Source organism: Pseudophryne corroboree, chromosome 5 (genome assembly GCF_028390025.1).
Source record: "Pseudophryne corroboree isolate aPseCor3 chromosome 5, aPseCor3.hap2, whole genome shotgun sequence".
NCBI classification, from domain to species: Eukaryota; Metazoa; Chordata; class Amphibia; order Anura; family Myobatrachidae; genus Pseudophryne; species Pseudophryne corroboree.
The window spans coordinates 17,773,435-17,917,613 of NC_086448.1; the positions used below are offsets into that span (position 1 = coordinate 17,773,435).

Genomic DNA, 144,179 nt, shown 5'->3' on the forward strand with positions numbered 1-144,179 from the left:
CATACTGTCATCTATCTCCCTTATACCATCATTATTCCCTTACCCTCTCTCCCTCCATACATCCTTATAAAGCTTTTATACCATAGTCATCTATCTCCCTTATACCATCATTACCCCTTACCCTCTCTCCCTCCATACCTCCTTATAAAGCTTTTATACCATACAGTCATCTATCTCCCTTATACCATCATTACCCCTTACCCTCTCTCCCTCCATACCTCTTTATTAAGCTTTTATACCATACAGTCATCTATCTCCCTTATACCATCATTACCCCTTACCCTCTCTCCCTCCATACCTCCTTATAAAGCTTTTATACCATACAGTCATCTATCTCCCTTATACCATCATTACCCCTTACCCTCTCTCCCTCCATATAAAGCTTTTATACCATACAGTCATCTATCTCCCTTATACCATCATTACCCCCTTACCCTCTCTCTCTCTCCATACCTCCTTATAAAGCTTTTATACCATACAGTCATCTATCTCCCTTATACCATCATTACCCCTTACCCTCTCTCTCTCCATAACTCCTTATAAAGCTATTATACCATAGTCATCTATCTCCCGTATACCATCATTACCCCCTTACCCTCTCTCCCTCCATACCTCCTTATAAAGCTTTTATACCATACAGTCATCTATCTCCCTTATACCATCATTATTCCCTTACCCTCTCTCTCTCCATAACTCCTTATAAAGCTTTTATACCATACAGTCATCTATCTCCCTTATACCATCATTATTCCCTTACCCTCTCTCTCTCCATAACTCCTTATAAAGATTTTATACCATAGTCATCTATCTCCCTTATACCATCATTATTCCCTTACCCTCTCTCTCTCCATACCTCCTTATAAAGCTGTCATACAATACAGTCATCTATCTCCCTTATACCATCATTATTCCCTTACCCTCTCTCCCTCCATACATCTTTATAAAGCTTTTATATCATACAGTCATCTATCTCCCTTATACCATCATTATCCCCTTACCCTCTCTCTCTCCATACCTCCTTATAAAGCTTTTATACCATAGTCATCTATCTCCCTTATACCATCATTATTCCCTTACCCTCTCTCCCTCCATACATCCTTATAAAGCTTTTATATCATACAGTCATCTATCTCCCTTATACCATCATTATCCCCTTACCCTCTCTCCCTCCATACCTCCTTATAAAGCTTTCATACCATAGTCATCTATCTCCCTTATACCATCATTACCCCTTACCTTCTCTCCCTCCATACCTCCTTATAAAGCTTTTATACCATACAGTCATCTATCTCCCTTATACCATCATTATCCCCTTACCCTCTCCCCCTCCATACCTCCTTATAAAGCTTTCATACCATACAGTCATTTGTAGAATTTAGCAAACGTGTTTGCCCCTGACCAAGTAGCTGCTCGGCAAAGTTGTAAAGCCGAGACCCCTCGGGCAGCCGCCCAAGATGAGCCCACCTTCCTTGTGGAATGGGCATTTACAGATTTTGGCTGTGGCAGGCCTGCCACAGAATGTGCAAGCTGAATTGTACTACAAATCCAACGAGCAATAGTCTGCTTAGAAGCAGGAGCACCCAGCTTTTTGGGTGCCTACAATATAAACAGCAAGTCAGACTTTCTGACTCCAGCCGTCCTGGAATTATATATATATATATATTTTCAGGGCCCTGACAACGTCTAGCAACTTGGAGTCCTCCAAGTCCCTAGTAGCCGCAGGCACCACAATAGGTTGTTTCAGGTGAAACGCTGACACCACCTTAGGAAGAAACTGGGGACGAGTCCGCAGTTCTGCCCTGTCCGAATGGAAAATCAAATATGGGCTTTTGTAAGACAAAACCGCCAATTTTGACAATCGCCTGGCCGAGGCCAGGGCCAACAGCATGGTCACTTTCCATGTGAGATATTTCAAATCCACAGATTTGAGTGGTTCAAACCAATATGATTTGAGGAATCCCAACACTACGTTGAGATCCCACGGTGCCACTGGAGGCACACAAGGGCTGTATATGCAATACTCCCTTGACAACGTCTGGACTTCAGGAACTGAAGCCAATTCTTTCTGGAAGAAAATCTATAGGGCCGAAACTTGAACCTTAATGGACCCCAATTTGAGGCTCATAGACACTCCTGTTTGCAGGAAGTGCAGAAATCGACCTAGTTGAAATTTTTTTCGTGGGGCCCTCCTGGCCTCACCCACGCAACATATTTTTACCACATGTGGTGATAACGTTGTGCGGTCACCTCCTTCCTGGCTTTGACCAGGGTAGGTATGACCTCTTCCGGAATGCCTTTTCCCTTAGGATCCGGCGTTCAAACCGCCATGCCGTCAAACGCAGTCGCGGTAAGTCTTGGAACAGACAAGGTCCCTGCTGGAGCAGGTCCTTTCTTAAAGGCCGATGCCACGGTTCCTCTTGGAACAGACATGGTACTTGCTGAAAGCAAATCCCTTCTTAGCTCCCGAGGCCATTAGTCCTCTGTGAGCATCTCTTGAAGTTCCGGTTACCAAGTCCCTCTTGGCCAATCCGGAGCCACGAGTATAGTTCTTACTCCTCTATGTCTTATAATTCTCAATACCTTGGTTATGAGAAGCAGAGGAGGGAACACATACACCGACTGTTACACCCACGGTGTTACCAGGACGTCCACAGCTATCGCTTGAAGGTCTCGTGACCTGGCGCAATACTTGTCCCATTTTTTTGTTCGGGCGGGACGCCATCATGTCCACCTTTGGTCTTTCCCAACGGTTCACAATCATGCGGAAAACTTCCCGATGAAGTTCCCACTCTCCCGGGTGGAGGTCGTGCCTGCTGAGGAAGTCTGCTTCCCAGTCGTCCACTCCCGGAATGAACACTGCTGACAGTGCTATCACATGATTTTCCGCCTAGCGAAAAATCCTTGCAGTTTTGTCACTGCCCTCCTGCTTCTTGTGCCGCCCTTTCTGTTTACGTGGGCGACTGCCGTGATGTTATCCCACTGGATCAATACCGGCTGACCTTGAAGCAGAGGTCTTGCTAAGCTTAGAGCATTATAAATTTGTTCTTAGCTCCAGTATATTTATGTGGAGAGAATTCTCCAGACTTGATCACACTCCTTGTGTGACTGCTCCCCAGCCTCTCAGGCTGGCCTCCGTGGTCACGAGCATCCAATCCTGAATGCCGAATCTGCGGCCCTCTAGAAGATGAGCACTCTGTAATCACCACAGGAGAGACACCCTTGTCCTTGGATATAGGGTTATCCGCTGATGCATCTGAAGATGCGATCCGGACCATTTGTCCAGCAGATCCCACTGAAGAGTTCTTGCGTGAAATCTGCCGAATGGAAGCGCTTCGTAATAAGCCACCATTTTTACCAGGACTCTTGTGCAATGATGCACTGACACTTTTCCTGGTTTTAGGAGGATCCCGATTAGCTCGGATAACTCCCTGGCTTTCTCCTCTGGGAGAAACACCTTTTCCTGGACTGTGTCCAGAATCATCCCTAGGACCAGCAGACGTGTCGTCGGAACAACTGCGGTTTTGGAATATTTAGAATCCACCCGTGCTGTCGTAGAACTACTTGAGATAGTGCTACTCCGACCTCCAACTGTTCTCTGGACCTTGTTCTTATCAGGAGGTCGTCCATTTTCTTTGAAGACGAATCCTCCTTTCGGTCATTATCTTGGTAAGGACCCGGGGTGCCTTGGACAATCCAACGGCATCGTCTTGAAACTGATAGTGACAGTTCTGTACCACGAACCTGAGGTACCCTTGGTGAGAAAAGGCAAATTTTGGGACATGGAGGTAAGCATCCCTGATGTCCCGGGACACCATATAGTCCCCTTGTTCTTTGCTATCACTGCTCTGAGTGACTCCATCTGGATTTGAACCCTTGTAAGTGTTCAAATTTTTCAGATTTAGAATAGGTCTCACCTAGCCTTCAGTACCACCATATAGTGTGGAGTAATACCCCTTTCCTTGTTGTCGGAGGGGTAAATTTATTATCACCTGCTGGGAATACAGCTTGTGAATTGTTTTCAATACTGCCTCCCTGTCGGAGGGAGACATTGGTACAGCAGACTACAGGAACCTGCGAGGGGGGAAACCTCTCGACATTCCAATCTATACCCCTTGGATACTACTTGTAGGATCCAGGGGTCCTGTACGGTCCCAGCGTCATGCTGAGAACTTGGTAGAAGCGGTGGAGGGCTTCTGTTCCTGGGAATGGGCTGCCTGCTGCAGTCTTCTTCCCTTTCCTCTATCCCTGGGCAGATATGACTCTTATAGGGACGAAAGGACTGAGGCTGAAAAGACGGCGTCTTTTTCTGCAGAGATGTGACTTAGGGTAAAAAACGGTGGATTTTCCAGCAGTTGCCCTGGCCACCAGGTCCCATGGACCGACCCCAAATAACTCCTCCCCTTTATACGGCAATACATCTTTGTGCCGTTTGGAATCTGCATCACCTGACCACTGTCGTGTCCGTAAACATCTTCTTGCAGATATGGACATCGCATTTACTCTTGATGCCAGAGTGCAAATATCCCTCTGCGCATCTCGCATATATAGAAATGCATCCTTTAAATGCTCTATAGTCAATAAAATACTGTCCCTGTCAAAGGTATCAATATTTTTAGTCAGGGAATCCGACCAAGCCACCTCAGCTCTGCACATCCAGGCTGAGGCGATCGCTGGTCGCAGTATAACACCAGCATGTGTGTGTATACTTTTTAGGATATTTTTCAGCCTCCTATCAGCTGGCTCCTTAAGTACGGCCCTATCCGTAGATGGTACCGCCACTTGTTCTGATAAGCGTGTGAGCGCCTTATCCACCCTGAGGGGTGTTTCCCACCGCGCCTTAACTTCTGGCGGGAAAGGGTATACCGCCAATAATTTTCTATCGGGGGAAACCCACGCATCATCACACACTTCATTTAATTTATCTGATTCAGGAAAAACTACAGGTAGTTTTTTCACCTCACACATAATACCCTTTTTTGTGGTACTTGGAGTATCAGAAATATGTAACACCTCCTTCATTGCCCTTAACGTGTGGCCCTAAAAGAAAATACGTTTGTTTCTTCACCGTCGACACTGAAATCAGTGTCCGTGTCTGGGTCTGTGTCGACCGACTGAGGTAAATGGGCATTTTACAGGGTCAGGGGCGTTGAGATTGGGGGTCATGTGGATGTGGTAGCGCTATACGCGGATGACATGCTCCTTTTTTTGCAAGACTCTGATGACTCCCTACAAGCAGTGTTACAGGTAGTGGAAAATTTTGGTATCTTTTCCGGTCTACTAATTAACTGGGACAAATCCCACATTTTCCCCATCTCTGGCCTTCTCCCGGAAAATACACAGGGGGCGTATCCTTTGCAATGGACACTGCGGTTCAAGTATTTAGGCATCTGGATTACTCCTATGGCGCGTAGCTATGTGGCCCAAAATATTGACCCCATTCTAGCGACATTTAAAGAGAAGGCTCATAGCTGGAAAAAACTACCGTTGTCTGTCCTGGGTCGGGTTAATCTATTTAAAATGGTGATGCAGCCAAAATTCCTTTATGCTCTACACAATTCTCCGGTATACCTCCCCAAGAAGATCTTTACTGTTATAGAGGGCGTTCTGTCCTCATTTATATGGGGTGGCAGGCCAGCGAGAGTCTCTATCAGGACATTATGCAGATCTCAGATGTCCGGCGGGGCAAGTCTCCCTGATCTCAGACTATACTATGTAGCGGCTCAGCTGTCTCATCTGAGTGAATGGATCGGGGATTCTCTAGGTACTACGGTGAGGGGGTTTCTGGCTGAGCGGGCGGAGTGCTCTCCTACTTTCTCTCTTTCTCCTCTTCAGCTTCTCCTCTCTGGTCTCTCAGCGCCTGGCTTGCCTCCCCTGTTGCGTCAAGCCTTGCTCATCTGGCGCTATGCACACACTTTATATGATTGGGAGGGACATGATGCCGGTACTCCATTGTGGTTCAATAGTGCATACCCTGAGCTATATGAGATGTCGCTAGATAATATATGGATTGCTAGGGGTGTCGTGGCGCTGGGTCAGCTGTACCACGATGGAGTGCTGAAGTCATTTCAGCAACTGAAGATCGAATTTGATGTACCTAATACTGCTCTGTTCCGGTATTTTCGGCTTAGACATGCTGTACAAACTCAATTCCCTCATGGCCCACCACTGATTGTTGACTCACCTGTTAGGACGATGCTTACTTCTCTGAGTCAGAGGGGGAGGGTGTCTACCATATATGCTGCTTTAAATAATAGAGGCTACCCCGATCTATTAAATAATCTCCGTATTAAATGGGAGACTGATTTGGGGCGCTTGTCCCATGAGCAGTGGCTCCAGATTATGAGCTCCCTTAGATACACTACGCCGTGTATAAGATATAAGCAGGTTTTTTTCTATATTTTACACAGGGCCTATCGTACTCCAGTTACTATGCAGAGGGCTGGTCTTAGGGAAGATTCTAACTGCCCCAGGTGTCGGGCAGCCGATGCCGGATTTTGGCACTTACTGTGGGATTGCCCTGAGATTTCCCTTTTTTGGCGTAAAGTGTGGAGTGATGTGATCATGACAGCACCGTCCCTCCCTACATTAGATCCTGGTATATGCTTGTTTGGGTTAGATCTTGAGGAAACACACTCTGTCTTACTGTATAAATATGTCCTGTGTCTCACTACGCTGGCAAAAGTTGTTATTGCTAGGGTCTGGTTCTCGGCAGATGTGCCTAGGGTGGAGCACTGGAGGGCGTTGGTGAACGAGGTAATTCGTCATGAGAGGCATATGTATAAAATACGGGGTTCCACCTCTCGATTTACGGAGATGTGGGATCGCTGGAGTAGCACATGGCTGGGCGGGCAGGTATTGAGCACTTGAGCGACATTCGTAATAATATTGATATTCTATGTCGTGTACACATATGCGAAAAGAATTAACACGCACACCGAACTGTGATCTGAAAATACCTGTTTATTGATGGCAATTGTTATAGTTTATTTCAATGTTGTTGTTTTGTCTTGTTGTGTCAATGTGTTACAAAACTCAATAAAAAAATTACTTGATTAAAAAAAAAATGGGCATTTTACAGCCCCTGACGGTGTTTGAGACGCCTGGACAGATACTAATTTGTTCGCCGGCCCTCTCATGTCGTCAACCGGCTTGCAGCGTGTTGACATTGTCACGTAATTTCCATAAATAAGCCATCCATTCCGGTGTCGACTCCCTAGAGAGTGACATCACCATTACAGGCAATTTGCTCCGCCTCCTCACCAACATCGTCCTCATACATGTCGACACACACGTACCGACATATAGCACACACACACAGGGAATGCTCTGATAGAGGACAGGACCCCACTAGCCCCTTGGGGAGACAGAGGGAGAGTTTGCCAGCACACACCAAAGCGCTATATTTTACAGGGATAGCCTTATAATAAGTGCTCCCTTATAGCTGCTTTTATAAAATCACAATTTCGCCAAATTTTGCCCCCCCTCTCTTGATTTAACCCTGTTTCTGTAGTGCAGTGCAGGGGAGAGCCTGGGAGCCTTCCTGACCAGCGGAACTGTGTGAGGAAATGGCGCTGTGTGCTGAGGAGATAGGCCCCGCCCCCTTTTCGGCGGGCTCGTCTCCCGCTTAAAAATGGATTCTGGCAGGGGTTAAATATCTCCATATAGCCCCGGAGGCTATATGTGAGGTATTTTTTGCCAAAAAAAGGATTTTCATTGCTGCCCAGGGCGCCCCCCCCCAGCGCCCTGCACCCTCAGTGACTGCCGTGTGAAGTGTGCTGAGAGCAATGGCGCACAGCTGCAGTGCTGTGCGCTACCTTAAGAAGACTGAGGAGTCTTCTGCCGCCGATTCTGGACCTTCTTCTCTTTTCAGCATCTGCAAGGGGGCCGGCGGCGAGGCTCCGGTGACCATCCAGGCTGTACCTGTGATCGTCCCTCTGGAGCTAATGTCCAGTAGCCAAAGAAGCCAATCCATCCTGCACGCAGGTGAGTTCACTTCTTCTCCCCTAAGTCCCTCGATGCAGTGATCCTGTTGCCAGCAGGACTCACTGTAAAATAAAAAACCTAAGCTAAACTTTTCTAAGCAGCTCTTTAGGAGAGCCACCTAGATTGCACCCTTCTCGGCCGGGCACAAAAACCTAACTGAGGCTTGGAGGAGGGTCATAGGGGGAGGAGCCAGTGCACACCACCTGATCCTAAAGCTTTACTTTTTGTGCCCTGTCTCCTGCGGAGCCGCTATTCCCCATGGTCCTTTCAGGAACCCCAGCATCCACTAGGACGATAGAGAAATAATATTACAGGTGTAACCTCTGCTGCAGACACATGTAATATAATATTACAGGTGTAACCTCTGCTGCAGACACATGTAATATAATATTACAGGTGAGGACACTACACCCACAATTTGCATCAATATCAGTTCTCCTGGAAACATTTCACAGGAAAGATCTTTCTGTTTGAACATCAGTTCCTCTGTAATGTATTATTTGTGAATTGTAGAGCATACCGCGGCTGATAACTGTGGACAACAGCTTGTAAGAAGATGGATAAGGTTACATAAGTCTTGTTTCTTTGTATTGAAACTTTCTGCATACACCTTTTACCAATATGGAGATGTGTACTAATTCAGCTAGCGATTCTGCACCATATGGCATGACAAAGGTACTTTTGTTACATTAATGATGCATATAAGACACATTTGCAGCAAAGTCCATGGCGCACCAAGCGGGGCTATTTGGCACGCTTTGAGCCGTGGCGTCTGTGGGCACATCTGTATATTGGTAACGTGTTATACAGTAGGGTTAGTAGCATGTAACGTACCTTCTTGTACTGCTGGAAACTGTCTTTCTCCTGCTGAAGCCTCCTCCGTTCCGTCTCGTCTGGCTTATATTCCTCTGGCACCACATAATTAGATGGACGGTCCTCACTGCACATCTCACAGCCGGGGCGGGTGGGTTTATTGATGTAGGTGCATACAGGACACGGCCAGCCCGGCTACACAAAGCAAACAGCAAAGAGCTCAGTATGTCAGCCCAGAAACGCCGCGTCAAACACGCAGACGGACAGCGCAGTGCAGCGCGACACTCCAGTCACTGCCATGGAAGTTCCTCTACAGAAACACGGCCAACAATTAACATGAAAACAAGGGTCGTTCCTTATACTGTAGCACAACTTCAAGGTAAGTGAATTTGTTTCGCTATGCTTAATACAGTGGTTCCCAAACTTAGGGGATCATCCACACTGACATGCGGGGGGACGCCCAGCACAGGGCTAGTCCGCCCCGCATGTCAGTGCCGTCCCCCCTCCCCGCAGAAGTGCAAAGGCATCGCACAGCGGCGATGCCTTTGCACTTCAAGAGTAGCTCCCGACCAGCGCAGCTTTAGCGTGCTGGCTGGGAGCTACTCGTCGCTCCCCGGCCCACAGCGGCTGCGTGTGACGTCACGCAGCCGCTGCGGCCCACCCACCCAACGGTCCGGCCACGCCTGCGTTGGCCGGACCGCGCCCCCTAAACGGCGGCTTAATGCCGCCGTCCAGCCCCCTCCCGCCCAGCGACCACCTCTGCGGCAATCGCTAGGCAACGACGGCTGGCATGCGCCGCGCACTGCAGCGCCGGTACATGCGCAGTCCTGACCCGATCGCTGCGCTGCGAGAAACTGCAGCGAGCGATCGGATCGGAATGACCCCCTTAGTCCTCAAGGCACCATAACAGTCCAAGTTTAAGGATAGCCATGCTTTAGCACAGGTGAATGATTCAGTACCTCAGTGCGGTCACTTTACATATAAATGCATAAGGTTCTCCCCCGCAACGGGTTCGGTATGTGTGACCAGTGGACGGGATGCCGGCGGTGATAATACAGACGTCGGCATCCCGATCTTTAAATTCCCGACAGGGGCGAGGTAAGTATGCTATCCCCTCTCCCTTACCCCTCCTTTCCCGCAGCCTAACCCTAACCTCCAATTATTCTGCCATCTAAAACGTGCACGATGTGTGTGCTCTGCGGGGCTGACGCAGGGCTGAATGTGCGTCTGCTTGCAGCGTGTATGTCCCGTGTTTTCGCGCAGCACGCTCCGCAGCCGAGGACAATAACACCGGCAGCTTAACGAGTATTTCAATTAATGTCAACCCATGAATAACACCAAATGTTAACATTACAATGTGCCCATGCCCTATTTGCACGGTGCCTCGTACCTCAGTTACCAGGTCCTACTGATATGATTGGTGTTTAGTAGCTGACAGGTCTGCGCACAGACATACGTGGAACATACCTAACAATACGAGGGTTAATCACATTCCTACACACACACGCAGGCTGTACATACCTGTGCAGGGGAGGGGGGCGCCGCTGGGACCTGAGGTTTTGGGTTCATAGTTAAAAGCGGGAACTCCAGCTGTAAAATGCGGGATGCATCCACGTTCCCAGGCCGGCAATCGTATGACACTAGGAAAACAGATTAACACAAAGCGTCACTGTCACAAGACTCTCGGACGATATTAACCCCCTGAGGAAGGGGAATTCCCATCGGCCTCCTGGTTCCTTGTAATAGCGCCCTCTAGTGCTGAACTGCTGCATACAAGCCACGGGCACCGTACTTCCTATAGATCCCAAACTCTACCCCCCAGTCCCCGAAATCTGTATCATTTATAGAAAATGAAACCAGATTAATGTCACAGAAAAAGAACTTCATAATTATTAAAAAATATTGAGGTATGACACCCGCTAATCGCGACGTTGTAATGGATAATACAGACCGTTCTCTGCACGTTCTGTAGGGAATCATAGCGCAGTATATAATACTAATACAAGACTATTAAACAAGTGGACCTGTATAGTTTTTTTTTGTTCAGCATAGTTGTTATATTATAATATGTGGATCATCCTGGAACATTATATATATATATATAGTTTCTCACAATCATTAATTGATGACAACAGATATGTATTATCCCATATTTAGTGAGAATAAGCTTGGATATTTTGGGTTAATACACTTCATTGTTTGGATTCTATTTTCGGAGTATTTATGGGACATAATTGCTGTTGTTTCTTTATCTAATAAATATATGTACTGTTATTCTTCAATTTCTAGATACTATTTATGCTATACTATAATGTTTCAGAATACAACTAGTATTACTATACTCTTTGGAGATAATCCTTGTATTTGTGCCTTCTGGATAATATTAGTATGAAATCATATTAGAATGATCATTTTAACAAAACAATTCTATAAGTACCACGGTGGTCTCATTAGTTAATATTACAGGCGTAAGTCTGGCCGTCTGGTTCCAATCCTAATCAATACTGCAGTTTCCCTTAGTCAGGGTAACACCGAACAGCGTTATTTTAGTAATTGTACAGTGATGGCTCAGTTTGGGGATTTGGGTGGTCTGTGTGATATCACAATGCCGCACAATACAACACACTGAGAAGTGACAATTACCATGATTTGGGGTTGGCCGGTTGGGCAAGGTTTTGTATTTCAGGTCATCCCTGCTCAGAGCAGGGACAATGGGGGGCGGCTGGTAAATACTGTTTGTGTACTGGTCCTCCGGCGTCAGTTTGACCTGCTTTGCACCCAGCAGGTACAGGAACGCTGTGTCGCCATCCTGCCGGATTCCGTAAGAGCCAACTGTCCGGTCATTGGAGCAGAGGCACTGACCAATAATCCAGCGCTGAATACTGGGGTGAAACTGATAATCGCGGAATATCTAGAAATAGAAGAGCAGAGAACATCAGTGTGAAGCCTGGGAGTTTTACATATATTACAGGATTCACTACTTTTTTTTTTTTTTTTTAATGAGTTAAAGTAGTAAAATTCACTAGACAGCGATTCCCAACCCCCATACACAGCCAGATCTGAGACAGTGTTAGTATGTCAGCCCCGGGACAGGAACCCCTTTCTCCTCACCCGGGGGAGGAACCCTTTCCTCCACACCCGGGGCAGGAACCCCTTTTCTCCACACCCGGGGCAGGAACCCCTTTTCTCCACACCCGGGGCAGGAACCCCTTTTCTCCACACCCGGGGCAGGAACCCCTTTTCTCCACATCTGGGACAGGAACCCCTTTTCTCTACACCTGGGACAGGAACCCCTTTTCGCCACACCCGGGGCAGGAACCCCTTTTCGCCACACCCGGGGCAGGAACCCCTTTTCTCCACACCCGGGGCAGGAACCCCTTTTCTCCACACCCGGGGCAGGAACCCCTTTTCTCCACACCTGGGACAGGAACCCCTTTTCTCCACACCCGGGGCAGGAACCCCTTTTCTCCACACCCGGGGCAGGAACCCCTTTTCTCCACATCTGGGACAGGAACCCCTTTTCTCCACACCTGGGACAGGAACCCCTTTTCTCCACACCCGGGGCAGGAACCCCTTTTCTCCACACCCGGGGCAGGAACCCCTTTTCTCCACACCTGGGACAGGAACCCCTTTTCTCCACACATGGGACAGGAACCCCTTTTCTCCACACCCGGGGAAAGGAACCCCTTTTCTCCACACCCGGGGCAGGAACCCGTTTTCTCCACATCTGGGACAGGAACCCCTTTTCTCCACACCCGGGGGAAGGAACCCCTTTTCTCCACACCTGGGACAGGAACCCCTTTTCTCCACACATGGGACAGGAACCCCTTTTCTCCACACCCGGGGCAGGAAACCTTTTGCCCACAAGGCTACAGGGTTTCCTAGACAATGACTTGTATTTGCATCCTGTGATTAAATTATAGCGCACAGAGATTCAGGCACAGACCGACTTTTACGTCCTTTGACGAACTGAGAAAGAAACCTGTGTTTTCTTGTCACGGGCGTTATAGATGCGGCCTACATAGGGGAACGGGCGTTACAGATGCGGCCTACATAGGGGAACGGGCGTTACAGATGCGGCCTACATAGGGGAACGGGCGTTACAGATGCGGCCTACATAGGGGAACAGACGTTACAGATACTGCCTACATAGGGGAACAGGCGTTACAGATGCGGCCTACATAGGGGAACAGGCGTGACAGATACTGCCTACATAGGGGAACAGACGTTACAGATACTGCCTACATAGGGGAACAGACGTTACAGATACTGCCTACATAGGGGAACAGGCGTTACAGATGCGGCCTACATAGGGGAACAGACGTTACAGATACTGCCTACATAGGGGAACAGGCGTTACAGATGCGGCCTACATAGGGGAACAGGCGTTACAGATGCGGCCTACATAGGGGAACAGGCGTGACAGATACTGCCTACATAGGGGAACAGGCGTTACAGATGCGGCCTACATAGGGGAACGGGCGTTACAGATGCGGCCTACATAGGGGAACGGGCGTTACAGATGCGGCCTACATAGGGGAACAGGCGTTACAGATGCGGCCTACATAGGGGAACAGGCGTTACAGATGTGGCCTACATAGGGGAACAGGCGTGACAGATACTGCCTACATAGGGGAACAGACGTTACAGATACTGCCTACATAGGGGAACAGACGTTACAGATACTGCCTACATAGGGGAACAGACGTTACAGATACTGCCTACATAGGGGAACAGGCGTTACAGATGCGGCCTACATAGGGGAACAGACGTTACAGATACTGCCTACATAGGGGAACAGGCGTTACAGATGCGGCCTACATAGGGGAACAGACGTTACAGATACTGCCTACATAGGGGAACAGGCGTTACAGATGCGGCCTACATAGGAGAACAGGCGTTACAGATGCGGCCTACATAGGGGAACAGGCGTGACAGATACTGCCTACATAGGGGAACAGACGTTACAGATACTGCCTACATAGGGGAACAGACGTTACAGATACTGCCTACATAGGGGAACAGGCGTTACAGATGCGGCCTACATAGGGGAACAGACGTTACAGATACTGCCTACATAGGGGAACAGGCGTTACAGATGCGGCCTACATAGGGGAACAGGCGTTACAGATGCGGCCTACATAGGAGAACAGGCGTGACAGATACTGCCTACATAGGGGAACAGGCGTTACAGATGCGGCCTACATAGGGGAACAGGCGTTACAGATGCGGCCTACATAGGGGAACAGACGTTACAGATACTGCCTACATAGGGGAACAGGCGTTACAGATGCGGCCTACATAGGGGAACGGGCGTTACAGATGCGGCCTACATAGGGGAACAGGCGTGACAGATACTGCCTACATAGGGGAACAGGCGTTACAGATGCGGCCTACATAGGGGAACGGGCGTTACAGATGCGGCCTACATAGGGGAACAGGCGTTACAGATGCGGCCTACATAGGGGAACAGGCGTTACAGATGTGGCCTACATAGGGGAACAGGCGTGACAGATACTGCCTACATAGGGGAACAGACGTTACAGATGCGGCCTACATAGGGGAACGGGCGTTACAGATGCGGCCTACATAGGGGAACAGGCGTTACAGATGCGGCCTACATAGGGGAACGGGCGTTACAGATGCGGCCTACATAGGGGAACGGGCGTTACAGATGCGGCCTACATAGGGGAACAGGCGTTACAGATGCGGCCTACATAGGGGAACAGGCGTTACAGATGTGGCCTACATAGGGGAACAGGCGTTACAGATGTGGCCTACATAGGGGAACAGGCGTTACAGATGCGGCCTACATAGGGGAACAGGCGTTACAGATGCGGCCTACATAGGGGAACAGGCGTTACAGATGCGGCCTACATAGGGGAACAGGCGTTACAGATGCGGCCTACATAGGGGAACAGGCGTTACAGATGTGGCCTACATAGGGGAACAGGCGTTACAGATGTGGCCTACATAGGGGAAGACGTTACAGATACTGCCTACATAGGGGAACAGACGTTACAGATACTGCCTACATAGGGGAACAGACGTTACAGATACTGCCTACATAGGGGAACAGGCGTGACAGATACTGCCTACATAGGGGAACAGGCGTTACAGATGTGGCCTACATAGGGGAACAGGCGTGACAGATACTGCCTACATAGGGGAACAGACGTTACAGATACTGCCTACATAGGGGAACAGGCGTGACAGATACTGCCTACATAGGTGAACAGGCGTTACAGATACTGCCTACATAGGGGAACAGGCGTTACAGATGCGGCCTACATAGGGGAACAGACGTTACAGATACTGCCTACATAGGGGAACAGGCGTTACAGATGCGGCCTACATAGGGGAACAGGCGTTACAGATGCGGCCTACATAGGGGAACAGGCGTGACAGATACTGCCTACATAGGGGAACAGGCGTGACAGATACTGCCTACATAGGGGAACAGACGTTACAGATGCGGCCTACATAGGGGAACGGGCGTTACAGATGTGGCCTACATAGGGGAACAGACGTTACAGATACTGCCTACATAGGGGAACAGGCGTTACAGATGCGGCCTACATAGGGGAACAGGCGTTACAGATGCGGCCTACATAGGGGAACAGGCGTTACAGATACTGCCTACATAGGGGAACAGACGTTACAGATACTGCCTACATAGGGGAACAGGCGTTACAGATGCGGCCTACATAGGGGAACAGGCGTTACAGATGCGGCCTACATAGGGGAACAGGCGTTACAGATACTGCCTACATAGGGGAACGGGCGTTACAGATGTGGCCTACATAGGGGAACAGGCGTTACAGATGCGGCCTACATAGGGGAACAGGCGTTACAGATGTGGCCTACATAGGGGAACGGGCGTTACAGATGCGGCCTACATAGGGGAACAGGCGTTACAGATGCGGCCTACATAGGGGAACAGGCATTACAGACACTGCCTACATAGGGGAACGGGCGTTACAGATGTGGCCTACATAGGGGAACAGACGTTACAGATACTGCCTACATATGGGAACAGGCGTTACAGATACGGCCTACATAGGGGAACAGGCGTTACAGATGTGGCCTACATAGGGGAACGGGCGTTACAGATGTGGCCTACATAGGGGAACAGACGTTACAGATACTGCCTACATAGGGGAACAGACGTTACAGATACTGCCTACATAGGGGAACAGACGTTACAGATACTGCCTACATAGGTGAACAGGCATTACAGATGCGGACTACATAGGGGAACGGGCGTTACAGATGCGGCCTACATAGGGGAACAGGCGTTACAGATACTGCCTACATAGGGGAACAGACGTTACAGATGCGGCCTACATAGGTGAACAGGCATTACAGATGCGGACTACATAGGGGAACGGGCGTTACAGATGCGGCCTACATAGGGGAACAGGCGTTACAGATGCGGCCTACATAGGGGAACGGGCGTTACAGATGGTATGTAGCCAGTTATTAAATGATTACTTATTAAACAAGAGAATAGACGTGGTTGTGTATTAGGATATCACTGTAATAACATAAGCATTAACTCCCAAGCTCCGGGAGGCTTATACACATGTAAGGCCACATACAAAGGAGCCTGCCATCTACACAATAAAAATAAGAATTTACTTACCGATAATTCTATTTCTCATAGTCCGTAGTGGATGCTGGGGACTCCGAAAGGACCATGGGGGGATAGCGGCTCCGCAGGAGACTGGGCACAAAGTAAAAGCTTTAGGACTAGCTGGTGTGCACTGGCTCCTCCCCCTATGACCCTCCTCCAAGCCTCAGTTAGGATACTGTGCCCGGACGAGCGTACACAATAAGGAAGACTCATACCAGCCACACCAATCACACCATACAACTTGTGATCTGAACCCAGTTAACAGCATGATAACAGAAGGAGCCTCTGAAAAGATGGCTCACAACAACAATAACCCGATTTTTGTAACAATAACTATGTACAAGTAATGCAGACAATCCGCACTTGGGATGGGCGCCCAGCATCCACTACGGACTATGAGAAATAGAATTATCGGTAAGTAAATTCTTATTTTCTCTAACGTCCTAGTGGATGCTGGGGACTCCGAAAGGACCATGGGGATTATACCAAAGCTCCCAAACGGGCGGGAGAGTGCGGATGACTCTGCAGCACCGAATGAGAGAACTCCAGGTCCTCCTCAGCCAGGGTATCAAATTTGTAGAATTTAGCAAACGTGTTTGCCCCTGACCAAGTAGCAGCTCGGCAAAGTTGTAAAGCCGAGACCCCTCGGGCAGCCGCCCAAGATGAGCCCACTTTCCGTGTGGAATGGGCTTTTATAGATTTTGGCTGTGGCAGGCCTGCCACAGAATGTGCAAGCTGAATTGTACTACAAATCCAACGAGCAATCGTCTGCTTAGAAGCAGGAGCACCCAGCTTGTTGGGTGCATACAGGATAAACAGCGAGTCAGATTTTCTGACTCCAGCCGTCCTGGAAACATATATTTTCAGGGCCCTGACTATGTCCAGCAACTTGGAATCCTCCAAGTCCCTAGTAGCCGCAGGCACCACAATAGGTTGGTTTAAGTGAAATGCTGCAACCACCTTAGGGAGAAATTGAGGACGAGTCCTCAATTCTGCCCTGTCCGTATGAAAAATTAGGTAAGGGCTTTTATAGGATAAAGCCGCCAATTCTGATACACGCCTGGCTGAAGCCAGGGCTAACAGCATTACCACTTTCCATGTGAGATATTTCAAGTCCACAGTGGTGAGTGGTTCAAACCAATGTGATTTTAGGAATCCCAACACTACATTGAGATCCCAAGGTGCCACTGGAGGCACAAAAGGAGGCTGTATATGCAGTACTCCCTTGACAAACGTCTGAACTTCAGGAACAGAAGCTAGTTCTTTTTGGAAGAATATCGACAGGGCCGAAATTTGAACCTTAATGGACCCTAATTTGAGGCCCATAGACAGTCCTGTTTGCAGAAAATGCAGGAATCGACCCAGTTGAAATTCCTCCGTAGGGGCCTTCCTGGCCTCGCACCACGCAACATATTTACGCCAAATACGGTGATAATGTTGTACGGTTACATCCTTCCTGGCTTTGATCAGGGTAGGGATGACTTCATCCGGAATGCCTTTTTCCTTCAGGATCCGGCGTTCAACCGCCATGCCGTCAAACGCAGCCGCGGTAAGTCTTGGAACAGACATGGTCCCTGCTGGAGCAGGTCCTGTCTTAGAGGTAGAGGCCACGGGTCTTCCGTGAGCATCTCTTGAATTTCCGGGTACCAAGTCCTTCTTGGCCAATCCGGAGCCACGAGTATAGTCTTTACTCCTCTCCTTCTTATGATTCTCAGTACTTTTGGTATGAGAGGAAGAGGAGGGAACACATACACTGACCGGTACACCCACGGTGTTACCAGAGCGTCCACAGCTATTGTCTGAGGGTCCCTTGACCTGGAGCAATATCTGTCCAGTTTTTTGTTGAGGCGAGACGCCATCATGTCCACCTTTGGTTTTTCCCAACGGTTTACAATCATGTGGAAGACTTCTGGGTGAAGTCCCCACTCCCCCGGGTAAAGATCGTGTCTGCTGAGGAAGTCTGCTTCCCAGTTGTCCACTCCCGGAATGAACACTGCTGACAGTGCTATCACATGATTTTCCGCCCAGCGAAGGATCCTTGTCACTTCCGTCATTGCCCTCCTGCTTCTTGTGCCGCCCTGTCTGTTTACGTGGGCGACTGCCGTGATGTTGTCCGACTGGATCAATACTGGCTGACCCTGAAGCAGAGGCCTTGCCTGACTTAGGGCATTGTAAATGGCCCTTAGTTCCAGGATATTTATGTGAAGTGACGTTTCCATGCTTGACCACAAGCCCTGGAAATTTTTTCCCTGTGTGACTGCTCCCCAGCCTCTCAGGCTGGCATCCGTGGTCACCAGGACCCAATCCTGAATGCCGAATCTGCGGCCCTCTAGGAGATGAGCACTCTGTAACCACCACAGGAGAGACACCCTTGTCCTTGGAGACAGGGTTATCCGCTGATGCATTTGAAGATGCGATCCGGACCATTTGTCTAGCAGATCCAACTGAAAATTTCTTGCGTGGAATCTGCCGAATGGAATCGCTTCGTAAGAAGCCACCATCTTTCCCAGGACCCTTGTGCACTGATGCACTGACACCTGGCCTGGTCTTAGGAGTTTCCTGACTAGGTCGGATAACTCCCTGGCTTTCTCTTCCGGGAGAAACACCTTTTTCTGTACTGTGTCCAGAATCATCCCTAGGAACAGCAGACGTGTCGTCGGAATCAGCTGCGATTTTGGAATATTTAGAATCCATCCGTGCTGTCGTAGTACTATTTGAGATAGTGCTACTCCGACCTCTAACTGTTCTCTGGACCGTGCCCTTATCAGGAGATCGTCCAAGTAAGGGATAATTAAGACGCCTTTTCTTCGAAGAAGAATCATCATTTCGGCCATTACCTTGGTAAAGACCCGGGGTGCCGTGGACAATCCAAACGGCAGCGTCTGAAACTGATAGTGACAGTTCTGTACCACAAACCTGAGGTACCCTTGGTGAGAAGGGCAAATTGGGACATGGAGGTAAGCATCCTTGATGTCCAGAGACACCATGTAGTCCCCTTCTTCCAGGTTCGCTATCACTGCTCTGAGTGACTCCATCTTGAACTTGAACCTTTTTATGTAAGTGTTCAAGGCTTTCAGATTTAAAATGGGTCTCACCGAGCCGTCCGGCTTCGGTACCACAAACAGCGTGGAGTAATACCCCTTTCCCTGTTGTAGGAGGGGTACCTTGATTATCACTTGCTGGGAATACAGCTTGTGAATGGCTTCCAATACCGCCTCCCTGTCGGGGGTAGACGTTGGTAAAGCAGACTTCAGGAACCGGCGAGGGGGAGACGTCTCGAATTCCAATTTGTACCCCTGAGATACTACCTGCAGGATCCAGGGGTCCACTTGCGAGTGAGCCCACTGCAGGCTGAAATTCTTGAGACGGGCCCCCACCGTGCCTGAGTCCGCTTGTAAGGCCCCAGCGTCATGCTGAGGACTTGGAAGAAGCGGGGGAGGGCTTCTGGTCGTGGGAAGAAGCTGTCTGTTGCAGTCTTTTTCCCCTTCCTCTGCCCCGGGGCAGATATGAGTGGCCTTTTGCCCGCTTGCCCTTATGGGGACGAAAGGACTGGGCCCTTCCATATGCCGTTTGGAATCCGCATCCCCTGACCACTGTCGCGTCCATAATCCTCTTCTGGCAGATATGGACATCGCACTTACTCTTGATGCCAGAGTGCAAATGTCTCTCTGTGCATCTCGCATATATAGGAATGCATCCTTTAAATGCTCTATAGTCAATAATATATTGTCCCTGTCCAGGGTATCAATATTTTCAGTCAGGGAATCCGACCAAGCCACCCCAGCACTGCACATCCAGGCTGAGGCGATTGCTGGTCGCAGTATAACACCAGTATGTGTGTATATACTTTTAAGGATATTTTCCAGCCTCCTATCTGCTGGCTCCTTAAGGGCGGCCGTTTCTGGAGACGGTAACGCCACTTGTTTTGATAAGCGTGTGAGCGCCTTATCCACCCTAGGGGGTGTTTCCCAACGAGCCCTAACCTCTGGTGGGAAGGGATATAGTGCCAATAATTTTTTAGAAATTAGCAGTTTTTTGTCGGGGGTAACCCACGCTTCATCACACACTTCATTCAATTCATCTGATTCAGGAAAAACTACGGGTAGTTTTTTCACACCCCACATAATACCCCTTTTTGTGGTACTTGCAGTATCAGAGATGTGCAAAACCTCCTTCATTGCCGTGATCATGTAACGTGTGGCCCTACTGGAAAAATACGTTTGTTTCTTCACCGTCGACACTGGAGTCAGTGTCTGTGTCTGGGTCCGTGTCGACCCACTGAGGTAACGGGCGTTTAATAGCCCCTGACGGTGTTTGAGACGCCTGGACAGGCACTAACTGAGCTGCCGGCTGTCTCATGTCGTCAACAGTTTTCTGTAACGTGCCGACACTGTCACGTAATTCCTTAATTACGGCCATCCATTCAGGTGTCGACTCCCTAGGGGGTGACATCACCATTATAGGCAATTGCTCCGCCTCCACATCATTTTCCTCCTCATACATGTCGACACACACGTACCGACACCCAGCACACACACAGGGAATGCTCTGATAGAGGACAGGACCCACTTAGCCCCTTGAGGAGACAGAGGGAGAGTTTGCCAGCACACACCAGAGCGCTATATATGTATAGGGACAACCTTACAATAAGTGTCTATCCCTTATAGCTGCTTATATCTGTTATTTTGCCAAATAAGTGCCCCCCTCTCTTTTTTACCCTGTTTCTGTAGTTGCAGGATGCAGGGGAGATTCTGGGAGCCTTCCTACCAGCGGAGCTGTGTGGGAAAAATGGCGCTGTGTGCTGAGGAGATAGGCCCCGCCCCCTTCACGGCGGGCTCTTCTCCCGCTTTTTTCTGGAAAACTGGCAGGGGTTAAATACATCCATATAGCCCAGGAGCTATATGTGATGTATTTTTTGCCAAATAAGGTAAATTCATTGCTTCCCAGGGCGCCCCCCCCCAGCGTCCTGCACCCTCAGTGACCGAAGTGTGAAGTGTGCTGAGAGCAATGGCGCACAGCTGCAGTGCTGTGCGCTACCTTATGAAGACAGGAAAGTCTTCTGCCGCCGATTTATGGACCTCTTCTTGCTTCAGCATCTGTAAGGGGGCCGGCGGCGCGGCTCCGGGACCCATCCATGGCTGGGCCTGTGATCGTCCCTCTGGAGCTAATGTCCAGTAGCCTAAGAAGCCCAATCCACTCTGCACGCAGGTGAGTTCGCTTCTTCTCCCCTTAGTCCCTCGATGCAGTGAGCCTGTTGCCAGCAGGTCTCACTGAAAATAAAAATAAGAATTTACTCACCGGTAATTCTATTTCTCGTAGTCCGTAGTGGATGCTGGGAACTCCGTAAGGACCATGGGGAATAGCGGGCTCCGAAGGAGGCTGGGCACTCTAGAAAGATCTTAGACTACCTGGTGTGCACTGGCTCCTCCCACTATGACCCTCCTCCAAGCCTCAGTTAGGTACTGTGCCCGGACGAGCGTACACAATAAGGAAGGATTTTGAATCCCGGGTAAGACTCATACCAGCCACACCAATCACACCGTACAACTCGTGATATGAAACACAGTTAACAGTATGAAACAATAGAGCCTCTCAACAGATGGCTCAACAATAACCCGATTTAGTTAACCATAACTATGTACAAGTATTGCAGATAAACCGCACTTGGGATGGGCGCCCAGCATCCACTACGGACTACGAGAAATAGAATTACCGGTGAGTAAATTCTTATTTTCTCTAACGTCCTAGTGGATGCTGGGAACTCCGTAAGGACCATGGGGATTATACCAAAGCTCCCAAACGGGCGGGAGAGTGCGGATGACTCTGCAGCACTGAATGAGAGAACTCCAGGTCCTCCTCAGCCAGGGTATCAAATTTGTAGAATTTTTGCAAACGTGTTTGCCCCTGACCAAGTAGCTGCTCGGCAAAATTGTAAAGCCGAGACCTCTCGGGCAGCCGCCCAAGATGAGCCCACCTTCCTTGTGGAATGGGCATTGACAGATTTTGGCTGTGGCAGGCCTGCCACAGTATGTGCAAGCTGAATTGTACTACAAATCCAACGAGCAATAGTCTGCTTAGAAGCAGGAGCACCCAGCTTGTTAGGTGCATATAGGATAAACAGCGAGTCAGATTTTCTGACTCTAGCCGTTCTGGAAACATATATTTTCAGTGCCCTGACAACGTCTAGCAACTTGGAGTCCTCCAAGTCCCTAGTAGCCTAGGCACCACAATAGGCTGGTTCAGGTGAAACGCTGACACCACCTTTGGGAGAAACTGGGGACGAGTCCTCAATTCTGCCCTATCCATATGGAAAATCAAATAAGGGCTTTTACAAGACAAAGCCGCCAACTTTGATACTCGCCTGGCAGAAGCCAAGGCCAATAACATAACCACCTTCCACGTGAGATATTTCAGATCCACGGTTTTTAGTGGTTCAAACCAATGTGATTTTAAGAAACTCAACACCACGTTGAGATCCCAAGGTGCCACAGGAGGCACAAACGGGGGCTGACTCTGCAGCACTCCTTTTATAAATGTCTGAACTTCAGGTACTGAAGCTAGTTCTTTTTGAAAGAAAATCGACAGAGCCGAGATCTGTACCTTAATGGAACCCAATTTAAGGCCCATAGTCACTCCTGCTTGCAGGAAATGCAGAAATCGACCTAGTTGAAATTCCTCTGTTGGGGCCCTTTCGGCCTCACACCATGCAACATATTTTCGCCATATGCGGTGATAATGAGTTGCTGTAACCTCTTTCCTGGCTTTAGTAAGCGTAGGAATGACTTCCTCCGGAATGCCCTTTTCCTTCAGGATCCGGCGTTCAACCGCCATGCCGACAAACGCAGCCGCGGTAAGTCTTGGAACAGACAGGGCCCCTGCTGCCGCAGGTCCTGTCTGAGTGGCAGAGGCCATGGATCCTCTGATATAAATTCTTGAAGTTCTGGGTACCAAGCTCTTCTTGGCCATCCACGAGTATCGTTCTTACTCCTCGCCTTCTTATTATTCTCAGTACCTTTGGTATGAGAGGCAGAGGGGAGAACACATAAACCGACTGGTACACCCACGGTGTTACCAGAGCGTCCATAGCTATCGCCTGAGGGTCCCTTGACCCGGTGCAATATCTTTTATAGCTTTTTGTTGAGGCGGGACGCCATCATGTCCACCTGTGGCCTTTCCCAATGGTGTACAATCCTATTGGAAGACTTCTGGAGGAAGTCCCCATTCTCCCGGGTGGAGGTCGTGTCTGTTGAGAAGATCTGCTTCCCAGTTGTCCACTCCGGGAATGAACACTGCTGACAGTGCTAACACATGATTTTCCGCCTATCGGAGAATCCTTGTGGCTTCTGCCATCGCCATCCTGCTTCTTGTGCCGCCCTGTTGGTTTACATGGGCGACTGCCGTGATGTTGTCTGATTGGATCAGTACCGGCTGGTTTTGAAGCAGAGGCCTTGCCGGCCTCAGGGCATTGTAAATGGCCCTCAGGTCCAGAATATTTATGTGTAGGGAAATAACCTGACTTGACCAAAGTCCCTGGAAATTTCTTCCCTGTGTGACTGCCTCCCAGCCTCAAAGGCTGGAATCCATGGTCACTAGGACCTAGTCCTGTATGCCGAACCTGCGGCCCTCTTGAAGATGGGCACTCTGCAGCCACCACAGTAGAGATACCCTGGTCCTTGGAGACAGGGTTATCAGCCTATGCATCGGAAGATGCGATCCGGACCACTTGTCCAACAGGTCCCTCTGAAAAGTTCTTGTATGGAACCTGCCTAATGGGATTGCTTCGTAGGAAGCTACCATTTTTCCCAGGACTCGCGTGCAATGATGCACCGCTACCTATTTTGGCTTCAGGAGGTCTCTGACTAGAGATGACAACTCCTTGGCTTTCTCCTCCGGGAGAAACACTATTTCTGGTTTATGTCCAGAACCATCCCCAGGAACAGTAGACGTGTCATAGGAACCAGCTGTGACTTTGGACTGTTTAGAATCCAACCATGCTGTTGTAGCACTTTCCAAAATAGTGCTACCCCGACTACCAACTGCTCCTTGGACCTCGCCCTTATAACGAGATTGTCCAAGTACGGGATAATTACAACTCCCTTTTTTTGAAGGAGTATCAACATTTCGGCCATTACCTTGATAAAACACCCTCGGTGCCATGTACAGTCCAAACGGCAGTGTCTGGACTTGGTAATGGTAATCCTGTACCACAAATCTGAGGTACTCCTGGCGAGGATGGTAAATGGGGACATGCAGGTAAGCATCCTTGATGTCCCAGGATACCATGTAATCCCCCTCGTCCAGGCTTGGAATAACCGCCCTGAGCGATTCCATCTTGAACTTGAATTTTTGTGTTCAAGGATTTTAAATATAAAATGGGTCACACCGAACCATGCGGTTTCGGTACCCCAACCCGTGTGGAATAGTAACCCCGTCCTTGTTGAAGTAGGGGCACCTTGAGTATTACCTGCTGGGAATACCGCTTATTAATTGCCTCTAGCACAGCCTCCCTGCCTGAGGGAGTTGTCAGCAAGGCATATTTTAGGAAACGGCTGGGGGGAGACATCTCGAATTTCAGCTTGTACCCCTGAAATACTACTTGAAAGAAACAGGGATCCACCTGTGAGCGAGCCCACTAATTGCTGAAATTTTTGAGACGGCCCCCCACCGTACCTGGCTACACCTGTGGAGCACCCGCGTCATGGTGTGGCCTCACAGGAGGCGGGGGAAGAATCTTGATTCTGGGAACAGGCTGACTGGTGCAGCTTTTTTCCCTCTACCCTTGTCTCTGTACAGAAAGGAAGCGCCATTTGACCCGCTTGCTTTTCTGAAGCCGAAAGGACTGTACCTTTGTCTGTGAGGAAACCTGAGGTAAAATTATTTCTTCCCAGCAGTTGCTGTGGATACGAGGTCTCAGAGACCATCCCCAAATAATTCCTCACCCTTATAAGGCTCTCTATGCACTTTTTAAGTCAGCATCACCTGTCCAGTGACAGGTCTCTAATACCCTCCTGACAGAATGGACATTACATTTATTTTGGATGCCAGCCGGCAAAATATCCCTCTGTGCATCCCCCATATATAAGACGACGTCTTTAATATGTTTTTATGTTTTCCAACTAGTATCCCTGTTTGACAGGGTCACCGACCACGCTGCAGCAGCACTATCTGCAGGTCTCAGTCTAGTACCTGAGTGTGTAAATACAGACTTCAGGATAGCCTCCTGTTTTTTATCAACAGGTACCTATTAAAGTGGCCGTATCCTAAGACGGCAGTGCCACCTTTTTTGACAAACGTGTGAGCGCCTTATCCACCCTAGGGGATATCTCCCAGCGTAACTTATCCACCTGGCGGGAAAGGGTACGCCATCAGTAACTTTTTATAAATTACCAGTTTCTTAACGGGGGAACCCACGCTTTCACACACTTCATTTATTCATCTGATGGGGGAACAAAACACTGCCTGTTTTTTCTCCCCAAACCTAAAACCCATTTTTAGAGGTGCTTGGGTTAAAGTCAGAAATGTATAACACATTTTTTATTGCCGGGATCACGTCACGGATGTTCCTAGTGGATTGTGTATATGTCTCCACCTTGTCGACACTGGAGTCAGACTCCGTGTCGACATCTGTGTCTGCCATCTGAGAGAGCGGGCGTTTTTGAGCCCCTGATGGCCTTTGAGACGCCTGGGCAAGCGCGGGCTGCGAAGCCGGCTGTCCCACAGCTGCTACGTCATCCACCCTTTTATGTAAGGAGTTGACACTGTCGGTTAATACCTTTCACCTATCCATCCACTCTGGTGTCGGCCCCACAGGGGGCGACATCACATATATCGGCCTCTGTTCTGTCACCATATAAGCCTCCTCATTCAACATGTCGACACAGCCGTACCGACACACCGCAGACACACAGGGAATGCTCTAAACGAGGACAGGACCCACAAAAGCCCTTTGGGGGGACAGAGTAAGAGTATGCCAGCACACACCAGAGCGCTATATATATACAGGGACTAACTGAGTTATGTCCCTAATAGCTTTTATATAATATACTGTATACAGTGCCAATTTTAATGCCCCCCCTCTCTTTTCCCTCTTACTGTACTGTAGAATTGCAGGGAAGAGCCAGGGAGCTTCCCTCCAGCCGAGCTGTGAGGGAAAAATGGCGCCAGTGTGCTGAGGAGATAGGCTCCGCCCCTTTTTCGCGGCCTATTCTCCCGTTTTTTATGGAATTCTGGCAGGGGTATTTACCTCATATATAGCCCCTGGGGCCATATATTGAGGTATTTTAGCCAGCCAAGGTGTTTTTATTGCTGCCTCAGGGCGCCCCCCCCAGCGCCCTGCACCCTCAGTGACCGGAGTGTGAAGTGTGTGAGAGGAGCAATGGCGCACAGCTGCAGTGCTGTGCGCTACCTTGGTGAAGACAGAGTCTTCATGCCGCCGATTTTCCGGACCATCTTCTTGCTTCTGGCTCTGTAAGGGGGACGGCGGCGCGGCTCCGGGACCGAACATCAAGGCTGGGCCTGCGGTCGATCCCTCTGGAGCTAATGGTGTCCAGTAGCCTAAGAAGCCCAATCCGGCTGCAAGCAGGCGAGTTCGCTTCTTCTCCCCTTAGTCCCTCGCTGCAGTGAGCCTGTTGCCAGCAGGTCTCACTGAAAATAACAAATTCTAAGACTATAACTTTCTAAGAGCTCAGGAGAGCCCCTAGTGTGCATCCAACCTCGGCCGGGCACGAAATCTAACTGAGGCTTGGAGGAGGGTCATAGTGGGAGGAGCCAGTGCACACCAGGTAGTCTAAGATCTTTCTAGAGTGCCCAGCCTCCTTCGGAGCCCGCTATTCCCCATGGTCCTTACGGAGTTCCCAGCATCCACTAGGACGTTAGAGAAAAACCTATTTAAACTTTTACTCTAAGCAGCTCAGGAGAGCCACCTAGATTGCACCCTTCTCGTTCGGGCACAAAATCTTAACTGAGGCTTGGAGGAGGGTCATAGGGGGAGGAGCCAGTGCACACCAGCTAGTCCTAAAGCTTTTACTTTGTGCCCAGTCTCCTGCGGAGCCGCTATCCCCCCATGGTCCTTTCGGAGTCCCCAGCATCCACTAGGACGTTAGAGAAAGCCCGGTACCCACGGGAAGATGTTCCCAGAGACGCGTGCTGAGCGGTCTAGCACATCTCTCAGCACAGCGTGATGTGTGTTGACACGGGGGGCTGCTCATGTACCCAGCTGGTGAAATGAGCGATGTGCTAGATTGTGCCTGCATGCCGGCCAATCTAGCACCGACAATAGCATAGTGCGGAACCGCGCATCGCTATCGCTGGGGGGCATACACACACACGGAGACATCTAGTCAGATCTCTCCGTGTGTAACCCCATTAACTCTAAAATCTGCCACCAGCCATACAATATACAGGGAATAACGGAGTATTGGAGAAGGGTGGCAGCTGTAATGAACCACAGTGTCTTCATCTCCCCAGCACACTGCAGACACTCACCTGCTGCTTCAGCATGGCGATAGTAGTGTGAGCGTACACAGGCACCGATATATTCACAGACGCCGACGCATCTTCCACACCGACCTTCATGCTAGGGAGAGAGGAGAGAAGGAGGTACAGCTGGTTATTACACAGCCAGGCGTATACTGACAGGGTACAGGCAGCTTATTACACAGCCAGGCATACACTGATGGGGTACAGGCATCTTAATACACAGCCAGGAGTATACTGATGGGGTACAGGCAGCTTAATACACAGCCAGGAGTATACTGATGGGGTACAGGCAGGTTATTACACAGCCAGGCGTATACTGCTGGGGTACAGGCAGGTTATTACACAACCAGGCGTATGCTGATGGGGTACAGGCAGGTTATTACACAGCCAGGAGTACACTGACGGGGTACAGGCAGCATAATACACAGCCAGGAGTATACTGATGGGGTACAGGCAGGTTATTACACAGCCAGGCGTATACTGATGGGGTACAGGCAGGTTATTACCACAACCAGGCGTATACTGATGGGGTTGAGGCAGGTTATTACACAGCCAGGCGTAAACTGATGGAGTACAGGCAGGTTATTACACAACCAGGCGTATACTGATGGAGTACAGGCAGGTTATTACACAGCCAGGAGTACACTGACGGGGTACAAGCAGTTTAATACACAGCCAGGCGTATACTGATGGGGTACAGGCAGGTTATTACACAGCCAGGCGTATACTGATGGGGTACAGACAGGTTATTACACAACCAGGCGTATACTGATGGAGTACAGGCAGATTATTACACAGCCAGGAGTACACTGACTGGGTACAGGCAGTTTAATACACAGCCAGGCGTATACTGATGGGGTACAGGCAGGTTATTACACAGCCAGGCGTACACTGATGGGGTAGAGGCAGGTTATTACACAGCCAGGTGTATACTGATGGGGTAGAGGCAGGTTATTACACAGCCAGGTGTATACTGATGGGGAAGGGAAAACACGAACCAGATTTCATTCTTCGGGTAGCAGATCTGCTTTAGCTGGATCTGAACAGGAATTCTTTGTCTCGCCAACTCCACGGCGTACTGAGCAGCCATTTTCTGATCCCCACTCTCTATGGATCTGCTGAGCCGCATCACCAAATCCTCTGAAACAAAACACACAGCAATCACACAATCCTGTAACATTCCCCGGTATAACATAGCGCACTTACACTACAGCTATTCCCCTGTATAACACAGCGCACTTACACTACAGCTATTCCCCTGTATAACACAGTGCACTTACACTACAGCTATTCCCCTGTATAACACAGCGCACTTACACTACAGCTATTCCCCTGTATAACACAGCGCACTTACACTACAGCTATTCCCCTGTATAACACAGCGCACTTACACTACAGCAGGGGTGTCAAAGACAAGGCCCGCGGGCCAAATCCGGCCCGCCAGACCTCGTCTGATGGCCCGCGGTGCCGCCGCCATGAAACCCCCTTCTCCCGAGTGCCCAGCTCGGGGGGGGGGGGGGGGGGTTTCGCGGAATGACGCGATTGCGTCGTGACGTCACGGCGCAAACGCGTCATTCAACGAAACCCCGTCGGAGGAGGGAGAAGGGAGCCGCGCAGACGAGGAGGGAGAGGCGGCTGAAGAGCGGCGAGAACCGCTTCAAATGTAAGTCAGCCCCTCTCCCTTCCTCTCTTTCTCTCTCTCTCCCTCCTTCCACCACCTGCCGCAATGTGTAAAATGGGGACCTGTGCCTGCCGCTATGTGTAAAATGGGGACCTGTGCCTGCCACAATGTGTAAAATGGGGACCTGTGCCTGCCACAATGTGTAAAATGGGGACATGTACCTGCCGCTATGTGTAAAATGGGGACCTGTACCTGCCACAATGTGTAAAATGGGGACCTGTGCCTGCCACAATGTGTAAAATGGGGACCTGTACCTGCCGCTATGTGTAAAATGGGGACCTGTGCCTGCCACAATGTGTAAAATGGGGACCTGTGCCTGCCACAATGTGTAAAATGGGGACCTGTACCTGCCGCTATGTGTAAAATGGGGACCTGTGCCTGCCACAATGTGTAAAATGGGGACCTGTGCCTGCCACAATGTGTAAAATGGGGACCTGTACCTGCCGCTATGTGTAAAATGGGGACCTGTGCCTGCCCCAATGTGTAAAATGGGGACCTGTGCACTATAAAAGGGGGCACATGGCTGGGCACTATAAAAGGGGGCACATGGCTGGGCACTTTAAAAGGGGGCAGATGGCTGGGCACATATAAGGCAGGTGGAGCGGTAAATTTTGGATAGACCTACAGATACAACCGGCCCTTTGATGGGGACCAAACTGCTGATGCGGCCCCCGATGAATTTGAGTTTGACACCCCTGCACTACAGCTATTCCCCGGTATAACACAGCGCACTTACACTACAGCTATTCCCCTGTATAACACAGAGCACTTACACCATCCTATAGCTATTCCCCTGTATAACACAGTGCACTTACACCATCCTATAGCTATTCCCCTGTATAACACAATGCACTTACACTACAGCTATTCCCTGGTATAACACAGCGCACTTACACTACAGCTATTCCCCTGTATAACACAGCGCACTTACACTACAGCTATTCCCCGGTATAACACAGCGCACTTACACTACAGCTATTCCCCTGTATAACACAGTGCACTTACACCATCCTATAGCTATTCCCCTGTATAACACAATGCACTTACACTACAGCTATTCCCCTGTATAACACAGCGCACTTACACTACAGCTATTCCCCTGTATAACACAGTGCACATACACTACAGCTATTCCCCTGTATAACACAATGCACTTACACTACAGTTATTCTCCTGTATAACACAGTGCACTTACACTACAGCTATTCCCCGGTATAACACAGTGCACTTACACTACAGCTATTCCCCTGTATAACACAGCACACTTACACTACAGCTATTCCCCTGTATAACACAGCGCACTTACACTACAGCTATTCCCCTGTATAACACAGTGCACATACACTACAGCTATTCCCCTGTATAACACAATGCACTTACACTACAGCTATTCTCCTGTATAACACAGCGCACTTACACTACAGCTATTCCCCTGTATAACACAATGCACTTACACTACAGCTATTCCCCTGTATAACATAGTGCACTTACACTACAGCTATTCCCCTGTATAACACAGTGCACTTACACTACAGCTATTCTCCTATATAACACAGCGCACTTACACTACAGCTATTCCCCTGTATAACACAGCGCACTTACACTACAGCTATTCCCCTGTATAATACAGTGCACTTACACTACAGCTATTCTCCTATATAACACAGCGCACTTACACTACAGCTATTCCCCTGTATAACACAGCGCACTTACACTACAGCTATTCCCCTGTATAACACAGCGCACTTACACTACAGCTATTCCCCTGTATAACACAGCGCACTTACACTACAGCTAATCCCCTGTATAACATAGCGCACTTACACTACAGCTATTCCCCGGTATAACACAGCGCACTTACACTACAGCTATTCCCCTGTATAACACAGCACACTTACACTACAGCTATTCCCCTGTATAACAGTGCACTTACACTACAGCTATTCCCCTGTATAACATAGCGCGCATACACTACAGCTATTCCCCTGTATAACACAGCGCACTTACACTACAGCTATTCCCCTGTATAACACAGCGCACTTACACTACAGCTATACCCCTGTATAACACAGCGCACTTACACTACAGCTATTCCCCTGTATAACACAGCGCACTTACACTACAGCTATTCCCCTGTATAACATAGCGCACTTAAACCATCCTATAGCTATTCCCCGGTATAACACAGCGTACATACACTACAGCTATTCCCCTGTATAACACAATGCACTTACACTACAGCTATTCCCCTGTATAACACAGTGCACTTACACTACAGCTATTCCCCTGTATAACACAGTGCACTTACACTACAGCTATTCCCCGATATAACACAGTGCACTTACATCATCCTACAGCTATTCCCTGCATAACACAGCACACTTATACAGAGGAATAGCTTTCGGATGGTGTAACACAGCGTACTTACACCATCCTACAGCTATTCCCCGGTGTAACATAGTGCACTTACACCATGCTACAGCTATTCCCCTGTATAACACAGCGCACTTACACTACAGCTATTCCCCTGTATAACACAGCGCACTTACACTACAGCAATTCCCCTGTATAACACAGCGCACTTACACTACAGCTATTCCCCTGTATAACACAGTGCACTTACACTACAGCTATTCCAAGGTATAACACAGTGAACTTACACTACAGCTATTCCCCTGTATAACACAGTGCACTTATACCAGCATACAGCTATTCCCCTGTATAACCTATCGCACTTACACTACAGCTATTCCCCGGTATAACACAGCGCACTTACACTACAGCTATTCCCCTGTACAACACAGTGCACTTACACCATCCTATAGCTATTCCCCTGTATAACACAATGCACTTACACTACAGCTATTCCCCTGTATAACACAGTGCACTTACATTACAGCTATTCTCCTATATAACACAGCGCACTTACACTACAGCTATTCCCCTGTATAACACAGCGCACTTACACTACAGCTATTCCCCTGTATAACACAGCGCACTTACACTACAGCTATTCCCCTGTATAACACAGCGCACTTACACTACAGCTATTCCCCTGTATAACACAGCGAACTTACACTACAGCTAATCCCCTGTATAACATAGCGCACTTACACTACAGCTATTCCCCGGTATAACACAGCGCACTTACACTACAGCTATTCCCCTGTATAACACAGCACACTTACACTACAGCTATTCCCCTGTATAACAGTGCACTTACACTACAGCTATTCCCCTGTATAACACAGCGCACTTACACTACAGCTATTCCCCTGTATAACACAGCGCACTTACACTACAGCTATACCCCTGTATAACACAGCGCACTTACACTACAGCTATTCCCCTGTATAACACAGCGCACTTACACTACAGCTATTCCCCTGTATAACATAGCGCACTTACACCATCCTATAGCTATTCCCCGGTATAACACAGCGTACATACACTACAGCTATTCCCCTGTATAACACAATGCACTTATACTACAGCTATTCCCCTGTATAACACAGTGCACTTACACTACAGCTATTCCCCTGTATAACACAGTACACTTACACTACAGCTATTCCCCGGTATAACACAGTGCACTTACATCATCCTACAGCTATTCCCCTGCATAACACAGCACACTTACACAGAGGAATAGCTTTCGGATGGTGTAACACAGCGTACTTACACCATCCTACAGCTATTCCCCGGTGTAACATAGTGCACTTACACCATGCTACAGCTATTCCCCTGTATAACACAGCGCACTTACACCATGCTACAGCTATTCCCTGGTATAACACAGTGCACTTACACCATGCTACGGCTATTCCCCAGTATAATACAGTGCACTTTCACTACAGCTATTCCCCTGTATAACACAGCGCACTTACACTACAGCTATTCCCCTGTATAACACAGTGCACTTACACTACAGCTATTGCCCTGTATAACACAGCGCATTTATACTACAGCTATTCCCCTGTATAACACAGTGCACTTATACTACAGCTATTCCCCTGTATAACACAGCACACTTACACTACAGCTATTCCCCTGTATAACACAGTGCACTTACACTACAGCTATTCCCCTGTATAACACAGAGCACTTACACCATCCTATAGCTATTCCCCTGTATAACACAATGCACTTACACTACAGCTATTCCCCGGTATAACACAGTGCACTTACACTACAGCTATTCCCCTGTATAACACAGCGCACTTACACCATCCTATAGCTATTCCCCTGTATAACACAATGCACTTACACTACAGCTATTCCCCGGTATAACACAGTGCACTTACACTACAGCTATTCCCCAGTATAACACAGTGCACTTACATCATCCTACAGCTATTCCCCTGTATAACACAGCGCACTTATACAGGGGAATAGCTTTCGGATGGTGTAACACAGCGTACTTACACCATCCTACAGCTATTCCCCGGTATAACATAGTGCACTTACACCATCCTATAACTATTCCCTGGTATAACACAGTGCACTTACACCATGCTACAGCTATTCCCTAGTATAATACAGTGCACTTACACTACAGCTATTCCCCTGTATAACACAGCGCACTTACACTACAGCTATTCCCCTGTATAACACAGTGCACATACACTACAGCTATTCCCCTGTATAACACAATGCACTTACACTACAGCTATTCTCCTGTATAACACAGCGCACTTACACTACAGCAATTCCCCTGTATAACACAGCGCACTTACACTACAGCTATTCCCCTGTATAACACAATGCACTTACACTACAGCTATTCCCCTGTATAACATAGTGCACTTACACTACAGCTATTCCCCTGTATAACACAGTGCACTTACACTACAGCTATTCTCCTATATAACACAGCGCACTTACACTACAGCTATTCCCCTGTATAACACAGCGCACCTACACTACAGCTATTCCCCTGTATAACACAGTGCACTTACACTACAGCTATTCTCCTATATAACACAGCGCACTTACACTACAGCTATTCCCCTGTATAACACAGCGCACTTACACTACAGCTATTCCCCTGTATAACACAGCGCACTTACACTACAGCTATTCCCCTGTATAACACAGCGCACTTACACTACAGCTAATCCCCTGTATAACATAGCGCACTTACACTACAGCTATTCCCCGGTATAACACAGCGCACTTACACTACAGCTATTCCCCTGTATAACACAGCACACTTACACTACAGCTATTCCCCTGTATAACAGTGCACTTACACTACAGCTATTCCCCTGTATAACATAGCGCACATACACTACAGCTATTCCCCTGTATAACACAGCGCACTTACACTACAGCTATTCCCCTGTATAACACAGCGCACTTACACTACAGCTATACCCCTGTATAACACAGCGCACTTACACTACAGCTATTCCCCTGTATAACACAGCGCACTTACACTACAGCTATTCCCCTGTATAACATAGCGCACTTAAACCATCCTATAGCTATTCCCCGGTATAACACAGCGTACATACACTACAGCTATTCCCCTGTATAACACAAATGCACTTACACTACAGCTATTCCCCTGTATAACACAGTGCACTTACACTACAGCTATTCCCCTGTATAACACAGTGCACTTACACTACAGCTATTCCCCGGTATAACACAGTGCACTTACATCATCCTACAGCTATTCCCTGCATAACACAGCACACTTATACAGAGGAATAGCTTTCGGATGGTGTAACACAGCGTACTTACACCATCCTACAGCTATTCCCCGGTGTAACATAGTGCACTTACACCATGCTACAGCTATTCCCCTGTATAACACAGCGCACTTACACTACAGCTATTCCCCTGTATAATACAGTGCACTTACACTACAGCTATTCTCCTATATAACACAGCGCACTTACACTACAGCTATTCCCCTGTATAACACAGCGCACTTACACTACAGCTATTCCCCTGTATAACACAGCGCACTTACACTACAGCTATTCCCCTGTATAACACAGCGCACTTACACTACAGCTAATCCCCTGTATAACATAGCGCACTTACACTACAGCTATTCCCCGGTATAACACAGCGCACTTACACTACAGCTATTCCCCGGTATAACACAGCGCACTTACACTACAGCTATTCCCCTGTATAACACAGCACACTTACACTACAGCTATTCCCCTGTATAACAGTGCACTTACACTACAGCTATTCCCCTGTATAACATAGCGCGCATACACTACAGCTATTCCCCTGTATAACACAGCGCACTTACACTACAGCTATACCCCTGTATAACACAGCGCACTTACACTACAGCTATTCCCCTGTATAACACAGCGCACTTACACTACAGCTATTCCCCTGTATAACATAGCGCACTTAAACCATCCTATAGCTATTCCCCGGTATAACACAGCGTACATACACTACAGCTATTCCCCTGTATAACACAATGCACTTACACTACAGCTATTCCCCTGTATAACACAGTGCACTTACACTACAGCTATTCCCCTGTATAACACAGTGCACTTACACTACAGCTATTCCCCGATATAACACAGTGCACTTACATCATCCTACAGCTATTCCCTGCATAACACAGCACACTTATACAGAGGAATAGCTTTCGGATGGTGTAACACAGCGTACTTACACCATCCTACAGCTATTCCCCGGTGTAACATAGTGCACTTACACCATGCTACAGCTATTCCCCTGTATAACACAGCGCACTTACACTACAGCTATTCCCCTGTATAACACAGCGCACTTACACTACAGCAATTCCCCTGTATAACACAGCGCACTTACACTACAGCTATTCCCCTGTATAACACAGTGCACTTACACTACAGCTATTCCCAGGTATAACACAGTGAACTTACACTACAGCTATTCCCCTGTATAACACAGTGCACTTATACCAGCATACAGCTATTCCCCTGTATAACCTATCGCACTTACACTACAGCTATTCCCCGGTATAACACAGCGCACTTACACTACAGCTATTCCCCTGTACAACACAGTGCACTTACACCATCCTATAGCTATTCCCCTGTATAACACAATGCACTTACACTACAGCTATTCCCCTGTATAACACAGTGCACTTACATTACAGCTATTCTCCTATATAACACAGCGCACTTACACTACAGCTATTCCCCTGTATAACACAGCGCACTTACACTACAGCTATTCCCCTGTATAACACAGCGCACTTACACTACAGCTATTCCCCTGTATAACACAGCGCACTTACACTACAGCTATTCCCCTGTATAACACAGCGAACTTACACTACAGCTAATCCCCTGTATAACATAGCGCACTTACACTACAGCTATTCCCCGGTATAACACAGCGCACTTACACTACAGCTATTCCCCTGTATAACACAGCACACTTACACTACAGCTATTCCCCTGTATAACAGTGCACTTACACTACAGCTATTCCCCTGTATAACACAGCGCACTTACACTACAGCTATTCCCCTGTATAACACAGCGCACTTACACTACAGCTATACCCCTGTATAACACAGCGCACTTACACTACAGCTATTCCCCTGTATAACACAGCGCACTTACACTACAGCTATTCCCCTGTATAACATAGCGCACTTACACCATCCTATAGCTATTTCCCGGTATAACACAGCGTACATACACTACAGCTATTCCCCTGTATAACACAATGCACTTACACTACAGCTATTCCCCTGTATAACACAGTGCACTTACACTACAGCTATTCCCCTGTATAACACAGTACACTTACACTACAGCTATTCCCCGGTATAACACAGTGCACTTACATCATCCTACAGCTATTCCCCTGCATAACACAGCACACTTACACAGAGGAATAGCTTTCGGATGGTGTAACACAGCGTACTTACACCATCCTACAGCTATTCCCCGGTGTAACATAGTGCACTTACACCATGCTACAGCTATTCCCCTGTATAACACAGCGCACTTACACCATGCTACAGCTATTCCCTGGTATAACACAGTGCACTTACACCATGCTACGGCTATTCCCCAGTATAATACAGTGCACTTTCACTACAGCTATTCCCCTGTATAACACAGCGCACTTACACTACAGCTATTCCCCTGTATAACACAGTGCACTTACACTACAGCTATTGCCCTGTATAACACAGCGCATTTATACTACAGCTATTCCCCTGTATAACACAGTGCACTTATACTACAGCTATTCCCCTGTATAACACAGCACACTTACACTACAGCTATTCCCCTGTATAACACAGTGCACTTACACTACAGCTATTCCCCTGTATAACACAGAGCACTTACACCATCCTATAGCTATTCCCCTGTATAACACAATGCACTTACACTACAGCTATTCCCCGGTATAACACAGTGCACTTACACTACAGCTATTCCCCTGTATAACACAGCGCACTTACACCATCCTATAGCTATTCCCCTGTATAACACAATGCACTTACACTACAGCTATTCCCCGGTATAACACAGTGCACTTACACTACAGCTATTCCCCGGTATAACACAGTGCACTTATACAGGGGAATAGCTTTCGGATGGTGTAACACAGCGTACTTACACCATCCTACAGCTATTCCCCGGTATAACATAGTGCACTTACACCATCCTATAACTATTCCCTGGTATAACACAGTGCACTTACACCATGCTACAGCTATTCCCTAGTATAATACAGTGCACTTACACTACAGCTATTCCCCTGTATAACACAGCGCACTTACACTACAGCTATTCCCCTGTATAACACAGTGCACATACACTACAGCTATTCCCCTGTATAACACAATGCACTTACACTACAGCTATTCTCCTGTATAACACAGCGCACTTACACTACAGCAATTCCCCTGTATAACACAGCGCACTTACACTACAGCTATTCCCCTGTATAACACAATGCACTTACACTACAGCTATTCCCCTGTATAACATAGTGCACTTACACTACAGCTATTCCCCTGTATAACACAGTGCACTTACACTACAGCTATTCTCCTATATAACACAGCGCACTTACACTACAGCTATTCCCCTGTATAACACAGCGCACCTACACTACAGCTATTCCCCTGTATAACACAGTGCACTTACACTACAGCTATTCTCCAATATAACACAGCGCACTTACACTACAGCTATTCCCCTGTATAACACAGCGCACTTACACTACAGCTATTCCCCTGTATAACACAGCGCACTTACACTACAGCTATTCCCCTGTATAACACAGCGCACTTACACTACAGCTAATCCCCTGTATAACATAGCGCACTTACACTACAGCTATTCCCCGGTATAACACAGCGCACTTACACTACAGCTATTCCCCTGTATAACACAGCACACTTACACTACAGCTATTCCCCTGTATAACAGTGCACTTACACTACAGCTATTCCCCTGTATAACATAGCGCACATACACTACAGCTATTCCCCTGTATAACACAGCGCACTTACACTACAGCTATTCCCCTGTATAACACAGCGCACTTACACTACAGCTATACCCCTGTATAACACAGCGCATTTACACTACAGCTATTCCCCTGTATAACACAGCGCACTTACACTACAGCTATTCCCCTGTATAACACAGCGCACTTACACTACAGCAATTCCCCTGTATAACACAGCGCACTTACACTACAGCTATTCCCCTGTATAACACAGTGCACTTACACTACAGCTATTCCCAGGTATAACACAGTGAACTTACACTACAGCTATTCCCCTGTATAACACAGTGCACTTATACCAGCATACAGCTATTCCCCTGTATAACCTATCGCACTTACACTACAGCTATTCCCCGGTATAACACAGCGCACTTACACCATCCTATAGCTATTCCCCTGTATAACACAATGCACTTACACTACAGCTATTCCCCTGTATAACACAGTGCACTTACATTACAGCTATTCTCCTATATAACACAGCGCACTTACACTACAGCTATTCCCCTGTATAACACAGCGCACTTACACTACAGCTATTCCCCTGTATAACACAGCGCACTTACACTACAGCTATTCCCCTGTATAACACAGCGCACTTACACTACAGCTATTCCTCTGTATAACACAGCGAACTTACACTACAGCTAATCCCCTGTATAACATAGCGCACTTACACTACAGCTATTCCCAGGTATAACACAGCGCACTTACACTACAGCTATTCCCCTGTATAACACAGCACACTTACACTACAGCTATTCCCCTGTATAACAGTGCACTTACACTACAGCTATTCCCCTGTATAACATAGCGCACTTACACTACAGCTATTCCCCTGTATAACACAGCGCACTTACACTACAGCTATTCCCCTGTATAACACAGCGCACTTACACTACAGCTATACCCCTGTATAACACAGCGCACTTACACTACAGCTATTCCCCTGTATAACACAGCGCACTTACACTACAGCTATTCCCCTGTATAACATAGCGCACTTACACCATCCTATAGCTATTCCCCGGTATAACACAGCGTACATACACTACAGCTATTCCCCTGTATAACACAATGCACTTACACTACAGCTATTCCCCTGTATAACACAGTGCACTTACACTACAGCTATTCCCCGGTATAACACAGTGCACTTACATCATCCTACAGCTATTGCCCTGCATAACACAGCACACTTACACAGAGGAATAGCTTTCGGATGGTGTAACACAGCGTACTTACACCATCCTACAGCTATTCCCCGGTGTAACATAGTGCACTTACACCATGCTACAGCTATTCCCCTGTATAACACAGCGCACTTACACCATGCTACAGCTATTCCCTGGTATAACACAGTGCACTTACACCATGCTACGGCTATTCCCCAGTATAATACAGTGCACTTTCACTACAGCTATTCCCCTGTATAACACAGCGCACTTACACTACAGCTATTCCCCTGTACAACACAGTGCACTTACACCATCCTATAGCTATTCCCCTGTATAACACAATGCACTTACACTACAGCTATTCCCCTGTATAACACAGTGCACTTACACTACAGCTATTCCCCTGTATAACACAGCGCACTTACACTACAGCTATTCCCCTGTATAACACAGCGCACTTACACTACAGCTATTCCCCTGTATAACACAGCGAACTTACACTACAGCTAATCCCCTGTATAACATAGCGCACTTACACTACAGCTATTCCCCGGTATAACACAGCGCACTTACACTACAGCTATTCCCCTGTATAACACAGCACACTTACACTACAGCTATTCCCCTGTATAACAGTGCACTTACACTACAGCTATTCCCCTGTATAACACAGCGCACTTACACTACAGCTATTCCCCTGTATAACACAGCGCACTTACACTACAGCTATACCCCTGTATAACACAGCGCACTTACACTACAGCTATTCCCCTGTATAACACAGCGCACTTACACTACAGCTATTCCCCTGTATAACATAGCGCACTTACACCATCCTATAGCTATTCCCCGGTATAACACAGCGTACATACACTACAGCTATTCCCCTGTATAACACAATGCACTTATACTACAGCTATTCCCCTGTATAACACAGTGCACTTACACTACAGCTATTCCCCTGTATAACACAGTACACTTACACTACAGCTATTCCCCGGTATAACACAGTGCACTTACATCATCCTACAGCTATTCCCCTGCATAACACAGCACACTTACACAGAGGAATAGCTTTCGGATGGTGTAACACAGCGTACTTACACCATCCTACAGCTATTCCCCGGTGTAACATAGTGCACTTACACCATGCTACAGCTATTCCCCTGTATAACACAGCGCACTTACACCATGCTACAGCTATTCCCTGGTATAACACAGTGCACTTACACCATGCTACGGCTATTCCCCAGTATAATACAGTGCACTTTCACTACAGCTATTCCCCTGTATAACACAGCGCACTTACACTACAGCTATTCCCCTGTATAACACAGTGCACTTACACTACAGCTATTGCCCTGTATAACACAGCGCATTTATACTACAGCTATTCCCCTGTATAACACAGTGCACTTATACTACAGCTATTCCCCTGTATAACACAGCACACTTACACTACAGCTATTCCCCTGTATAACACAGTGCACTTACACTACAGCTATTCCCCTGTATAACACAGAGCACTTACACCATCCTATAGCTATTCCCCTGTATAACACAATGCACTTACACTACAGCTATTCCCCGGTATAACACAGTGCACTTACACTACAGCTATTCCCCTGTATAACACAGCGCACTTACACCATCCTATAGCTATTCCCCTGTATAACACAATGCACTTACACTACAGCTATTCCCCTGTATAACACAGTGCACTTACACTACAGCTATTCCCCGGTATAACACAGTGCACTTACATCATCCTACAGCTATTCCCCTGTATAACACAGCGCACTTATACAGGGGAATAGCTTTCGGATGGTGTAACACAGCGTACTTACACCATCCTACAGCTATTCCCCGGTATAACATAGTGCACTTACACCATCCTATAACTATTCCCTGGTATAACACAGTGCACTTACACCATGCTACAGCTATTCCCTAGTATAATACAGTGCACTTACACTACAGCTATTCCCCTGTATAACACAGCGCACTTACACTACAGCTATTCCCCTGTATAACACAGTGCACATACACTACAGCTATTCCCCTGTATAACACAATGCACTTACACTACAGCTATTCTCCTGTATAACACAGCGCACTTACACTACAGCAATTCCCCTGTATAACACAGCGCACTTACACTACAGCTATTCCCCTGTATAACACAATGCACTTACACTACAGCTATTCCCCTGTATAACATAGTGCACTTACACTACAGCTATTCCCCTGTATAACACAGTGCACTTACACTACAGCTATTCTCCTATATAACACAGCGCACTTACACTACAGCTATTCCCCTGTATAACACAGCGCACCTACACTACAGCTATTCCCCTGTATAACACAGTGCACTTACACTACAGCTATTCTCCTATATAACACAGCGCACTTACACTACAGCTATTCCCCTGTATAACACAGCGCACTTACACTACAGCTATTCCCCTGTATAACACAGCGCACTTACACTACAGCTATTCCCCTGTATAACACAGCGCACTTACACTACAGCTAATCCCCTGTATAACATAGCGCACTTACACTACAGCTATTCCCCGGTATAACACAGCGCACTTACACTACAGCTATTCCCCTGTATAACACAGCACACTTACACTACAGCTATTCCCCTGTATAACAGTGCACTTACACTACAGCTATTCCCCTGTATAACATAGCGCACATACACTACAGCTATTCCCCTGTATAACACAGCGCACTAACACTACAGCTATTCCCCTGTATAACACAGCGCACTTACACTACAGCTATACCCCTGTATAACACAGCGCACTTACACTACAGCTATTCCCCTGTATAACACAGCGCACTTACACTACAGCTATTCCCCTGTATAACATAGCGCACTTAAACCATCCTATAGCTATTCCCCGGTATAACACAGCGTACATACACTACAGCTATTCCCCTGTATAACACAAATGCACTTACACTACAGCTATTCCCCTGTATAACACAGTGCACTTACACTACAGCTATTCCCCTGTATAACACAGTGCACTTACACTACAGCTATTCCCCGGTATAACACAGTGCACTTACATCATCCTACAGCTATTCCCTGCATAACACAGCACACTTATACAGAGGAATAGCTTTCGGATGGTGTAACACAGCGTACTTACACCATCCTACAGCTATTCCCCGGTGTAACATAGTGCACTTACACCATGCTACAGCTATTCCCCTGTATAACACAGCGCACTTACACTACAGCTATTCCCCTGTATAATACAGTGCACTTACACTACAGCTATTCTCCTATATAACACAGCGCACTTACACTACAGCTATTCCCCTGTATAACACAGCGCACTTACACTACAGCTATTCCCCTGTATAACACAGCGCACTTACACTACAGCTATTCCCCTGTATAACACAGCGCACTTACACTACAGCTAATCCCCTGTATAACATAGCGCACTTACACTACAGCTATTCCCCGGTATAACACAGCGCACTTACACTACAGCTATTCCCCTGTATAACACAGCACACTTACACTACAGCTATTCCCCTGTATAACAGTGCACTTACACTACAGCTATTCCCCTGTATAACATAGCGCGCATACACTACAGCTATTCCCCTGTATAACACAGCGCACTTACACTACAGCTATTCCCCTGTATAACACAGCGCACTTACACTACAGCTATACCCCTGTATAACACAGCGCACTTACACTACAGCTATTCCCCTGTATAACACAGCGCACTTACACTACAGCTATTCCCCTGTATAACATAGCGCACTTAAACCATCCTATAGCTATTCCCCGGTATAACACAGCGTACATACACTACAGCTATTCCCCTGTATAACACAATGCACTTACACTACAGCTATTCCCCTGTATAACACAGTGCACTTACACTACAGCTATTCCCCTGTATAACACAGTGCACTTACACTACAGCTATTCCCCGATATAACACAGTGCACTTACATCATCCTACAGCTATTCCCTGCATAACACAGCACACTTATACAGAGGAATAGCTTTCGGATGGTGTAACACAGCGTACTTACACCATCCTACAGCTATTCCCCGGTGTAACATAGTGCACTTACACCATGCTACAGCTATTCCCCTGTATAACACAGCGCACTTACACTACAGCTATTCCCCTGTATAACACAGCGCACTTACACTACAGCAATTCCCCTGTATAACACAGCGCACTTACACTACAGCTATTCCCCTGTATAACACAGTGCACTTACACTACAGCTATTCCCAGGTATAACACAGTGAACTTACACTACAGCTATTCCCCTGTATAACACAGTGCACTTATACCAGCATACAGCTATTCCCCTGTATAACCTATCGCACTTACACTACAGCTATTCCCCGGTATAACACAGCGCACTTACACTACAGCTATTCCCCTGTACAACACAGTGCACTTACACCATCCTATAGCTATTCCCCTGTATAACACAATGCACTTACACTACAGCTATTCCCCTGTATAACACAGTGCACTTACATTACAGCTATTCTCCTATATAACACAGCGCACTTACACTACAGCTATTCCCCTGTATAACACAGCGCACTTACACTACAGCTATTCCCCTGTATAACACAGCGCACTTACACTACAGCTATTCCCCTGTATAACACAGCGCACTTACACTACAGCTATTCCCCTGTATAACACAGCGAACTTACACTACAGCTAATCCCCTGTATAACATAGCGCACTTACACTACAGCTATTCCCCGGTATAACACAGCGCACTTACACTACAGCTATTCCCCTGTATAACACAGCACACTTACACTACAGCTATTCCCCTGTATAACAGTGCACTTACACTACAGCTATTCCCCTGTATAACACAGCGCACTTACACTACAGCTATTCCCCTGTATAACACAGCGCACTTACACTACAGCTATACCCCTGTATAACACAGCGCACTTACACTACAGCTATTCCCCTGTATAACACAGCGCACTTACACTACAGCTATTCCCCTGTATAACATAGCGCACTTACACCATCCTATAGCTATTTCCCGGTATAACACAGCGTACATACACTACAGCTATTCCCCTGTATAACACAATGCACTTACACTACAGCTATTCCCCTGTATAACACAGTGCACTTACACTACAGCTATTCCCCTGTATAACACAGTACACTTACACTACAGCTATTCCCCGGTATAACACAGTGCACTTACATCATCCTACAGCTATTCCCCTGCATAACACAGCACACTTACACAGAGGAATAGCTTTCGGATGGTGTAACACAGCGTACTTACACCATCCTACAGCTATTCCCCGGTGTAACATAGTGCACTTACACCATGCTACAGCTATTCCCCTGTATAACACAGCGCACTTACACCATGCTACAGCTATTCCCTGGTATAACACAGTGCACTTACACCATGCTACGGCTATTCCCCAGTATAATACAGTGCACTTTCACTACAGCTATTCCCCTGTATAACACAGCGCACTTACACTACAGCTATTCCCCTGTATAACACAGTGCACTTACACTACAGCTATTGCCCTGTATAACACAGCGCATTTATACTACAGCTATTCCCCTGTATAACACAGTGCACTTATACTACAGCTATTCCCCTGTATAACACAGCACACTTACACTACAGCTATTCCCCTGTATAACACAGTGCACTTACACTACAGCTATTCCCCTGTATAACACAGAGCACTTACACCATCCTATAGCTATTCCCCTGTATAACACAATGCACTTACACTACAGCTATTCCCCGGTATAACACAGTGCACTTACACTACAGCTATTCCCCTGTATAACACAGCGCACTTACACCATCCTATAGCTATTCCCCTGTATAACACAATGCACTTACACTACAGCTATTCCCCGGTATAACACAGTGCACTTACACTACAGCTATTCCCCGGTATAACACAGTGCACTTATACAGGGGAATAGCTTTCGGATGGTGTAACACAGCGTACTTACACCATCCTACAGCTATTCCCCGGTATAACATAGTGCACTTACACCATCCTATAACTATTCCCTGGTATAACACAGTGCACTTACACCATGCTACAGCTATTCCCTAGTATAATACAGTGCACTTACACTACAGCTATTCCCCTGTATAACACAGCGCACTTACACTACAGCTATTCCCCTGTATAACACAGTGCACATACACTACAGCTATTCCCCTGTATAACACAATGCACTTACACTACAGCTATTCTCCTGTATAACACAGCGCACTTACACTACAGCAATTCCCCTGTATAACACAGCGCACTTACACTACAGCTATTCCCCTGTATAACACAATGCACTTACACTACAGCTATTCCCCTGTATAACATAGTGCACTTACACTACAGCTATTCCCCTGTATAACACAGTGCACTTACACTACAGCTATTCTCCTATATAACACAGCGCACTTACACTACAGCTATTCCCCTGTATAACACAGCGCACCTACACTACAGCTATTCCCCTGTATAACACAGTGCACTTACACTACAGCTATTCTCCAATATAACACAGCGCACTTACACTACAGCTATTCCCCTGTATAACACAGCGCACTTACACTACAGCTATTCCCCTGTATAACACAGCGCACTTACACTACAGCTATTCCCCTGTATAACACAGCGCACTTACACTACAGCTAATCCCCTGTATAACATAGCGCACTTACACTACAGCTATTCCCCGGTATAACACAGCGCACTTACACTACAGCTATTCCCCTGTATAACACAGCACACTTACACTACAGCTATTCCCCTGTATAACAGTGCACTTACACTACAGCTATTCCCCTGTATAACATAGCGCACATACACTACAGCTATTCCCCTGTATAACACAGCGCACTTACACTACAGCTATTCCCCTGTATAACACAGCGCACTTACACTACAGCTATACCCCTGTATAACACAGCGCATTTACACTACAGCTATTCCCCTGTATAACACAGCGCACTTACACTACAGCTATTCCCCTGTATAACATAGCGCACTTAAACCATCCTATAGCTATTCCCCGGTATAACACAGCGTACATACACTACAGCTATTCCCCTGTATAACACAAATGCACTTACACTACAGCTATTCCCCTGTATAACACAGTGCACTTACACTACAGCTATTCCCCTGTATAACACAGTGCACTTACACTACAGCTATTCCCCGGTATAACACAGTGCACTTACATCATCCTACAGCTATTCCCTGCATAACACAGCACACTTATACAGAGGAATAGCTTTCGGATGGTGTAACACAGCGTACTTACACCATCCTACAGCTATTCCCCGGTGTAACATAGTGCACTTACACCATGCTACAGCTATTCCCCTGTATAACACAGCGCACTTACACTACAGCTATTCCCCTGTATAACACAGCGCACTTACACTACAGCAATTCCCCTGTATAACACAGCGCACTTACACTACAGCTATTCCCCTGTATAACACAGTGCACTTACACTACAGCTATTCCCAGGTATAACACAGTGAACTTACACTACAGCTATTCCCCTGTATAACACAGTGCACTTATACCAGCATACAGCTATTCCCCTGTATAACCTATCGCACTTACACTACAGCTATTCCCCGGTATAACACAGCGCACTTACACCATCCTATAGCTATTCCCCTGTATAACACAATGCACTTACACTACAGCTATTCCCCTGTATAACACAGTGCACTTACATTACAGCTATTCTCCTATATAACACAGCGCACTTACACTACAGCTATTCCCCTGTATAACACAGCGCACTTACACTACAGCTATTCCCCTGTATAACACAGCGCACTTACACTACAGCTATTCCCCTGTATAACACAGCGCACTTACACTACAGCTATTCCTCTGTATAACACAGCGAACTTACACTACAGCTAATCCCCTGTATAACATAGCGCACTTACACTACAGCTATTCCCAGGTATAACACAGCGCACTTACACTACAGCTATTCCCCTGTATAACACAGCACACTTACACTACAGCTATTCCCCTGTATAACAGTGCACTTACACTACAGCTATTCCCCTGTATAACATAGCGCACTTACACTACAGCTATTCCCCTGTATAACACAGCGCACTTACACTACAGCTATTCCCCTGTATAACACAGCGCACTTACACTACAGCTATACCCCTGTATAACACAGCGCACTTACACTACAGCTATTCCCCTGTATAACACAGCGCACTTACACTACAGCTATTCCCCTGTATAACATAGCGCACTTACACCATCCTATAGCTATTCCCCGGTATAACACAGCGTACATACACTACAGCTATTCCCCTGTATAACACAATGCACTTACACTACAGCTATTCCCCTGTATAACACAGTGCACTTACACTACAGCTATTCCCCGGTATAACACAGTGCACTTACATCATCCTACAGCTATTCCCCTGCATAACACAGCACACTTACACAGAGGAATAGCTTTCGGATGGTGTAACACAGCGTACTTACACCATCCTACAGCTATTCCCCGGTGTAACATAGTGCACTTACACCATGCTACAGCTATTCCCCTGTATAACACAGCGCACTTACACCATGCTACAGCTATTCCCTGGTATAACACAGTGCACTTACACCATGCTACGGCTATTCCCCAGTATAATACAGTGCACTTTCACTACAGCTATTCCCCTGTATAACACAGCGCACTTACACTACAGCTATTCCCCTGTATAACACAGTGCACTTACACTACAGCTATTGCCCTGTATAACACAGCGCATTTATACTACAGCTATTCCCCTGTATAACACAGTGCACTTATACTACAGCTATTCCCCTGTATAACACAGCACACTTACACTACAGCTATTCCCCTGTATAACACAGTGCACTTACACTACAGCTATTCCCCTGTATAACACAGCGCACTTACACCATCCTATAGCTATTCCCCTGTATAACACAATGCACTTACACTACAGCTATTCCCCGGTATAACACAGTGCACTTACACTACAGCTATTCCCCTGTATAACACAGCGCACTTACACCATCCTATAGCTATTCCCCGGTATAACACAGTGCACTTACACTACAGCTATTCCCCTGTATAACACAGCGCACTTACACCATCCTATAGCTATTCCCCTGTATAACACAATGCACTTACACTACAGCTATTCCCCGGTATAACACAGTGCACTTACACTACAGCTATTCCCCGGTATAACACAGTGCACTTACATCATCCTACAGCTATTCCCCTGTATAACACAGCGCACTTATACAGGGGAATAGCTTTCGGATGGTGTAACACAGCGTACTTACACCATCCTACAGCTATTCCCCGGTATAACATAGTGCACTTACACCATCCTATAACTATTCCCCTGTATAACACAGCGCACTTACACCATGCTACAGCTATTCCCTGGTATAACACAGTGCACTTACACCATGCTACAGCTATTCCCCAGTATAATACAGTGCACATATACTACAGCTATTCCCCTGTATAATACAGCGCACTTACACTACAGCTATTCCCCTGTATAACACAGCGCACATACACTACAGCTATTCCCCTGTATAACACAGTGCACTTACACTACAGCTATTCCCCTGTATAACACAGTGCACTTACACTACAGCTATTCCCCTGTATAACACAGTGCACTTACACTACAGCTATTCCCCGGTATAACACAGTGCACTTACATCATCCTACAGCTATTCCCCTGCATAACACAGCACACTTATACAGAGGAATAGCTTTCGGATGGTGTAACACAGTGTACTTACATCATCCTACAGCTATTCCCCGGTATAACATAGTGCACTTACACCATCCTATAGCTATTCCCTGGTATAACTCAGTGCACATACACTACAGCTATTCCCCTGTATAAAACAATGCACTTACACTACAGCTATTGCCCTGTATAACACAGCGCACTTATACTACAGCTATTCCCCTGTATAACACAGTGCACTTACACTACAGCTATTTCCCTGTATAACACAGCACACTTACACTACAGCTATTCCCCTGTATAACACAGCGCACTTACACCATCCTATAGCTATTCCCCTGTATAACAAAATGCACTTACACTACAGCTATTCCCCGGTATAACAGTGCAATTACACTACAGCTATTCCCCGGTATAACACAGTGCACTTACATCATCCTACAGCTATTCCCCTGTATAACACAGCACACTTACACTACAGCTATTCCCCTGTATAACACAGCGCACTTACACCATCCTATAGCTATTCCCCTGTATAACACAATGCACTTACACTACAGCTATTCCCCGGTAAAACACAGTGCACTTACACTACAGCTATTCCCCTGTATAACACAGCGCACTTACACCATCCTATAGCTATTCCCCTGTATAACACAATGCACTTACACTACAGCTTTTCCCCAGTATAACACAGTGCACTTACACTACAGCTATTCCCCGGTATAACACAGCGTACTTACACCATCCTACAGCTATTCCCCGGTATAACATAGTGCACTTACACCATCCTATAGCTATTCCCCTGTATTACACAGCGCACTTACACCATGCTACAGCTATTCCCTGGTATAACACAGTGCACTTACACCATGCTACAGCTATTCCCTAGTATAATACAGTGCACTTACACTACAGCTATTCCCCTGTATAACACAGCGCACATACACTACAGCTATTCCCCTGTATAACACAGTGCACTTACACTACAGCTATTCCCCTGTATAACACAGCGCACTAACACCATCCTACAGCTATTCCCCTGTATAACACAGCGCACATACACTACAGCTATTCCCCGGTATAACACAGTGCACTTACACTACAGCTATTCCCCTGTATAACACAGTGCACTTACACTACAGCTATTCCCCTGTATAACACACTGCACTTACACTACAGCTATTCCCCTGTATAACACAGCGCACTTGCACCATCCTATAGCTATTCCCCGGTATAACACAATGCACTTACACTACAGCTATTCCCCGGTATAACATAGTGCACTTACACCATCCTATAGCTATTCCCCTGTATTACACAGCGCACTTACACCATGCTACAGCTATTCCCTGGTATAACACAGTGCACTTACACCATGCTACAGCTATTCCCTAGTATAATACAGTGCACTTACACTACAGCTATTCCCCTGTATAACACAGCGCACTTACACTACAGCTATTCCCAGGTATAACACAGTGAACTTACACTACAGCTATTCCCCTGTATAACACAGTGCACTTATACCAGCATACAGCTATTCCCCTGTATAACCTATCGCACTTACACTACAGCTATTCCCCGGTATAACACAGCGCACTTACACTACAGCTATTCCCCTGTACAACACAGTGCACTTACACCATCCTATAGCTATTCCCCTGTATAACACAATGCACTTACACTACAGCTATTCCCCTGTATAACACAGTGCACTTACATTACAGCTATTCTCCTATATAACACAGCGCACTTACACTACAGCTATTCCCCTGTATAACACAGCGCACTTACACTACAGCTATTCCCCTGTATAACACAGCGCACTTACACTACAGCTATTCCCCTGTATAACACAGCGCACTTACACTACAGCTATTCCCCTGTATAACACAGCGAACTTACACTACAGCTAATCCCCTGTATAACATAGCGCACTTACACTACAGCTATTCCCCGGTATAACACAGCGCACTTACACTACAGATATTCCCCTGTATAACACAGCACACTTACACTACAGCTATTCCCCTGTATAACAGTGCACTTACACTACAGCTATTCCCCTGTATAACATAGCGCACTTACACTACAGCTATTCCCCTGTATAACACAGCGCACTTACACTACAGCTATTCCCCTGTATAACACAGCGCACTTACACTACAGCTATTCCCCTGTATAACATAGCGCACTTACACCATCCTATAGCTATTCCCCGGTATAACACAGCGTACATACACTACAGCTATTCCCCTGTATAACACAATGCACTTACACTACAGCTATTCCCCTGTATAACACAGTGCACTTACACTACAGCTATTCCCCTGTATAACACAGTGCACTTACACTACAGCTATTCCCCGGTATAACACAGTGCACTTACATCATCCTACAGCTATTCCCCTGCATAACACAGCACACTTACACAGAGGAATAGCTTTCGGATGGTGTAACACAGCGTACTTACACCATCCTACAGCTATTCCCCGGTGTAACATAGTGCACTTACACCATGCTACAGCTATTCCCCTGTATAACACAGCGCACTTACACCATGCTACAGCTATTCCCTGGTATAACACAGTGCACTTACACCATGCTACGGCTATTCCCCAGTATAATACAGTGCACTTTCACTACAGCTATTCCCCTGTATAACACAGCGCACTTACACTACAGCTATTGCCCTGTATAACACAGCGCATTTATACTACAGCTATTCCCCTGTATAACACAGTGCACTTATACTACAGCTATTCCCCTGTATAACACAGCACACTTACACTACAGCTATTCCCCTGTATAACACAGTGCACTTACACTACAGCTATTCCCCTGTATAACACAGCGCACTTACACCATCCTATAGCTATTCCCCTGTATAACACAATGCACTTACACTACAGCTATTCCCCGGTATAACACAGTGCACTTACACTACAGCTATTCCCCTGTATAACACAGCGCACTTACACCATCCTATAGCTATTCCCCTGTATAACACAATGCACTTACACTACAGCTATTCCCCGGTATAACACAGTGCACTTACACTACAGCTATTCCCCGGTATAACACAGTGCACTTACATCATCCTACAGCTATTCCCCTGTATAACACAGCGCACTTATACAGGGGAATAGCTTTCGGATGGTGTAACACAGCGTACTTACACCATCCTACAGCTATTCCCCGGTATAACATAGTGCACTTACACCATCCTATAACTATTCCCTGGTATAACACAGTGCACTTACACCATGCTACAGCTATTCCCTAGTATAATACAGTGCACTTACACTACAGCTATTCCCCTGTATAACACAGCGCACTTACACTACAGCTATTCCCCTGTATAACACAGCGCACTTACACTACAGCTATTCCCCTGTATAACACAGCGCACTTACACTACAGCTATTCCCCTGTATAACACAATGCACTTACACTACAGCTATTCCCCTGTATAACATAGTGCACTTACACTACAGCTATTCCCCTGTATAACACAGTGCACTTACACTACAGCTATTCTCCTATATAACACAGCGCACTTACACTACAGCTATTCCCCTGTATAACACAGCGCACTTACACTACAGCTATTCCCCTGTATAACACAGTGCACTTACACTACAGCTATTCTCCTATATAACACAGCGCACTTACAACACAGCTATTCCCCTGTATAACACAGCGCACTTACACTACAGCTATTCCCCTGTATAACACAGCGCACTTACACTACAGCTATTCCCCTGTATAACACAGCGCACTTACACTACAGCTAATCCCCTGTATAACATAGCGCACTTACACTACAGCTATTCCCCGGTATAACACAGCGCACTTACACTACAGCTATTCCCCTGTATAACACAGCACACTTACACTACAGCTATTCCCCTGTATAACAGTGCACTTACACTACAGCTATTCCCCTGTATAACATAGCGCACATACACTACAGCTATTCCCCTGTATAACACAGCGCACTTACACTACAGCTATTCCCCTGTATAACACAGCGCACTTACACTACAGCTATACCCCTGTATAACACAGCGCACTTACACTACAGCTATTCCCCTGTATAACACAGCGCACTTACACTACAGCTATTCCCCTGTATAACATAGCGCACTTAAACCATCCTATAGCTATTCCCCGGTATAACACAGCGTACATACACTACAGCTATTCCCCTGTATAACACAATGCACTTACACTACAGCTATTCCCCTGTATAACACAGTGCACTTACACTACAGCTATTCCCCTGTATAACACAGTGCACTTACACTACAGCTATTCCCCGGTATAACACAGTGCACTTACATCATCCTACAGCTATTCCCTGCATAACACAGCACACTTATACAGAGGAATAGCTTTCGGATGGTGTAACACAGCGTACTTACACCATCCTACAGCTATTCCCCGGTGTAACATAGTGCACTTACACCATGCTACAGCTATTCCCCTGTATAACACAGCGCACTTACACTACAGCTATTCCCCTGTATAACACAGCGCACTTACACTACAGCAATTCCCCTGTATAACACAGCGCACTTACACTACAGCTATTCCCCTGTATAACACAGTGCACTTACACTACAGCTATTCCCAGGTATAACACAGTGAACTTACACTACAGCTATTCCCCTGTATAACACAGTGCACTTATACCAGCATACAGCTATTCCCCTGTATAACCTATCGCACTTACACTACAGCTATTCCCCGGTATAACACAGCGCACTTACACTACAGCTATTCCCCTGTACAACACAGTGCACTTACACCATCCTATAGCTATTCCCCTGTATAACACAATGCACTTACACTACAGCTATTCCCCGGTATAACACAGTGCACTTACACTACAGCTATTCCCCTGCATAACACAGCGCACTTATACAGGGGAATAGCTTTCGGATGGTGTAACACAGCGTACTTACACCATCCTACAGCTATTCCCCGGTATAACATAGTGCACTTACACCATCCTATAACTATTCCCTGGTATAACACAGTGCAATTACACCATGCTACAGCTATTCCCTAGTATAATACAGTGCACTTACACTACAGCTATTCCCCTGTATAACACAGCGCACTTACACTACAGCTATTCCCCTGTATAACACAGCGCACTTACACTACAGCTATTCCCCTGTATAACACAGTGCACATACACTACAGCTATTCCCCTGTATAACACAATGCACTTACACTACAGCTATTCTCCTGTATAACACAGCGCACTTACACTACAGCAATTCCCCTGTATAACACAGCGCACTTACACTACAGCTATTCCCCTGTATAACACAGCGCACTTACACTACAGCTATTCCCCTGTATAACACAGTGCACTTACACTACAGCTATTCTCCTATATAACACAGCGCACTTACACTACAGCTATTCCCCTGTATAACACAGCGCACTTACACTACAGCTATTCCCCGGTATAACACAGCGCACTTACACTACAGCTATTCCCCTGTATAACACAGCACACTTACACTACAGCTATTCCCCTGTATAACAGTGCACTTACACTACAGCTATTCCCCTGTATAACATAGCGCACATACACTACAGCTATTCCCCTGTATAACACAGCGCACTTACACTACAGCTATTCCCCTGTATAACACAGCGCACTTACACTACAGCTATACCCCTGTATAACACAGAGCACTTACACTACAGCTATTCCCCTGTATAACACACCGCACTTACACTACAGCTATTCCCCTGTATAACATAGCGCACTTAAACCATCCTATAGCTATTCCCCGGTATAACACAGCGTACATACACTACAGCTATTCCCCTGTATAACACAATGCACTTACACTACAGCTATTCCCCTGTATAACACAGTGCACTTACACTACAGCTATTCCCCTGTATAACACAGTGCACTTACACTACAGCTATTCCCCGGTATAACACAGTGCACTTACATCATCCTACAGCTATTCCCTGCATAACACAGCACACTTATACAGAGGAATAGCTTTCGGATGGTGTAACACAGCGTACTTACACCATCCTACAGCTATTCCCCGGTGTAACATAGTGCACTTACACCATGCTACAGCTATTCCCCTGTATAACACAGCGCACTTACACTACAGCTATTCCCCTGTATAACACAGCGCACTTACACTACAGCAATTCCCCTGTATAACACAGCGCACTTACACTACAGCTATTCCCCTGTATAACACAGTGCACTTACACTACAGCTATTCCCAGGTATAACACAGTGAACTTACACTACAGCTATTCCCCTGTATAACACAGTGCACTTATACCAGCATACAGCTATTCCCCTGTATAACCTATCGCACTTACACTACAGCTATTCCCCGGTATAACACAGCGCACTTACACTACAGCTATTCCCCTGTACAACACAGTGCACTTACACCATCCTATAGCTATTCCGCTGTATAACACAATGCACTTACACTACAGCTATTCCCCTGTATAACACAGTGCACTTACATTACAGCTATTCTCCTATATAACACAGCGCACTTACACTACAGCTATTCCCCTGTATAACACAGCGCACTTACACTACAGCTATTCCCCTGTATAACACAGCGCACTTACACTACAGCTATTCCCCTGTATAACACAGCGCACTTACACTACAGCTATTCCCCTGTATAACACAGCGAACTTACACTACAGCTAATCCCCTGTATAACATAGCGCACTTACACTACAGCTATTCCCCGGTATAACACAGCGCACTTACACTACAGCTATTCCCCTGTATAACACAGCACACTTACACTACAGCTATTCCCCTGTATAACAGTGCACTTACACTACAGCTATTCCCCTGTATAACATAGCGCACTTACACTACAGCTATTCCCCTGTATAACACAGCGCACTTACACTACAGCTATTCCCCTGTATAACACAGCGCACTTACACTACAGCTATACCCCTGTATAACACAGCGCACTTACACTACAGCTATTCCCCTGTATAACACAGCGCACTTACACTACAGCTATTCCCCTGTATAACATAGCGCACTTACACCATCCTATAGCTATTCCCCAGTATAACACAGCGTACATACACTACAGCTATTCCCCTGTATAACACAATGCACTTACACTACAGCTATTCCCCTGTATAACACAGTGCACTTACACTACAGCTATTCCCCTGTATAACAGTGCACTTACACTACAGCTATTCCCCGGTATAACACAGTGCACTTACATCATCCTACAGCTATTCCCCTGCATAACACAGCACACTTACACAGAGGAATAGCTTTCGGATGGTGTAACACAGCGTACTTACACCATCCTACAGCTATTCCCCGGTGTAACATAGTGCACTTACACCATGCTACAGCTATTCCCCTGTATAACACAGCGCACTTACACCATGCTACAGCTATTCCCTGGTATAACACAGTGCACTTTCACTACAGCTATTCCCCTGTATAACACAGCGCACTTACACTACAGCTATTCCCCTGTATAACACAGTGCACTTACACTACAGCTATTGCCCTGTATAACACAGCGCATTTATACTACAGCTATTCCCCTGTATAACACAGTGCACTTATACTACAGCTATTCCCCTGTATAACACAGCACACTTACACTACAGCTATTCCCCTGTATAACACAGTGCACTTACACTACAGCTATTCCCCTGTATAACACAGCGCACTTACACCATCCTATAGCTATTCCCCTGTATAACACAATGCACTTACACTACAGCTATTCCCCGGTATAACACAGTGCACTTACACTACAGCTATTCCCCTGTATAACACAGCGCACTTACACCATCCTATAGCTATTCCCCTGTATAACACAATGCACTTACACTACAGCTATTCCCCGGTATAACACAGTGCACTTACACTACAGCTATTCCCCGGTATAACACAGTGCACTTACATCATCCTACAGCTATTCCCCTGTATAACACAGCGCACTTATACAGGGGAATAGCTTTCGGATGGTGTAACACAGCGTACTTACACCATCCTACAGCTATTCCCCGGTATAACATAGTGCACTTACACCATCCTATAACTATTCCCCTGTATAACACAGCGCACTTACACCATGCTACAGCTATTCCCTGGTATAACACAGTGCACTTACACCATGCTACAGCTATTCCCCAGTATAATACAGTGCACATATACTACAGCTATTCCCCTGTATAATACAGCGCACTTACACTACAGCTATTCCCCTGTATAACACAGCGCACATACACTACAGCTATTCCCCTGTATAACACAGTGCACTTACACTACAGCTATTCCCCTGTATAACACAGTGCACTTACACTACAGCTATTCCCCTGTATAACACAGTGCACTTACACTACAGCTATTCCCCGGTATAACACAGTGCACTTACATCATCCTACAGCTATTCCCCTGCATAACACAGCACACTTATACAGAGGAATAGCTTTCGGATGGTGTAACACAGTGTACTTACACCATCCTACAGCTATTCCCCGGTATAACATAGTGCACTTACACCATCCTATAGCTATTCCCCGGTATAACTCAGTGCACATACACTACAGCTATTCCCCTGTATAAAACAATGCACTTACACTACAGCTATTGCCCTGTATAACACAGCGCACTTATACTACAGCTATTCCCCTGTATAACACAGTGCACTTACACTACAGCTATTTCCCTGTATAACACAGCACACTTACACTACAGCTATTCCCCTGTATAACACAGCGCACTTACACCATCCTATAGCTATTCCCCTGTATAACAAAATGCACTTACACTACAGCTATTCCCCGGTATAACAGTGCAATTACACTACAGCTATTCCCCGGTATAACACAGTGCACTTACATCATCCTACAGCTATTCCCCTGTATAACACAGCACACTTACACTACAGCTATTCCCCTGTATAACACAGCGCACTTACACCATCCTATAGCTATTCCCCTGTATAACACAATGCACTTACACTACAGCTATTCCCCGGTAAAACACAGTGCACTTACACTACAGCTATTCCCCTGTATAACACAGCGCACTTACACCATCCTATAGCTATTCCCCTGTATAACACAATGCACTTACACTACAGCTTTTCCCCAGTATAACACAGTGCACTTACACTACAGCTATTCCCCGGTATAACACAGCGTACTTACACCATCCTACAGCTATTCCCCGGTATAACATAGTGCACTTACACCATCCTATAGCTATTCCCCTGTATTACACAGCGCACTTACACCATGCTACAGCTATTCCCTGGTATAACACAGTGCACTTACACCATGCTACAGCTATTCCCTAGTATAATACAGTGCACTTACACTACAGCTATTCCCCTGTATAACACAGCGCACATACACTACAGCTATTCCCCTGTATAACACAGTGCACTTACACTACAGCTATTCCCCTGTATAACACAGCGCACTAACACCATCCTACAGCTATTCCCCTGTATAACACAGCGCACATACACTACAGCTATTCCCCGGTATAACACAGTGCACTTACACTACAGCTATTCCCCTGTATAACACAGTGCACTTACACTACAGCTATTCCCCTGTATAACACACTGCACTTACACTACAGCTATTCCCCTGTATAACACAGCGCACTTGCACCATCCTATAGCTATTCCCCGGTATAACACAATGCACTTACACTACAGCTATTCCCCGGTATAACATAGTGCACTTACACCATCCTATAGCTATTCCCCTGTATTACACAGCGCACTTACACCATGCTACAGCTATTCCCTGGTATAACACAGTGCACTTACACCATGCTACAGCTATTCCCTAGTATAATACAGTGCACTTACACTACAGCTATTCCCCTGTATAACACAGCGCACATACACTACAGCTATTCCCCTGTATAACACAGTGCACTTATACTACAGCTATTCCCCTGTATAACACAGCACACTTACACTACAGCTATTCCCCTGTATAACACAGCGCACTTACACCATCCTATAGCTATTCCCCTGTATAACACAATGCACTTACACTACAGCTATTCCCCGGTATAACACAGTGCACTTACACTACAGCTATTCCCCTGTACAGCGCACTTACACCATCCTATAGCTATTCCCCTGTATAACACAATGCACTTACACTACAGCTATTCCCCGGTATAACACAGTGCACTTACACTACAGCTATTCCCCGGTATAACACAGTGCACTTACATCATCCTACAGCTATTCCCCTGTATAACACAGCGCACTTATACAGGGGAATAGCTTTCGGATGGTGTAACACAGCGTACTTACACCATCCTACAGCTATTCCCCGGTATAACATAGTGCACTTACACCATCCTATAACTATTCCCCTGTATAACACAGCGCACTTACACCATGCTACAGCTATTCCCTGGTATAACACAGTGCACTTACACCATGCTACAGCTATTCCCCAGTATAATACAGTGCACATATACTACAGCTATTCCCCTGTATAATACAGCGCACTTACACTACAGCTATTCCCCTGTATAACACAGCGCACATACACTACAGCTATTCCCCTGTATAACACAGTGCACTTACACTACAGCTATTCCCCTGTATAACACAGTGCACTTACACTACAGCTATTCCCCGGTATAACACAGTGCACTTACATCATCCTACAGCTATTCCCCTGCATAACACAGCACACTTATACAGAGGAATAGCTTTCGGATGGTGTAACACAGTGTACTTACACCATCCTACAGCTATTCCCCGGTATAACATAGTGCACTTACACCATCCTATAGCTATTCCCCGGTATAACTCAGTGCACATACACTACAGCTATTCCCCTGTATAAAACAATGCACTTACACTACAGCTATTGCCCTGTATAACACAGCGCACTTATACTACAGCTATTCCCCTGTATAACACAGTGCACTTACACTACAGCTATTTCCCTGTATAACACAGCACACTTACACTACAGCTATTCCCCTGTATAACACAGCGCACTTACACCATCCTATAGCTATTCCCCTGTATAACAAAATGCACTTACACTACAGCTATTCCCCGGTATAACAGTGCAATTACACTACAGCTATTCCCCGGTATAACACAGTGCACTTACATCATCCTACAGCTATTCCCCTGTATAACACAGCACACTTACACTACAGCTATTCCCCTGTATAACACAGCGCACTTACACCATCCTATAGCTATTCCCCTGTATAACACAATGCACTTACACTACAGCTATTCCCCGGTAAAACACAGTGCACTTACACTACAGCTATTCCCCTGTATAACACAGCGCACTTACACCATCCTATAGCTATTCCCCTGTATAACACAATGCACTTACACTACAGCTTTTCCCCAGTATAACACAGTGCACTTACACTACAGCTATTCCCCGGTATAACACAGCGTACTTACACCATCCTATAGCTATTCCCCTGTATAACACAATGCACTTACACTACAGCTATTCCCCTGTATAACACAGCGCACATACACTACAGCTATTCCCCGGTATAACACAGTGCACTTACACTACAGCTGTTCCCCTGTATAACACAGTGCACTTACACTACAGCTATTCCCCTGTATAACACACTGCACTTACACTACAGCTATTCCCCTGTATAACACAGCGCACTTGCACCATCCTATAGCTATTCCCCGGTATAACACAATGCACTTACACTACAGCTATTCCCCGGTATAACATAGTGCACTTACACCATCCTATAGCTATTCCCCTGTATTACACAGCGCACTTACACCATGCTACAGCTATTCCCTGGTATAACACAGTGCACTTACACCATGCTACAGCTATTCCCTAGTATAATACAGTGCACTTACACTACAGCTATTCCCCTGTATAACACAGCGCACATACACTACAGCTATTCCCCTGTATAACACAGTGCACTTACACTACAGCTATTCCCCTGTATAACACAGCGCACTTACACTACAGTTATTCCCCTGTATAACACAGCGCACTAACACCATCCTACAGCTATTCCCCTGTATAACACAGCGCACATACACTACAGCTATTCCCCGGTATAACACAGTGCACTTACACTACAGCTATTCCCCTGTATAACACAGTGCACTTACACTACAGCTATTCCCCTGTATAACACACTGCACTTACACTACAGCTATTCCCCTGTATAACACAGCGCACTTGCACCATCCTATAGCTATTCCCCGGTATAACACAATGCACTTACACTACAGCTATTACCCGGTATAACACAGTGCACTTACACTACAGCTATTCCCCTGTATAACACAGCGCACTTACACCATCCTATAGCTATTCCCCTATATAACACAATGCACTTACACTACAGCTATTCCCCGGTATAACACAGTGCACTTACATCATCCTACAGCTATTCCCCTGTATAACACAGCACACTTACACCATCCTACAGCTATTCCCCGGTATAACATAGTGCACTTACACCATCCTATAGCTATTCCCCTGTATTACACAGCGCACTTACACCATGCTACAGCTATTCCCTGGTATAACACAGTGCACTTACACCATGCTACAGCTATTCCCTAGTATAATACAGTGCACTTACACTACAGCTATTCCCCTGTATAACACAGCGCACATACACTAAAGCTATTCCCCTGTATAACACAGTGCACTTACACTACAGCTATTCCCCTGTATAACACAGCGCACTTACACTACAGCTATTCCCCTGTATAACACAGCGCACTAACACTATCCTACAGCTATTCCCCTGTATAACACAGCGCACATACACTACAGCTATTCCCCGGCATAACACAGTGCACTTACACCATCCTACAGCTATTCGCCTGTATAACACAGCGCACATACACTACAGCTATTCCCCTGTATAACACAGTGCACTTACACCATCCTATAGCTATTCCCCTGTATAACACAGTGCACTTACACTACAGCTATTCCCCTGTATAACACAGTGCACTTACACTACAGCTATTCCCCTGTATAACACACTGCACTTACACTACAGCTATTCCCCTGTATAACACAGCACACTTGCACCATCCTATAGCTATTCCCCGGTATAACACAGCGCACTTATACCATGCTACAGCTATTCCCCTGTAGAACATAGTGCACCTACACCATGCTACAGCTATTCCCCTGTATAACACAGCGCACTTACACTACAGCTATTCCCCGGTATAACACAGTGCACTTACACTACAGCTATTCCCCGGTATAACACAGCGTACTTACACAATCCTACAGCTATTCCCCTGTATAACACAGTGCACTTACACCATGCTACAGCTATTCCCCTGTATAACACAGTGCACTTACACCATCCTACAACTATTCCCCTGTATAACACACTGCACTTACACCATCCTACAGCAATCCCCCTGTATAACACAGTGCACTTACACCATGTTACAGCTATTCCCCGGTATAACACAGTGCACTTACACCATGCTACAGCTATTCCCCGGTGTAACACAGTGCACTTACACCATCCTACAGCTATTCCCCTGTATAACACAGTGCACTTACACCATTCTACAACTATTCCCCTGTATAACACAGCGCACTTACACCATCCTACAACTATTCCCCTGTATAACACACTGCACTTACACTATCCTTCAGCTATTCCCCGGTATAACACAGTGCACTTACACTACAGCTATTCCCCTGTATAACACAGCGCACTTACACTACAGCTATTCCCCTGTATAACACAGCGCACTTACACCCTCCTATAGCTATTTCCCGGTATACCAACGCACTTACACCATCCTACAGCTATTCCCCTGTATAACACAATGCACTTACACTACAGCTATTCCCCGGTATAAAACAGTGCACTTGCATCATACTACAGCTATTCCCCTGTATAACACAGTGCACTTACACCATCCTACAGCTATTCCCCTGTATAACACAGCGCACTTACACTACAGCTATTCCCCGGTATAACACAGTGCATTACACTACAGCTATTCCCCTGTATAACACAGCGCACTTACACTACAGCTATTCCCCTGAATAACACAGTGCACTTACACAATCCTACAGCTATTCCCCTGTATAACACAGCGCACTTATACAGGGGAATAGCTGTAGGATGGTGTAAGTGTGCTGTGTTATACAGGGGAACAGCTGTAGTGTAAGTGCACTGTGTTATACAGGGGAAAAGCTGTAGCATGGTGTAAGTGTACTGCTATTTCCCTGTGCATGGTGTAAGTGCACAGGGGAATAGCTGTAGCATGGTGTAACACAGCACACTTATACCATGCTACAGCTATTCCCCGATATAACACAGTGCACGTACAATACAGCTAATCCCCAGTATAACACAGTGCACTTACACCATCCTATAGCTATTCCCCTGTATAACATAGTGCACATACACCATGCAACAGCTATTCCCTGGTATAACACAGTGCACTTACACTACAGCTATTCCCCTGTATAACACAGTGCACTTACACTACAGCTATTCCCCTGAATAACACAGTGCACTTACACTACAGCTATTCCCCTGTATAACACAGTGCACTTACACTACAGCTATTCCCCGGTATAACACAGCGCACTTACACCATCCTATAGCTATTCCCCGGTATAACACAGCGCTCTTACACCATCCTACAGCTATTCCCCTGTATAACACAATGCACTTACAACATCCTACAGCTATTCCCCTGTATAACACAGCACACTTATACAGGGGAATAGCTTTCGGATGGTGTAACACAGCGTACTTACACCATCCTACAGCTATTCCCCGGTATAACATAGTGCACTTACACCATCCTACAACTATTCCCCTGCATAACACAGCGCACTTACACCATCCTACAACTATTCCCCTGTATAACACCGTGCACTTACACCATCCTACAGCTATTCCCCTGTATAACACAGTGCACTTACACCATCCTACAACTATTTCCCTGTATAACACAGCGCACTTACACCATCCTACAACTATTCCCCTGTATAACACAGTGCACTTACACCATCCTACAGCTATTCCCCTGTATAACACAGTGCACTTACACCATGCTACAGCTATTCCCCGGTATAACACAGTGCACTTACACTACAGCTATTCCCCTGTATAACACAGTGCACTTACACTACAGCTATTTCCCTGTATAACACAGTGCTCTTACACTACAGCTATTCCCCTGTATAAGACACTGCACTTACACTACAGCTATTCCCCTGTATAACACAGCGCACTTGCACCATCCTATAGCTATTCCCCGGTATAACACAATGCACTTACACTACAGCTATTCCCCGGTATAACATAGTGCACTTACACCATCCTATAGCTATTCCCCTGTATTACACAGCGCACTTACACCATGCTACAGCTATTCCCTGGTATAACACAGTGCACTTACACCATGCTACAGCTATTCCCTAGTATAATACAGTGCACTTACACTACAGCTATTCCCCTGTATAACACAGCGCACATACACTACAGCTATTCCCCTGTATAACACAGCGCACTTACACTACAGTTATTGCCCTGTATAACACAGCGCAATAACACCATCCTACAGCTATTCCCCTGTATAACACAGCGCACATACACTACAGCTATTCCCCGGTATAACACAGTGCACTTACACTACAGCTATTCCCCTGTATAACACAGTGCACTTACACTACAGCTATTCCCCTGTATAACACACTGCACTTACACTACAGCTATTCCCCTGTATAACACAGCGCACTTGCACCATCCTATAGCTATCCCCGGTATAACACAATGCACTTACACTACAGCTATTCCCCGGTATAACACAGTGCACTTACACTACAGCTATTCCCCTGTATAACACAGCACACTTACACTACAGCTATTCCCCTGTATAACACAGCGCACTTACACCATCCTATAGCTATTCCCCTGTATAACACAATGCACTTACACTACAGCTATTCCCCGGTATAACACAGTGCACTTACACTACAGCTATTCCCCGGTATAACACAGTGCACTTACATCATCCTACAGCTATTCCCCTGTATAACACAGCACACTTACACAGGGGAATAGCTTTCGGATGGTGTAACACAGCGTACTTACACCATCCTACAGCTATTCCCCGGTATAACACAGTGCACTTACACCATCCTATAGCTATTCCCCTGTATTACACAGCGCACTTACACCATGCTACAGCTATTCCCTGGTATAACACAGTGCACTTACACTACAGCTATTCCCCTGTATAACACTGCGCACATACACTACAGCTATTCCCCTGTATAACACAGTGCACTTACACTACAGCTATTCCCCTGTATAACACAGTGCACTTACACTACAGCTATTCCCCTGTATAACACAGCGCACTTACACTACAGCTATTCCCCTGTATAACACAGCGCACTAACACCATCCTACAGCTATTCCCCTGTATAACACAGCGCAAATACACTACAGCTATTCCCCGGTATAACACAGTGCACTTACACCATCCTACAGCTATTCGCCTGTATAACACAGCGCACATACACTACAGCTATTCCCCTGTATAACACAGTGCACTTACACTACAGCTATTCCCCTGTATAACACAGTGCACTTACACTACAGCTATTCCCCTGTATAACAAAGTGCACTTACACCATCCTATAGCTATTCCCCTGTATAACACAGTGCACTTACACTACAGCTATTCCCCTGTATAACACAGTGCACTTGCACTACAGCTATTCCCCTGTATAACACACTGCACTTACACTACAGCTATTCCCCTGTATAACACAGCGCACTTGCACCATCCTATAGCTATTCCCCGGTATAACACAGCGCACTTATACCATGCTACAGCTATTCCCCTGTAGAACATAGTGCACCTACACCATGCTACAGCTATTCCCCTGTATAACACAGCGCACTTACACTACAGCTATTCCCCGGTATAACACAGCGTACTTACACAATCCTACAGCTATTCCCCTGTATAACACAGTGCACTTACACCATGCTACAGCTATTCACCTGTATAACACAGTGCACTTACACCATCCTACAACTATTCCCCTGTATAACACACTGCACTTACACCATCCTACAGCAATTCCCCTGTATAACACAGTGCACTTACACCATGTTACAGCTATTCCCCGGTATAACACAGTGCACTTACACCATGCTACAGCTATTCCCCGGTATAACACAGTGCACTTACACTATCCTTCAGCTATTCCCCGGTATAACACAGTGCACTTACACCATGCTACAGCTATTCCCCGGTATTACACAGTGCACTTACACTACAGCTATTCGCCTGTATAACACAGCGCACTTACACTACAGCTATTCCCCTGTATAACACAGCGCACTTACACTACAGCTATTCCCCTGTATAACACAGAGCACTTACACCCTCCTATAGCTATTTCCCGGTATACCAACGCACTTACACCATCCTACAGCTATTCCCCTGTATAACACAATGCACTTACACTACAGCTATTCCCCGGTATAAAACAGTGCACTTGCATCATCCTACAGCTATTCCCCTGTATAACACAGTGCACTTACACCATCCTACAGCTATTCCCCTGTATAACACAGCGCACTTACACTACAGCTATTCCCCGGTATAACACAGTGCATTACACTACAGCTATTCCCCTGTATAACACAGCGCACTTACACTACAGCTATTCCCCTGAATAACACAGTGCACTTACACTACAGCTATTGCCCTGTATAACACAGCGCACTTACACCATCCTATAGCTATTCCCCTGTATAACACAATGCACTTACACTACAGCTATTCCCCGGTATAACACAGTGCACTTACACTACAGCTATTCCCCGGTATAACACAGTGCACTTACATCATCCTACAGCTATTCCCCTGTATAACACAGCGCACTTATACAGGGGAATAGCTGTAGGATGGTGTAAGTGTGCTGTGTTATACAGGGGAACAGCTGTAGTGTAAGTGCACTGTGTTATACAGGGGAAAAGCTGTAGCATGGTGTAAGTGTACTGCTATTTCCCTGTGCATGGTGTAAGTGCACAGGGGAATAGCTGTAGCATGGTGTAACACAGCGCACTTATACCATGCTACAGCTATTCCCTGATATAACACAGTGCACTTACAATACAGCTAATCCCCAGTATAACACAGTGCACTTACACCATCCTATAGCTATTCCCCTGTATAACATAGTGCACATACACCATGCAACAGCTATTCCCTGGTATAACACAGTGCACTTACACTACAGCTATTCCCCTGTATAACACAGTGCACTTACACTACAGCTATTCCCCTGAATAACACAGTGCACTTACACTACAGCTATTCCCCTGTATAACACAGTGCACTTACACTACAGCTATTCCCCGATATAACACAGTGCACTTACAATACAGCTAATCCCCAGTATAACACAGTGCACTTACACCATCCTACAGCTATTCCCCTGTATAACATAGTGCACATACACCATGCAACAGCTATTCCTTGGTATAACACAGTGCACTTACACTACAGCTATTCCCCTGTATAACACAGTGCACTTACACTACAGCTATTCCCCTGTATAACACAGTGCCCTTACACTACAGCTATTCCCCTGTATAACACAGTGCACTTACACTACAGCTATTCCCCTGTATAACACAGCGCACTTACACTACAGCTATTCCCCTGTATAACACAGCGCACTAACACCATCCTACAGCTATTCCCCTGTATAACACAGCGCACATACACTACAGCTATTCCCCGGTATAACACAGTGCACTTACACCATCCTACAGCTATTCGCCTGTATAACACAGCGCACATACACTACAGCTATTCCCCTGTATAACACAGTGCACTTACACTACAGCTATTCCCCTGTATAACACAGTGCACTTACACTACAGCTATTCCCCTGTATAACACAGTGCACTTACACCATCCTATAGCTATTCCCCTGTATAACACAGTGCACTTACACTACAGCTATTCCCCTGTATAACACAGTGCACTTACACTACAGCTATTCCCCTGTATAACACACTGCACTTACACTACAGCTATTCCCCTGTATAACACAGCGCACTTGCACCATCCTATAGCTATTCCCCGGTATAACACAGTGCACTTATACCATGCTACAGCTATTCCCCTGTAGAACATAGTGCACCTACACCATGCTACAGCTATTCCCCGGTATAACACAGTGCACTTACACTACAGCTATTCCCTGGTATAACACAGCGTACTTACACAATCCTACAGCTATTTCCCTGTATAACACAGTGCACTTACACCATGCTACAGCTATTCCCCTGTATAACACAGCGCACTTACACTACAGCAATTCCCCTGTATAACACAGTGCACTTACACCATGTTACAGCTATTCCCCGGTATAACACAGTGCACTTACACCATGCTACAGCTATTCCCCGGTATAACACAGTGCACTTACACCATCCTACAGCTATTCCCCTGTATAACACAGTGCACTTACACCATTCTACAACTATTCCCCTGTATAACACAGCGCACTTACACCATCCTACAACTATTCCCCTGTATAACACACGGCACTTACACTATCCTTCAGCTATTCCCCGGTATAACACAGTGCACTTACACCATGCTACAGCTATTCCCCGGTATTACACAGTGCACTTACACTACAGCTATTCCCCTGTATAACACAGCGCACTTACACTACAGCTATTCCCCTGTATAACACAGAGCACTTACACCCTCCTATAGCTATTTCCCGGTATACCAACGCACTTACACCATCCTACAGCTATTCCCCTGTATAACACAATGCACTTACACTACAGCTATTCCCCGGTATAAAACAGTGCACTTGCATCATCCTACAGCTATTCCCCTGTATAACACAGTGCACTTACACCATCCTACAGCTATTCCCCTGTATAACACAGCGCACTTACACTACAGCTATTCCCCGGTATAACACAGTGCATTACACTACAGCTATTCCCCTGTATAACACAGCGCACTTACACTACAGCTATTGCCCTGTATAACACAGCGCACTTACACAATCCTACAGCTATTCCCCTGTATAACACAGCGCACTTATACAGGGGAATAGCTGTAGGATGGTGTAAGTGTGCTGTGTTATACAGGGGAACAGCTGTAGTGTAAGTGCACTGTGTTATACAGGGGAAAAGCTGTAGCATGGTGTAAGTGTACTGCTATTTCCCTGTGCATGGTGTAAGTGCACAGGGGAATAGCTGTAGCATGGTGTAACACAGCGCACTTATACCATGCTACAGCTATTCCCCGATATAACACAGTGCACTTACAATACAGCTAATCCCCAGTATAACACAGTGCACTTACACCATCCTATAGCTATTCCCCTGTATAACATAGTGCACATACACTATGCAACAGCTATTCCCTGGTATAACACAGTGCACTTACACTACAGCTATTCCCCTGAATAACACAGTGCACTTACACTACAGCTATTCCCCTGTATAACACAGTGCACTTACACTACAGCTATTCCCCGATATAACACAGTGCACTTACAATACAGCTAATCCCCAGTATAACACAGTGCACTTACACCATCCTACAGCTATTCCCCTGTATAACATAGTGCACATACACCATGCAACAGCTATTCCCTGGTATAACACAGTGCACTTACACTACAGCTATTCCCCTGTATAACACAGTGCACTTACACTACAGCTATTCCCCTGAATAACACAGTGCACTTACACTACAGCTATTTCCCTGTATAACACAGTGCACTTACACTACAGCTATTCCCCGGTATAACACAGCGCACTTACACCATCCTATAGCTATTCCCCGGTATAACACAGCGCTCTTACACCATCCTACAGCTATTCCCCTGTATAACACAATGCACTTACAACATCCTACAGCTATTCCCCTGTATAACACAGCACACTTATACAGGGGAATAGCTTTCGGATGGTGTAACACAGCGTACTTACACCATCCTACAGCTATTCCCCGGTATAACCTAGTGCACTTACACCATCCTACAACTATTCCCCTGCATAACACAGCGCACTTACACCATCCTACAACTATTCCCCTGTATAACACAGTGCACTTACACCATCCTACAGCTATTCCCCTGTATAACACAGTGCACTTACACCATCCTACAGCTATTCCCCTGTATAACACAGTGCACTTACACCATCCTACAGCTATTCCCCTGTATAACACAGTGCACTTACACCATCCTACAGCTATTCCCCTGTATAACACAGTGCACTTACACCATGCTACAGCTATTCCCCGGTATAACACAGTGCACTTACACCATGCTACAGCTATTCCCCGGTATAACACAGTGCACTTACACTACAGCTATTCCCCTGTATAACACAGTGCACTTACACTACAGCTATTTCCCTGTATAACAGTGCACTTACACTACAGCTATTCCCCTGTATAACACAGCGCACTTACAACATCCTATAGCTATTCCCCGGTATAACACAGCGCACTTACACCATCCTACAGCTATTCCCCTGTATAACACAATGCACTTACATCATCCTACAGCTATTCCCCTGTATAACACAGCGCACTTACACCATGCAACAGCTATTCTCCGGTATAACACAGTGCATTACACTACAGCTATTGCCCTGTATAACACAGCGCACTTACACTACAGCTATACCCCTGTATAACACAGCGCACTTACACCATCCTACAGCTATTCCCCTGTATAACACAGCACACTTACACTACAGCTATTCTCCGGTATAACACAGTGCACTTACGCCATCCTAAAGTTATTTCCCTGTATAACACAGTGCACTTACACCATCCTACAGCTATTCCCCTGTATAACACAGCGCACTTACACTACAGCTATTCTCCGGTATAACACAGTGCACTTACACCATCCTACAGCTATTCCCCTGTATAACACAGCGCACTTACACCATCCTACAACTATTCCCCTGTACAACACAGTGCAGTTACACCACCTTACAGCTATTCCCCTGTATAACACAGCGCACTTACACCATCCTACAGCTATTCCCCTGTATAACACAGTGCACTTACACTACATATTCCCTGGTATAACACAGTGCAATTACACTACAGCTATTCCCCGGTATAACACAGTACACTTACACCATCCTGCAGTTATTACTCGGTATAACACAGTGCACTTATACCATCCTGCAGTTATTACTCGGTATAACACAGTGAACTTACACTACAGCTATTCCCCTGTATAACACAGTGCACATATACAGGGGAATAGCTGTAGCATGGTGTAACACAGTGCACATACACCATGCTACAGCTATTCCCCGGTATAACACAGGGCACTTACACCATCCTACAGCTATTCCCCTGTATAACACAGGGCACATACACCATGCTACAGCTATTCCCCTGTATAACACAGCACACTTACACCATCCTACAGCTATTCCCCTGTATAACACAGGGCACTTACACCATCCTACAGCTATTCCCCTGTATAACACAGTGCACATACACCATGCTACAGCTATTCCCCAGTATAACACAGTGCACATACACCATGCTGCAGCTATTCCCCGGTATAACACAGTGCACTTACACCATCCTACAGCTATTCCCCTGTATAACACAGCACACTTGCACCATCCTGCAGTTATTACCCGGTATAACACAGTGAACTTACACTACAGCTATTTCCCTGTATAACACAGTGCACATACACCATGCTACAGCTATTCCCCTGTATAACACAGCGCCCTTACACTACAGCTATTCCACGGTATAACACAGTGCACTTACACCATGCTACAGCTATTCCCCGGTATAACACAGTGCACTTACACCATCCTACAGCTATTCCCCTGTATAACACAGTGCACTTACACCATTCTACAACTATTCCCCTGTATAACACAGCGCACTTACACCATCCTACAACTATTCCCCTGTATAACACACGGCACTTACACTATCCTTCAGCTATTCCCCGGTATAACACAGTGCACTTACACCATGCTACAGCTATTCCCCGGTATTACACAGTGCACTTACACTACAGCTATTCCCCTGTATAACACAGCGCACTTACACTACAGCTATTCCCCTGTATAACACAGCGCACTTACACTACAGCTATTCCCCTGTATAACACAGAGCACTTACACCCTCCTATAGCTATTTCCCGGTATACCAACGCACTTACACCATCCTACAGCTATTCCCCTGTATAACACAATGCACTTACACTACAGCTATTCCCCGGTATAAAACAGTGCACTTGCATCATCCTACAGCTATTCCCCTGTATAACACAGTGCACTTACACCATCCTACAGCTATTCCCCTGTATAACACAGCGCACTTACACTACAGCTATTCCCCGGTATAACACAGTGCATTACACTACAGCTATTCCCCTGTATAACACAGCGCACTTACACTACAGCTATTGCCCTGTATAACACAGCGCACTTACACAATCCTACAGCTATTCCCCTGTATAACACAGCGCACTTATACAGGGGAATAGCTGTAGGATGGTGTAAGTGTGCTGTGTTATACAGGGGAACAGCTGTAGTGTAAGTGCACTGTGTTATACAGGGGAAAAGCTGTAGCATGGTGTAAGTGTACTGCTATTTCCCTGTGCATGGTGTAAGTGCACAGGGGAATAGCTGTAGCATGGTGTAACACAGCGCACTTATACCATGCTACAGCTATTCCCCGATATAACACAGTGCACTTACAATACAGCTAATCCCCAGTATAACACAGTGCACTTACACCATCCTATAGCTATTCCCCTGTATAACATAGTGCACATACACCATGCAACAGCTATTCCCTGGTATAACACAGTGCACTTACACTACAGCTATTCCCCTGTATAACACAGTGCACTTACACTACAGCTATTCCCCTGTATAACACAGTGCACTTACACTACAGCTATTCCCCGATATAACACAGTGCACTTACAATACAGCTAATCCCCAGTATAACACAGTGCACTTACAATACAGCTAATCCCCAGTATAACACAGTGCACTTACACCATCCTACAGCTATTCCCCTGTATAACATAGTGCACATACACCATGCAACAGCTATTCCCTGGTATAACACAGTGCACTTACACTACAGCTATTCCCCTGTATAACACAGTGCACTTACACTACAGCTATTCCCCTGAATAACACAGTGCACTTACACTACAGCTATTTCCCTGTATAACACAGTGCACTTACACCATCCTATAGCTATTCCCCGGTATAACACAGCGCTCTTACACCATCCTACAGCTATTCCCCTGTATAACACAATGCACTTACAACATCCTACAGCTATTCCCCTGTATAACACAGCACACTTATACAGGGGAATAGCTTTCGGATGGTGTAACACAGCGTACTTACACCATCCTACAGCTATTCCCCGGTATAACATAGTGCACTTACACCATCCTACAACTATTCCCCTGCATAACACAGCGCACTTACACCATCCTACAACTATTCCCCTGTATAACACAGTGCACTTACACCATCCTACAGCTATTCCCCTGTATAACACAGTGCACTTACACCATCCTACAACTATTTCCCTGTATAACACAGCGCACTTACACCATCCTACAGCTATTCCCCTGTATAACACAGTGCACTTACACCATCCTACAGCTATTCCCCTGTATAACACAGTGCACTTACACCATGCTACAGCTATTCCCCGGTATAACACAGTGCACTTACACCATGCTACAGCTATTCCCCGGTATAACACAGTGCACTTACACTACAGCTATTCCCCTGTATAACACAGTGCACTTACACTACAGCTATTTCCCTGTATAACAGTGCACTTACACTACAGCTATTCCCCTGTATAACACAGCGCACTTACAACATCCTATAGCTATTCCCCGGTATAACACAGCGCACTTACACCATCCTACAGCTATTCCCCTGTATAACACAATGCACTTAAATCATCCTACAGCTATTCCCCTGTATAACACAGCGCACTTACACCATGCAACAGCTATTCTCCGGTATAACACAGTGCATTACACTACAGCTATTGCCCTGTATAACACAGCGCACTTACACTACAGCTATACCCCTGTATAACACAGCGCACTTACACCATCCTACAGCTATTCCCCTGTATAACACAGCACACTTACACTACAGCTATTCTCCGGTATAACACAGTGCACTTACGCCATCCTAAAGTTATTTCCCTGTATAACACAGTGCACTTACACCATCCTACAGCTATTCCCCTGTATAACACAGCGCACTTACACTACAGCTATTCTCCGGTATAACACAGTGCACTTACACCATCCTACAGCTATTCCCCTGTATAACACAGCGCACTTACACCATCCTACAGCTATTCCCCTGTATAACACAGTGCACTTACACCATCCTACAGCTATTCCCCTGTATAACACAGTGCACTTACACTACATATTCCCTGGTATAACACAGTGCAATTACACTACAGCTATTCCCCGGTATAACACAGTACACTTACACCATCCTGCAGTTATTACTCGGTATAACACAGTGAACTTACACTACAGCTATTCCCCTGTATAACACAGTGCACATATACAGGGGAATAGCTGTAGCATGGTGTAACACAGTGCACATACACCATGCTACAGCTATTCCCCGGTATAACACAGGGCACTTACACCATCCTACAGCTATTCCCCTGTATAACACAGGGCACATACACCATGCTACAGCTATTCCCCTGTATAACACAGCACACTTACACCATCCTACAGCTATTCCCCTGTATAACACAGGGCACTTACACCATCCTACAGCTATTCCCCTGTATAACACAGTGCACATACACCATGCTACAGCTATTCCCCAGTATAACACAGTGCACATACACCATGCTGCAGCTATTCCCCGGTATAACACAGTGCACTTACACCATCCTACAGCTATTCCCCTGTATAACACAGCACACTTGCACCATCCTGCAGTTATTACCCGGTATAACACAGTGAACTTACACTACAGCTATTTCCCTGTATAACACAGTGCACATACACCATGCTACAGCTATTCCCCTGTATAACACAGCGCACTTACACTACAGCTATTCCCCTGCATAACACAGCGCACTTACACCATCCTACAGCTATTCCCCGTTATAACACAGCGCCCTTACACTACAGCTATTCCACGGTATAACACAGTGCACTTACACTACAGCTATTCCCCTGTATAACACAATGCACTTACATTACAGCTATTCCCCTGTATAACACAGTGCACTTACACCATCCTACAGCTATTCCCCTGTATAACACAGCGCACTTACACCATCCTACAGCTATTCCCCTGTATAACACAGCGCACTTACACCATCCTACAGTTATTCCCCGGTATAACACAGTGCATTTACACCATCCTACAGCTATTTCCCGGTATAACACAGCGCACTTACACTACAGCTATTCCCCTGTATAACACAGTGCACTTACACTACAGCTATTCCCCTGTATAACACAGTGCACTTACACTACAGCTATTCCCCTGTATAACACAGTGCACTTACACTACAGCTATTCCCCGGTATAACACACTGCACTTACACTACAGCTATTCCCCGGTATAACACAGCGCACTTACACCATCCTATAGCTATTCCCCGGTATAACACAGCGCTCTTACACCATCCTACAGCTATTCCCCTGTATAACACAATGCACTTACACCATCCTACAGCTATTCCCCTGTATAACACAGCACACTTATACAGGGGAATAGCTTTCGGATGGTGTAACACAGCGTACTTACACCATCCTACAGCTATTCCCCGGTATAACATAGTGCACTTACACCATCCTACAGCTTTTCCCCTGTATAACACAGTGCACTTACACCATGCTACAGCTATTCCCCGGTATAACACAGTGCACTTACACTACAGCTATTCCCCTGTATAACACAGTGCACTTACACCATCCTACAGCTATTCCCTGTATAACACAGCGCACTTACACTACACCTATTCCCCTGTATAACACAGCGCACTTACACCATCCTACAGCTATTCCCCTGTATAACACAGTGCACTTGCACTACAGCTATTCCCCTGTATAACACAGCGCACTTACACCATCCTACAGCTATTCCCCTGTATAACACAGCGCACTTACACTACAGCTATTCCCCGGTATAACTCAGTGCACTTACATCATCCTACAGCTATTCCCCTGTATAACACAGCGCACTTACACCATCCTACAGCTATTCCCCTTTATAACACAGCGCACTTACACTACAGCTATTCCCCTGTATAACACAGCACACTTACACCATTCCTACAGCTATTCCCCTGTATAACACAGTGCACTTACACCACCTTACAGCTATTCCCCGGTATAGCACAGCGCACTTACACTACCTTACAGCTATTCCCCTGTATAACATAGCGCGCTTACACCATCCTACAGCTATTCCCCTGTATAACACAGTGCACTTACACCATCCCACAGCTATTCCCCTGTATAACGCAGCGCACTTACACTACAGCTATTGCCCTGTATAACACAGTGCACTTACACCATCCTACAACTATTCCCCTGTATAACACAGTGCACTTACACTACAGCCATTCCCCTGTATAACACAGTGCACTTACACTACAGCTATTCCCCTGTATAACACAGTGCACTTACACTACAGCTATTCCCTGTATAACACAGTGCACTTACACTACAGCTATTCCCCGGTATAACACACTGCACTTACACTACAGCTATTCCCTCGGTATAACACAGCGCACTTACACCATCCTATAGCTATTCCCCGGTATAACACAGCGCACTTACACCATCCTAAAGCTATTCCCCTGTATAACACAATGCACTTACACCATCCTACAGCTATTCCCCTGTATAACACAATGCACTTACACCATCCTACAGCTATTCCCCAGTATAACATAGTGCACTTACACCATCCTACAACTATTCCCCTGCATAACACAGCGCACTTACCCCATCCTACAACTATTCCCCTGTATAACACAGTGCACTTACACCATCCTACAGCTATTCCCCTGTATAACACAGTGCACTTACACCATCCTACAACTATTTCCCTGTATAACACAGCGCACTTACACCATCCTACAGCTTTTCCCCTGTATAACACAGTGCACTTACACCATGCTACAGCTATTCCCCGGTATAACACAGTGCACTTACACTACAGCTATTCCCCTGTATAACACAGTGCACTTACACTACAGCTATTCCCCGGTATAACACAGTGCACTTACACCATCCTACAACTATTTCCCTGTATAACACAGCGCACTTACACCATCCTACAGCTATTCCCCTGTATAACACAGTACACTTACACAATCCTACAGCTATTCCCCGGTATAACACAGCACACTTACACTACAGTTATACCCCTGTATAACGCAGGGCACTTACACCATCCTACAGCTATTCCCATGTATAACACAATGCACTTACACTACAACTATTCCCCTGTATAACACAGCGCACTTACACCATCCTACAGCTATTCCCCAGTATAACACAGTGCACTTACACTATAGCTATTTCCCTGTATAATACAGCGCACTTACACCATCCTACAGCTATTCCCCTGTATAACACAGTGCACTTACACCATCCTACAGCTATTCCCCTGTATAACACAGTGCACTTACACTACAGCTATTCCCCTGTATAACACAGTGCACTTACACTACAGCTATTCCCCGGAATAACACACTGCACTTACACTACAGCTATTCCCCGGTATAACACAGCGCACTTACACCACCTTACAGCTATTCCCCGGTATAGCACAGCGCACTTACACCACCTTACAGCTATTCCCCTGTATAACACAGTGCACTTACACTACAGCTATTCCCCTGTATAACACAGTGCACTTACACCATGCTACCGCTATTCCCCGGTATAACACAGCGCACTTACACCATCCTACAGCTATTCCCCTGTATAACACATTGCACTTACACTACAGCTATTCCCCGGTATAACACAGTGCACTTACATCATCCTACAGCTATTCCCCTGTATAACACAGTGCACTTACACCATCCTACAGCTATTCCCCTGTATAACACAGCGCACTTACACCATCCTACAGCTATTCCCCTGTATAACACAGCGCACTTACACCATCCTACAGCTATTCCCCTGTATAACACAGCGCACTTACACCATGCAACAGCTATTCTCCGGTATAACACAGTGCACTTACACCATGCTACAGCTATTCCCCGGTATAACACAGTGCATTACACTACAGCTACTACCCGGTATAACACAGTGCACTTACGCCATATACAGCTATTTCCCTGTATAACACAGTGCACTTACACTCCAGCTATTCCCCTGTATAACACAGCGCACTTACACCATCCTACAGCTATTCCCCTGTATAACACAGCGCACTTACACTATAGCTATTTCCCGGTATAACACAGTGCACTTACACCATCCTACAGCTATTCCCCTGTATAACACAGTGCACTTACACCATGCTACAGCTATTCCCCAGTATAACACAGTGCACTTACACTACAGCTATTCCCCGGTATAACACAGTGCACTTACGCCATCCTACAGCTATTTCCCTGTATAACACAGTGCACTTACACTGCAGCTATTCCCCTGTATAACACAGCGCACTTACACCATCCTACAACTATTCCCCTGTACAACACAGTGAACTTACACCATCCTACAACTATTCCCCTGTATAACACAGCGCACTTACACCATCCTACAGCTATTCCCCTGTATAACACAGTGCACTTACACTACAGCTATTCCCCGGTATAACAAAGTACAATTACACCATCCTGCAGTTATTACTCGGTATAACACAGTGCACTTATACCATCCTGCAGTTATTACTCGGTATAACACAGTGCACATACACCATGCTACAGCTATTCCCCTGTATAACACAGCACACTTACACCATCCTACAGCTATTCCCCTGTATAACACAGGGCACTTACACCATCCTACAGCTATTCCCCTGTATAACACAGTGCACATACACCATGCTTCAGCTATTCTCCAGTATAACACAGTGCACATACACCATGCTACAGCTATTCCCAGGTATAACAAAGTGCACTTACACCATCCTACAGCTATTCTCCAATATAACACAGTGCACTTACACTACAGCTATTCCCCGGTATAACACAGCACACTTACACCATCCTGCAGTTATTACCCGGTATAACACAGTGAACTTACACTACAGCTATTCCCCTGTATAACACAGTGCACATACACCATGCTACAGCAATTCCCCTGTATAACACAGCGCACTTACACCATCATACAGCTATTCCCCGTTATAACACAGCGCACTTACACTACAGCTATTCCCCTGTATAACACAGCGTACTTACACCATCCTACAGCTATTCCCCGTTATAACACAGCGCCCTTACACTACAGCTATTCCACGGTATAACACAGTGCACATACACTACAGCTATTCCCCTGTATAACACAGCGCACTTACACAGCGCACTTACACAGCGCACAGTATAACACAGCGCACTTACCCCATCCTACAGCTATTCCCCGTTATAAGACAGCGCCCTTACACTACAGCTATTCCCCTGTATAACACAGTGCACTTACACTACAGCTATTCCCCTGTATAACACAGTGCACTTACACCATCCTACAGCTATTCCCCTGTATAACACAGCGCACTTATACCATCCTACAGTTATTCCCCGGAATAACACAGTGCACTTACACTACAGCTATTCCCCTGTATAACACAGTGCATTTACACCATCCTATAGCTATTCCCCCATATAACACAGCGCACTTACACTACAGCTATTCCCCGGTATAACCCAGCGCACTTACACCACCTTACAGCTATACCCCTGTATAACATAGCGCACTTACACCATCCTACAGCTATTCCCCGGTATAACACAACGCACTTACACTACAGTTATTCCCCTGTAAAACACAGTACACTTACACTATAGCTATTTCCCGGTATAACACAGCGCACTTACACTACAGCTATTCCCAGGTATAACACAGCACACTTACACCATTCCTACAGCTATTCCCCTATATAACACAATGCACTTACACTACAGTTATTCCACGGTATAACACAGTGCACATACACTACAGGGGTGTGGTTCATCAAATCGACAGTGTCTAGGTCGACAATGTTTAGGTCGACCACTATAGGTCGAAAGTCACTAGGTCGACATGGATGGAAGGTCGACAGGGTTTCTAGGTCAACATGTGCTAGGTCGACAGGTCTAAAGGTCGACATGAGGATTTTTTTTTTTTTGTGGCGTTTTCTTCGTAGAGTGACCGGGATCCCAAATTAGTGCACCGCGTCCCCTCCCCTCGCTTCGCTCGCCATGCTTCGGGCATGGTGCCTTCGCTCCGCTACCGCTTCGCTCGGCACACTTTACCGTTCCAATCGTAGTCCACGTGGATCGTTAAGTATGAAAAAATTCAAAAAAGAAAAAAAAAATGTGAAAAACTCATGTCGACCTTTAGACCTGTCGACCTAGCACATGTCGACCTAGAAACCCTGTCGACCTTCCATCCATGTCAACCTAGTGACTGTCGACCTAAACATTGTCGACCTAGACACTGTCGATCTTCAGACCGGATCCCACACTATAGCTATTCCCCTGTATAACACAGTGCACTTACACTACAGCTATTCCCCTGTATAACACAGTGCACTTACACCATGCTACAGCTATTCCCCTGTATAACACAGTGCACTTACACCATGCTACAGCTATTCCCCTGTATAACACAGAGCACTTACACTACAGCTATTCCCCTGTATAACACAGTGCACTTACACTACAGCTATTCCCCTGTATAACACAGTGCACATACACTACAGCTATTCCCCTGTATAACACAGTGCACTTACACCATCCTACAGCTATTCCCCTGTATAACACAGTGCACTTACACTACAGCTATTCCCCTGTATAACACAGTGCACTTACACTATAGCTATTTCCCTGTATAACACAGCGCACTTACACCATCCTATAGCTATTCCCCTGTATAACACAGTGCACTTACACCATGCTACAAATATTCCCCGGTATAACACAGCGCACTTACACTACAGCTATTCCCCTGTATAACACAGTGCACTTACACTATAGCTATTTCCCTGTATAACACAGTGCACTTACACTATAGCTATTCCCCGGTATAACACAATGCACTTACAGTACAGCTATTCCCCGGTATAACACGGCGCACTTACACCACCTTACAGCTATTCCCCTGTATAACACAGTGCACTTACACTACAGCTATTCCCCTGTATAACACAGTGCACTTACACCATGCTACAGCTATTCCCCGGTATAACACAGCGCACTTACACCATCCTACAGCTATTCCCCTGTATAACTCAATGCACTTACACTGCAGCTATTCCCCTGTATAACACAGCGCACTTACACCATGCAACAGCTATTCCCCTGTATAACACAGCGCACTTACACCATCCTACAGCTATTCCCCTGTATAACACAGCGCACTTACACTACAGCTATTCCCCTGTATAACACAGCGCACTTACATCATCCTACAGCTATTCCCCTGTATAACACAGCGCACTTACACCATGCAACAGCTATTCTCCGGTATAACACAGTGCACTTACACCATGCTACAGCTATTCCCTGGTATAACACAGTGCATTACACTACAGCTATTGCCCTGTATAACACAGCGCATTTACACTACAGCTATACCCCTGTATAACACAGTGCACTTACACTATAGCTATTTCCCTGTATAACACAGCGCACTTACACCACCTTACAGCTATTCCCCGGTATAACACAGCACACTTACACCATCCTACAGCTATTCCCCTGTATAACACAATGCACTTACAGTACAGCTATTCCCCTGTATAACACAGCGCACTTACACCATCCTACAGCTATTCCCTTGTATAACACAGTGCACTTACACTACAGCTATTCCCCTGTATAACACAGCACACTTACACTACAGCTATTCCCCTGTATAACACAGCGCACTTACACTATAGCTATTCCTCGGTATAACACAGCGCACTTACACTACATCTATTCCCCGATATAACACAGCGCACTTACACCATCCTACAGCTATTCCCCGATATAACATAGTGCACTTACACTACAGCTATTCCCCTGTATAACACAGCGCACTTACACTATAGCTATTTCCCGGTATAACACAGCGTACTTACACCATCCTACAGCTATTCCCCTGTATAACACAGCGCACTTACAGCATCCTACAGTTATTACCCGGTATAACACAGCGCACTTACACCACAGCTATTCCTCAGTATAACACAGCGCACATACACTACAGCTATTCCCCGGTATAACACAGTGCACTTATACTACAGCTATTCCCCGGTATAACACAGTGCACTTACACTACAGCTATACCCCTGTATAACACAGTGCACTTACACTACAGCTATTCCCCAGTATAACACAGCGCACTTACACCATCCTACAGCTATTCCCCTGTATAACACAGTGCACTTACACCATCCTACAGCTATTCCACTGTATAACACAGCGCACTTACACTACAGCTATTCCCCTGTAAGTGCACTGTGTTAGACAGGGGAATAGCTGTAGGATGGTGTAAGTGCACTGTGTTATACACCATCCTACAGCTATTCCCCTGTATAACACAGTGCACTTACACTACAGCTATTCCCCTGTATAACACAGCGCACTTACACCATCCTACAGCTATTCCCCTGTATAACACAGTACACTTACAGTACAGCTATTCCCCGGTATAACACGGCACACTTACACTACAGTTATACCCCTGTATAACGCAGCGCACTTACACCATCCTACAGCTATTCCCATGTATAACACAATGCACTTACACTACAACTATTCCCCTGTATAACACAGCGCACTTACACCATCCTACAGCTATTCCCCAGTATAACACAGTGCACTTACACTATAGCTATTTCCCTGTATAATACAGCGCACTTACACCATCCTACAGCTATTCCCCTGTATAACACAGTGCACTTACACTACAGCTATTCCCCGGTATAGCACAGCGCACTTACACCACCTTACAGCTATTCCCCTGTATAACACAGTGCACTTACACCATCCTACAGCTATTCCCCTGTATAACACAGCACACTTACACTACAGCTATTCCCCGGTATAACACAGTGCACTTACACTACAGCTATTCCCCTGTATAACACAGTGTAATTACACTATAGCTATTTCCCTGTATAACACAGTGTAATTACACTATAGCTATTTCCCTGTATAACACAGCGCACTTACACCATCCTACAGCTATTCCCCTGTATAACACAGTGCACTTACACCACCTTACAGCTATTCCCCGGTATAGCACAGCGCACTGACACCACCTTACAGCTATTCCCCTGTATAACATAGCGCGCTTACACCATCCTACATCTATTCCCCGGTATAACACAGTGCACTTACACTACAGCTATTCCCCTGTATAACACAGTGCACTTACACCATCCTACAGCTATTTCCCTGTATAACACAGCGCACTTACACTACAGCTATTCCCCGGTATAATACAGTGCACTTACACCATCCTACAGCTATTCCCCGGTATAACACAGTGCACTTACACCATCCTACAGCTATTCCCCGGTATAACACAGCACACTTACACTACAGCTATTCCCCTGTATAACACAGCACACTTACGCTACAGCTATTCCCCTGTATAACACAGCACACTTACGCTACAGCTATTCCCCGGTATAACACAGTGCACTTACACCATCCTACAGCTATTCCCCGGTATAACACAGTGCACTTACACTACAGCTATTCCCCGGTATAACACAGTGCACTTACACTACAGCTATTCCCCTGTATAACACAGCACACTTACACTGCAGCTATTCCCCGGTATAACACAGAGCACTTACACCATCCTATAGCTATACCCCTGTATAACACAGTGCACTTACACCATCCTACAGCTATTCCCCTGTATAACACAGCGCACTTACACTACAGCTATTCCCCTGTAAGTGCACTGTGTTAGACAGGGGAATAGCTGTAGGATGGTGTAAGTGCACTGTGTTATACACCATCCTACAGCTATTCCCCTGTATAACACAGTGCACTTACACTACAGCTATTCCCCTGTATAACACAGCGCACTTACACCATCCTACAGCTATTCCCCGGTATAACACGGCACACTTACACTACAGTTATACCCCTGTATAACGCAGCGCACTTACACCATCCTACAGCTATTCCCATGTATAACACAATGCACTTACACTACAACTATTCCCCTGTATAACACAGCGCACTTACACCATCCTACAGCTATTCCCCAGTATAACACAGTGCACTTACACTATAGCTATTTCCCTGTATAATACAGCGCACTTACACCATCCTACAGCTATTCCCCTGTATAACACAGTGCACTTACACCATCCTTCAGCTATTCCCCTGTATAACACAGTGCACTTACACTACAGCTATTCCCCGGTATAGCACAGCGCACTTACACCACCTTACAGCTATTCCCCTGTATAACACAGTGCACTTACACCATCCTACAGCTATTCCCCGGTATAACACAGTGCACTTACACTACAGCTATTCCCCGTTATAACACAGTGCACTTACACTACAGCTATTCCCCTGTATAACACAGTGCACTTACACTATAGCTATTTCCCTGTATAACACAGCGCACTTACACCATCCTACAGCTATTCCCCTGTATAACACAGTGCACTTACACCACCTTACAGCTATTCCCCGGTATAGCACAGCGCACTGACACCACCTTACAGCTATTCCCCTGTATAACATAGCGCGCTTACACCATCCTACATCTATTCCCCGGTATAATACAGTGCACTTACACTACAGCTATTCCCCTGTATAACACAGTGCACTTACACCATCCTACAGCTATTTCCCTGTATAACACAGCACACTTACACTACAGCTATTCCCCGGTATAATACAGTGCACTTACACCATCCTACAGCTATTCCCCGGTATAACAGTGCACTTACACCATCCTACAGCTATTCCCCGGTATAACACAGCACACTTACACTACAGCTATTCCCCTGTATAACACAGCACACTTACGCTACAGCTATTCCCCGGTATAAAACAGTGCACTTACACCATCCTACAGCTATTCCCCGGTATAACACAGTGCACTAACACTACAGCTATTCCCCGGTATAACACAGTGCACTTACACTACAGCTATTCCCCTGTATAACACAGCACACTTACACTACAGCTATTCCCCGGTATAACACAGCGCACTTACACCATCCTATAGCTATACCCCTGTATAACACAGCACACTTACACCATCCTACAGCTATTCCCCTGTATAACACAGCACACTTACACTACAGCTATTCCTCGGTATAACATATCACACTTACACTACAGCTATTCCCCTGTATAACACAGCACACTTACACTACAGCTATTCCTCGGTATAACACAGCACACTTACACTACAGCTATTCCCCTGTATAACACAGCACACTTACACTACAGCTATACCCCTGTATAACACAGCGCACTTACACCATCCTACAGCTATACCCCTGTATAACACAGCGCACTTACACCATCCTACAGCTATTCCCCTGTATAACACAGCGCACTTACACTACAGCTATTCCTCGGTATAACACAGCACACTTACACTACAGCTATTCCCCTGTATAACACAGCACACTTTCACTACAGCTATACCCCTGTATAACACAGCGCACTTACACCATCCTACAGCTATACCCCTGTATAACACAGCGCACTTACACCATCCTACAGCTATTCCCCTGTATAACACAGCACACTTACACTACAGCTATTCCTCGGTATAACATATCACACTTACACTACAGCTATTCCCCTGTATAACACAGCACACTTACACTACAGCTATTCCTCGGTATAACACAGCACACTTACACTACAGCTATTCCCCTGTATAACACAGCACACTTACACTACAGCTATACCCCTGTATAACACAGCGCACTTACACCATCCTACAGCTATACCCCTGTATAACACAGCGCACTTACACCATCCTACAGCTATACCCCTGTATAACACAGCACACTTACACTACAGCTATTCCCCTGTACAACACAGCGCACTTACACTACAACTATTCCTCGGTATAACACAGTGCACTTACACCATCCTACAGTTATTGTAGTATGGACAGAGATAAAGTGGAGAGAGATAAAGTACCAACTAATCAGCCCCTGACATTTTTCAAACTCAGCCTGTAACATGGCAGTTTGGAGCTGATTGGCTGATACTTTATCTCTCTCCAATTTATGCCTCTCCAAGGATTGATACAACTCTCCCATTATGGTGTTGGTAAATCTGGAGACGGTTACAATGATTGACTCTATATAAAACACAGGACCCCTGACACAGAGAAGCGAGCACTTACCTTTTGTGCACAGCGCTGTCGGGGTTATAAGAGGTTCTGCTTCTGGGGTTTCCAGTGCAACCTGAGGTTTATTGGGTAATGGGGGTTTTGTTGCCAAAGTTATCCCCCGACTCTGCCCAACTGAGGGAAAAATTAAAGACAAATCAAATATTAAAATACAATAAAAAGAAATACGAGTGAGCCCTCAGAGAGTTTGTGTTGTCAGTGGCGTCCCCCAATCACTGCGCAGTTATTAACGCTGCACTAGCGCTAGGTACATACATATTACTAACTTGCTGATTCCCCTAGCAGGAGTCCGGGGCCACTGCTTCAGGGTCTCTCTCTGTCACTTTGTTAGTGGACTGATCTGCTAAACCCTCTATACCACAGCATCAAGCCTAGCGTCCAATCCTGAAAGCAGAAGCGATACTAAATATTCTGAAAGCAAATAGAAAAGCGCCGGCGAGGTTGATGTGTTAGAGAAGTAACTTCCCATCATGGTCAGGGTCATGTATATTAATGTCTGTATGGTAATATCTGAGCACCAGTTCACAGTGTGGGGCAGAACGGACCGAGGATCACTAAACTGCAAACTGCAACCTGTAGCGCAGCAGCCGGTTCCACCAGAATCAGTCTGACGGGAACTGCACAGAGCAGGGTACCGGCCGTAGTGCAATGTATCATCCGCTCATCACACCGGCTACACGTGTCTGCAAGAGCAGGGGTGCAAAGCGGGAGAATAAATGGTTTGTGCGAGTTCTGGAGGAAGGCAAAGAGGTCGGAGGGTTCACCTTAAATACTGGCTCGGTATGGGTGCAGTCATTTCCTTGGAACACCAGGTGAACGCTAATTGTTACTGTACAGAACAGAGTGCTCATCCCCACTCTAAGTGGCAGCATTTCTCGCAGACGAAAGGGGTGTCTCCCATTATGACATGGGGGTCATTCTGAGTTGATCGCTCGCCAGCTAGTTTTAGCAGCCGTGCAAACGCTATGCCGCCGCCCACTGCGGAGTGTATTTTAGCTTAGCAGAAGTGAGAACGCTTGTGCAGCTGAGCTCTGCAAAAACAGCTTGTGCAGTTTCAGAGTAGCTCTGAACCTACTCAGCGCTTGCGATCACTTCAGCCTATTCCTGTCCGGATTTGACGTCATACACCCGCCCAGCGAACGCCCAACCACGTCTGCGTTTTTTCAGACACGCCTGCGTTTTTTGCAAACACTCCCTGAAAACGGTCAGTTGACACCCAGAAACGCCCCCTTCCTGTCAATCTTCTTGCGGCCGTCAGTGCAACTGAAAACTTCGCTACAACTTGTGCACAACCACAACGGACGTTGTATCCGTACGACGGCCCATACGCATGCGCAGAAATGCCCATTTTTAGCCTGCTCGCTGCGAACGGCAGCTAGCGATCAACTCAGAATGACCCCCAATGTCCTATCCGCAGATCACGTGTGGCCAATGGTTTAATGAGCATGACACCAATGTAATTCATGGCTTCTTAGTCATCAGATCGCCAGCAGAGCGTTAATGGCATATTCTGGAGCGACGCCTGAGACGTCAGCCACTGACAGCCAAGCGCCAGTTAAGACGCCGGATATTAGTAGACCCAAAGCCACAGCGCTGCACAACGCCACCCTGTTATGTGACTTTACAGTGGGGTTTCCTTTCTGTGTCCGCTACCTGCATGCTGTATGTGAATGGTGATGAAATACACCTGTGGAATAGTCGCTGAGCTCCATCCATGTACTCGGCCGCCTCGGATATATTATCACCTGTGCTACATTTCCACTATACCAGTCTCCAGCTCGCCAGATGAGCTGCTGTTCATCGCTGCACGGTGCGGCTGTCTCACCGCCGACAGTCCCTTGTTTCCTCCTGTTTACGTGACGCTACCTTGCTGGCAGGTGTGTATATATACATACAGTAGGTGAGATATAAAGGATATCACATGTATACGGCTCTCACTGATGCGCATGCAGTGACTGAGATGACACCCGGTGGTGACAGAGAGGGTGCCTGCTAATAATGATGATCCCCAGTTTCTGATTGGCTGATTCATCGCTGGCGCCGGCAGGTGCTATTTTCGTTACTCGCGCCTACAAGTTTTTAGAGAGCGTATCTCGGTAATATATTCTTTCCTGCGCACAAGATGACGCGGGAAGCAGTTAGCTTCCAGATGGATGGGATCCCAGCGGCCAATATACAGACGCCGGGATCCCAAAGGAGGACGCAATGCCGGCATCACATTACCGCCAGCCGGCATCCCGATCGTCCTCACATTGGGACGCGCTGACGTCCTGCTGCGGGGAGGGGGAGGGAAGGGTTACGTTTAGGTAGAAGGGGGTTAGCATTAGGAAGCAGGGAAGGGAAGGTTAGAGTTAGGGACCAGGAAGGGAGGGTTAGGGTTAGTCCACAAGTAAGGGAGGGATAGAGTTAGGCCGCGGGTAAGGGAGGGTTAGGGTTAGGCCGCGGGTAAGGGAGGGTTAGGCAGCAGGTAAGGGAGGGTTAGGCCGTGGGTAAGGGAGGGTTAGGCCACAAGTAAGGGAGGGATAGGGTTAGGCCGCGGGTAAGGGAGGGTTAGGCAGCGGGTAAGGGAGGGTTAGTCCACAAGTAAGGGAGGGATAGGGTTAGGCCGCGGGTAAGGGAGGGTTAGGGTTAGGCCGCGGGTAAGGGAGGGTTAGGCAGCGGGTAAGGGAGGGTTAGGGTTAGGCAGCGGGTAAGGGAGGGTTAGGCAGTGGGTAAGGGAGGGTTGGGCCGCGGGTAAGGGAGGGTTAGGCCGCGGGTAAGGGAGGGTTAGGCCGCGGGTAAGGGAGGGTTAGGGTTAGGCAGAGTGTAAGGGAGGGTTAGGCAGCAGGTAAGGGAGGGTTAGGGTTAGGCAGCGGGTAAGGAAGGGTTAGGCAGCAGGTAAAGGAGGGTTAGGCAGCGGGTAAGGGAGGGTTAGGCAGCGGGTAAGGGAGGGTTAGGCAGCGGGTAAGGGAGGGTTAGGCAGCGGGTAAGGGAGGGTTAGGGTTAGGCAGAGGGTAAGGAAGGGTTAGGCAGCAGGTAAGGGAGGGTTAGGCAGCGGGTAAGGGAGGGTTAGGCAGCGGGTAAGGGAGGGTTAGGCAGCGGGTAAGGGAGGGTTAGGCAGAGGGTAAGGGAGGGTTCGGCCGCGGGTAAGGGAGGGTTCGGCCGCGGGTAAGGGAGGGTTCGGCCGCGGGTAAGGGAGGGTTAGGGTTAGGCCGCGGGTAAGGGAGGGTTAGGGTTAGGCAGAGTGTAAGGGAGGGTTAGGCAGCAGGTAAGGGAGGGTTAGGGTTAGGCAGCGGGTAAGGGAGGGTTAGGGTTAGGCAGCGGGTAAGGGAGGGTTAGGGTTAGGCAGTGGGTAAGGTAGGGTTAGGCCGCGGGTAAGGGAGGGTTAGGGTTAGGCCGCAGGTAAGGGAGGGTTAGGCAGAGTGTAAGGGAGGGTTAGGCAGCAAGTAAGGGAGCGTTAGGGTTAGGCAGCGGGTACGGAAGGGTTAGGCAGCAGGTAAGGGAGGGTTAGGGTTAGGAAGCGGGTAAGGGAGGGTTAGGCAGCGGGTAAGGGAGGGTTAGGGTTAGGCAGCGGGGAAGGGAGGGTTAGGGTTAGGCAGTGGGGAAGGGAGGGTTAGGGTTAGGCAGCGGGTAAGGAAGGGTTAGGGTTAGGCAGCGGGTAAGGAAGGGTTAGGGACCCCCAAGGTAGGGTTATGGTAGGGAAAAGGTGAGGGTTAGGGGCCTTAATGGTGGGCTGTCGGGATTCCCATGGACGGGAGGCTGCTGTCGGTATACGGACAGCCGGCATACCTTCCATCGGTAAATCATACTAATCCCCATGGCGTGTTCCGTCTGCTACATGTGAGAGGTTGCATTTGTTTCAGCAAATTTGTATTTCAAAACAAAGACCTGTACAAATGTGTATGTGAGTATGTAATGAATGGCTGACAGGCAACTCCAGTAACTCGGATTTACGCTGACTGAAGCTGAATGCAAATGCGCTGAGAAGCTGCATGAGCCCCAGTGTCTCCTGGGTAAGCATATTAGGAGCGGAGCGTCCCACATTTACACGGCTTGCGGTGCACAGGCCAGGACACCCACCTTTCCTGACTTCTCGGAGCGAGCTGCTCACCACTGTCCACCACTTCTGCGCTTCTCGCTCGTCATCAAAGTGAAAGGTCATCGTGCAGCCAGGGATTCCCAGGACCGACAGCTCGTGGCATCTGCTGTTCTTCAGCTCATAGGAGAGATCTCCCAGCTTAAAGTCCCCGACCACCTGCGGAACACCAGAGACAGTCACTTAATGATGAGGACTGCGTGACGCAGACTCTTCTCGCCATCAAAACTCTTGTTTCTGAATTCAATCACCAGACCAATGTATTTATTCAGTCTAAAATAACAATTGGGACTCATCCTAAATAGATACCCTGGGAATATTCCCGCACTCAGATCAATAAATCATCTCACCAGCAATATACAACGTGTCCTCACTATGCTGCAGTTGCGCCAAACAGACCCTCATTGCACGCCAGGTCCCATGAGACTCTGCCAGCATCTGGCTTTTTTGTTTGCCAAAAATGCGTCTTAGTTGCATTGTGATGTGACTAGGACGCACCAGGGGACTGCGCTGAGTAATGTGATATGACACCTGTATACTGTGTGTGACTGAGGCTGTATACGGAGCACAATGTGACTAGGACGCACCAGGAGACTGTGCTGAGTAATGTGATATACGACACCTGTATACTGTGTGTGACTGAGGCTGTATACGGAGCACAATGTGACTAGGACGCACCAGGAGACTGCGCTGTGTAATGTGATATATGACACCTGTATACTGTGTGTGACTGAGGCTGTATACGGAGCACAATGTGACTAGGACGCACAAGGGCACTGCGCTGAGTAATGTGATATACGACACCTGTATACTGTGTGTGACTGAGGCTGTATACGGAGCACAATGTGACTAGGACGCACCAGGAGACTGCGCTGAGTAATGTGATATATGACACCTGTATACTGTGTGTGACTGAGGCTATATACGGAGCACAATGTGACTAGGACTCACCAGGAGACTGCGCTGAGTAATGTGATATATGACACCTGTATACTGTGTGTGACTGAGGCTGTATACGGAGCACAATGTGACTAGGACGTACCAGGAGACTGCGCTGAGTAATGTGATATATGACACCTGTATACTGTGTGTGACTGAGGCTGTATACGGAGCACAATGTGACAAGGACGCACCAGGAGACTGCGCTGAGTAATGTGATATATGACACCTGTATACTGTGTGTGACTGAGGCTGTATACGGAGCACAATGTGACAAGGACGCACCAGGAGACTGCGCTGAGTAATGTGATATATGACACCTGTATACTGTGTGTGACTGAGGCTGTATACGGAGCACAATGTGACTAGGACGTACCAGGAGACTGCGCTGAGTAATGTGATATATGACACCTGTATACTGTGTGTGACTGAGGCTGTATACGGAGCACCAGGAGACTGCGCTGAGTAATGTGATAAATGACACCTGTATACTGTGTGTGACTGAGGCTGTATACAGAGCACAATGTGACTAGGACGCACCAGGAGACTACAGGTGTCATATATCACATTACTCAGCGCAGTCTCCTGGTGCGTCCTAGTCACATTGTGCTCTGTATTCAGCCTCAGTCACACACAGTATACAGGTGTCATATATCACATTACTCAGCGCAGTCTCCTGGTGCTCCGTATACAGCCTCAGTCACACACAGTATACAGGTGTCATATATCACATTACTCAGCGCAGTCTCCTGGTACGTCCTAGTCACATTGTGCTCCGTATACAGCCTCAGTCACACACAGTATACAGGTGTCATATATCACATTACTCAACGCAGTCTCCTGGTGCGTCCTAGTCACATTGTGCTCCGTATACAGCCTCAGTCACACAGTATACAGGTGTCATATATCACATTACTCAGCGCAGTCTCCTGGTACGTCCTAGTCACATTGTGCTCCGTATACAGCCTCAGTCACACACAGTATACAGGTGTCATATATCACATTACTCAGCGCAGTCTCCTGGTGCGTCCTAGTCACATTGTGCTCCGTATACAACCTCAGTCACACAGTATACAGGTGTCATATACCACATTACTCAGCGCAGTCTCCTGGTGCGTCCTAGTCACATTGTGCTCCGTATACAGCCTCAGTCACACACAGTATACAGGTGTCATATCACATTACTCAGCGCAGGCTCCTGGTGCGTCCTAGTCACATTGTGCTCCGTATACAGCCTCATTCACACTCAGTATACAGGTGTCATATATCACATTACTCAGTGCAGTCTCCTGGTGCGTCCTAGTCACATTGTGCTCCGTATACAGCCTCAGTCACACACAGTATACAGGTGTCATATATCACATCACTCAGTGCAGTCTCCTGGTGCGTCCTAGTCACATTGTGCTCCGTATACAGCCTCAGTCACACACAGTATACAGGTGTCATATATCACATTACTCAGCGCAGTCTCCTGGTGCGTCCCAGTCACATTGTGCTCTGTATACAGCCTCAGTCACACACAGTATACAGGTGTCATATATCACATTACTCAGCGCAGTCTCCTGGTACGTCCTAGTCACATTGTGCTCCGTATACAGCCTCAGTCACACACAGTATACAGGTGTCATATATCACATTACTCAGCGCAGTCTCCTGGTGCGTCCTAGTCACATTGTGCTCCGTATACAGCCTCAGTCACACACAGTATACAGGTGTCACATATCACATTACTCAGCGCAGTCTCCTGGTGCGTCCTAGTCACACTGTGCTCCGTATACAGCCTCAGTCACACACAGTATACAGGTGTCATATATCACATTACTCAGCGCAGTCTCCTGGTGCGTCCTAGTCACACTGTGCTCCGTATACAGCCTCAGTCACACACAGTATACAGGGGTCATATATCAAATTACTCAGCGCAGTCTCCTGGTGCGTCCTAGTCACATTGTGCTCCGTATACAGCCTCAGTCACACACAGTATACAGGTGTCATATATCACATTACTCAGCGCAGTCTCCTGGTGTGTCCTAGTCACATTGTGCTCCGTATACAGCCTCAGTCACACACAGTATACAGGTGTCATATATCACATTACTCAGCGCAGTCTCCTGGTGCCTCCTAGTCACACTGTGCTCCGTATACAGCCTCAGTCACACACAGTATACAGGTGTCATATATCAAATTACTCAGCGCAGTCTCCTAGTGCGTCCTAGTCACATTGTGCTCCGTATACAGCCTCAGTCACACACAGTATACAGGTGTCATATATCACATTACTCAGCGCAGTATCCTGGTGTGTCCTAGTCACATTGTGCTCCGTATACAGCCTCAGTCACACACAGTATACAGGTGTCATATATCACATTACTCAGCACAGTCTCCTGGTGCATTCTAGTCACATTGTGCTCCGTATACAGCCTCAGTCACACACAGTATACATGTGTCATATATCACATTACTCAGCGCAGTCTCCTGGTGCATCCTAGTCACATTGTGCTCCGTATACAGCCTCAGTCACGCACAGTATACAGGTGTCATATATCACATTACTCAGTGCAGTCTCCTGGTGCATCCTAGTCACATTGTGCTCCGTATACAGCCTCAGTCACACACAGGGGTCAATACTATTCTCCGACAGTTGAATAGCGCCGGGAATTAGCTCCCGACGCTATTCAATTCAGCTCCAGTTAAGTCGGCGATGGCCCGTTCTCGCCGACTAAACAGGTTGAATTGTCGGGAGAACGGGCATTCTCCGACTTAATTCCCTGGCGCGAGGCTGATTCCCGACAGAATCAGCCTCGCGCCGGCCGCGAGGCAGCACTTTTGTCGGGTTTCTTCTCTCATCCCCCAGGGATGAGAGAAGAATTCCCGACAATTGAGGGTCACTCGTCGCTGTATTGAATAGCGTCGGGAGCTAATTCCCGGCGCTATTCAACTGTCGGAGAATAGTATTGACCCCACAGTATACAGGTGTCATATATCACATTACTCAGCGCAGTCTCCTGGTGCGTCCTAGTCACATTGTGCTCCGTATACAGCCTCAGTCACACACAGTATACAGGTGTCACATATCACATTACTCAGCGCAGTCTCCTGGTGCGTCCTAGTCACATTGTGCTCCGTATACAGCCTCAGTCACAGTATACAGGGATCATATATCACATTACTCAGCGCAGTCTCCTGGTGTGTCCTAGTCACATTGTGCTCCGTATACAGCCTCAGTCACACACTGTATACAGGTGTCATATATCACATTACTCAGCGCAGTCTCCTGGTGCGTCCTAGTCACATTGTGCTCCGTATACAGCCTCAGTCACACACAGTATACAGGTGTCATATATCACATTACTCAGCGCAGTCTCCTGGTGCGTCCTAGTCTCATTGTGCTCCGTATACAGCCTCAGTCACACAGTATACAGGTGTCATATATCACATTACTCAGCGCAGTCTCCTGGTGCGTCCTAGTCACATTGTGCTCCGTATACAGCCTCAGTCACACACAGTATACAGGTGTCATATATCACATTACTCAGCGCAGTCTCCTGGTGCGTCCTAGTCACATTGTGCTCCGTATATAGCCTCAGTCACACACAGTATACAGGTGTCATATATCACATTACTCAGTGCAGTCTCCTGGTGCGTCCTAGTCACATTGTGCAGTCACCTCTGCGATACAGTGCGCAGGAGAGCGGGTGAGACGACCAATAAGAAGCTGCATTCTCCTCCGCAGCGTCACACAGGCACCTCCCCCACTGCCCAGGTGAATACCCGAGATAGGCCACATGGACAGTAGAAGTCAGGGCTGATGTAGATGAAGCATAGACCTCTGTCACGCGGGAAGAGTGTGGCTGTGGCATCAGCTGTCAGACAGGGAACCAGGTACTCTAGTTACTGCCGGGGACAGGCCGGCGTGCCTCCAGCCTCACACACAATGACGTCCGGGAGGGGTGGTATTCATGTGACAGACGGTCGGGAGACCGACGGTCACATGACCTCCTCCAGCCTCCCGACACCCACTATCCCGATGGTCGGCATGCCGACCAACAGGGACTATTTCCACTCGTGGGTGTCCACGACACCCATAGAGTGGGAATAGAACCCGTGGCGACCGTAGGTCGCCACCGAGCCCGCAGCGTGGCGAGCCCGCAAGGGGCTTGCTGCACTCGCCTCTCCCCACCAGGATCCCGGCGTCAGTATGCTGCCGGGATCCCGGCGTCGGTAAGCTGACCGGCGGTCAGGAGACCGCCGTTCAGCCATACTACACCCGTCCGGGAGGTAACATACATTATGTACAAACCTCAGCCATGAGCTGTGCCTCGGGGCAAAAATACAATAACTTGCTACACAGACAGGGGGCAGCACACATGCAGAGAACGGGCCAGTGCACACAGATACGGGCAAGTGACAGGGACAGTGGTAAGGCAGATGCCAGGTGGAGGTGGTAGAGCTGGGGTAGGTGACAGGGTCAGTGCTGGGGCAGCTGGAGGTGGCAGTGCGGGTGACAGGGCCAGTGCTGGGGCAGGTGACAGGGCCAGTGCTGGGGCAGGTGACAGGGCCAGTGCTGGGGCAGGTGACAGGGCCAGTGCTGGGGCAGGTGACAGGGCCAGTGCTGGGGCAGGTGACAGGGCCAGCGTTGGGGCAGGTGACAGGTGGAAGGGCCAGCGTTGGGGCAGGTGACAGGTGGAAGGGCCAGTGCAGGTGACAGGGCCAGTGCTGAGGCAGGTGACAGGTGGAAGGGCCAGTGCTGGGGCAGGTGGAAGGGCCAGTGCTGGGGCAGGTGACAGGTGGAAGGGCCAGTGCTGGGGAAGGTGGAGGTGGCAGTGCTGGGGCAGATGACAGGTGACAGGGCCAGTGCTGGGGCAGGTGACAGGGCCAGTGCTGGGGCAGGTGACACGGCCAGTGCTGGGGCAGGTGACACGGCCAGTGCTGGGGCAGGTGACACGGCCAGTGCTGGGGCAGGTGACACGGCCAGTGCTGGGGCAGGTGACACGGCCAGTGCTGGGGCAGGTGACACGGCCAGTGCTGGGACAGGTGGCAGGGCCAGTGCTGGGGCAGGTGGAGGTGGCAGTGCTGGGGCAGGTGGAGGTGGTAGAGCTGGGGCAGGTGACAGGGCCAGTGCTGGGACAGGTGGAAGGGCCAGTGCTGGGACAGGTGGAAGGGCCAGTGCTGGGACAGGTGGAAGGGCCAGTGCTGGGACAGGTGGAAGGGCCAGTGCTGGGACAGGTGGAAGGGCCAGTGCTGGGACAGGTGACAGCGCCAGTGCTGGGGCAGGTGACAGGGCCAGTGCTGGGGCAGGTGACAGGGCCAGTGCTGGGGCAGGTGACAGGGCCAGTGCTGGGGCAGGTGACAGGGCCAGTGCTGGGGCAGGTGACAGGGCCAGTGCTGGGGCAGGTGGAAGGGCCAGTGATGGGGCAGGTGACAGGGCCAGTGCTGGGGCAGGTGACAGGGCCAGTGCTGGGGCAGGTGGAAGGGCCAGTGCAGGGACAGGTGGAAGGGCCAGTGCTGGGGCAGGTGACAGGGCCAGTGCTGGGGCAGGTGACAGGGCCAGTGCTGGGGCAGGTGACAGGGCCAGTGCTGGGGCAGGTGACAGGGCCAGTGCTGGGGCAGGTGACAGGGCCAGTGCTGGGGCAGGTGGAAGGGCCAGTGATGGGACAGGTGGCAGGGCCAGTGCTGGGGCAGGTGGCAGGGCCAGTGCTGGGGCAGGTGGCAGGGCCAGTGCTGGGGCAGGTGACAGGGCCAGTGCTGGGGCAGGTGGAAGGGCCAGTGATGGGACAGGTGGAAGGGCCAGTGCAGGGACAGGTGGAAGGGCCAGTGCTGGGGCAGGTGACAGGGCCAGTGCTGGGGCAGGTGACAGGGCCAGTGCTGGGGCAGGTGACAGGGCCAGTGCTGGGGCAGGAGACAGGGCCAGTGCTGGGGCAGGTGACAGGGCCAGTGCTGGGGCAGGTGACAGGGCCAGTGCTGGGGCAGGTGACAGGGCCAGTGCTGGGGCAGGTGGAAGGGCCAGTGATGGGACAGGTGGCAGGGCCAGTGATGGGACAGGTGGAGGTGGCAGTGCTGGGGCAGGTGACAGGTGGAAGGGCCAGTGCTGGGGCAGGTGACAGGTGGAGGTGGCAGTGCTGGGGTAGGTGGAGGTGGTAGAGCTGGGGCAGGTGACAGGTGAAAGGGCCAGTGCTGGGGCAGGTGGAGGTGGCAGTGCTGGGGCAGGTGGAGGTGGTAGAGCTGGGGCAGGTGACAGGTGGAAGGGCCAGTGCTGGGACAGGTGGAAGGGCCAGTGCTGGGACAGGTGGAAGGGCCAGTGCTGGGACAGGTGGAAGGGCCAGTGCTGGGACAGGTGGAAGGGCCAGTGCTGGGACAGGTGACAGGGCCAGTGCTGGGGCAGGTGGAAGGACCAGTGCTGGGGCAGGTGGAAGGACCAGTGCTGGGGCAGGTGGAAGGACCAGTGCTGGGGCAGGTGGAAGGACCAGTGCTGGGGCAGGTGGATGTGGCAGTGCTGGGGGAGGTGGCAGTGCTGGGGCAGGTGACAGGTGGAAGGACCAGTGCTGGGGCAGGTGGAAGGAACAGTGCTGGGGCAGGTGGAAGGGCCAGTGCTGGGGCAGGTGGAAGGGCCAGTGCTGGGGCAGGTGGAAGGGCCAGTGCTGGGGCAGGTGGAAGGGCCAGTGCTGGGGCAGGTGGAAGGACCAGTGCTGGGGCAGGTGGAGATGGCAGTGCTGGGGCAGGTGGAGGTGGCAGTGCTGGGGCAGGTGGAGGTGGCAGTGCTGGGACAGGTGGAAGGGCCAGTGCTGGGGCAGGTGGAGGTGGCAGTGCTGGGGCAGGTGGAGGTGGCAGTGCTGGAGGTGGCAGTGCTGGGGCAGGTGACAGGTGGAAGGGCCAGGGCTGGGGCAGGTGGCAGCGCTGGGGCAGGTGAAGGGTCAGGGGTGAAGCAGGTGACAGGAGCCCCGGTCCCCCCCACAGGTCCCGGGTCCCCTCATCCTCACCGTGCCGCCCCTCTCGCTCCTCAGCACGGACAGGCGGAAATCCCCGGCGCCCTCTGTCTCCACACTGAGCTGCAGCTGCACGTTGTCCCGGCCGCTCCCCGCTACCTCCCGGCTGGCCCGGACCGACACCAGGACGGTGGGCAGCGGCTGGCAGGGGACGGGCATCGCCATGTTACCCCGGCCCGGGGGTCAGACAGCGGCCTCCCTGCGCCTCTCACTTCCTGGTAATGGCGGCTCCGGCTCCATGGCGCCCCCGGCGGCCTCCTGCGGGAACTGCGCCCATCCCTCTCTCCCTCACCTACTGTATATACCATACTGTGTATATATACTGACCTTTGTACTTTACTGGGGATCCTCTGTCACTGACCTACTGTATATACCCTATCTCTATCTATCTATCTATCTATCTATCTATCTATCTATCTATCTATCTATCTATCTATCTATCTATCTATCCTGACCTGTACACTATATACTGACCTGTGTACTGTACACTGTATACTGACCTGTACACTGTACACTATGTACTGACCTGTGTAATGTACACTATATACTGACCTGTGTACTGTACACTATATACTAACTTGTGTACTGTACACTATATACTGACCTTTATACTTTACTGGGGATCCTCTGTCACTGACCTACTGTATATACCATATATATATATATATATATATATATATATATATATATTGACCTGTACACTATATACTGACCTGTGTACTGTACACTGTATACTGACCTATACACTGTACACTATATACTGACCTGTGTACTGTACACTGTATACTGACCTATACACTGTACACTATATACTGACCTGTGTACTGTACACTATATACTGACCTGTGTACTGTACAATGTATACTGACCTGTGTACTGTACAATGTATACTGACCTGTGTACTGTACACTGTATACTGACCTATACACTGTACACTATATACTGACCTCTGTACTGTACACTGTATACTGACCTATACACTGTACACTATATACTGACCTGTGTACTGTACACTATATACTGACCTGTGTACTGTACACTGTATACTGACCTGTACACTGTACACTATGTACTGACCTGTGTAATGTACACTATATACTGACCTGTGTACTGTACACTATATACCATACTTACCGACATTCTGGCTGCTCTCTGCGAGAGAGAGCAGCCAGGTCAGCTCAGCGGGCGGGCAGGGGAGGCTGTGACGTACTGTACACTATATACTGACCTGTACACTGTACACTATATACTGACCTGTGTACTGTACACTATATACTGACCTGTACACTGTACACTATGTACTGACCTGTGTAATGTACACTATATACTGACCTGTGTACTGTACACTGTATACTGACCTGTACACTGTACACTATGTACTGACCTGTGTAATGTACACTATATACTAACCTGTACACTGTACACTATATACTGACCTGTACACTGTACACTATGTACTGACCTGTGTACTGTACACTATATACTGACCTGTATACTTTACTGGGGATCCTCTGTCACTGACCTACTGTATATACCCTATATATACTGACCTGTACACTATATACTGGCCTATACACTGTACACTATATACTGACCTGTATATTGTACCCACCCCTCTGTCCCTAACTTACTGTATATACGCTATATATACTGACCTGCATACTGTACACTATATACTACATACTGACCTGTACGCTGTACTGGGGACCCTATGTCCCTCACCTACTGTATATACCCTATATACTGTACACTAACTATAAACTGACCTTTACACTGACTATATACTGACCTGTATACTGTACACTGACTTTATACTGACCTGTATACTGTACACTGACTATATACTGACGATATACTGACCTGTATACTGTACACTATGTACTATATACTGACCTGTATACTGTACACTGACTATATACTGAGCTGTATACTGTACACTATATACTGACTGTATACTGTACAGACTATATACTAACCTGTGTACTGTACAGGGCCCCTCTGTCACTGACATATACTGTACACTGTATACTATATACTGACCTGTACACTGTTACGGCCCCTCTGTCACTGACCTATACTGTATATACTGTACACTATATATTACATACTGACCTGTACACTGTACGGGACCCTCTGTCACTGACCTATACTGTATATACTGTACACTATATATTTGATACCAACCTGTACACTATATACTGACCTGTATACTGTACACTATATACTGACCTGTAAACTATATACTGACCTATACTCTGTCTACTATATACTGACCTGTATACTGTACGGGGCTCCCTGTCCCTGACCTATACTGCATATACTGTACACTATATACTAAATACTTACCTATACACTGTATGCTGACCAGTATACCGTACACTCTATATACTGACCTATACACTGTACGGGGGGGCCTCTGTCACTGACCTATATACACTCTATATACTGACCTATACACTGTACGGGGCCCCTCTGTCACTGACCTATATACACTCTATATACTGACCTATACACTGTACGGGGGGCCCCTCTGTCACTGACCTATACACTCTATATACTGACCTATACACTCTACGGGGGATCCCTCTGTCACTGACCTATATACACTCTATATACTGACCTATACACTGTATGGGGGCCCCACTGTCACTGACCTATATTCACTCTATATACTGACCTATACACTGTATGGGGGCGCCTCTGTCACTGACCTATATACACTCGATATACTGACCTATACACTGTACAGGGGGCCCTCTGTCACTGACCTATATACACTCTTTATACGGACCTATACACTGTACGAGGCCCCTCTGTCACTGACCTATATACACTCTATATACTGACCTATATACTGTACGGGGCCCCTCCGTCACTGACCTATATACAGTCTATATACTGACCTATACACTGTACGGGGACCCCACTGTCACTGACCTATATACACTCTATATACTGACCTATACACTGTACGGGGGATCCCTCTGTCACTGACCTATATACACTCTATATACTGACCTATACACTGTATGGGGGACCCTCTGTCACTGACCTATATACACTCTATATACTGATCTATACACTGTATGGGAGATACCTCTGTCACTGACCTATATACACTGTATATACTGACCTATACACTGTACGGGGATCCCTCTGTCACTGACCTATATACAGTCTATATACTGACCTATACACTGTACGGGGGATCTCTCTGTCACTGACCTATATACACTCTATATACTGACCTATACACTGTACGGGAGATCCCTCTGTCACTGACCTATATACACTCTATATACTGACCTATACACTGTACGGGGGATCCCTCTGTCACTGACCTATATACACTCTATATACTGACCTATACACTGTACGGGGGATCCCTCTGTCACTGATCTATATACACTGTATATACTGACCTATATACTGTACAGGGGATCCCTCTGTCACTGACCTATATACAGTCTATATACTGACCTATACACTGTACGGGGGATCCCTCTGTCACTGACCTATATACACTATATACTGACCTATACACTGTACGGGGGATCCCTCTGTCACTGACCTATATACACTGTATATACTGACCTATATACTGTACAGGGGATCCCTCTGTCACTGACCTATATACACTCTATATACTGACCTATACACTGTATGGGGGATCCCTCTGTCACTGACCTATATACACTCTATATACTGACCTATACACTGTACGGGGGATCCCTCTTTCACTGACCTATATACAGTCTATATACTGACCTTTACACTGTATGGGGGCCCCTCTGTCACTGATCTATATACACTCTATATACTGACCTATACACTGTATGGGGGCCCCTCTGTCACTGACCTATATACACTCTATATACTGATCTATACACTGTATGGGAGATCCCTCTGTCACTGACCTATATACACTGTATATACTGACCTATACACTGTACGGGGATCCCTCTGTCACTGACCTATATACAGTCTATATACTGACCTATACACTGTACGGGGGATCTCTCTGTCACTGACCTATATACACTCTATATACTGACCTATACACTGTACGGGAGATCCCTCTGTCACTGACCTATATACACTCTATATACTGACCTATACACTGTAGGGGGGATCCCTCTGTCACTGACCTATATACACTCTATATACTGACCTATACACTGTACGGGGGATCCCTCTGTCACTGACCTATATACACTGTATATACTGACCTATATACTGTACAGGGGATCCCTCTGTCACTGACCTATATACACTATATACTGACCTATACACTGTACGGGGGATCCCTCTGTCACTGACCTATATACACTGTATATACTGACCTATACACTGTATGGGGGCCCCTCTGTCACTGACCTATATACACTCTATATACTGACCTATACACTGTACGGGGGATCCCTCTGTCACTGACCGATTTACAGTCTATATCAGTGGTTCCCAAACTGTGTGCCGTGGCTCCCTGGTGTGCCTCGGTACACTTGCAGGGGTGCCTTGGATTGGTGGTCCAGGACCAATTCAAATTATTTATGGTCAATATAATAGGCAAAACCAGTGCTGGTGGCTGCCAGTCATAAAATATGTGGCCAGACAGTAGCAAATCTTGTCCCTCACCACACAACTGACCCTAAGGATGACATATAAACGTGATCTACTTAATGTAATATTTCTTTCTAAATTTCTCAATAAGAAATTTTTGTCCAAGGGGTGCCGTGAAAAAAATTCTGATATTCTAGGGCGCCGTGATTCAAAAAAGTTTGGAAACTACTGGTCTATGGCCCTCATTCCGAGTTGATCGGTCGCAAGGCGAATTTAGCAGAGTTACACACGCTAAGCCGCCGCCTACTGGGAGTGAATCTTAGCTTCTTAAAATTGCGACCGATGTATTCGCAATATTGCGATTACTAACTACTTAGCAGTTTCAGAGTAGCTCCAGACTTACTCTGCCTGTGCGATCATTTCAGTGCTTGTCGTTCCTGGTTGACGTCACAAACACACCCAGCGTTCGCCCAGGCACTCCCACCGTTTCCCCGGCCACTCCTGCGTTTTTTCCGGAAACGGTAGCGTTTTCAGCCACACGCCCCTGAAACGCCGTGTTTCCGCCCAGTAACACCCATTTCCTGTCAATCACATTACGATCGCCGGAGCGAAGAAAAAGCCGTGAGTAAAATTACTTTCATCATAGTAAAGTTACTTGGCGCAGTCGCAGTGCGAACATTGCGCATGCGTACTATGCGGATTTTCACTGCGATGCGATGAAAAATACCGAGCGAACAACTCGGAATGAGGGCCTATATACTGACCTATACACTGTACGGGGGATCTCTCTGTCACTGACCTATATACACTCTATATACTGACCTATACACTGTATGGGGGCCCCTCTGTCACTGACCTATATACACTCTTTATACTGACCTATACACTGTATGGGGGCCCCTCTATCACTGACCTATATACACTCTATATACTGACCTATACACTGTACAGGGGATCCCACTGTCACTGACCTATATACACTCTATATACTGACCTATACACTGTACAGGGGATCCCTCTGTCACTGACCGATTTACAGTCTATATACTGACCTATACACTGTACGGGGGATCTCTCTGTCACTGACCTATATACACTCTATATACTGACCTATACACTGTATGGGGGCCCCTCTGTCACTGACCTATATACACTCTATATACTGACCTATAAACTGTATGGGGGCCCCTCTGTCACTGACCTATATACACTCTATATACTGACCTATACACTGTACGGGAGATCCCTCTGTCACTGACCTGTTTACACTCTATATACTGACCTATACACTGTACGGGGGATCCCTCTGTCACTGACCTATATACACTCTATATACTGACCTATACACTGTACGGGGGATCCCTCTGTCACTGACCTATATACACTGTATCAGGGGCGGATTGGGAACAAAAAGCAGCCCTGGAAAAATTTGTACTAGTGGCCCCACATGGGCGGCACCAGAGGTGTAAGGTTTAGCCATGGGCCATGGCAGCAGCACCCCCCCCCCCCCCCCCAAGACTTTCCAGATAGTGGGCATGTCCAGCATCAAGGGGGAAGTTAAAAAGAAATAAAATTACATATTATGAGCACATTATATGATACACCTTCAGAATTTAGGAAACTATATCATTCTTTAGAAAGATATATTTTCTTGCTTATTACACCAACCGTATCCCAATCATTATTCACTCAATCTTATATGTCAGCCAAGCAGGCACACAGAGCATACACTAGATCATCTGCAATCACAGGCAAAGTCATTTTCATATATGCAAATTATTTTGCATCTTATTCATTATGTCTATAAAAAGGACCACATGTACTCAAACAAAACAGGCCCCACGGGTGCATCGGCCCACCGGGAATCTTCCCTGTGAACCCTATGGCCAATCCGCCTCTGCACTGTATATACTGACCTATATACTGTACAGGGGATCCCTCTGTCACTGACCTATATACAGTCTATATACTGACCTATACACTGTACGGGGGATCCCTCTGTCACTGACCTATATACACTATATACTGACCTATACACTGTACGGGGGATCCCTCTGTCACTGACCTATATACACTGTATATACTGACCTATACACTGTATGGGGGCCCCTCTGTCACTGACCTATATACACTCTATATACTGACCTATACACTGTACGGGGGATCCCTCTGTCACTGACCGATTTACAGTCTATATACTGACCTATACACTGTCCGGGGGATCTCTCTGTCACTGACCTATATACACTCTATATACTGACCTATACACTGTATGGGGGCCCCTCTGTCACTGACCTATACCTATATACACTCTATATACTGACCTATACACTGTATGGGGGCCCCTCTGTCACTGACCTATATACACTCTATATACTGACCTATACACTGTATGGGGGCCCCTCTGTCACTGACCTATATACACTCTATATACTGACCTATACACTGTACAGGGGATCCCTCTGTCACTGACCTATATACAGTCTATATACTGACCTATACACTGTACGGGGGATCCCTCTGTCACTGACCTATATACACTCTATATACTGACCTATACACTGTACGGGGGATCCCTCTGTCACTGACCTATATACACTGTATATACTGACCTATATACTGTACAGGGGATCCCTCTGTCACTGACCTATATACACTGTATATACTGACCTATATACTGTACAGGGGATCCCTCTGTCACTGACCTATACACTGTACGGGGGGCCCCTCTGTCACTGACCTATATACACTCTATATACTGACCTATACACTGTATGGAGGCCCCTGTGTCTCTGACCTATACACTGTATGGGGGCCCCTGTGTCTCTGACCTGTACACTGTACGGGGGCTCCTTTGTCACTGACCTATACACTGTACGGGAGATCCCTCTGTCACTGACCTATATACACTCTATATACTGACCTATACACTGTATGGGGGCCCCTCTGTCACTGACCTATATACACTCTATATACTGACCTATACACTGTATGGGGGCCCCTGTGTCTCTGACCTATACACTGTATGGAGGCCCCTGTGTCTCTGACCTGTACACTGTGTGGGGGCCCCTCTGTCTCTGACCTATATACACTCTATATACTGACCTGTACACTGTATGGAGGCCCCTGTGTCTCTGACCTATACACTGTATGGGGGCCCCTGTGTCTCTGACCTATACACTGTATGGAGGCCCCTGTGTCTCTGACCTGTACACTGTGTGGGGGCCCCTCTGTCTCTGACCTATATACACTCTATATACTGACCTATACACTGTATGGGGGCCCCTGTGTCTCTGACCTGTACACTGTGTGGGGGCCCCTGTGTCTCTGACCTATACACTGTATGGGGGCCCCTGTGTCTCTGACCTGTACACTGTATGGAGGCCCCTGTGTCTCTGACCTGTACACTGTGTGGGGGCCCCTCTGTCTCTGACCTATATACACTCTATATACTGACCTATACACTGTATGGAGGCCCCTGTGTCTCTGACCTATACACTGTATGGGGGCCCCTGTGTCTCTGACCTGTACACTGTGTGGGGGCCCCTGTGTCTCTGACCTATACACTGTATGGGGGCCCCTGTGTCTCTGACCTGTACACTGTGTGGGGGCCCCTGTGTCTCTGACCTATACACTGTATGGGGGCCCCTGTGTCTCTGACCTGTACACTGTGTGGGGGCCCCTGTGTCTCTGACCTATACACTGTATGGGGGCCCCTGTGTCTCTGACCTGTATACTGTGTGGGGGCCCCTGTGTCTCTGACCTATACACTGTATGGGGGCCCCTGTGTCTCTGACCTGTACACTGTATGGAGGCCCCTGTGTCTCTGACCTATACACTGTATGGAGGCCCCTGTGTCTCTGACCTATACACTGTATGGAGGCCCCTGTGTCTCTGACCTATACACTGTATGGAGGCCCCTGTGTCTCTGACCTGTACACTGTGTGGGGGCCCCTCTGTCTCTGACCTATATACACTCTATATACTGACCTGTACACTGTATGGAGGCCCCTGTGTCTCTGACCTATACACTGTATGGGGGCCCCTGTGTCTCTGACCTATACACTGTATGGAGGCCCCTGTGTCTCTGACCTGTACACTGTGTGGGGGCCCCTCTGTCTCTGACCTATATACACTCTATATACTGACCTATACACTGTATGGGGGCCCCTGTGTCTCTGACCTGTACACTGTGTGGGGGCCCCTGTGTCTCTGACCTATACACTGTATGGGGGCCCCTGTGTCTCTGACCTGTACACTGTATGGAGGCCCCTGTGTCTCTGACCTGTACACTGTGTGGGGGCCCCTCTGTCTCTGACCTATATACACTCTATATACTGACCTATACACTGTATGGAGGCCCCTGTGTCTCTGACCTATACACTGTATGGGGGCCCCTGTGTCTCTGACCTGTACACTGTGTGGGGGCCCCTGTGTCTCTGACCTATACACTGTATGGGGGCCCCTGTGTCTCTGACCTGTACACTGTGTGGGGGCCCCTGTGTCTCTGACCTATACACTGTATGGGGGCCCCTGTGTCTCTGACCTGTACACTGTGTGGGGGCCCCTGTGTCTCTGACCTATACACTGTATGGGGGCCCCTGTGTCTCTGACCTGTACACTGTATGGAGGCCCCTGTGTCTCTGACCTATACACTGTATGGAGGCCCCTGTGTCTCTGACCTGTACACTGTGTGGGGGCCCCTGTGTCTCTGACCTATACACTGTATGGGGGCCCCTGTGTCTCTGACCTATACACTGTATGGGGGCCCCTGTGTCTCTGACCTGTACACTGTGTGGGGGCCCCTGTGTCTCTGACCTATACACTGTATGGGGGCCCCTGTGTCTCTGACCTATACACTGTATGGAGGCCCCTGTGTCTCTGACCTATACACTGTATGGGGGCCCCTGTGTCTCTGACCTGTACACTGTATGGAGGCCCCTGTGTCTCTGACCTGTACACTGTATGGGGGCTCCTTTGTCACTGACCTATACACTGTACGGGAGATCCCTCTGTCACTGACCTATATACACTCTATATACTGACCTATACACTGTATGGGGGCCCCTGTGTCTCTGACCTATACACTGTGTGGGGGCCCCTGTGTCTCTGACCTGTACACTGTATGGAGGCCCCTGTGTCTCTGACCTGTACACTGTATGGAGGCCCCTGTGTCTCTGACCTGTACACTGTATGGGGGCCCCTGTGTCACTGACCTATACACATCGGCAGCTACTTACACTTCAGCAGGACTATGGCCCTCATTCCGAGTTGATCACTCGCTGCCGTTTTTCGCAGTGCAGCGATCAAGTGAAAAAGCGGCAATTCTGCGCATGCGCTAAGTACTTTTACACAAAACTTTGTAGTTTAACCCAAGCTCGAGCGACGTTTTCCAGTTGCTCGAGTGATCGTAGTGTGATCAGGGCCAGATTAACAATGGGGCGGATGGAGCTACAGCTCCAGGCCTCCACATAAAAATAGGCCCATCATGCTAGCAGCAGGATGCTGACCAGGTGCACAGTTGGCCAAATAATTATAAATCAAAGTATTAAAATTATTTTTCTCACAAAATGATCCAAGTTTTCTATGCTTATTTATTTAGGGAGACATTGGGGCACATAGGCCGGCCCTGAGTATGATTGACAGGAAGTGGGTGTTTCTGGGCGGAAACAGGCCGTTTTATGGGAGTGTGTTAAAAAACGCAGGCGTGCCAGTAAAAAACGCAGGAGTGGCTGGAGAAACAGGGGAGTGGCTGGCCGAACACAGGGCGTGTGTGTGACGTCAAACCAGGAACGGAACTGTCTGCATTCGTTGCAAGATAGGAGTAGGTCTGGAGCTACTCAGAAACTGCATGACATTTTACCTGTGCAATTCTGCTAACCTTACGTTCACACTTCTGCTAAGCTAAGATACACTCCCAGAGGGCGGCGGCCTAGCATGTGCACTGCTGCTAAAAGCAGCTAGCGAGCAAACAACTCGGAATGAGGGACTATGTGTAATAGGCCCTGCGATTCTGCCCATCTCAGCTGCAGATAATTTCTCTGACGTCCTAGTGGATGCTGGGCACTCCGTAAGGACCATGGGGAATAGAAGGGCTCCGCAGGAGACTGGGCACTCTAAAAGAAAGATTAGGTACTATCTGGTGTGCACTGGCTCCTCCCACTATGACCCTCCTCCAGACCTCAGTTAGATTTCTGTGCCCGGCCGAGCTGGATGCACACTAGGGGCTCTCCTGAGCTCCTAGAAAGAAAGTTTATTTTAGGTTTTTTATTTTACAGTGAGACCTGCTGGCAACAGGCTCACTGCAGCGAGGGACTAAGGGGAGAAGAAGCGAACCTACCTGCTTGCAGCTAGCTTGGGCTTCTTAGGCTACTGGACACCATTAGCTCCAGAGGGATCGACCGCATGGAACTGGCCTTGGTGTTCGTTCCCGGAGCCGCGCCACCGTCCCCCTTACAGAGCCAGAAGAAAGAAGAGGTCCGGAAAATCGGCGGCAGAAGACTTCGGTCTTCACCAAGGTAGCGCACAGCACTGCAGCTGTGTGCCATTGCTCCTCATGCACACTTCACACTCCGGTCACTGAGGGTGCAGGTCGCTGGGGGGGGGGGGCGCCCTGAGGGCAATATATGACACCTTGGCTGGCAAATCTACATCATATATAGTCCTAGAGGCTATATATGTGATAAATACCCCTGCCAGTATTCCAGAAAAAGCGGGAGAAAGTCAGTTGAAAAAGGGGCGGGGCTTCTCCCTCAGCACACTGGCGCCATTTTCTCTTCACAGTGCAGCTGGAAGACAGCTCCCCAGGCTCTCCCCTGTAGTTTTCAGGCTCAAAGGGTTAAAAAGAGAGGGGGGGCACAAAATTTAGGCGCAATATTGTATATACAAGCAGCTATTGGGAAAAATTCACTCAATATAGTGTTAATCCCAAAATTATATAGCGCTCTGGTGTGTGCTGGCATACTCTCTCTCTGTCTCCCCAAAGGGCTGTGTGGGGTCCTGTCCTCAGTCAGAGCATTCCCTGTGTGTATGTGCGGTGTGTCGGTACGGCTGTGTCGACACGTTTGATGAGGAGGCTTATGTGATGGCAGAGCAGATGCCGATAAATGTGATGTCGCCCCCTGTGGGGCCGACACCAGAGTGGATGGATAGGTGGAAGGTATAAACCGACAGTGTCAACTCCTTACATAAAAGGCTGGATGACGTAACAGCTATGGGACAGCCGGCTTCTCAGCCCGCGCCTGCCCAGGCGTCTCAAAGGCCATCAGGGGCTCAAAAAACGCCCGCTCCCTCAGATGGCAGACACAGATGTCGACACGGAGTCTGACTCCAGTGTCGACGAGTTTAAGACATATACACAATCCACTAGGAACATCCGTTACATGATCCCGGCAATAAAAAATGTGTTACACATTTCTGACATTAACCCAAGTACCACTAAAAAAGGGTTTTATGTTTGGGGAGAAAAAGCAGGCAGTGTTTTGTTCCCCCATCGAATGAGTGAATGAAGTGTGAAAAAGCGTGGGTTCCCCCGATAAGAAACTGGTAATTTCTAAAAAGTTACTGATGGCGTACCCTTTCCCACCAGAGGATAAGTTACGCTGGGAGATATCCCCTAGGGTGGATAAGGCGCTCACACGTTTGTCAAAAAAGGTGGCACTGCCGTCTTAGGATACGGCCACTTTGAAGGTACCTGCTGATAAAAAGCAGGAGGCTATCCTGAAGTCTGTATTTACACACTCAGGTACTAGACTGAGACCTGCAGATAGTGCTGCTGCAGCGTGGTCTGTAACCCTGTCAAACAGGGATACTATTTTGCGAACATAAGACGTCGTCTTATATATGAGGGATGCACAGAGGGATATTTTGCCGGCTGGCATCCAGAATTAATGCAATGTCCATTCTGTCAGGAGGGTATTAGAGACCCGACACTGGACAGGTGATGCTGACTTTAAAAGGCACATAGAGCCTTATAAGGGTGAGGAATTGTTTGGGGATGGTCTCTGGGACCTCGTATCCACAGCAACAGCTGGGAAGAAAATTTTTTACCTCAGGTTTCCTCACAGCCTACGAAAGCACTGTATTATCAGGTACAGTCCTTTCGGCTTCAGAAAAGCAAGCGGGTCAAAGGCGCTTCCTTTCTGCACAGAGACGAGGGAAGAGGGAAAAAGCTGCACCAGTCAGCCAGTTCCCAGAATCAAAATTCTTCCCCCGCTTCCTCTGAGTCCACCGCATGACGCGGGGGCTCCACAGGCGTAGCCAGGTACGGTGGGGGGCCGCCTCAAAAATTTCAGCGATCAGTGGGCTCGCTCACAGGTGGATCCCTGGATCCTTCAAGTATTATCTCAGGGGTACAAGCTGGAATTCGAGGCGTCTCCCCCCCGCCGTTTCCTCAAATCTGCCTTGCCGACAACTCCCTCAGGCAGGGAGGCTGTGCTAGAGGCAATTCACAAGCTGTATTCCCAGCAGGTGATAGTCAAGGTGCCCCTACTTCAACAAGGACGGGGTTACTATTCCACACTGTTTGTGGTACCGAAACCGGACGGTTCGGTGAGACCCATTTTAAATTTGAAATCCTTGAACACATACATAAAAAAATTCAAGTTCAAGATGGAATCGCTCAGGGCGGTTATTGCAAGCCTGGAGGAGGGGGATTACATGGTATCCCTGGACATCAAGGATGCTTTCCTACATGTCCCCATTTACCATCCTCACCAGGAGTACCTCAGATTTGTGGTACAGGATTGCCATTACCAATTCCAAACACTGCCGTTTGGACTGTCCACGGCACCGAGGGTCTTTACCAAGGTAATGGCAGAAATGATGATACTCCTTCGAAAAAAGGAAGTTTTAATTATCCCGTACTTGGACGATCTCCTTATAAAGGCGAGGTCCAAGGAGCAGTTGTTGGTCGGAGTAGCACTATCTCGGGAAGTGCTACAACAGCACGGATGGATTCTATACATTCCAAAGTCACAGCTGGTTCCTACCACACGCCTACTGTTCCTGGGGATGGTTCTGGACACAGAACATAAAAAAGTGTTTCTCCCGCAGGAGAAAGCCAAGGAGCTGTCATCTCTAGTCAGAGACCTCCTGAAACCAAAACAGGTATCGGTGCATCACTGCACACGAGTCCTGGGAAAAATGGTAGCTTCTTACGAAGCAAAATTCCATTCGGCAGGTTCCATGCAAGAACCTTTCAGTGGGACCTCTTGGACAAGTGGTCGGGATCGCATCTTCAGATGCATCGGCTGATAACCCTGTCTCCAAGGACCAGGGTATCTCTACTGTGGTGGCTGCAGAGTGCTCATCTTCAAGAGGGCCGCAGATTCGGCATACAGGACTGGGTCCTGGTAACCACGGATGCCAGCTTTCGAGGCTGGGGGGCAGTCACACAGGGAAGAAATTTCCAAGGACTTTGGTCATCAGGAGTCGTCCCTACACATAAATATTCTGGAACTGAGGGCCATTTACAATGCCCTAAGTCTGGCAAGGCCTCTGCTTCAAAACCAGCCGGTACTGATCCAATCAGACAACATCACGGCAGTCGCCCATGTAAACCGACAGGGCGGCACAAGAAGCAAGATGGCGATGGCAGAAGCCACAAGGATTCTCCGATGGGCGGAAAATCACGTCTTAGCACTGTCAGCAGTGTTCATTTCGGGAGTGGACAACTGGGAAGCACACTTCCTCAGCAGACACGACCTACACCCGGGAGAGTGGGGACTTCACCCAGAAGTCTTCCAACTGTTGGTAAACCGTTGGGAAAGGCCACAGGTGGACATGATGGCGTCCCGCCTAAACAAAAAACTAGATATTGCGCCAGGTCAAGGGACCCTCAGGCAATAGCTGTGGACGCTCTAGTGACACCGTGGGTGTACCAGTCGGTTTATGTATTCCCTCCTCTGCCTCTCATACCAAAGGTACTGAGAATAATAAGAAAACGAGGAGTAAGAACGATACTCGTGGTTCCGGATGGGCCAAGAAGAGCTTGGTACCCAGAACTTCAAGAAATGATATCAGAGGACCCATGGCCTCTACCGCTCAGACAGGATCTGCTACAGCAGGGGCCCTGTCTGTTCCAAGACTTACCGTGGCTGCGTTTGACGGCATGGCGGTTGAATTCCGGATCCTAAAGGAAAAGGGCATTCCGGAAGAAGTCATTCCTACGCTGATAAAAGCCAGGAAAGAAGTAACCACAAACTATTATCACCGTATTTGGCGAAAATATGTTGCGTGGTGTGAGGCCAGGAAGGCCCCAACAGAGGAATTTCAGCTGGGTCGTTTTCTGCACTTCCTACAGTCAGGGGTGACTATGGGCCTAAAATTGGGTTCCATTAAGGTCCAGATTTCGGCTCTGTCAATTTTCTTCCAGAAAGAACTGGCTTCACTGCCTGGAGTTCAGACATTTGTAAAGGGAGTGCTACATATTCAGCCCCCTTTTGTGCCTCCTGTGGCACCTTGGGATCTCAGCGTGGTGTTGAGTTTCTTAAAATCACATTGGTTTGAGCCACTTAAAACTGTGGATTTGAAATATCTCACGTGGAAAGTGGTCATGTTATTGGCCTTGGCTTCGGCCAGGCGTGTGTCAGAATTGGCGGCTTTGTCATGTAAAAGCCCTTATCTGATTTTCCATATGGATAGGGCAGAATTGAGGACTCGTCCCCAGTTTCTCCCTAAGGTGGTATCAGCTTTTCACTTGAACCAACCTATTGTAGTGCCTGCGGCTACTAGGGACTTGGAAGATTCCAAGTTACTGGACGTAGTCAGGGCCTTAAAAATGTATATTTCCAGGACGGCTGGAGTCAGGAAAACTGACTCGCTTTTTATCCTGTAGGCACCCAACAAAATAGGTGCTCCTGCTTCTAAGCAGACTATTGCTCGCTGAATTTGTAGCACAATTCAGCTGGAGCATTCTGCGGCTGGATTGCCGCATCCTAAATCAGTAAAAGCCCATTCCACGAGGAAAGTGGGCTCATCTTGAGCGGCTGCCCGAGGGGTCTCGGCTTTACAATTTTGCCGAGCTGCAACTTGGTCAGGGGCAAACACGTTTGCTAAATTCTACAAAATTGATACCCTGGCTGAGGAGGACCTTGAGTTCTCTCATTCAGTGCTGCAGAGTCATCCGCACTCTCCCGCCCGTTTGGGAGCTTTGGTATAATCCCCATGGTCCTTACGGAGTTCCCAGCATCCACTAGGACGTCAGAGAAAATAAGATTTTACTCACCGGTAAATCTATTTCTCGTAGTCCGTAGTGGATGCTGGGCGCCCATCCCAAGTGCGGATTGTCTGCAATACTTGTATGTAGTTATTGCCTAACTAAGGGTTATTGTTGAGCCATATGTTGAGAGGCTCAGTTATATTTCATACTGTTAACTGGGTGTAGTATCACGAGTTATACGGTGTGATTGGTGTGGCTGGTATGAGTCTTACCCGGGATTCAAAATCCTTCCTTATTGTGTCAGCTCTTCCGGGCACAGTATCCTAACTGAGGTCTGGAGGAGGGTCATAGTGGGAGGAGCCAGTGCACACCAGATAGTACCTAATCTTTCTTTTAGAGTGCCCAGTCTCCTGCGGAGCCCTTCTATTCCCCATGGTCCTTACGGAGTGCCCAGCATCCACTACGGACTACGAGAAATAGATTTACCGGTGAGTAAAATCTTATTTTTTAAATGACAGAACCAGGTTGTTCTCTGGGAATTCGCATCGGCCGGGATTTCTGTGCACTGCAGTCTCCAGTTAATATCTCATGTTATATTTATTATGATCTAGACCAGAGGTTCTCAAACTCGGTCCTCGGGGGCCCACACAGTGCATGTTTTGCAGGTCTCCTCACAGAATCGCAAGTGAAATAATTAGCTCCACCTGCGGACCTCTTAAAATGTGTCAGTTTTAACATGTCATATGTAGTGCTCTGTGCACAATTGTAGGATTACATGTTTAACTGTATTTATTTTATATTCAAGATATGGTCACCTGTACTTTAAAGGGGAAAATGCACTTACTCTTATCAATGTCTGAATAATCATCTCCTGTCAGTAGGAAGTGGCATGCTAATGGCCCTGTGCTAGCAGAGAGGTGTGAATGACAAAACCTTTTGATGTGTAAGTACCTTAGAGAGAGATGTTACTCACAGGAATCTCCTTATCCCATATGTAAAGTAGTTCTGGGCTTGGAACCTGTTTCATGTAATGATTTAATTGATATACGGACCCTGAATGGCAGATGCAGGAAGGAAGACTGTTTGATGTGTTGTATAGCCTTTCCTGTTGTAATCCCAAACACTGGGTTTGCCTGAAGATGAAGAGAAGAACCGTGGTTCCAAATGCCACGGCAGGTTAGGAGTTTGGTGGTGGCAGCATAAACCCCGCCCACAGCGCAGTGGGTGGAGTCAGTAACAGGCGGTTACTGACGGTAAGCGGGAATCCCCTATGTGGTCAGGCCTCGTGTGACCTGACCCTCCATTCTGTGCGCAGGAGACGGGATGCGAAAGCGGCGAGTGCTTTCGTGTGGGACCGTCCTGTCACAGAAATTGGTGGCAGCAGTGGGATCATCCCAGGCGGCTTTTCATCACCCGATTGAAGAAACCGAATTACTCAGGGGAGGAGTAACTGCAGCGCAGGAGAACGCACAAGATGGCGGAATTCAGCGGAATGTCCAAGGATGATCTGGAGATTGTGTGCCAGGAGAAGGGTGTGGATATCCCTTTCAACGTGTCCAGAAGCGTCATGAAGGCGGCGCTCATGAGCGTGGAGGAGTCCCATCGGCTGGAGGTGGAAAGCACTGACGGCGTCAGCATCGTAGAGGACGGCCCAACAGTAGACCTTCGTAAGGAACCGGTGAGACCCACAAGCCCCGCCTTCTCTCACAGCAGCAATGTTTCCCAGCAATCCCTAGCAGGGCCAGGATCCCAACGTCCCAGGGGGGGCGGCCCGGATACCCTAGCAGATCGGCCAGCGGAATAGGGGGAAAGGGCAACGGAGCAAGAACGCATGCTTGTCATTTGGATGTGGCATGCGGAGCGGGCACCACAGGCCGTGGTACCCCGGGAGCCGTTGTCAGCTGTTGTACACAGATCAGGACGCATTCAGTTTGCCAAGTTTGCAGACAGTGATGGGGACATTGATGGACATTTACAAGTTTTTGAAAGGACTTGTAAACTACACGATTTACCCAAGTCGGAGTGGGTGAGACACCTTGTGCCCACTCTGCATGGAGAGGCCTTGGAGGCCTATCGAGGAGTGGCCACGGAGGACTGTGGGGACTATGACGAAGTCTCACGGGCCCTCCTCCAGCGATTCTTCATCACTCCAGAGTCTTACAGGAAGAAGTTCAGAGACTTGCCCAAGAATCCTAGCAGCACCCATGAGCAGTTCGCCACCCAGCTGCGGCAGTATGTGGTGAAGTGGGTGAAGGATTCTGAAGCCACTACCTGGGACGCACTGATCGACCTGATCTGCAGGGAGCAGTTCTACCGCAGGTGCGCCCCAGAAGTGAAGGAGTGGGTGCTAGACCGGGAGCCACCCAGCTTAAAGATGGCTGCCCAATTAGCAGACAAGTATGTGGCAATTCGGCCACAGGGGCAGAAGCACCCCGCCAGCAGCCAGCTCCAAAAGACTGTACCATCAGGGAGACACCCCTCTTCAGCTCATCGCCCCCCAAAGCAAGCATCTTCCAACCCGGGTGCTCTTGGCCAGCAACCGCACCGCAGCGTCCCTGCAACTGATCAGAGATCATCGGTGCCACGACTGGAGAAGAAGTGCTATGGCTGTGGGAAAATCGGACATCTGAGGATGAACTGTCCTGCATCCCAAGCACCCCAGACTCGTGCCCCAAATCCGAGTGCTGGAGCTCGGCTTGCTTGTTTGACGAGTGGAGATGAGCCTACAGAGACTGTTCCCCCTCCAGTCAGTCCGATGGAGTGTGGCGAGAGACAGGTGCACTCTGCGGAGAGAGTCACCTGCATGGCCAAATAGCCCCTACATAACATGTGGAGGCACCTGCAGCCGGTCCACGTGGGATCCCTGCAGGGGGAAGGCCTAAGAGACTCTGGGGCCTCAATCACTGTGGTGAGCCCCCATCTTATAGATCCTGCTGCAGTATTGCAGGGTCGCACTGCCAAGGTCACCCTGGCAGATGGAACAGAGAAAGAGGTTCCCATGGCAAGAGTGTACCTGGACTGGGGAGCTGGACCAGAGTTGCGAGAAGTTGCCGTCATGGATGGTCTCCCAACTGATGTGGTCCTAGGAAATGACCTGGGTGGTGGGATCGTCACCACGTTTGCTGGCGCCATTCCCCGGAGTCAAGTTCCACAACCACCGTTGACATCAGCTACTCCAGCACAGCCCAGCCCAGAGGAAAAGACTACAGCTGCTAGACAACTGCCAGCACAGCCAACCACAGCATCAACCAGCCCAGAGGAAAAGATTACAGCGGCTAGATCGGCACATCGACCCCGCATGACTTTTGCCTCTGGTATGCCTACGTCCCCTAGCAACGCAGAGGATGTCGGTTCCAGCTCGTTTGATCCTGTGGGGGTGCCCAATGATGCTCCTGACCCAAGTGGTTTGCCAACTCCGGCGGTGAGTATGAGAAACCACACTGACTTTTCCATGACTGACCCCTACCAGACTGACCCTAGTAGTCCCCACCTAGATCCCCCTGTAGAGTGTCCCAATTTAGGAGAGATTGAGGGCCACAGGCAGGAGTTTAGGGAGGCTCAACTCTCTGACCCTTCCCCGAAAGGCATGAGGCGCCACTCTGGCAGCGGCCTTGACAGGGTTGGGGCAGGAAGTTTGACCTGGCGGGAAGGGTTAAGGTACAGGGTAGACAGGAAAGTGGGAGGGGATAGACCAGATAGGGAATGTGTCCAACTGGTCCCCCCAGGGAACTTTCCTGCGCAACCGGTGTCGGTTGCCAGCGAAACCCCTTTGGGCAGTAACCCTGAGATAGACGTACCCTGAAGTGCCTGACAGTGCTTACCCTGGTCTGGAATGTCGGATGACGCCCAGACCAACTGTAAGGCTGGTGCCATGCGTTGGCAGCTGGGGCACTCCAGCGGTTGTGTTGTCTCTGGGCCTCTGCCCATAGGGGAACCCTTGCAGCAAGTTGCTGTGGACATAGCAGGTCCCCTGCCTGTGCGCAGTAGATCGGGGAAGACACGTAGCCTCCCTGTAGTGGATGCCACACAGGATCCAGAGGCTGGTGGTCTGGCCGCCATCACTGTGGCACAGGTAGCGGACGAGGAGGAAGGAGTAGGCCTAGGTGACAGGGTAGGTTTCCCGAGTCATAGGTCGACAGAGGAGGATTGGAGGGCAGACAGTTGCCAGATAGAAATGACGGAGGTGCAGTGCCTGGGGCACCATGTGGGAGGAGACAGGGGTAGGCCCAAAGCAGAGGCCACCAGAGGCTGTCCCCGACCCACATCACCCAGACAGGTACTGACCTTAGAACCTGTAAGGCCCTACGGACACGTTGTCCTTGACTTTAGTCCTGTAGTGAACCCCTGTACAGAGATGGCTAGGAAGGGCATTCCCAAGTCAGTGGACTTTGCACCCGCTTGCGAGTTGGCATTCCAGTCATTGAAGGAGGCTCTGGTACCCGCTCCAGTGCTGATGGCACACATTCTTGACCAGGATTATGTTTTACAAACTATTGCGCCACTGCACGGACTGGGAGTAGTACTGAGCCAGGAGGAGCCATATGGGCAGGAGCACCCTGTGACCTATTTGAGCAGAAAGCTGCTACCGCGGGAGGTGGGTTATGCCACAATTGAAAAGGAGTGTTTGGCTATTGTTTGGGCTGTGAAGAAGCTTCAGCCCTATTTGTATGGCCACCATTTTACGGTGGTAACGGACCACAATCCATTACAGTGGCTCCAGCACACCACGGGGGAAAACGGCGGACTGTTGCGGTGGAGCCTTGCTCTTCAGGTTTATGACTTTCATATTATCCACAAGCAAGGCAAGGCTCATAGCAATGCGGATGGACTGTCACGTCAGGAGGAGCCTGAACCCCCAAATAACTCCCGGTAACCTCATTAAGGACTGCGGGACCAGGGACCAAATCGTTGGGACATGGGTCCCTGGTTGACCCGCTTGAATGGGGGGGAGGAGTGTGGCCGGAGAGACCCCCAGCCCACGTGGACAATGGCCGCTGCGGCACTGAAGGGGTTAACCCTCGTGCCCGACGCCATATTAAGGGACAATGGGCGCTTGGCGTCACTGTTAAACGTACTTACGGCGCTGGGCGCGGACTGTTTAAAAGTTTGTTTAATGATGTGTTTTAACATGTCATATGTAGTGCTCTGTGCACAATTGTAGGATTACATGTTTAACTGTATTTATTTTATATTCAAGATATGGTCACCTGTACTTTAAAGGGGAAAATGCACTTACTCTTATCAATGTCTGAATAATCATCTCCTGTCAGTAGGAAGTGGCATGCTAATGGCCCTGTCCTAGCAGAGAGGTGTGAATGACAAAACCTTTTGATGTGTAAGTACCTTAGAGAGAGATGTTACTCACAGGAATCTCCTTATCCCATATGTAAAGTAGTTCTGGGCTTGGAACCTGTTTCATGTAATGATTTAATTAATATACGAACCCTGAATGGCAGATGCAGGAAGGAAGACTGTTTGATGTGTTGTATAGCCTTTCCTGTTGTAACTTGTAATCCCAAACACTGGGTTTGCCTGAAGATGTGAATGACCAGAAACATTTGTATTTTGAAGCTATGTGATAAATTTATCAATAGTGAATGTTAATCTGATACCAAACGTTGTCTGGGTGACAGGAAGGAGGATATTGTTTTTTGCACTTACTGACATCCTTGTAAAATGTAATTTATTTATATTTTGTGCGATAACCTGATTGGTTGGAGAATACAGGGAGGGCTTACCCCCCTGTGGTACTGTGTGGAAAATTGACATAAAAAGGAGGCCTGCGTGCCTCCAGATTGTAATTGTACCATCTTTATTCTGCTGGAACATCTTGCTGTATTCTGTTGCCCCTAGCAATAGGGAAGATTCTTTTTTAAGGCTATTATTGAGCAAATAAACATCTGCCTCAAGAAGATTGCTTCATCTTGTGACCTACAGGGTTATGCTAAACATAGCCCCGTCCTCCGGCTGTCCAGGGAAGCACCTAACGTCTCCAAGTTCCGCCTTCCGCCAGCTACCGGTAGAGGCCTAGCAAGTGGCTAGTGGGGATTAGTCAACACCACACAGGTGTGGTACGGCAGTGCATCGGCACATACAGAGCAGAACCGTGGTTCCAAACGCCACAGCAGGTTGAGTTTGGTGGTGGCAGCATAAACCCGCCCACAGCGCAGTGGGTGGAGTCAGTAACAGGCGGTTACTGACGGTAAGCGGGAATCCCCTATGTGGCCAGGTCCCGTGTGACCTAACCTTCCATTCTGTGCACAGGAGACGGGACGCGAAAGCGGCGAGTGCTTTCGTGCGGGACCGTCCTGTCACAGCTATACCTAAGTGTAGTGGTATATTTGGATGACATTCTGATATTTTCTAAGAATCTCACAGAGCACAGAATACAGGTCAAAGAGGTACTTCTTCGATTGCGAGAGAATCATCTTTATGGCAAGATTTCCAAATGTACCTTTGAGGTCCCTTCTATTCCATTTCTTGGTTACATCATTTCGGACACGGAGCTTCGTATGGATCCATAGAAACTCACTGCCATTCGGGACTGGACTCAGCCTCTTTCCTTGAAAGCGGTACAACGATTTCTGGGTTTTGCAAATTACTACCGGAAATTCATAAAGGGATTCTCTACCATTGTGGCACCTATCACTGCCCTAACCAAGAAGGGTTCTGACCCAAGTCATTGGTCCTCTGTAGCAGCGTTCGCTCAGTTGAAGGCAGCCTTTATGTCCGCTCCGGTACTTCAACAACCAAATTTTTCAAAACCATTCTTTTTGGAGGTTGATGCTTCCACGGTAGGCATAGGTGCCGTGCTTTCGCAGTACGCTCCAGACGGGAAGTTACATCCATGTGGTTTCCATTCTCGCAAGTTCTCTCCTGCTGAACGGAATTACACCATTGGAGACAAAGAGCTTTTGGCAATAAAAATCTGCTTTGGAGGAATGGAGATATCTTTTGGAAGGTGCTAAACACCTAATTACAATTTTCACTGATCACAAGAATTTGCTGTACCTCAAGACGGCCCAGTGCTTGAATCCCCGTCAAGCTAGATGGGCGCTCTTCTTTTCTCGATTCTCGTTTGTTATTAAGTACGGGGCTGGGACTTTTAACACCAAGGCTGATGCTTTATCCCGTTCCTTAACGGCTTCGGATGAGGAGAATTCCGTTGAGAAGGCTTTGATTCTCAGTCCAGTTTCTATGTTAGCGGCTCCCACCGCTCTGGGTACTCCTCCTGGGAGAATGTCTGTGCCAGCTAAATTCCGACCAAGGTTGTTGCAGTGGGCTCATATTTCCAAGTTTTCCGGTCATCCTGGAGTTCAAAAGATGTGGGAGTTTCTACGAAGATCTTACTGGTGGGACACTATGAAGAAGGATATTCACGGTTATGTCAACTCATGTCCTCAGTGTGCTCAGCACAAAATTCTTCATCTGCCTCCTGCGGGGTTGTTGCATCCACTGTCCATTCCTAAGAGGCCTTGGACCCATATCTCTATGGACTTTGTCACCGAATTGCCCCTCTCCAAGGGTCACAATACCGTCTGGGTAATTATTGACCGTTTCTCTAAGATGGCACATTTTGTACCTTTGACCGGGTTACCATCAGCTCCCAAGTTGGCTTTGTTATTTATCCGGGAACATTTCCGCCTGCACGGGTTACCTCAGGAAATCATCTCTGATCGGGGGGTACAGTTCACTGCAAGATTCTGGAGAGCTCTCTGTACGGCCTTACAAATAAAACTCAAGTTTTCATCCGCTTACCATCCACAAACCAATGGGCAAACTGAACGCGTCAATCAAGATTTAGAGACTTTTCTCCGTGTTTATCTCTCTCCCTCGCAAGATGATTGGGTGGAACTGTTGCCATGGGCCGAGTTTGCCCATAATCATCTGTACCACTCTTCGACTGGTGAGTCTCCATTTTTCATTAATTATGGATTTCATCCCCAAGTTCCAGAATTACCCATTTGTCCTCCGAAGTATGTTCCTGCTGCAGCCTCTACTCTATGGCACTTCAGTCAAATTTGGAGTCGAGTTCATGCTAACCTCAAGAGAGTCTCCGGCCGCTATAAGTTCTTTGCGGATAGGAAGCGACGAGCAGCTCCCCAATACAAGGTTGGTGACAGGGTATGGCTCTCTACCCGCAATCTTCGGTTAAGGGTGCCCACTATGAAGTTCGCTCCGAGGTTTATTGGTCCTTACCCTGTGTTACAAGTCCTGAACCCGGTTGTTTGCAAATTGGGATTGCCTTCCCACCTCCGGATACCAAATTCCTTCCATGTCTCTCTCCTTCGCCCCCTTATTTTAAACCGGTTCCATTCAAAGTCCCCGAGGCCAACCTCTGCAGAGACTGAAGCTGGAACGGACTTTGAAATCAAAGCTATTCTTGACTCTCGTTATCTTCACAAGAATCTACAGTATTTGGTGGAGTGGAAAGGTTTTGGCCCCGAGGAGAGGAGCTGGGTCAAGGCTACTGAAGTTGTGGCTCCCCGACTGGTGCGGATCTTCCATTCCAGATATCCAACAAAACCTGGAAAGTGTCCGGGGGCCACTCCTGGAGGAGGGGGTACTGTCACACGCCAGAGGCGGCGTTCGCCGCGCTTACCCCTGCGTGCCTGCTGGTCTGTGTTGCGGCCTCCGCCTTCGGTGGTCCACGGGCTCCGGCGTCTGGCTGGCGTGGCTCCCGGCGGTTCCCCGGGGCAGGGGCGCCGCCATGACACCCGGCATCACGTGGGCGGGGAGCAGGTGACGTCATCAGACTGTTCCGCCAATCCAGCGGAGGCGGGAGATTCAAAGTCAGACGCCGGCCAGAGCCTCGGCGCCTGAGTATCGTCTTTTCCCCTGAAGTGGATGCCAGTGCTCTTGTTCCCGTCGAGTCTCTCTGCAGTTGTACTCCAGTGTCTCCGGCATTTCCAGGTGCCAGTTGCCGCACAGTTTCCAGCGTTCCCAGCGGCTAGTGTGTTCCTCTGCTGTCCAGTCACCAGTGCTTCTTGGAGTCAGCGTGGGCTGCGGGCTAAACACCGCTCTCAAGTTGTACAAGTCATCAGTGTCTTTAAACACCGCTCTCAAGTTATACAAATCATCAGTGTCTTTAACCACGGCTCTCAAGTTCTATAAATCATCAGTGTCTTTAACCACCGCTCTCAAGCTCTACAAATCATCAGTGTCTTTAACCACTGCTCTCAAGTTGTACAAATCATCAGAGTCTTCAAACACCGCTCTCAAATTCTACAAATCCTCAGTGTCTTTAAACACCGTTCACAAGTTCTTCAAATCATCAGTGTCTTTAAAAACATCGCTCACAAGTTCTTCAGTCACCAGTATCTTTTAACATCGCTCACAAGCTCTTCAATCATCAGCATCTTTAAAACATTGTTCTCAGTGTCTTTCACCATCACTCACAAGTACTTCATTTATTAGCATCTTTAACATTGCTTACAAGTTCTTCTATAGGCCTGGACATTCCCCCATAAGTTCCCTCTCTGCTATGTGACATTGTGTTGCTCCCTTCCTGCAATAAAGTTCTTCAATATTTTCACCAAGCCTTACTGTCAGAGTCCTGTATGAGGAAGACCTATATCAGGCCATCCCTGTTCCGACCCAACTGTGGTTCCTCTTCCCTACCATCGGAAGAACCCCCGAGTTCACAACACCCCCAACCTAGGTCAGTGACAATGATACTTACCTGTTACCATATATGACATGATGAGCGGTACCACAGGCAGACCCAGGCTGTTCAGAGTGCTGGAGCAACAGCAGCAGCCGCCTCTCCCTCCAACCCCAAACTCCGGCTCCGAGCTCATCCCAGAACCAGGTCCTCTCTTCTGTTAGTGATGTCCGAGCAGCGCTGAAACACGTTGCCTCCACTTTACAGCGTTACAGCGCTGTCTACGCTGTAACTCCGACCCGTGGCTGCCCGTGTGTGACCGTGGCTGCAGCCGACAGTCACGATCAGATAACAGACTCGGCTACTACCGCGTAAAACACTAGACCAGGCCTGGCCAACCTGTGGCTCTCCAGCTGCTGTAAAACTACAAATCCCATCATGCTTTGCCACAGTTTTGTTATTAGGGAATTCTAAAACTGTGGCAGGGCATGCTGGGATGTGTAGTTTCACAACATCTGGAGAGCCACAGGTTGGCCAGGCATGCAATAGACCACCAGGGCTGTCGGAGGAGCTGCCGGGACACTTTGAAACAGAGCAGCCGGGGGGGGGACGGGGGGGGGGGGGGGGGGGACGCACGGAACCCGGCTCAGTCTGTCACTTGCACACTACAAGGGAGGCCAATCGGGGTCAAGGGGCATGATGCGCTCCTATCACAAGTGCGCTGTGTGCACACACCTAGTTACGGCTCTGTCTGGAAATACAAATCTATATTCTTTGGCTCGTTTGGAGCCTGTATTTTTAAGCTGCCACAACAGTGCTTTATCAGTTACAGTCATATGAGGATGGTTTACAAATATCTTCAATGCTTTCATGTTATTTTTGGTGATATTGTGCTAATGTGTGTTTGTAGTGGCACATCACAGAGGTTGCTCAAAATATAATTTTTCATTAAGTACATTACATTATAAAAGCAATAGGTGTGTGCTTAGTGTTGTCATTCTATGTATTTTTAATGTAGGCCGATGTTTGTGGCCTCTCCATTATCTCCTTTGTGCCACTTTCCAGAGTGCATATGGCTATAGTGCAATATTGTTGTGGTAATGTGTGTGTGTGTTCTCAATATCAGACTAACTAATATTGGGGGTAATTCCAAGTTGATCGCAGCAGGAAATTTTTTAGCAGTTGGGCAAAACCATGTGCACTGCAGGGGGGGGCAGATATAACATGTGCAGAGAGAGTTAGATTTGGGTGTGGTATGTTCAAACTGAAATCTAAATTGCAGTGTAAAAATAAAGCAGCCAGTATTTACCCTGCACAGAAACAAAATAACCCACCCAAATCTAACTCTCTCTGCACATGTTATATCTGCCTCCCCTGCAGTGCACATGGTTTTGCCCAATTGCTAACAAACTTTCTGCTGCGATCAACTCAGAATTAGGCCCCTTGGAGGTCATTCCGAGTTGTTCGCTCGCAAGGCGATTTTAGCAGAGTTGCTCACGCTAAGCCGCCGCCTACTGGGAGTGAATCTTAGCATCTTAAAATTGCGAACGAAGTAATCGCAATATTGCGATTACACACCTCGTAGCAGTATCTGAGTAGCTTCAGACTTACTCGGCATCTGCGATCAGTTCAGTGCTTGTCGTTCCTGGTTTGACGTCACAAACACACCCAGCGTTCGCCCAGACACTCCTCCGTTTCTCCGGCCACTCCTGCGTTTTTTCCGGAAACGGTAGCGTTTTTTCCCACACGCCCATAAAACGGCCTGTTTCCGCCCAGTAACACCCATTTCCTGTCAATCACATTACGATCGCCAGACCGATGAAAAAGCCGTGAGTAAAATTACTAAGTGCATAGCAAATTTACTTGGCGCAGTCGCAGTGCGGACATTGCGCATGCGCATTAAGCGGAAAATCGCTGCGATGCGAAGATTTTTACCGAGCGAACAACTCGGAATGAGGGCCCTTGTCTTGTTAAAAAATTACACAGCACACAAATTAAGTAGTTGTAATCTTTGTAATCATAATGGCTCAAATGTTGAACAAATGCATTGTACAATTGTTTTATTATTTTTTATTTTTTCCCCGGTATGTACAGTGTTGAAAAAAACCACAACTGCTCGCCCTACAGCCACTCCCATGACATCTGAGGATGATGACGCTGCGGAAGCAGGTAAAGTGTCCATTGTAGTACATGTTATGTTTGTAAAGGAATGGACATACTCATTTTTATTCTTAGATACTAGGTCCCTCAATACAAGGCTTGAGCAGCAGAAGATGGCCTCCTGAACCCCACAAAAAATAGACACATGTTGGAACAAAGAAAGCCAGGTCGGATGTCCACTCCAAACCACAGCAGCCTACACCACCACGAAGATTGTCAGTAGTTTCTTCTGTTCCTCCACTCCAAATTTTGGACACGCCTCCAAGACGCCAACCACACTCCCCTCATCTTGATGGTGAGTAAGAATCTTTAACCACAAAACCAAATTAGTCATCTTTTAATTATCCCTTAAATTAAATTCAGAAACTGGCCACACAGGCCAAACACCCATACTTACAGAAGAACAACAAACATCAAATGGAAACAAACTTAATTTGCCTTTTCCGCCACCAGTAAAGATATGTATGTCCACTTCAGCCACACAGTAGCAGATTGTGTGGAATATGCTGCAACATAAACAGATGTGTAAGCTTGTCAAAGCGTACGGGTGTAATCCTCTTTAACATGACTTTAGGCAAAACATTGCCAACAACAAGCAACAACATTACTCTGATTTAGCCTAGCACAGTAAAAGCCAACACTTAATGTAAAAAAACAAAAACATTTCTGGTGTAGTATGTATGATATCCCATACAAATCATGTGCTTGCTTTGACAATGAGGTGACCAGCAATAAAACCCACAAAATAGCCATATGGATTTATTGTAGTCAGGAGTGATGTTGTTGCAATGCAGTGTATGTACAATAAGCATTATTTCTCTAACGTCCTAAGTGGATGCTGGGGACTCCGTAAGGACCATGGGGAATAGCGGCTCCGCAGGAGACTGGGCACAAAAGTAAAGCTTTAGAACTACCTGGTGTGCACTGGCTCCTCCCCCTATGACCCTCCTCCAAGCCTCAGTTAGATTTTTGTGCCCGAACGAGAAGGGTGCACACTAGGTGGCTCTCCTGAGCTGCTTAGTGAAAAGTTTAGTTTTAGGTTTTTTATTTTCAGTGAGACCTGCTGGCAACAGGCTCACTGCATCGAGGGACTAAGGGGAGAAGAAGCGAACTCACCTGCGTGCAGAGTGGATTGGGCTTCTTAGGCTACTGGACATTAGCTCCAGAGGGACGATCACAGGCCCAGCCATGGATGGGTCCCAGAGCCGCGCCGCCGGCCCCCTTACAGAGCCAGAAGACAGAAGAGGTCCGGAAAATCGGCGGCAGAAGACGTCCTGTCTTCAACAAGGTAGCGCACAGCACTGCAGCTGTGCGCCATTGCTCTCAGCACACTTCACACTCCGGTCACTGAGGGTGCAGGGCGCTGGGGGGGGGGCGCCCTGAGACGCAATAAAAACACCTTGGATGGCAAAAAATGCATCACATATAGCTCCTGGGCTATATGGATGAATTTAACCCCTGCCAGAATACATAGAAAAACGGGAGATAAGGCCGCCGATAAGGGGGCGGAGCCTATCTCCTCAGCACACTGGCGCCATTTTCCCTCACAGCTCCATTGGAGGGAAGCTCCCTGGCTCTCCCCTGCAGTCACTACACTACAGAAAGGGTTAAAAAAGAGAAGGGGGGCACTAATTACGCGCAGTATTAAAGATACAGTAGCTATAAGGGGAAAAACACTTATATAAGGTTATCCCTGTATATATATATAGCGCTCTGGTGTGTGCTGGCAAACTCTCCCTCTGTCTCCCCAAAGGGCTAGTGGGGTCCTGTCCTCTATCAGAGCATTCCCTGTGTGTGTGCTGTATGTCGGTACGTTTGTGTCGACATGTATGAGGAGAAAAATGATGTGGAGACGGAGCAGATTGCCTGTAATAGTGATGTCACCCCCTAGGGGGTCGACACCTGAGTGGATGAACTGTTGGAAGGAATTACGTAACAGTGTCAGCTCTGTATAAAAGACAGTGGTTGACATGAGACAGCCGGCTACTCAGCTTGTGCCTGTCCAGACGTCTCATAGGCCGTCAGGGGCTCTAAAGCGCCCGTTACCTCAGATGGCAGATATAGACGCCGACACGGATACTGACTCCAGTGTCGACGGTGAAGAGACAAATGTGACTTCCAGTAGGGCCACACATTACATGATTGAGGCAATGAAAAATGTTTTACACATTTCTGATAATACGAGTACCACCAAAAAGGGGTATTATGTTCGGTGAGGAAAAACTACCTGTAGTTTTCCTGAATCTGAGAAATTAAATGAGGTGTGTGATGATGCGTGGTTTTCCCCCGATAACAACTGATAATTTCTAAAATGTTATTGGCATTATATCCTTTCCCGCCAGAGGTTAGGGTGCGTTGGGAAACACCCCCTAGGGTGGATAAAGCGCTCACACGCTTGTAAGAACAAGGGCTCTACCCTCTCCTGAGATGGCCGCCCTTAAGGATCCTGCTGATAGAAAGCAGGAGGGCATCCTAAAAGGTATTTACACACATACTGGTGTTATACTGCGACCAGCAATCGCCTCAGCCTGGATGTGCAGTGCTGGGTTGGCGTGGTCGGATTCCCTGACTGAAAATATTGATACCCTAGATAGGGACAGTATATTATTGCCTATAGAGCATTTAAAAGATGCATTTCTATATATGCGTGATGCACAGCGGAATATTTGCCGACTGGCATCAAGTCTAAGTGCGTTGTCCATTTCTACCAGTAGAGGGTTATGGACACGACAGTGGTCAGGTGATGCGGATTCCAAACGGCATTTGGAAGTATTGCCTTATTAAGGGGAGGAGTTATTTGGGGTCGGTCTTTCAGACCTGGTGGCCACGGCAACAGCTGGGAAATCCACGTTTGTACCCCAGGTCGCCTCTCAACATGAGAAGATGCCGTATTATCAGGTGCAGTCTTTTCGTGGGCAAGCGGGCAAAAGGTTCCTCATTTCTGCCCCGTGACAGAGGGAGAGGAAAAAGGCTGCAGAAATCAGCCAGTTCCCAGGAACAGAAACCCTCTCCCGCCTTTGCCAAGCCCTCAGTATGACGCTGGGGCTTTACAAGCAGAATCAGGCACGGTGGGGGCCCGTCTCAATGAATTTCAGCGTGCAGTGGGCTCACTCGCAAGTAGACCCCTGGATCCTTCAGGTGATATCTCAGGGGTACAAATTGGGATTCGAGACGTCTCCCCCTCGCCGTTTCCTAAAGTCGGCTTTACCGATGTCTCCTTCTGACAGGGAGACAGTTTTGGAAGCCATTCACAAGCTGTATTCCCAGCAGGTGATAATCAAGGTACCCCTCCTGCAACAGGGAACGGGGTATTATTCCACACTGTTGTGGTTCCGAAGCCGGACGGCTCGGTGAGACCGATTCTAAATCTAAAATCTTTGAACACTTACATACAGAGGTTCAAATTCAAGATTGAGTCACTCAGAGCAGTGATTGCGAACCTGGAAGAAGAGGACTACATGATGTCTCGGTACATCAAGGATGCTTACCTTCATGTCCCAATTTACCCTTCTCACCAAGGGTACCTCAGGTTTATGGTACAGATCTGTCACTATCAGTTTCAGACGCTGCCGTATGGATGGTCCACGGCACCCCGGGTCTTTACCAAGGTAATGGCCGAAATGATGATACTCCTTCAAAGAAAGGGAATTTTAGTTATCCCTTACTTGGACGATTCCCTGATAAGGGTAAGATCCAGGGAACAGTTGGAGGTCGGTGTAGCACTATCTCAGGTAGTGTTGCGGCAGCACGATTGGATTCTCAATATTCCAAAATCGCAGCTAAAAGATTCCGACGACTCGTCTTCTGTTCTTAGGGATGATCCTGGACACAGTTCAGAAAAAGGTGTTTCTTCCAGAGGAGAAAGTCAGGGAGTTATCCGAGCTAGTCGGGAACCTCCTATAACCGAGCCAAGTCTCAGTACATCAATGAGATGGTTCTGAAAAAAAAATGGTGGCTTCCTATGAAGCAATCCCATGCGGCAGATTCCACGCAAGAACTTTCCAGTGGGACCTGCTGGACAAATGGTCTGGGTCACATCTTCAGATGCATCAGCGGATAACCCTGTCACCAAGCACAAGGGTGTCTCTCCTGTGGTGGTTGCAGAGTGCTCATCTTCTAGAGGGCCGCACATTCAGGACTGGGTCCTGGTGACCACGGATGCCAGCCTGCGAGGCTGGGGAGCAGTCACACAGGGAAGGAATTTCCAGAGCTTATGGTCAAGCCTGGAGACATCACTTCACATAAATATCCTGAAGCTAAGGGCCATTTACAATGCTCTAAGCTCAGCAAGACCTCTGCTTCAAGGTCACCCGGAGTTGATCCATTCGGACAACATCACGGCAGTCACCCACGTAAACAGACAGGGTGACACAAGAAGCAGAAGGGCAATGGCAGAAGCTGCAAGGATTCTTCGCTGGGCGGAAAATCATGTGATAGCACTGTCAGCAGTATTCATTCCGGGAGTGGACAACTGGGAAGCAGACTTCCTCAGCAGACACGACCTCCACCCGGGAGAGTGGGGACTTCACCCAGAAGTCTTCCACATGTTTATAAAACTCGACAAGTATTGCGCCAGGTCAAGGGACCCTCAGGCAATAGCTGTAGACGCTCTGGTAACACAGTGGGTGTACCAGTCAGTGTATGTGTTCCCTCCTCTGCCTCTCATAACCAAGGTACTGAGAATTATAAGATGGAGAGGAGTAAGCACTATATTCGTGGCTCCGGATTGGCCAAGAAGGACTTGGTAACCGGAACTTCAAGAGATGCTCACGGAGGATCCGTGGCCTCTACCTCTAAGAAGGGACCTGCTCCAGCAAGGACCCTGTCTGTTCCAAGACTTACCGCGGCTGCGTTTAACGGCAGGGCGGTTGAACGCCGGATCCTGAAGGAAAAAGGCATTCCGGATGAAGTCATCCCTATCCTGATCAAAGCTAGGAAAGATATAACCGCAAAACATTATCACCGCATTTGGCGAAAATATGTTGCGTGGTGCGAGGCCAGTAAGGCCCCGACGGAGGAATTTTCAACTAGGTCGATTCCTACATTTCCTGCAAACAGGAGTGTCTATGGGCTTGAAATGGGGGTCCATTAAGGTTCAAATTTCGGCCCTGTCAATTTTCTTCCAAAAAGAACTAGCTTCAGTCCCTGAAGTTCAGACGTTTGTGAAAGGGGTACTGTATATACAGCCTCCTTTTGTGCCTCCAGTGGCACCTTGGGATCTAAATGTAGTTTTTGGGTTCCAAAAGTCACATTGGTTTGAACCACTTAAATATGTGGAGTTAAAATATCTCACATGGAAAGTGGTCATGCTGTTGGCCCTGGCCTGGGCCAGGTGCGTGTCAGAATTGGCGGCTTTATCCTGTAAAAGCCCTCATCTGATTTTCCATTCGGACAGGGCGGAATTGAGGACTTGTCCTCAGTTTCTCCCTAAGGTGGTTTTCAGCGTTTCACCTGAATCAACCTATTGTGGTGCCTGCGGCTACTAGGGACTTGGAGGACTCCAAGTTGCTAGACGTTGTCAGAGCCCTGGAAATATAGGTTTCCAAGACGGCTGGAGTCAGAAAATCTGACTCGTTGTTTATTCTGTATGCACCCAACAAGCTGGGTGCTCCTGCTTCTAAGCAGACTATTGCTCGTTGGATTTGTAGTACAATTCAGCTTGCTCATTCTGTGGCAGGCCTGCCACAGCCAAAATCTGTAAAAGCCCATTCCACAAGGAAGGTGGGCTCATCTTGGGCGGCTGCCCGAGGGGTCTCGGCTTTACAACTTTGCCGAGCAGCTACTTGGTCAGGAGCAAATACGTTTGTAAAATTCTACAAATTTGATACCCTGGCTGAGGAGGACCGGGAGTTCTCTCATTTGGTGCTGCAGAGTCATCCGCACTCTCCCGCCGTTTGGGAGCTTTGGTATAATCCCCATGGTCCTTACGGAGTCCCCAGCATCCACTTAGGACGTTAGAGAAAATAAGAATTTACTTACCGATAATTCTATTTCTCGTAGTCCGTAGTGGATGCTGGGCGCCCATCCCAAGTGCGGATTGTCTGCAATACTGGTACATAGTTATTTTTACCAAAAAATCGGGTTATTGCTGTAGTGAGCCATCTTTTCTAGAGGCTCCTCTGTTATCATGCTGTTAACTGGGTTTAGATCACAAGTTATATGGTGTGATTGGTGTGGCTGGTATGAGTCTTACCCGGGATTCAAAATCCTTCCTTATTGTGTACGCTCGTCCGGGCACAGTATCCTAACTGAGGCTTGGAGGAGGGTCATAGGGGGAGGAGCCAGTGCACACCAGGTAGTTCTAAAGCTTTACTTTTGTGCCCAGTCTCCTGCGGAGCCGCTATTCCCCATGGTCCTTACGGAGTCCCCAGCATCCACTACGGACTACGAGAAATAGAATTATCGGTAAGTAAATTCTTATTAAAACATGTGTACATTGTTCTTTGTTTATATATATTTTAAGTAACATATGGCTAACTAACCACAAATTCATTGTCCTTCCAGAATCAAGTACTGCTACCAGCATCCCTCCGCAACACCAGCAACACAGTGACATGGATGAGACAATCATTTTACAAATGCAGCCAGTAATTGAAGGAAATACTCCCGCAGCACCAGCACCTGTGAGTACACCACCACCGCAACACACACCACCACCACCACCACAACACAGCCCAACACCAGTAGCACAAGGCCCTGATCAAGTGTTTTGGGACACTTGGGCTACACAGCAGGCCACTAATCAGGATTGCCTGCGTAGACAGACACAAATTTTCTCCAGCCTTCCAGCTCACCTCAGAAGAATCAGCAGAGATATCAGCCGCCAAAATGAACCAACCACGCGAATGGCAAACACCATGGAAATCATGCGGGCAGACATGACACGTCATGGGCAACTTACAACGCATAATGGAAGAACAGCACAGACAACATCAAAGCTACCTCAACATTTTATAAACCAATGAAATGCTAATTGAATCTATATGCCGAATCATCGAAAATCACAATGCAGCAACGCGTGAACTCAATGCCACCCTCATTAACCTCAATGAAACACTCAGCTCCCGGCACCAACAGCAACAAAGCAGCAGTTCTGGTATGACAACTCCACTTATATCGCCTGTGTCCTCACCACCAAGGCGCTCCAGCAGAACACGCCCACACGACAGTGGTAAAGACAAAGGCCCGTCCAAGCAGCCGCCAAAAAATAAATAATCAATATAGATGCAGATTTCTGTTAGGAGAAAAAACAAAACGTAGTTAGTAAGTGTCTGTTTGTCAGTATAGATATACCACTTAGCAGATTCTTATTTTTTTTAACATCATTAATTATAACTGGCAAAAAAAACATTGTTTTTCTAATTAACACTGGTTATTTACATTCTTTGCACATTTTTTACAATGGAAAATGTTATATGTGCTACACATTGGGGGTAATTCCAAGTTGATCGCAGCAGGAATTCTATTAGCAATTGGGCAAAACCATGTGCACTGCAGGGGGGGCAGATGTAACATGTGCAGAGAGAGTTAGATTTGGGTGTGGTGTGTTCAATCTGCAATCTAATTTGCAGTGTAAAAATAAAGCAGCCAGTATTTACCCTGCACAGGAATAAAATAACCCACCCAAATCTAAATCTCTCTGCAAATGTTATATCTGCCTCCCCTGCAGTGCACATGGTTTTGCCCAACTGCTAAAAAATTTCCTGCTGCGATCAACTTGGAATTACCCCCATTGTCATTATCATGCAGAAATAAGTCAGTAGTCTTTGATTTTCTTAATTTAATATCTCCAGATACTAATCAGTCTCACATCCTGCAGCTACACTAATGGCCAGGCCTGCAGATTAACACATGCCGCATACAACCTAAAATTTAGCATTTGTGTGTTTGGTTTTCTAAAAATATAGGCCATTATGATAATAACAGTATTGTGATACAAGAGAGTGGCCTAATGTGATGAAGTACAATTGGTAACATTACTTTTTAGTACGTTTAACATTATTGTTCCCCCATGTTTGTGTGTGTGTTAAAAAGGCAGAATAAGAATCAATTTCATAAGGCCTAACAAAAAAAAAAACTACAAGATTTCTAATGGCAAAGTCATGTGTGTAATAATGGATACATCCTGTTTACTGTGTTGTGTGTAACAAATATGCAGATTTGCTCCAGCAAACATAAACAAATAAAACATTTTGTATGAGCCAAAGTTTGTGTCCCTTAAATCCCATGGAACACCACACATAGGGACACATGTATTCAACATGGATAGTCTAGAAATTCTAGCGAAGTGTAACGTTAAAACGTAGCACACATTCAGAAAGTAAATAACATATTCAATAACAATGAGGATTATGTAGTGGTTTAATACGTGCCATTTCTCATTGCTTAATTACTTCTCCAGACTTTATACATGTGCCTTAGAATATGATGTTTACTGAAAACACAAACACACAATACACATGCTGCATTTTTATGACATGAAGCCAGGGTATGTTAGTATTTGTAAAGGATTCAGACACATTCTGACTAAGTGACATGTTTTGGTAGTAACAAAATATCTTTATTTTTTTAATATTAACACAATTTATACACATATACTTACCTTAAAAATGTAGCTTTATCAGTTCTTGCCTTACCTGCCTCCCTACATCTGTACTCCTAGTGTCGCCAGATGTATCTAACTCCTCTGCTTGTTGACTGCTTTCTTCATCCTCCTCCTCCTCATCAACATGTGGCAGATGTTGTTGCAAACACATGTTATGAAGAAAGCAGCAGCTGAACACAATTTGGGTTACCTTCAAGGGCTATACAACAAAAGCCCACCAGACTTATCCAGACACCGAAACCTAGATCTCAGCACACCAAAACATCTTTCTATCACATTCCGCGTGGACTTATGTGCATTATTGTAATTGTGTTCAGCAAGGGAATCAGGACGGGACAATGGAGTCAGAAGCCAAGAGAAAAGCCATATCCTCCATCACCTGAAAGACAGATATAGTAATGTGTTCAAAGTTCAGATACAGCAACAAATAACTAACACAGTGTATTTGTGGCTAGTATACAAAGTCTGACATATATCAAATCACATACCCAGCAGCCATCCATCTGGCATTTGTCCATCCTCAAATTTATCAAAGAGGGATGACTGACTGAGGATGAAGGAGTCATGGCAGCCCCCAGGGTAACCAGCAACAACACTCATGATTTTTAGTTTTGCATCACAAACCACCTGCACATTTGTGGAGTGGTCCAGATGGCGATTTGTAAATATGTGCTGCCTGCCCCTAGGTGGTCTCAGCTGAATGTGTGTGCAATCTATGGCTCCCAGCACATTCGGCATGCCAGCAGGCCCATAGAAAGCTACCCTGACGGATGCCACTGGGACCCCTGGGTAGGGAAGCAGATTGAGGCATCGATGTGGGTCTGCAAAACATCCAACAACTGTGTCTATATTTGATAACAAAAGGATACTGAGATTAATTTACATTACTTCATCACTGGCCACTGACCGTAAAAAAAAAAAAAAAAAAAAAAAGATGATGTTATTAGGTATACGTCACCTGTGTTAGTATTCTGGAAAAGGAGGGCTGTGAGATTCCAATGACATCCCCAGACACAGCCTGAAAGCTCCCAGTAGCCATAAAGTGCAACACAGCCAGGAGTTTGTGCATGCCTGAGACAGGGTGAGAGCGTGCTGTCTCAGGGTCTAGGCCCAGTTTGACAAGGTCATACAGACGGAAAATGTTGGTACGATTTAGACGGAACATCTGTATGACCGTATCATCGGACAATGCGTTCAAGTTTAAATGCCCCCTAAAAAAACGAGGCCTGTGCAGCCTCCGCGGAACCTGTACAACCTGCTGACCATGTTCAGTTTGTTGGCCCTGGTTACTTCCAGGCTGATGTCTGAGTCTCAGGAATCCCACAGCACACAAAATATCACTGCACCAAACTCCAGCTGCCATTTCTGAGTGTAGGTGTATTGAAATGGGCCTAAGATCCTTTTATAGGCATCCTAATTCAGGTGTGATTGATTTCTAAGTTGCAACACATGTAAACACGCCAGGAAAAAGCAGGTTTATTTATTTGCTGCTTTTTTTTAACGAATCGCAAAAAAATATGACCGTATTTTAACATTCAGAGTCAAACACCCAAATACAAATGAATAGTAAATTCCCGTGTTGTATGAATAAACAGCCGCGTTTGACCGATGGTCTATTCATTCGTATTTTTGATCTCTGCCATGAAAAACATTACAAATACGCCAAACACTGCCGAGATTTGTGTTGCCACTTAGAAATAAAAAATAATAATCGGACAAGATCGGAACTTTAGTAAATAAACCCCCCGGTGTCTCTCTCTTGTGATCAGACAGATCCATGGCTCCTGATCTGCAGCAGTAACAAGATCCTGAACTAATTAGGCAGCATTAATCCAATGTTAGATCAGACCCCCTTCCCTGGATGCTGCATGAGGGATTGTGTGGTACCCTCTAATTGGGAGCAAGGATGCAGTGTAGCCTATGGGGGTCATTCCAAGTTGATCGCTAGAGAAAAATGTTCGCAGCGCAGCGGTTAAGTGAAAAAGTGGCACTTCTGCGCATGCGCGCAGTGCGCACGCGCGATGTACTTTCACAATGGCCGATGTATTTTTACACAAGGTCTAGCGTCGCTTTTCAGTTGCAATGCCAGCCACAGAGTGATTGACAGGAAGAGGGCGTTTCTGGGTGTCTACTGACCGTTTTCAGGGAGTGTTCGAAAAAACGCAGACGTGCCAGGAAAAACGCAGGCGTGGCTGGTAGGCCGTTTTCAGCCGACGGCCTACCAGTTGTCACACTTTCCACCCCTGAGTTGTTGCATGTGGGGTCCCCTGTATGTATTTTAAATAAAGTGTTTTTATTTTACCACCACCTGTTCGTTCATCTGTGAAGCAGTATGAAAAGAAACCGTTATATGAGGATCAGCGCCTATTCTTGAGTGAGTAATGGTACGCATTTATCGTCACGACTCTTTTGTGTGATAGAGGCAAAGATACCTTTATATGCGGAGACATGCTATATACATTGTGAGTGGGGTGCGCCATCTATGTCACAGTGGATTCATTGCTACCAGAAATAACATCACTTTTCATTATATAAGGACATATTGCACCATGATGTTTTATTTCGGTTTCCATTGTATATTATCCTGAGTCAAGTTGCGGAGCAGAAGTTTCTCTTTGGATCCACAATACAGCAGCAGGACCCATTTGGAAGTTGGACTCCTCCCACAGTCTTATATGGACATTAAGTATACTATTTGCATGGAATAACACTGAGCGCTTGTATTCGAGTATTCACTTTTGCGTTTTGTATCTGGCACTGCTGGGGGCGTATGTGTATCTGGCATTGCAGGGGCATATGTGTGTCTGGCACTGCTGGGGGGTATGTGTATCTGGCACTGCTGGTGACGTATGTGTATCTGGCATTGCAGGGGCATATGTGTGTCTGGCACTGCTGGAGGCATATGTGTATCTGGCACTGCTGGGGGGTTATATGTATCTGGCACTGCTGGGGGCGTATGTGTATCTGGCACTGCTGGGGGCATATGTGAATCTGGGACTGCTGGGGGGGTATGTGTATCTGGCACTGCTGGGAGCGTATGTGTATCTGGCACTGCTGGGGGCGTATGTGTATCTGGCACTGCTGGGGGTGTATGTGTATCTGGCACTGCTGGGGGCGTATGTGTATCTGGCACTGCTGGGGGCATATGTGTATCTGGCACTGCTGGGAGCGTATGTGTATCTGGCACTGCTGGGGGGGTATGTGTATCTGGCACTGCTGGGGGCGTATGTGTATCTGGCACTACTGTGGGCATCTGTTTATCTGGCACTATACTGGGTCATTATGTGTATCTGGCACTGCAGGGGCGTATGTGTATCTGGCACTGCAGGGGCGTATGTGTATCTGGCACTGCAGGGGCGTATGTGTATCTGGCACTGCTGGGGGGGTATGTGTATCTGGCACTGCTGGGGGCGTATGTGTATCTGGCACTACTGTGGGCATCTGTTTATCTGGCACTATACTGGGTCATGTGTATCTGGCACTGCAGGGGCGTATGTGTATCTGGCACTGCAGGGGCGTATGTGTATCTGGCACTGCTGGGGGCGTATGTGTATCTGGCACTGATGGGGGCGTATGTGTATCTGGCACTGCTGGGGGCGTATGTGTATCTGGCACTGCTGGGGGCGTATGTGTATCTGGCACTGCTGGGGGTGTATGTGTATCTGGCACTGCTGGGAGCGTATGTATATCTGGCATTGCACTACTGTGGGCATCTGTTTATCTGGCACTATACTGGGTCATTATGTGTATCTGGCACTGCAGTGGCGTATGTGTATCTGGCACTGCAGGGGCGTATGTGTATCTGGCACTGCAGGGGCGTATGTGTATCTGGCACTGCTGCGGGCGTATGTGTATCTGGCACTGCTGGGGGCGTATGTGTATCTGGCACTGCTGGGGGCGTATGTGTATCTGGCACTGCTGGGGGCGTATGTGTATCTGGCACTGCTGTGGGTGTATGTGTATCTGGCACTGCTGGGAGCGTATGTGTATCTGGCATTGCACTACTGTGGGCATCTGTTTATCTGGCACTATACTGGGTCATTATGTGTATCTGGTACTGCAGGGGCGTATGTGTATCTGGCACTGCAGGGGCGTATGTGTATCTGGCACTGCAGGGGCGTATGTGTATCTGGCACTGCAGGGGCGTATGTGTATCTGGCACTGCAGGGGCGTATGTGTATCTGGCACTGCTTGGGGCGTATGTGTATCTGGCACTGCTGTGGGTGTATGTGTATCTGGCACTGCTGGGAGCGTATGTGTATCTGGCATTGCACTACTGTGGGCATCTGTTTATCTGGCACTATACTGGGTCATTATGTGTATCTGGCACTACTGGGATCATTATTTGTATATTTGTATCTGGCACTCTACTGTGGTCATTATTTGTATCTACTGTTGTCTCCGAGTGTAACCCAGACACATACACAACAGCTTGAAGTGGGCAGCGAGGAAGAGCTCTTTTTCTTTATATACTATGCTAGGTGGCGCCTGCAATGGATGGACACTCCTCTCTGGTCACGTGGCCACACCCCTTCCAGCATATGGCAATGCCCCTTAGTGGGCCACTGTGATTGCATTTCCCTGGTGGGCCCTTCAAGCCCCTGTCCGACACTGAGTGGGCTCCTATATCATTTATACTAGAGACGTGAAGACTCTTGGTCAGAGCATGGGAAAATCCGTTCTGATTGGTTACAAGTAGAGATGAGCGGATTCGATTTTACACGGATTTACTCGGTTCTCAAAACGTCATCTTATTGGCTCACGGATGTCACGTGTTTTGGGTAGCCAATCAGATGCCGTTTTGAGAACCGAGTAAATCCGAGTAAAACCGAATCCGCTCATCTCTAGTTACAAGCGATGAAACTCGGCGCAGGCTGTTACATTCCCCCCCGTAGAGTTTCTTCAGAATTCCGTGGCTGCGATAGATGTTAGCAGAAGGGAGGACAGCGGACATATGGGGTATAGGATTTATATTGTAGTGTTAATCAGGCGTAATAATAAATATACAGGAGGCTGGGCAATATTTACTCTATTAAGTAAACTAATGATAGGCTAACATTATAAAACCCTCAATATAACAGGAGTACAATAAAGAATATCTGGAGCAGACAGCCGCCCGGCTACGTGCTAAGTCACAGTCATATCCTTCACTGTCTACATCACTTGTCTGCAGTATATAAGAGACAGGTGCTACAGTATATGAAAGTAAGAATGACTATTGCACTGTTGTCTAGTTGTGCGGCACCTTGTAATAACCAGCTAGAAGCTGCTGTGTTATTATGTCAGGTATTACCACTAATGCACAACACTTTGCAGCATATTTATCACATATATAGTTTGCAGGGTGTTTTCGGAAGGCCCCACAAAAGGTAAGTATCCCCAGGATTTTAGAAGCGGTGACAGCAGCAGATATCTCAAATATTTGCCACAGTCCCTCCATTTCTGACCACAGAAGCAGCACCAAAGTTTTCTATGGGGGCTGCTAAACTCACATTTACCATACTCTGGAATGTGAAGCAGTCTGGAGCTTGGTTCCGGCAGTTAACGCCATATGAATATGGTGTAACCCATACTTTCCTACAGTCCTGGTATGGCCGGGAGGCTCCCTTAAATCGGGTGACGCTCCCAGTCACCCGGAAAAGTTGGCAAGTCTCCTGGCCGGCAGCCGAGCTTCCGCACCTCCAGGAGCAGCACGCATATCCCCTGAAGCGCTGAATCGCATCATCTTGGCCACGCCTCCTGCTCCACTATGCCAGTAATCTCGGCATAGTGTAGCAGGGACGGGGCCACAATGATGCTATCTCATGGTTACGCCCCTCCACCGCGCCCCAGTAAAGCATCATATTTTACCCTGTCACTGCCCCCTGTGTCACGCCATGCACCTGCTGCGTCGACCTGGCGGAGGATACCTCTCCATCAGCCATTACTGACACATGCACAGGCCAGCGGTCACACATACGCAGTACTCTCACCAGCTCTAAACCCAGAAGCAAGGTGATGACGGTGCTGGGACAGGGAAGGTGGCCCCTCTCAGCTCTGGGCCCCATAGCAGCTGCACTCCCTGCACCTATGGTAGCTACGCACTTGCTATGTACATTGGCCCTCATTCCGAGTTGATCGCTCGCTGCCGTTTTTCGCAGCGCAATGATCAAGTGAAAAAGCGACAATTCTGCGCATGCGCATGGTACTTTCACACAAAACCTTGTAGTTTTACCCAAGCTCGAGCGACGTTTTTCAGTCGCTCGAGTGTTCGTAGTATGATTGACAGGAAGTGGGTGTTTCTGGGCGGCATCTCTGCGTTTTCAGGGAGTGTGCTAAAAAACGCAGGCGTGCCAGTCAAAAACGCAGGAGTGACTGGAGAAACGGGGGAGTGGCTGGCCGAGCGCAGGGCGTGTTTGTGACGTCAAACCAGGAACTGAACAGACTGCAGTAATCGCAAGATAGGAGTAGGTCTGGAGCTACTCAGAAACTGCATGAAATTTTTCCTGTGCAGTTCTGCTAATCTTTCGTTCGCTATTCTGCTAAGCTAAGATACACTCCCAGAGGGGGGAGGCTTAGCGTGTGCACTGCTGCTAAAAGCAGCTAGCTAGCGAACAACTCGGAATGAGGGCCATTGTGTCAGCCTGAGGTCCTTAGCAGGCCACATGAGTTGGTCTTGCACGAGTCAATGATCCTGGAATGGCCAAGTCCATGGTGGAGGCCATCGCGGATCTCAAAAGACATATAGATCGCAGATCTGAGGTCAGTGATTTCCCCCTTTTCTGTTTCCCCACAGGATCCTCGAACTGCTACTGCTCAGGAGCCCTTATAGGCCCATAATATAGAACAGTGAATCTGCCTCCGATTCTTCAGTAGATTAAGGGAAAATAGTAGGCCGGGATTGGGTGGATCAGACTGGTTGGGAGGAAGATTCTCCTACTAGTTTAGGTGTACAAGATCTAATCACTGCACTTTTGTTCATTTTTCGAACACTTTGTCTGAGGCTCTGCTCAAACCTGATAAACAATTTCAGTTTTCTAAGCGCTTTCAGTTTGTTTACAGGCTCCAATCTACCCCAGATCACTGGGCACAGGGCATTCTAGACAGAGGATACATGCTTTAAGCAGGTCCCAGTTCCAGAAGGTTCTTTCCCAATCCTCTTCCCCAAGCTCCGGCAAAACAGGCGGCTCCTCTGGACGCTGTTCACTCAGTCCTAGATTCCGGAGTTATTGTTCTGGTCCCCGTATACCACGAGAGATTAGGTTTTTACTACAATTTTTTTCTAATAGGCAAACCGGATGGCTACTTAACTTGAAACAGCTTAAGCCCTACCTAGAGTTTGGCCCACTTAAAGATGGAGTCTCTGTGGTCTGTTTGCCAATGCAATGGTTCCAGAGGAATTTCTGGCATTCCTGGACGTCAAGGATGCCTACCTCCACAGTCCCATCTGGGAAGGCCATCAGCGGTTGCTCTGTTTTACAGTAGTAGAACTAGACTAATTCCGGGCCTTGCCTTTTGATCTTGCCACTGTCTTTAGGGTCTTCACAAAAGTCTTGGCCCATATGGTCACCATCCTCAAGCACCAGGCCATTACTATCATTCCATATCTGATGATCTGCTTGTGAGGGCTCCTTCAGAGGCCATTTTGCATCATCACTTACTGTACAGATGGTGATGGATAGCCTGGAGAGTCATGGGTGGCTTCTCATTTATAGAAAATCCAACCTCATTCAGTCCCAGCAAATGATCTTCTTGGGGCTTCTCTTCAACACTTGCTGCCAGAATCTTTCTTCCCTCACAGAACGTGCTGGAAATCCAGCAGTTGGTGAGAACTTTACTGGATCGACCGCAGGCCTCCATTCTCAAGGCCATGTAACTGCTGGGGAAGATGGTGGCACCCTTCGAGGCGGTTCCCTTTGCCAGGCTCCATGCTCGTTCTCTTTAGAACCAGTTTCTGGGCCATTGGAACAAGTTTGGACCCCCGTTGGACAGGCAATTCTTTTGCCTATACCCTCTGACTAGTCAGTCCCTGCATTGGTGGCCAAAAGGTCCCTATTTGTTTGGGACTGGACCTTGGTGACAATAGATGCCAGCTTGGTCGACTGGGGTGCAGTAAATTTGAATATTCATCTCAGGGGCCGCTGGTCCAGGGTGGAATTAACTCTCTCAATCAACATTCTGGAGTTGATAGCAGATATGCATGCTCTGCTTCAGGCATAGACTGTCCTGCAGAACAAACCAGTTTGCATTCAGTTGGACAAAGCCACTACTGTCGCTTATATCAATTGCCAGGCTGGCACCGGGAGTC

At 47.6% G+C, this 144,179-nt stretch overlaps 1 protein-coding gene across 1 annotated transcript; it reads right to left on the reverse strand.

Moving 5' to 3' along the window:
* Positions 1 to 8,712: 8,712 nt before the first annotated feature.
* On the reverse strand, positions 8,713 to 100,072 carry SHARPIN (SHANK associated RH domain interactor). Its single transcript, XM_063921109.1, has 8 exons — positions 99,797 to 100,072; positions 91,868 to 92,042; positions 87,803 to 87,922; positions 28,909 to 29,050; positions 27,917 to 28,007; positions 11,440 to 11,707; positions 10,318 to 10,436; positions 8,713 to 8,991 (listed from the first exon to the last, which is right to left on the reverse strand). Exons 1-8 carry the CDS (start codon positions 99,965 to 99,967, stop codon positions 8,728 to 8,730), a joined length of 1,350 nt encoding a protein of 449 aa, XP_063777179.1. The 5' UTR covers positions 99,968 to 100,072; the 3' UTR covers positions 8,713 to 8,727.
* Positions 100,073 to 144,179: the final 44,107 nt, after the last annotated feature.

Bases quoted from the DNA above. Each gene is read 5' to 3' on its own strand.
- SHARPIN (XM_063921109.1), bottom strand. From the start codon at position 99,967: ATGGCGATGCCCGTCCCCTGCCAGCCGCTGCCCACCGTCCTGGTGTCG. The intron at 92,043-99,796 runs GTGAGGATGAGG...GGTGTTCCGCAG, and splicing joins GGAGCGAGAGGGGCGGCACG to GTGGTCGGGGACTTTAAGCT. The intron at 11,708-27,916 runs GTGAGTGTCTGC...TTCTATTTCTAG, and splicing joins TCGCCATGCTGAAGCAGCAG to ATATTCCGCGATTATCAGTT.